The sequence below is a fragment of the Convolutriloba macropyga genome, chromosome 3, assembly GCF_964194025.1.
Source record: "Convolutriloba macropyga chromosome 3, txConMacr16.3, whole genome shotgun sequence".
Taxonomy (NCBI): Eukaryota; Metazoa; Xenacoelomorpha; order Acoela; family Convolutidae; genus Convolutriloba; species Convolutriloba macropyga.
The window spans coordinates 34600158-34744336 of record NC_134470.1 but is presented as its reverse complement, the minus strand read 5'-3'; the positions used below and the strand labels follow the sequence as shown (position 1 = coordinate 34744336).

The 144179-nt window shown below is 36.7% G+C and overlaps 4 protein-coding genes across 5 annotated transcripts in view; 1 reads left to right on the top strand and 3 right to left on the bottom strand.

Annotated features, from left to right (window-relative positions):
- The window catches only part of LOC142337033 (uncharacterized), an 83566-nt gene extending 45602 nt beyond the window's left edge, over positions 1 to 37964 (top strand). The window contains exons 2-4 of one of the 2 annotated variants that reach the window (XM_075386069.1): positions 29125 to 29182; positions 29328 to 29338; positions 37169 to 37964. In XM_075386069.1, coding sequence (XP_075242184.1) covers positions 29334 to 29338; positions 37169 to 37583 — 420 coding nt within the window. In that variant the 5' untranslated portion in view covers positions 29125 to 29182; positions 29328 to 29333 and the 3' untranslated portion in view covers positions 37584 to 37964. The remainder of the gene's footprint in view (positions 1 to 29124; positions 29183 to 29327; positions 29339 to 37168) is intronic. The other variant, XR_012758924.1, reaches the window with a different exon arrangement.
- Positions 1 to 68587, bottom strand: part of LOC142337032 (uncharacterized) — an 83310-nt gene extending 14723 nt beyond the window's left edge. Inside the window, exons 1-3 of the mRNA XM_075386068.1 lie at positions 68429 to 68587; positions 54667 to 54804; positions 20204 to 20313 (exon numbers count right to left, since the gene is read on the bottom strand). Of these exons, the coding sequence (XP_075242183.1) occupies positions 20204 to 20313; positions 54667 to 54804; positions 68429 to 68575 (395 nt within the window). The 5' untranslated portion in view covers positions 68576 to 68587. The remainder of the gene's footprint in view (positions 1 to 20203; positions 20314 to 54666; positions 54805 to 68428) is intronic.
- A 10278-nt stretch (positions 68588 to 78865) lies between these two features.
- Positions 78866 to 96910, bottom strand: LOC142336161 (uncharacterized). The gene is made up of 3 exons (XM_075384768.1): positions 96636 to 96910; positions 95732 to 96059; positions 78866 to 79468 (listed from the first exon to the last, which is right to left on the bottom strand). Exons 1-3 carry the CDS (start codon positions 96772 to 96774, stop codon positions 79294 to 79296), a joined length of 642 nt encoding a protein of 213 aa, XP_075240883.1. The 5' UTR covers positions 96775 to 96910; the 3' UTR covers positions 78866 to 79293.
- LOC142336160 (palmitoyltransferase ZDHHC8-like) lies at positions 96775 to 142980 on the bottom strand. Its single transcript, XM_075384766.1, has 8 exons — positions 142810 to 142980; positions 142613 to 142743; positions 142345 to 142496; positions 129251 to 129420; positions 116482 to 116676; positions 106910 to 107130; positions 100159 to 100370; positions 96775 to 96916 (listed from the first exon to the last, which is right to left on the bottom strand). The coding sequence occupies exons 1-8, from the start codon at positions 142941 to 142943 to the stop codon at positions 96839 to 96841; spliced, it is 1293 nt and encodes a 430-aa protein (XP_075240881.1). The 5' UTR covers positions 142944 to 142980; the 3' UTR covers positions 96775 to 96838.
- Between the last annotated feature and the right edge of the window lie 1199 nt (positions 142981 to 144179).

Here is a 144179-nt window from a genome sequence, read left to right as displayed (position 1 = left end):
GAGTTCATTATATCAAGCATAATCATGTAAGGAAAGATTAGTTCAAAATGAAATCGGAAATGTGGACGTCGTAATGTGTATGAAAACACGTTTTAGCTTTATAAGACTTCTTGATTTTCTTTATTAAAAATGATTTCTTGATATGCTTCCATTACATTATATGCTTCCAAATATATAACTAATGCTTTCAAAAAGAACAGCATATTTATATAATAAGTCAGGAGAACATTCGTCTAATACGAAGCTAAATACCTATTTTTTCGGTACGGTAGGTTCGGGTTCGGTTTCGGTAGGTACTGGTCAGTGTTTGGTTGTATTCGAGAAAAAGACAAAAAAAACTATAATATGGCGGAAACGGCCACATTGTTAAAAGCAGGGAACTGCTGTGGCAAGGCGGACAACCTTTGGGACGAATAGTAATTTATTTTGGTGGATATTCTACAATTTTCAGGACATTTTGCCAATTTTGTTAGGTATTCTAAAATATTCGAGGTATTTAGCAAATTTTTGGTGGATATTTTTTTCGCAGTGTTTTCACTCCAATGCTTCCAATACATTATATGCTTCCAACTAAATAACTAATGCTTTAAAAGAAACAGCGTAATTATATAATAAGTTAGAACATACGTCTAATACGGAAGCTAAATACGTATTTCGTCCTCACTATAATAAAACTTAATCACATAAAAATTCGATTTGAACTTTACCTTTAAACGATTTGATAAATTTAGTTCTTTTCCGGTTCCTCGTTAAATTTTCACATTACAATGATGGATGGTTTGAGGTGTAGCCCGGTAGGTTCAGATTTGGGGAGTTTCGGTACGGTAGGTTTCGGTTTTGTTTGGGTAGGTACTGGTCAGGATTTGGTTGTATTCGAGAAAAGATGAAAAAAACTATAATATGGCGGAAACGGGCACATTGTTAAAAGCAGGGAACTGGTATGGCAAGGTGGACAACCTTTGGGACGAATTGGAATTTATTTTGATGGATATTCTACAATATTCAGGACATTTTGCCAATTTTGCTGGGTATTCTAAAATATTCGAGCTATTCAGCAAATTTTTGGTGGATATTATTTTTTCGCAGTGTTTTCGGTTTCCGACATTCAGGAGGGGGAGATATGTAGGATACAGCAGATTTTAGAAGTAATTATATGAGGCATAATTATGTAAGAAAAAGTCAAACCGTTCAAAATGATATCGGAAATGTGGACGTCGTAAATTGTATGAAACACGTTTTAGCTTCATAAGACTTGTTGAATTTCTTTATTAAAGAAATCAATTTCAAAATTACGACGTCCAAATTTCCGATTTCATTTTGAACGATTTGTTACTTACATGATTATGCTTGATATAATGACGTCTAAATACTACTATATCCTACATGTCTCCGCCTCCTGAGTGTCGGAGACCAAAAACACTGCGAAACAATAATATCCACCAAAAATTTGCTAAATACCTCAAATATTTTAGAATACCCAACAAAATTGGAAAATGTCCTGAATATCGTAGAGTATCCACCAAATTAAATTCCAGTTCGTCCCATAGGCTGTCCACATTGTCCAGTAAATTGTCCTCATCGACCAACATTATCATACCAGTTCCCTGCTCTTAACGATGTGCCCTTTTCCGCCATATTATAGTTTTTTCATCTTTTTTTCGAATACAACCAAACCCTGACCAGTACCTGCCGAAACAGAACCAAAACCTACCGTACCAAAACTCCCCAAACTTGAACCTATCGGGCTACACCTCAAACCATCCATCACTGTAATGTGAAAAATTAACGGGGAACCGGAAAAGAACTACATTTATCAAATCGTTTAAAGTTAAAGTTTAAATCTAATTGTTGTGTGATTAAGTTTTATTATAGTGAGGACAAAATAGGTATTTAGCTTCCGTATTAGACGTATGTTCTAACTTATTATATAAATACGCTGTTCCCTTTAAAGCTTTAGTTATATATTTGGAAGCATGTAACGTATTGGAAGCATATCATAAAATCAACTTACATTTCCGATTTCATTTTGAACGATTTGACTGTTCCTTACATAAATATGCTTGATATAATTACCTCTAAAGGATACTGTATCCTACTTATCTCCCCCTCCTGAGTGTCGGAGACAAAAAAACACTGCGAAGAAATAATATCCACCAAAAATTTGCTAAATACCTCGAATACTTTAGAATACCCAACAAAATTGGCAAAATGTCCTGAATATTGTACAATATCCACCAAAACAAATTCCAATTCGTCCCAAAGGTTGTTCACCTTGCCATACCAGTTCCTTGCTTTTAACAATGTGCCTCTTTCCGCCATATTATAGTTTTTTCATCTTTTTCTCGATTACAACCAAACCCTGACCAGTACCTACCGAAACAGAATCCAAACCCACCGTACTGAAACCCCCTTAAACCTGAACCTATCGGGCTACACATGAAAACCATCCATCACTGTAATGGGAAAAAAATCCATGGACCCAGAAAATAATTAAATTTATCAAGTCGTTTAAAGGTTAAATTAAAATCAGGGAACTGGTATGGCAATGTTGGTCGATGAGGACAAGTAACTGGACAATGTGGACAACCTATGGCGCGACTTGCACTTTAATTTGGTGGATATTCTACGATATTCAGGGCATTTTGTTGGGTGTTCTAAAATATTCAAGGTCTTTAGCAAATTTTTGGTGGATAATATTTTGTCGCAGTGTTTTCGGTCTCCGACACTCAGGAAGGGAGATATGTAGTATACAGTAGTATTTAGAGGTCATTATATCGAGCATAATCATGTAAGAAACAATCAAATCGTTCAAATTTGAAATCGGAAATGTGGACGTCGTAATTTGTATGAAAACACGTTTTAGGTTCATAGGACTTCTTGATTTTCTCTATTAAAGTTGATTTATTGATATGCTTCCAATACATTATATGCTTCCAAATAAATAACTAATGCTTTAAAAGGAACAGCGTATTTATATAATAAGTTAGAACATACGTCTAATACGGAAGCTCAATACCAATTTTTTCGCTCACGGTAATCGAACTTGATCATTTTACTACACAAAAATTTGATTTGATTTTAACCTTTAAACGACTTGATAAATTTAATTCTTTTCCGGGTCCCCGTTATTTTTTCCTACAGTAAGGGACGGTTTGAGTTGTAGCCCGAGAGATTCAGTTTTGTCGGGTTTCGCTACGGTGGGTTCGGGTTCGGTTTCGGTAGGTACTGGTCAGGGTTTGGTTGTATTCGAGAAAAAGATGAAAAAACTATAATATGGCGGAAACGGGCGCATTGTTAAAAGCCGGGAACTGGTATGGTAATGTTGGTCAAAGAGTACAAGTAACTGGACTCCGTGGACGACCTATGGCACGACTTGGACTTAAATTTGGTGGATATTCTACGATATTCGGGGATTTTGCCAATTTTGTTGGGTATTCTAAAATATTCGAGGTATTTAGCAAATTTTTAGTGGACAATATTTTTTCTCAGTGTTTTTGGTCTCCGCAACTCAGGAAGGGAGATATGTAGGATACAGTAGTATTTAGAGGTCATTATATCAAGCAGAATCATGTAAGAAACAGTCAAATCGTGCAAAAAGAAATCGGAAATGTGGACGTCGTAATTTGTATGAAAACACGTTTTAGGTTCATAAGACTTCTTGATTTTCTCTATTAAAGTTGATTTATTGATATCCTCCCATTACATTATATGCTTCCAAATATATAACTATTGCTTTAAAAGGTAACAGCGTATTTATATAATAAGTCAGCAGAACATACGTCTAATACGAAGCTAAATACCTATTTTTTACTCGCGGTAATCAAATTTGATCATTCTATTTCACAAAAATTCGATTTTAATTTAACCTTTAAACGACTTGATAGATTTAATTATTTTCCCGGTCCCCTTTATTGTTTCCCATTACAGTGAAGAGTGGTTTGAGGTGTAGCCCAATAGGTTCAGGTTTAGGGGGTTCCGGTACGGTAGGTTCGGGTTCGGTTTCCGTAAGTCCTGGTCAGTGTTTGATAGTATTGGAGAAAAAGATGAAAAAACTCATAAGGCGGAAACGGGCGCATTGTTAAAAGCAGGGAACTGGTATGGTAATGTTGGTCGATGAGGACAAGTAACTGGACAATGTGGACAACCTATGGCGCGACTTGGACTTTATTTGGTGGATATTCTAATATATTCAGGGCATTTTGTTGGGTATTCTAAAATATTCGAGTTATTTAGCAAATTTTCGGTAGATAATATTTTTTCGCAGTGTTTTCGGTCTCCGACACTCAGGATGGGGAGATGTGTAGTATACAGTAGTATTTAGAGGTCATTATATCGAGCATAATCATGTAAAAAACAATCAAATCGTTCAAATTTGAATCGGAAATGTGGACGTCGTAATTTGTATGAAAACACGTTTAAGCTTTATAAGACTTCTTGATTTTCTTTATCAAAGTTGATTTCTTGATATAATTCCATTACATTATATGCTTCCAAATATATAACTAATGCTTTAAAAGGTGACAGCGTATTTATATAATAAGTCAGCAGAACATACGTCTAATACGAAGCTTAATACCTATTTTTTTCCTCACGGTAACCAAACTTCATCATTTTATTACACAAAAATTCGATTTGAATTTAACCTTTAAACGACTTGATAATTTTAATTATTTTCCGGGTCCCCGTTATTTTTTCCCATTACAGTGAAGGATAGTTGAAGGTGAAGCCCGATAGGTTCAGGTTTAGGGGCTTTCGGTACGGTAGTTTCGGGTTCGGTTTCGGTAGGTACTGGTCAGTGTTTGGTTGTATTCGAGAAAAAACTTATATGGCGGAAACGGGCGCATTGTTAAAAGCAGGGAACTGGTATGACAATGTTGGTCAATGAGGGCAACCTATGGCGCGACTTCGGCTTTAATTTGGTGGATATTCTACGATATTCAGGGCATTTTGTTGGGTATTCTAAAATATTCAAGGTCTTTAGCAACTTTTTGGTGGATAATATTTTGTCGCAGTGTTTTCGGTGTCCGACACTCAGGATGGGGAGATGTGTAGGATAAAGTAGTATTTAGAGGTCATTATATCAAGCATAATCTTGTAAGAAACAATCAAATCGTTCAAAATGGAATCGGAAATGTGGACGTCGTAATTTGTATGAAAACACGTTTTAGCTTTATAAGACTTCTTGATTTTCTTTATTAAAAATGATTTGATATGCTTCCATTACATTATATGCTTCCAAATATTTAACTAATGCTTTCAAAGGGAACAGCATATTTATATAATAAGTCAGGAGAACATACGTCTAATACGAAGCTAAATGCCTATTTTTTCCTCGCGGTAATCAAATTTGATCATTCTATTACACAAAAATTCGATTTTAATTTAACCTTGAAATGACTTGTTAAATTTAATTATTTTTCGGGTCCCTGGTATTTTTTTCCATTACAGTGAAGGATGGTTTGAGGTGTATTCCGATAGGTTCAGGTTTAGTGGGGTTTCGGTACGGTAGGTTCGGGTTCCGTTTCGGTAGGTACTGGTCAGTGTTTGGTTGTATTCGAGAAAAAGAGAAAAAAACTATAATATGGCGGAAACGGGCGCCTTGTTAAAAGCAGGGAACCGGTATGGTAATGTTGGTCGACGAGGACAAGTTACTGGACAATGTGGACAAGCTATGGGACGAACTGGAATTTATTTTGGTGGATATTCTACGATGTTCAGGGTATTATGCCCATCTTGTTGGGTGTTCTAAAATATTCGAGGTATCTAGCAAAATTTGGGTGGATATTCCTTTTTCGCAGTTTTTTCGGTCTCCGACAATCAGGAGGGGGAGATATAAAGGATACATTAGTATTTAGAGGTCATTATATGAAGCATAATCATGTACGGAAAAGTCTTATCCTTCAAAATGAAATCGGAAATCTGGACGTGGTAATTTGTATGAAAACACGTTTTAACTTCATAAGACTTGTTGACTTTCTTTATTAAAGTTGATTTCTTCATATGCTTTCATTACATTATACGCTTCCGAATATATACCTAATGCTTTAAAAGGGAACAGCGTATTTAAATAATAAGTCAGGAGAACATACATCTAATACGGAAGCTAAATACCTATTTTTTCCTCACGGTAATCAACCTTAATCATTTTATTACACAAAAAATCGATCTGAAAGCTACCTTTAAACGATTCGGTAAATTTATTTCTTTTCCGGGTCCCCGTTATTTCTTCCCTACAGTGATGGTTGGTTTGAGGAGCAGTCCGATAGGTTCATGTTTAGGTATTTTCGCTACGGTATATTCGGGTTCGATTTCGGTAGGTACTGATCAGGGTTTGGTAGTATTCCAGAAAAAAATGAAAAAAAACTAATATGGCGGAAATGGGCACAATGTTAAAAGCAGGGAACTGGTATGGCAATATTGGTCGATGAGGACAAGTTAATGGACAATGTGGACAACCTGTGACGAATTGGACATTATTTTGTTGGATATTCTACGATATTCAGGCTATTATGCCATTTTTGCTGGGTATTCTAAAATACTCAAGGTATTTAGCAAATTTTTTCAAACATTTTATTACAAAAAAAATTCGATCTGAACTTTATCTTTAAACGATTTGATAAACTTAACTCTTTTCCGAGTCCCCGTTTTTTTTTCCCTACAGTGACGGTTGGTTTGAGGTGTAGCCCGATTGGTTCCGGTTTAGGGGGTTTCGCTGCGGTAGGTTCGGGTCCGGTACGTACTGGTCAGGGTTTGGTTTTGTTCGAAAAAAAAAATGAAAAAAACTAATATAGCGGAAACGGGCACAATCTTAAAAGCAGGTAACTGGTATGGCAATGTTGGTCGATGAGGACAAGTTAATGGAGAATGTGGACAACCTATGTGACGAATTGGAAATTATTTTGTTGGATATTCTATGATATTCAGGGAATTGTGCCAATTTTGTTGGGTATTCTAAAATATTCCAGGTATCTAGCAAATTTTTGGTGGATATTCTTTTTTCGCAGTTTTTTTTCGGTCTCCAACATTCAGGAGGGGGAGATATGTAGGATACAGTAGAATTTAGAGGTAATTGTATGAAGCATAATCATGTAATAAAAAGTCAAACCGTTCAAAATGATATAGGAAATGTGGACGTCATAAATTATACGAAAATACGTTTCAACTTCATAAGACTTGTTGACTTTCTTTATTAAAGTTGATTTCTTCACATGCTTTCATTACATTATACGCTTCCGAATATATACCTAATGCTTTAAAAGGGAACAGCGTATTTAAATAATAAGTCAGGAGAACATACATCTAATACGGAAGCTAAATACATATTTTTTTCCTCACGGTAATCAAACTCGATCATTTTATTACACAAAAATTTGATTTGAATTTTACCTTTAAACGACTTGATAAATTTAGTTCTCTTCCGGTTCCCCGTTAATTTTTCACATTAGTGATGGATGGTTTGAGGTGTAGCCCGATAGGTTCAAGTTTGGGGAGTTTTGGTACGGTAGGTTTTGGTTCTGTTTCGGCAGGTACTGGTCAGGGTTTGGATGTATTCGAGAAAAAGATGAAAAAACTATAATATGGCGGAAACGGGCACATCGTTAAAAGCAGGGAACTGGTATGGCAATATTGGTGAGGACAAGTTACTGGACAATGTGGACAATCTATGGGACGAACTGGAATTTATTTTGGTGGATATTCTACGATATTCAGGGCATTCTGCCAATTTTGTTGGGTATTCTAAAATATTCAAGGTATCTAGCAAATTTTTGGTGGATATTCCTTTTTCGCAGTTTTTTCGGTGTCCGACACTCAGGAGGGGGAGATATGTAGGATACAGAAGATTTTAGAGGTAATTATATGAGGCATAATTATGTAAAAAAAAGTCAAACCGTTCAAAATGATACCGGAAATGTGGACGTCATAGTTTCTATGAAAACACGTTGTAACTTCATAAGACTTGTTGATTTTCTTAATTAAAGTTGATTTCTTCATATGCTTCCATTACATTATATGCTTCGAAATATATAACTAATGCTTTCAAAGGGAACAGCAGATTTTTAGAATAAGTCAGGAGAACATACGTCTAATACGAAGCTAAATACCTGTTTTTTCCTCACGGTAATCAAACTTGATCATTTTATTACACGAAAATTCGATCTGAACTTTACCTTTAAACGATTTCATAAATTTATTTCTTTTCCGGGTCCCCGTTATTTTTCAGCTAGAGTGATGGTTGGTTTGATTTGTAGCCCGATAGGTTCAAGTTTAAGGGGTTTCGCTACAGTAGGTTCGGGTTCGGTAGGTACTGGTCAGGGTTTGGTTGTATTCGAGAAAAAAAAAAGAAAAAAATTCAATATGGCGGAAACGAGCACAATGTTAAAAGCCGGGAACTGGTATTGCAATGTTGGTCGATGAGGACAAGTTACTGGAAAACGCGGACAACCTATGGGACGAATTGCAAATTATTTTGGTGGATATTCTACGATACTCAGGCTATTATGCCATTTGTTGGGTATTCCAAAATATTCAAGGTATCTATTCAATTTTTAGAAGAGGTGGTAATTTTTAGAATTTAGAGGTAATTGTATGAAGCATAATCATGTAATAAAAAGTCAAACCGTTCAAAATGATATAGGAAATGTGGACGTCGTAATTTGTATTAAAACACGTTAGCTTCGTAAGACTTGTTGATTTTCTTTATTAAAGTTGATTTCTTGATATGCTTCCATTACATTATGCTTCCAAATATATACCTTATGCTTTAAAAGTGAACAGCGTATTTATATAATAAGTCAGGAGAACACACGTCTAATACGGCAGCTAAATACCTTTTTTTCCTCATGGTAATCAAACTTAATCATTTTATTACACAAAAATTCTATTTGAACTTTACCTTTAAACGACTTGATAAATTTTACTCTTTTCCTGGTACCCGTTAATTTTCCCGTTAGTGACGGATGGTTTGAGGCTTAGCCCGATAGTTTCAGGTTGGGTGGTTGGGTACGATAGTTTCGGATTCGGTTTCGGTAGGTACTGGTCAGGGCTAGGTATTGGTCAGGCTTTCGGAGGAACAGGTTCGGGTATGGTAATAACAAGTATTGTTATGCTGGTTACCGGTATAGTTTCAAGTTCAGGTGACCTTGCAGGTTCGGAAGTTTCAAGTATTGGGAAACAATTTCTATCAGGATCCCAAACAGTTGGAGCAACAGATCCAACAGTTTTGCTCGCTCAACAAGTATTTAGCTTCAAGTGGCTAATTGGAAGAGTTTCTGTGAAACCTCGTGTTTTCTACAAGTCGAATGCTGGAGTATGGTTATGTCAAATGTAATCTCAATTTGTCCTTGCCGCAATAACAATTGAAAAGACAGAACTTCATAACATACTAGCTACAATTCCAATAGCCGCAATCAATTATCCTGACAGTAACTATCACATCTGCGGCATATTCTAGAAGTTACAACAAGAAATTATTGAACAATCACGAGGGTGATTTCATTGAACTGTCAAAAACTTTCATTGTGCTTGACGAGAATTCAGTCAAAGCATACCGAATGCAACCTGACGTTAGATGACAATGTCATAAAGCACAGGTTAATGCAGCCAATTCCGATTTCTGTAAAAAACAATTCTCAAACACTAAAGTCCCCTCACCTACTCCAAATCTATTTGCAGCCTATACACAGCAGATGCCAACGATACCATCGTACATTCCGCAATCAACGAAAAACAAACAATCCATAAACCAATCAAAGTCAAACGGATCAACCAAAAATACACCTAGACCATTCACAGATCAGAGACCAAAAAATTGTCGCAGTTACCTGAAAAAGCAAAATCACGGAAATCGTTGTATCAGTGGCCCAGACAAAAGTCTAAAACATCAAGCCAACGTCTCGAGCAAACTTTCTAGCAACTCCCTCAATCAAGAAACCTTTAGTTTGTGTGCGGCAATCTCTGGGGTTAGTCTTTGCATTCGCATATTAGGTGACAATTCAATTGATTGCGTAGCAGACACAGGTTCAATGACATCGATAATTATACCAAGCTTTGACAATACAAAATTTGTTACAAAGACAATATTCTTGTTTTAGACTTCCTGAAAAAACACAAAATAACAGTTAATTGTGATAACCTCGCCTTAACTGGCAACTAACCAGGCCTTTCTACAGGACATTCTAACACCAGTTCACAGCAGCCACTTATCAGTCTAGCTTGTTAAAAATGACAAATGACATTTCATCAATAAAAAAGAGCAATCGTGGAAAAATGTCTGATGTAATTGGTGACGTTAACTTTGATGCCGACGCAAAACATAATACAAATCACAAAAATGAAACAACTGGGAAACAAGTTTTCTCTAAAACATGACAGTTGACTCCAGAAAAACTAAAAAAAATGGTTAAAAGGCATTTGATTATATGCAACGGCTTGATATAATACGGCAATCCAAGACTCCTTATTCCTCACTTTTGCTTGCGGTTCCGAAGAAAGAAAGTGGCAATTGCAGACCCTGTGGTTACTATCGGTCTTTAAATCACATAACTGTCATTGACAGTTATCCAATGTCTCGATATTCAATGGTTGAACTTAAAATTTTCAGCAAACTCGACTTGGTCAAATAATACCATCAGATGACGATTCATTCAGATGATGTAGAAACGACGGCCGCAACTACACCTTTTGGTTTGTTTGAAATTATCAGAATGTCATTTGGTCTGTATAGTGCAGGAAAAACACATCTCGACACAATTGATCGCCTGTTAATTAAATTTATACGCCTTGAGTGTATATGTAACAAATTGTAAATGGCTTAAAGAAAGTGTTCACTTCATAGAATTTAAAATCTTGCCGACAAAACTTAACCACTTGCATCAAAGCTTGAAAGCCTGATTGGTTTAGAAGAACCAAAAAATTTACAAACAGCTTCGAAGGATAATGTGAATGTTTTCTTTTTACAAAAAACAGATCCAACAAGATGCACCAATTATTGAGAACTTTAAGCAACTTCTTAATTCAGGCCAGTCATTACCGAAAGAGAGAAGAAAAAAACCAAATTTGCATTTGAACACCCCAGAAGACATTTATGATTGCCCCAGCATTCAGAATCTTTTATCAAACTTAAGGAAGCCTTGAGAAAATCTTCTTCACCATATATCACCAGACACCACCTTGTCAGTAACAACTGATGCTTCATAAACAGCTATTGGTGCAGCTCTAAATGAGGTTTCTAGTTCGGACAAAAACCGATCGCCAGCGTTTTTCTCTAGACGCCTAATTCAAGCAGAGCGCAAATATAGCACATTCGACAACAAACTGATGGCAATTTATGCTGCCACCGTTAAATATTGTTATCTTGTGGAAGGCAGCAAAAATGTTTTTATGTACCACAAGCCTATAGCTTGCACTTTTCGTCGATTCATAAGTGACCTAATTCACTTTCCTATTTTCAGCCAGTTCAGTGACTTATGTTACCCTGATTGGAAAGTTACGAAAAGGATCATATTGGCAAGATTAACATGGCCAAAAGCTGGTCATAATCTCAAATTACGGTGTAAATAAGGTCTTCAATGCCAACAGAACAAGATGCCAATACACACAAAGCCAAAGACATGTCAGTTTATTAATTCAGTCATAATCAACTAGATATAGTGTGAACCCTTTCAGCAGTTCCCGCTTCTCACAGGCATCTAGTAACAAACTTCTCAATTCTCAAGGTGAACTTTTCCAATGCCTAGCAACGACTAATGGTATTGTCGGCTAAGAACAACTGCTTATAATCCTCACTAAACAGAAAATCAGTCCCATTAACAAAAAAGTGCCACGTTGACGAAATCAGATTAGATAAATGTGAAATTTCATGGGACCCAACAAATTTTGTCAATTGTCTAAAAAGATCACTTGCTAATCTAGAGTTTTCAAAGGTTCAGATATTGCTTGTGAATACCCAAATAAACTTAACATACCTGATTTCACATTCAGAGCAATGACTAAAAAAACTATTCCGTCATTGACTCGCTGGACGATAACAAAGCAGCAGGAACTGGTGAAATATCAATTCGTCTCAAAGTCATGCAAATTAGCTATCGGCGTACATCTACAGTTTGCCTTAAATGAGTGCATTAAGGAGAAAGTTTTCCCAACCAAAATAAAATTAGCTTATGTAACACCAATTTTCAAAAAGGTGATAAATTGGATAGTTCAAACTATCGACCAATTTCTGTAACTCCGAGTTGTGCAAAAAAAAAGATTTGCGTGCCTCTGACTCAGGTGACGGATTTCATTGATAAGCACAAAAATATAACTAAAGAGCAATTCGGATTTCAGAAAGTCAGCAACCGATGCAGTTTTAAAACTGGTTGAAACAGTTTCGTCTAATTTAGATCAAAGCAAAGAAACTGTTGCAACTTTTCTAGATCCTGCAAAAGATCTTAATTCTAATTCGCATAACATTTTTCTTTAAAAAATTGAAATGTACGGTTTTTCCCAGGAAGTCAAAGAAATGCTGTATTCAATTCTTGATAACCACAGACAGAAAGTAAAACTTAATCGAATATTATCTGATTGTGAAGTTGTGAATCACGGTTTTCCACAGGGAACTGTTTTAGGACCACTCAGTATTTTTATTTGTGAACGATTTTTCATCTATTGTAAACACAACGGAGAAAGTAATTCAATTCGCAGATGAAACAACTATTGTCTGTTGTTGAAAGGAAAGTAGCGCAAGTGACAAAGTCAAAGAAATTTTACAAAAAACAGAATATAAAGAGATGAAAAAACTAACTTTGAAAACAAACAAAACCGAATTAATCGTTTTCTCGCGCAATATTTCTGATTTTGAATCTATTTTGTTTTTATAAAAACGAAGTTCTCACAACACAGAAATGTTGAAGATACCTTGTTATTCAAATTGACACGAACCTTAATTTCGATGAGCAGCTGAATAAAACCTTAAAAGAGATTGCTCATGCTATAAGATCAATATACCTAAAAAGACATCAATTTTTCCTGAACGCGCGCATTCTTCTTTTAAAATCACAGGAGTTTTCACACTCGTCGTTTTCGGCAGTCTTTTTTCAAAATTTATCTGCAAAAACAAAACGCCTTAATCGACAGATAAACTGGGGTATAAAGGTGTGCTTTCTACGCAAAAAATATGACAAAGCAAGAGATCTGCTAATACAGTCAAAGATCCTACCAGCTGAGCTAATTATAGCAAAAATGCAATACTTAAATTTCGTTATGAAATAGCGAGACCAGAAAATTCTGAAATTTTTCACAGGTTTCTGAGTCTTCATAAAACACTCGAACAAAACGATTCGAAACTAGACAAAACCAGCAAGACAGAACCAACAAGGTCAAAATGAACTTTGGAATGAAATCGATTGTCCGCCAATGCGTACAAAAATGGAAAACGTTACCACAATGGCTTCGGTTGGCAAAAAATGAAAACATTTTCCACAAAACGCTGAATAAATTCTTGCTCTCACAACAGGAAGAGGAATTAATTGTAATGCAGGAGCTTTTAAAAGTTGTTTTTATTTTAAGGAAGAAAAAAATAGGAAGAAAATTTCATCATGTGATTTTTTAAGAAAAAAGATTGATATTTATTATTTTGCTTGAATGATTTGAAGTATTTTTTGTTTCAAATATATTTAAACATATGATTATAATTTTAAATTATTTGTTGCAAAAAAAATTATCAAGTCCCACGGTCCGCTGAGGTATGGCCAAGTGATTATTTTAGTAATTTAATAGCCCTACTTTTAAAAAAGTTGAAAATCAGACTGAAAAGATACAGTGGTTATATGATACAGAATGATACGGAAAGATAACAGCTCATTCAACTAAAACGTTTCTAACTTATTTGTTGAAAAAATTTAGAAAAAATTCGTTTGTAATTTGTAAGACAAAAATTAGCGCAGGCCAGGATACTTTATCGTTATATATCTATTAACATATGAAACACAAACAGGGAGTCTCAGTAATGTGCGTCTGCACATAATGTTCCACCCCACTCATGCACATTTTTATTTATTTGTCTGCCGAACGAAAAACATTTCAAAAATTCACAAACTGTACTAAAAGCGCAAGGTGAATTTAAAAACGCCCAATTACACGACTGAAGAGCTGCCATTAATAAATCTACTGCCATAAAAAAAGATCGAAAATCATAAACAGTAAAATCAAAGTAACAATGCCTCGTGTGAACAAAAAACCAATGACGCCGCAAAACCTCTCGCTTTTCGCTCCCCTTCCTGTTTCAGCGTGACTAAAAACACTAATCCAATAAACTTGAGAAATCATCAAAATGTGTGCAGACGTGTTTTAGAAAAAGACAGCGCCCCAGTACAATTCAATTTCTTTGAATTGTAAAAAAAACATTAATTACGGGTTAAAATAAGATATCTAAAATTTAAATAAAGGATAGTCACAGAGTGAAAAAAAACGAAGCAAATGTAAACTAAACATGTTAACTTGTACTTCACTACAAAGCAGATATGAACTGTCCTTAATGAGAATAAGTAACACGTCGACAACAATAAGAACAAAGGGCGCAAAAGTTGAAAAATCTACCAAATTTTGGAAACCAAATGACTTCAGAAGTCATAATAAACATCAACTTAAATCGATAGAGATTAATCCTGGCTCTAACGAGACTAAGTTAAAAGTTAGCAAACAAAAAGCGGGTAAAGTTCAAAATTAAATAGATATTTCAAATAAACTTAAAATCATTAGAACGACTAGCTATCAAACAAAAGTATTAAATAATTAGGCTTATAGCTCCATGGGAAGCCATTGATACCTCAGAATTAATCATTATTCAGAATATATGACAACAAAAAACATAAATAGGCAAATTCAATAAAATTTGTTAGAAGTGTCACAGGCATTAAAACCATAATCTATTTCTTGAACACATTATAAATGTTAACTTGGGCCCCTGACGCCAATGGAACCTGACATCAAGGTGAAAAGAGACCAAAAACAGAATTAAACATAGGAAGATATCAAAAAAAATACGAATGGTTTATAAAAAATTTGTAGCATCGAAGTCATAGAATCAATAGTTGAAAAAGAAAACCAATCAAAAGGTAAATCTATCTTTTACTCGAAAGAAGATAGGATTAGTTAACCATGAGACTGAGCTATATGTTGAGAGAAATATGATTGAGAAAGTGATAAGCTCAAAAATTCGCTGATATTTCTTTCAGAAAATAGCTTCAACGTCATGAGCCATTAGTTAACTGAAATAATTAGTTGATTAGAAAGCATCACTAATATCTCATTAGACAGTGAATCGATTAACAACACCTTTGCTTAATGAGAGTAGTAAATCAAGATTATGAACCAACAACAAATGCAGGCAAGATTCGAAAATTCATTAAAAGTTTACGATACACGTTGTCGGAGCCAAAAAAACGTTTTTCAAAAATCCGAAATAAGTTCAATGAGCGTCATTTAAACCCAATAAGAATAAGAATCAGGCTAAAAAAATAAAGGTGAGAAAATGGAAATTTTCAAAATTAGAGAGCGCATTAAATAATCTCCTTTCTATCTTTCAAAGAAGCCAATTAGACCTTTGAGTAGAGGAACTAGAAAATTACAGGCAAAACCAAAACTTGCGATAAAACGGTAACGAAGCCTTTACAACCGCGTGCAGTTAGCTGAAAAAAATTACATATTATCAAATGGAATTCCTTTAAGGTCTTGAAACCTATAATTATTGATTATGTGGCAAGGTACCAAAAAAACCCAATAAGAATAAGAATCAGGCTAAAAAAATAAAGATGAGAAGGTGGAAATTTTCAAAATTAGAGAGCGCATTAAATAATCTCCTTTCTATCTTTCAAAGAAGCCAATTAGACCTTTGAGTAGAGGAACTAGAAAATTACAGGCAAAACCAAAACTTGCGATGAAACGGTAACGAAGCCTTTACAACCGCGTGCAATTAGCTGAAAAAAATTACATATCAAATGGGATTCCTTTAAGGTCTTGAAACCTATATGTTACGCACTGATTTCTAATGTTCCTCATGGTGTTTTCTGAGGTTAATAATAAAAACACTAATCCAATAAACTTGAGAAAACATCAAAATGTGTGCAGACGTGTTTTAGAAAAAGACAGCGCCCCAGTACAATTCAATTTCTTTGAATTGTAAAAAAAACATTAAATACGGGTTAAAATAAGATATCTAAAATTTAGGATAAAGGATAGTCACAGAGTGAAAAAAAACGAAGCAAATGTAAACTAAACATGTTAACTTGTACTTCATTACAAAGCAGATATGAACTGTCCTTAATGAGAATAAGTAACACGTCGACAACAATAAGAACAAAGGGCGCAAAAGTTGAAAAATCTACCAAATTTTGGAAACCAAATGACTTCAGAAGTCATAATAAACATCAACTTAAATCGATAGAGATTAATCCTGGCTTTAACGAGACTAAGTTAAAAGTTAGCAAACAAAAAGCGGGTAAAGTTCAAAATTAAATAGATATTTCAAATAAACTTAAAATCATTAGAACGACTAGCTATCAATCAAAAGTATTAAATAATTAGGCTTATAGCTCCATGGGAAGCCATTGATACCTCAGAATTAATCATTATTCAGAATATATGACAACAAAAAACATAAATAGGCAAATTCAATAAAATTTGTTAGAAGTGTCACAGGCATTAAAACCATAATCTATTTCTTGAACACATTATAAATGTTAACTTGGGCCCCTGACGCCAATGGAACCTGACATCAAGGTGAAAAGAGACCAAAAACAGAATTAAACATAGGAAGATATCAAAAAAAATACGAATGGTTTATAAAAAATTTGTAGCATCGAAGTCATAGAATCAATAGCTGAAAAAGAAAACCAATCAAAAGGTAAATCTATCTTTTACTCGAAAGAAGATAGGATTAGTTAACGATGAGACTGAGCTATATGTTGAGAGAAATATGATTGAGAAAGTGATAAGCTCAAAAATTCGCTGATATTTCTTTCAGAAAATAGCTTCAACGTCATGAGCCATTAGTTAACTGAAAGAATTAGTTGATTAGAAAGCATCACTAATATCTCATTAGACAGTGAATCGATTAACAACACCTTTGCTTAATGAGAGTAGTAAATCAAAATTATGAACCAACAACAAATGCAGGCAAGATTCGAAAATTCATTAAAAGTTTACGATACACGTTGTCGGAGCCAAAAAAACGTTTTTCAAAAATCCGAAATAAGTTCAATGAGCGTCATTTAAACCCAATAAGAATAAGAATCAGGCTAAAAAAAATAAAGGTGAGAAAGTGGAAATTTTCAAAATTAGAGAGCGCATTAAATAATCTCCTTTCTATCTTTCAAAGAAGCCAATTAGACCTTTGAGTAGAGAAACTAGAAAATTACAGGCAAAACCAAAACTTGCGATGAAACGGTAACGAAGCCTTTACAACCGCGTGCAGTTAGCTGAAAAAAAATTACATATTATCAAATGGAATTCCTTTAAGGTCTTGAAACCTATAATTATTGATTATGTGGCAAGGTACCAAAAAAACCCAATAAGAATAAGAATCAGGCTAAAAAAAATAAAGATGAGAAGGTGGAAATTTTCAAAATTAGAGAGCGCATTAAATAATCTCCTTTCTATCTTTCAAAGAAGCCAATTAGACCTTTGAGTAGAGGAACTAGAAAATTACAGGCAAAACCAAAACTTGCGATGAAACGGTAACGAAGCCTTTACAACCGCGTGCAATTAGCTGAAAAAAATTACATATCAAATGGGATTCCTTTAAGGTCTTGAAACCTATATGTTACGCACTGATTTCTAATGTTCCTCATGGTGTTTTCTGAGGTTAATAATAGCAGTAAATAATGTGATTAATTGTCATTTTTCAAGGACTTATATTGATGTTTCACAGCGCGATTTTTAGTGGATATATTTTTAATAAAATTAGCTAGTAATAGCCTTTTATTGAGCGGTTCGGATGCGCGATATATCCACTAGTTTGCCTTGTATTTTCTAGCTTTTCTCAGAGATATTTAGCTCTATAGAAGCCTGTTGTAACTTAGAGTTTTTATAAAGATTTTCCAGTTCAATCTTTAATTATTTTTAGCAATAATTATCAAATAACTTTAGCAAGAAGTTTCTCTAGTTTTATCAAGTTTTATAAGATGTTAGGCAACTGATTGTCAGGCTGGTTCTCCAGTGTTCTGCTGATAGTGGGTTCCGCAGGGTTGTGCCTCGAGTTGTATTGGTCCTTCGCAAATATTTACTGATCTACAAGTTGGGCAATTTCCGGCTTTTGTACGTCTCTTGATATTTGTTAAGTACATATACAAGTTCCGTATTAGCACCTACTTTATCAGAATAATTACTTCACCAAGTACATAATCTCTCACAAAGTTATTTACTGATTATCTGAATTTATCATCAAGAAACTCAAAAAAGTAAATATTGAGGCTTTTAGGCACTTGATATGTTTGCTATTAAACTGTCACTCTGCGGTTGTTTTTCGTAAACATAAACAAATTAGAGATTACGGGCCTAGATGGAAACACTGGCTATATATGGCCTTGAAAATAACTGAATGTTAATTAGTATAAAGCACTTAATTATGGATATTTTAATGAATATCATCACGTAACTATGAGGGACGAAATAGGGGCGTGACACTATAATTATTGTGATTATGTGGCAAGGTACCATAAAAGAAAATTAAATATAGGCAAGTAACAAAAAACTCTTAAAACTCATAAAAACTGTTAATTAAAACTCGTAGTATCAAATTCATAAAACTATTATTGAGAGCAAAAACCGCTATATAGAGTAATTTTTTGCATCCAAAAGGAGGAGATTTCATGATTGAGACCAAGCTTCAAGTTGTAAGAAATGAGCTTAGAAAGAGCGCAAAATTCAAAAATTAACTGATGATTTTTAAAACATATTCAAGTAGTAAACGCCGTTAAGCGTCAACTGAACGCAATAGATTGGGTTGTTCACCTCAACCTCTAAAAAACAATTTGGCCTTGGATTACTGAGACTAAGTCATAAAACTGCAAATAGAAGGACAAAAGCAGTCAAAACTGAAGAATTCATAAATTCCATGAGATAAAAACCAAACGTAACAATAGTTCATTAGGTGTCATGTTTAATGGGATTCCTCATTTATTGAACGCGTATATGAATTTTGATTTTTCTGTAACTTACATAAAAACCGAAGAAGTTCAAAAGACTTTAAAAAAACAGCGCCCAGTACAATCCGAATCATTTTTGATCACGAAAATTCACGATGAGACAAAAACTAGCCTCACTGTCGCTGCGCATCTATTGAACGCACACAGTTGTTTCAAATCTCAGTGTAATACATAATTTAGCAAAGGAAAATCTTAATATATATATAAAAAAGCATTATGCATTTGGGATAAATATCGATTGAAATTCGCGAACGCCGACAAAATTTTAACTCCAAAACACTTTCTTAGGAAGCAGATGTAAAAAGAACTTATTTGATTAAATGAAGATGATATCAGCACTGTTTAGGTCTGTACGTCCAGCGAATTTGGACAAAGTGGATTAAATAAGAATACTTGTTGCCATTTTTCATGAAAAAAAGCGGAATTTTCAAATTTTTTTAAAAAAAAAGTTCGCTCAAACGGTTCAGCAACTCACTTCTATCACTAATGAAACCAAAGCACTATCGTTGAACATTTTAACATATTTTCAGCTATATTGATTAAAATTTAGAAACAATTACGCGAAATGTGAGGATAAAAACAACGGAAATCAGCAAAAGGTTCGCAAAATAAACCTCAATAGCTCTTCACAAAAACGAAAAACTTTATAATTTGACATTCTATGTTTGACGGGCTTCATAATGATACCATTCACAACTCTGTACGATGAATACATCGATCGGCCAAAGTTGACTGAACAAAAAAGTCCAGCTGAGCACATAGTTTCCCCCCCCCAAAGGTGGGGCCGGAACACCTACATTTACAGATCCTGTCAAAATTAACTGTATTTAGGTATATTTATGTATTGAAATGTCTGAATCATGCTTGTAAACGACAGCAATATCCAGGTGGAAAGTTTTCAAAAGTTAAAATCAAAGTTCTTTCGTCTCGGGAAAATCCACAGCTGGTGAAATTAAACTTAAATAATTCTGAGTGAGCAGCTACCGACATATTGATAAATAAAAAGGACGGCGACCCGTTACCTTAAATCAGTAGCCACTTGCGCAGTTGCCCTGGACGACATAATCATTGAATTATATGTGGCCTCCAGTCTCTGTACCCTCTCAGAGAGCTCCTTGCTTGTCACACGACCCTAAACCCAACATGTGGTTGGAAAGTAATTATCATCGTTACCCACCATTTCCTTCAACTGCAAGTTTCTGCCAATAACTGACTACCCTAGTCGAGACCCGATGTTAATCTTCCAAGATCTTGCAAGATTCTTGCAAAAGGATGTTAATCTTGCAAGATCTTGCAAGACGATGTTAATCTTGCAAGATCTTGCAAGATGATGTTAATCTTGCAAGATTCTTGCAAGATTAACATCCGAATTTAAAACCCCAGAAAAAAAAATAAAAATGATTCAATCGGCAAAATTTCTAATCCAAATGATCATACGTTTTGTGTGGTGAGTGAAAATAACGTTTTTTGCTGATAAAATAGGTACATGGTGAAATTCGCAAATTGTCTTTATTCTTGGCCTTCCAATCCTTTTGAAAATCGTTTCACAGCTTCACTCTAAAAAATGTCTAGGTAATTTTACCTGCAACGTTTGCAGGTAAGCAAAATTGCAGGTAACAATACGTGCAAAATTACCTGCAAAAATTTGATGCGTGCAATTTACCCTTTATGCGCTATATCATCTATAATCCTTGCTGTCGGTAACTAGTTTTTGGCGTGCTCCTCTTGGTTTTCATTTTGTGTTTACATGGCTAAAACTGGCTGTTCAGATAATAAGGGGCTTTTAAACCTCGCTAATAACCTCGCTTTTTGGTCATTTGGTACGGTACCTTATAATTGCTATAACTCCTCGAAGAATGTACCGAAGTTGATTTTGCTGATCATATCATGAACTTGACACTATACTTCTTCCGCAAAGAAATTATTATTGCCAAAAAAGAGGAAGGAAAATGATGTAGAAAGTTGTGACCACAGATCCATTATTTTCCTCTGTATTTTCTCTTGTGGTTTTAAAAAGACCATTTTGCGATCTTCAAAAAGCTATCTATCGACTCAACAATGATAGTAGCTATCGGTAACCTGTCAGACTAAATGAAGGACCATCAGATATTGTCCAACGACTCCGCAACCAAACTTTATATGTTCAATCTAGAGAATCGTTATTCAAAGCAATCTGATTTGCAAAACGCAAAAATAAATGTTTATAAGCACAAAATCAAAAACAAAAATCCCGTGATTGGTTTTTATAACCGGGACAGTAAAAAATTAATCAAGGTCAATTCTCAAAAAAAGCTGAAATTTTAGTTCATGTTGGCATCACACAAAATTCGGTACCCAAAATAACAAAGTAAACCTACCTATATAAGTTTATTAGGTTCGTCTGATAATGAAAAGTATCCCAGTTACCAATTTTGTATGGTTTTGTGGAGTTTATTGGGCTATTTTTATCTGTAAAGGTCCGAACCACGGAAAAACAAATCTTTTCTGAAATTTAAGTATTGAGTAGTGTTTTTTGTAATTGAACACGTTTTCCGGCTGGCTTTAAATGTTTTCTGGACAACATTTAAGATCGGGAAGCCAATTGTGTCAATGAATGGGGTCAACTCGACAATTTTTCTTTTTTCACGATTTCATCAAATTTCTGTGGATGTTGTTTTATGTCAAAACACACAAAACATCATAGCCTTCATGGTGAGGTGGGAAATTTTTTCCCACCTCACCATGAAGGTTTGCCGTGACCTAGAACGTGCAAGTGGACCAGAATTACACCCACAAATACGCCGGGAACGCTGTTTCACGTTGTTTTACGTCGGTTCCAGAGATCTTGGGCTTCGATTTTAGCCCAAAAAATGGGGTACAGAACAGTGTTTTGTTAATATCTGCTAAAGTACTGGACCAAATTAAACCGGAGTAGTCGCATTTTGTTGACACTGAACCCCTCTTGCTTGCAGTATTTGGTTGGTTTCCCAAATCGGCCTAATCAAAAAGTTATTATTGTTCAAATTTGAAATAGTTCGAATTTTCGGGCTATTATGGGTGACCCAAATTTCGGTACAACAAAACACGCGATTTACCCAGCAAGTGTTAGTGTTTTAGAATCCCCAGTTAGTGGGGAGTCTCTCCATATATATTTTATATGGTATTTTATGTAGTTGAGGTTGTCAATTTTGGCTCTGAATGGCGGTCACCTCGCTTTTTGGTAATTTGGTACGGTACCTTATAATTGCTATAACTCCTCGAAGAATGTACCGAAGTTGATTTTGCTGATCATATCATGAACTTGACACTATACTTCTTCCGCAAAGAAATTATTATTGCCAAAAAAGAGGAACGAAAATGATGTAGAAAGTTGTGACCACAGATCCATTATTTTCCTCTGTATTTTCTCTTGTGGTTTTAAAAAGACCATTTTGCGATCTTCAAAAGCTATCTATCGGCTCAAAAACATCTCTGTCATAATTGACAACAATGTTAGTAGCTATCGGTAACCTGTCAGACTAAATGAAGGACCATCAGATATTGTCCAACGACTCCGCAACCAAACTTTATATGTTCAATCTAGAGAATCGTTATTCAAAGCAATCTGATTTGCAAAACGCAAAAATAAATGTTTATAAGCACAAAATCAAAAACAAAACACTCATATGAGAAACAAGAGACAGTTTTGGGCCATGAAACGAGTTTTGAGATGCATAGAATGTATTCGCTTAGCAAAACTTTGTCGAAGCAGAAAATTGGTTTTTGGGGTAATTTTGATGATTCAGTTAAAAGTTTACTCTCTAATGCGTTAAATAGGGATATCATGCCAAGTAACAAGAACTTTTAATTAAGATCAATTTCTTAAGACAATTGTTGGATGAACTTGAGGTTTCAAGAAAAATCAAACCGTAAAATCATTAAGAAATTAAGTCAGTCTGATTAAAATTTCTGAACAATTTCAATCGAAATCTACAAATAGAAGTTTGAAAGGTCGCCATTGGTGATTATTTAAGGTTATCCAATTTGTTGGTATTGTTAATAAGTGGCCAAAGTCATTTTGTTAACCGAAAGAAACGAAGGACCATCCGAATTCGTTCAACAACTCCAAAACTAAGGCAACCAAAAAATGAGGTGTGGCCAAAATGTTTGATCAATTCTTCAAAACTACTGATCCAAATTGAACAATCATGAAATTGTTTTGTTGGCAATTATATCTGCTTGCTTGTTCCCGTGATTGGTTTTTATAACCGGGACAGTAAAAAATTAATCAAGGTCGATTCTCAAAAAAAGCTGAAATTTTAGTTCATGTTGGTATCATACAAAATTCGGTACCCAAAATAACAAAGTAAACCTACCTATATAAGTTTATTAGGTTCGTCTGATACTGAAAAGTATCCCAGTTACCAATTTTGTATGGTTTTGTGGAGTTTATTGGGCTATTTTTATCTGTAAAGGGCCGAACCACGGAAAAACAAATCTTTTCTGAAATTTAAGTATTGAGTGGTGTTTTTTGTAATTGAACACGTTTTCCGTCTGGCTTTAAATGTTTTCTGGACAACATTTTAGATCGAGAAGCCAATTGTGTCAATTAATGGGGTCAACTCAACAATTTTTTTTTTCACGATTTCATCAACTTTCTGTGGATGTTGTTTTATGTCAAAACACACAAAACATCATAGCCTTCATGGTGAGGTGGGAAATTTTTTCCCACCTCACGATGAAGGTTTGCCGTGACCTAGAACGTGCAAGTGGACCAGAATTACACCCGCAAATACGCCGGGAACGCTGTTTCACGTTGTTTTACGTCGGTTCCAAAGATCTTGGGCTTCGATTTTAGCCCAAAAAATGGGGTACAGAACAGTATTTTGTTAATATCTGCTAAAGTACTGGACCAAATTGAACGGGAGTGGTCGCATTTTGTTGGCACTGAACCCCTCTTGCTTGCAGTATTTGGTTGGTTTCCCAAATCGGCCTAATCAAAAAGTTATTAATGTTCAAATTTGAAATAGTTCGAATTTTCGGGCTATTATGGGTGACCCAAATTTCGGTACAACAAAACACGCGATTTACCCAGCAAGTAATAGTGTTTTAGAATCCCCAGTTAGTGGGGAGTCTCTCCATATATATTTTATATGGTATTTTAGGTAGTTGAGGTTGTCAATTTTGGCTCTGAATGGCGGTCACCTCGCTTTTTGGTCATTTGGTACGGTACCTTATATTTGCTATAACTCCTCGAAGAATGTACCGATCGGGCTCATTTTTAAATATGATGCGTATCTCAAGCCGTGCTACAAACTGTTCTAAGGGGGTTTATTTTTGTTCGGCCGTTTTAGAGAAATTGGCCAGTAAACTTGACCTCGATTTTAGCCCCAGAAGCGGTCGACACCATCCGACACCACCTTGAAGCTCTGTCACAAATCAATTTAAAGCTTGTTTATTGGTTCGTTAGCTTCCTTATATTATGACAAAGCTGTCTAGCTAATATTTGTAATTTGTTTGACACATTTTCATGTCAAATTTTAGCTCTGCAGTCAGGTCACCACGCTTTTCGGTCATTTGGTACGGTACCTTATAATTGCTATAACTCCTCGAAGAATGTACCGATTGGGCTCATTTTTTGATATGATGCGTATCTCAAGCAGTGCTACAAACTGTACTAAGGGGGTTTATTTTTGTTCGGCCGTGTTAGAGAAATTGACCAGTAAAGTTGACCTTGATTTTACCTCTAGAAGCGTTTGACAGGACTGGGTCCGGGTCTCGTCACTTTGAATTTCGTCACTTATGGTATAAATTAAACTGTTTTGAATAGCCCGTTTAACGCAGAATCCGAATATGTATACTTTATATAGCGTTTTTGCAGGTTTAGATGGTCAATTTTGGCTCTGCAGACCGAGTACTCTGCTTCTTTGGCCATTTGGTACGGTACATTTATGTTCGAATATCTCCATGTAGAGTGAACCGATTTTTGATTTGTTTGTTGATTTGAACTCAGCTTGAGCCGTACTTGAATCCCTGTAAATAGCGTTTTGTTTCTTTCAGCCGTTTTTGAGAAATTGGCCAGGACACATACCTCTATTTTGGCCAATTCGTGTCCGGTACCTTTGCTGTATGTACATGTTACACCATCAAAACTCGCTATTTTAGACTCCATAGTTAGTTCGTTAGATTGCTCCGATAATGGGGATTGTCCCCATATATATTTTACAGGTGGTTATAACGAGTGGTTACTGGTTATAGTAGAGAAACAGGACCCGAAATGTGTCATTTTGATCGTTTGGTACGGTACCTTTATATTAAAATAACTCGTCGTAGAGTGAACCGATTTTTGATCTGTTTCTTGATTTGAACTCAGCTTGAGCCGTACTTGAATCCCTGTAAGTGGCGTTTCTTTTCTTTCAGTCGTTTTCGAGAAATTAGCCTGGATAGATACCCCTATTTTGACATTTGGGCGTCCGGTGTGTTTCACGTTTCTGTTTAGGAAAGTGTGAATATAGTGAATTTGGCTGTATGCATTGGTGCATTGAACTCCATTTGTGATGGGGAAACTCCTCATATATACTTTGTATAGCGTTTTCAGGGTTGCAGGGATTCAATTTTGACTCTGCAGGTGACCCCCCCCCCCCCAACCCCCTGAAAATATGCCCAAAATTCAGTAATCTCATTTGGAATTTTGTTAAAATTGTGTTTATACAGTTGATTGTAAGCTCCCTAGATGCCATATTATGTGTAGATACTAGTGCGCCGGGGTTGTAGCTAGGTTTTTGGTCTTTTGGATGGTGTATTTTGGCTCTGCAGACCACCTATGGCGCACCCCCATATGGAGCATGGCGCCACCTGTGGTGATCATAAAAATGTGTTCATGACGTTGTTATACTGTATATATACGGTCATGTAGACTCCAACTAAGGCACTGAATATTATGTCAAAGTGTCATTTTCGAGGGTCAAAGATTGAGTGTCACATATCTGTAATTTTGACACGTGTCATTTTGGGCCCAATATGGGCCTGTATGGGTGTGAATATTCTGCTGAAAATGTCTTTATAAGCGTGTATAAACATAAAACTCTTGCTCCACAGGCTAGTTATGATGTCTCAAGGGTCACTTTAAAGTTTCAGCTTCATGTGTGAAGGTTTCGTGATGACACTTATATGAAATTGTCCTATCCGGGTGTTGGTAGTCATTTAGGGCAGGTAGTACCCCCCAATGCGTGTTTAGCGTACGTTTGGAATCCAGTACCCCACTCATTTCACTACAGGGCGCCTGTAGACAGCATCTGGCTGTATGGGTGCTCGTTTTGCGCTTTTGGGTTAATGTGGGGTTGATAGATTCATGTCACACCGCTCTAATGAAATTTATAACTGACATTCATACTTCAAGTACTTTGCTTAAACCTCTTGAGTAGTTGTTGATACCTTCTGTGCACCATTGGAGCGTTATTGGGTCATGCACTGTAGTGTACTTTTATGCTCCTTAGCCTTGCTCACAATAATCGTAGGGCTTATAGATGTACAATGCAATTTCTCAACCAACTTTCAGCGATCAAATGATTTTTCGTTTTTAATCGCCTTATAAAAGTATCTTTCAACTAACCTACAGTCCAGGGTGGCTCATGGTTTTTAAACTATAGACCATTTAGTTTGGTTGACCCTTGTGGTACCAGAGCTTGGAGAGAAATGCTGTCAAACTTCAAATAATTTTACGAAAATGTGAGGTTGCAGAGCGCTCCTTTTAGTATATCGTGCTTGAGTAACCATAATAGAGATTCACCTATTGTTACTGACAACTCCTGGGCAGTGGTTTTGTGCAGCAAAACTTGGGTCGGAGTGTGTTGGTTGAAAACTGGCAGAAACTTTGGGTTTGGGAGAACTTTGGGTTTTTCGCAGCAAATTTTTTTGACGCCAAACATTCTTTTATGAATTTGCTGTAGATAGAACATAGGCGCAATTACTCTAACATTTGCCTCCCGTCTCTATGCAAGCTTGGGCTGTATATCATAGCTTTACATAACTTAATAGTTGTTTGGTCTGAAAATTCTGGGAGTTTGAGAAAATTTTGAAAAACTTTCACAAAAAAAAATTGCAAATATTTTTCTCAAATACTCAAAAAGACACCTTGTGCTTTACACTGCTAGACTATGATATACGGCCCAAGCTTGCATAGAGACGGAGGCAAATGTTAGATAAATTGCGCCTAAGGTCTATCTACAACAAATTCAGAAAAGAATGTTTGGCGTCAAAAAAAATTGCTGCGAAAAAAACCCAAAGTTCTCCCAAACCCAAAGTTTCTGCCAGTTTTCAAGCAACACACTCCGATCCAAGTTTTACTGCACAAAAACACTGCCCAGGAGCGATCAGTAACAATAGGTGAATCTCTATTATGGTTACTCAAGCACGATATACTAAAAGGAGCGCTCTGCAACCTCACATTTTCGTAAAATTATTTGAAGTTTGACAGCATTTCTCTCCAAGCTCTGGTAACACAAGGGTCAACCAAACTAAATGGTCTATAGTTTAAAAACCATGAGCCACCCTGGACTGTAGGTTAGTCGACAGATACTTTTATTGGGCGATTAAAAACGAAAAATCATTTGATCGTGGAAAGTTGATTGAAAAATTGCATTGTACATCTTTAAGCTATACGATTATTGTGAGCAAGGATAAGGAGCACGAAAGTACACTAGTACACTACAGTGCATGACCCAATAATGCTCCAATGATGCCCAGAAGGTATCAACAACTACTCAAGAGGTTTGAGCAAAGTACTTTAAGTATGAAGGTCAGTTATAAATTTCATTACAGCGGTGTGACATGAATCTATCAACCCCATATTAACCCAAAAGCGCAAAACGAGCACCTATACAGTCAGATGTTGTCTACAGGCGCACTGTAGTGAGATGAGTGGGGTACTGGATTCCAAACGTACGATAAATACGCATTGGGGGTACTACCCGCCCTAAATGACTACCAACACCTGGATAGGACAATTTCATATAAGTGTCATCACGAAACCTTCACACATGAAGCTGAAACTCTAAAGTGACCCCTGAGACATCATAACTAGCCTGTCGAGCAATAGTTTATTGTTTATACACGCCCAAAGACATTTTCAGCAGAATATTCACACCCATACAGGCCCATATTGGGCCCAAAATGACACGTGTCAAAATTACACATATGTGACACTCAACCTTTGACCCTCGAAAATGACACTTTGACATAATATTCAGTGCCTTAGTTGGAGTCTACATGACCGTTTATATACAGTATAACAACGTCATGAACACATTTTTATGATCACCACAGGTGGCGCCATGCTCCATATGGGGGTGTGCCATAGGTGGTCTGCAGAGCCAAAATACACCATCCAAAAGACCAAAAACCTAGCTACAACCCCGGCGCACTAGTATCTAAACATAATATGGCATCTAGGGAGCTTACAATCAACTGTATAAACACAATTTTAACAAAATTCCAAATGAGATTACTGAATTTTGGGCATATTTTCAGGGGGTTGGGGGGGTCACCTGCAGAGTCAAAATTGAACCCCTGCAACCCTGAAAACGCTATACAAAGTATATATGAGGAGTTTCCCCATCACAAATGGAGTTCAATGCACCAATGCATACAGCCAAATTCACTATATTCACACTTTCCTAAACAGAAACGTTAAACACACCGGACGCCCAAATGTCAAAATAGGGTTATCTATCCAGGCTAATTTCTCGAAAACGACTGAAAGAAAAGAAACGCCACTTACAGGGACTCAAGTACGGCTCAAGCTGAGTTTAAATCAAGAAACAGATCAAAAATCGGTTCACTCTACGACGAGTTATTTCAATATAAAGGTACCGTACCAAATGACCAAAATGATCCATGGGGTTAAGGGGGTTACCTGCAGATTCAAAATTGAACACCTGTTAGTCTGGCTTTTTTTATATCCATGAAAAAGTTTTCTCTATTTCAGATTCTTTGCTCTTAAATATCACTGAAAAAGTGCTACTTCACTCTCTAAAAGTCTTTCGGTGAGTTGCAACTTTTTCTTAATGAATTTACTATTATTAATTCATAAATTTACCTCCATTTTCTCTTGGTAACTGTTGAAAACTGCGCGATCTGCCAGGGACGTGCAAAAAATGCTTCAATAACTTGAAATCGAATATCGTTTAGCTCGTGATGAGGTAAGAAATTATTTCTGTTTTTAAGCTATGTGTCAACGCAAGGTTTTTTTGTCTAGTCATGAGAAAGCCCTCTTTTTTGAATGTCTTCCATCGGAAATTTGTATTGTAGAAATGAGTGAGCAACCACAGTTTAATCCTCTGCTGCAAACCGACAGTCAAGAAGAAGGGGAGGTCTCTAATGTTTCTCTGGAAACGGTTGAAATTCCTGATGACTGGGTTTTCATCTTCTTCTTTGAATCTGATGAAGCGTTTGCTCGCGTAGATGCATATTCAGCACGATGGCCTCTTTATATGAGCAATGCCGCGAAGCTTGCTTTAGCTGAAGGAGATTTAGTTGACATCAGGTGTGGGGGATCAGGCGAGTTGTATTCAACCGGAAAGCTGAAGTGGCAGGGGCCCAGGTCAATGAGTGTGCGCATTCTTAGCAATTTGTGCAGAGAATTTGCAAAGCAAAAAGGGCTAGAAAGCGACGAAAGCGACTCTGAGGATTTGGAATACTTTTACTCAGAATAATAAGAGCTTGTGGTCTGACAGGGAGATAAGCGTAGTAAAACGACCCGATCAAATAGCTGAATGTTATTTTCGATCTAGTTGTTGATCATATTATTAACTGATCTCAATGTCTGTTTAAGGTAAAGTTTCACTAAGGTTTGTTTGATATATTTGGTTCTTCTCCTCAAGTAAAATTTTGATTGTTTTTTTTCAACCGGGAAAAATACAGTCGCCACCTCAAGTTGAGACAAAAGTTTTTGAGCGTTCAAAATCATTTAGTTAATGGCGTTTATTTTGCATCATCAGTGAGCTACTAAGAAAACTTTTTAGCAACTGCAATGACTAACGATCACTCAACTCTCGTTTCCGTGTTCGTTATTCAAATTCGAATTGTACGCACATTCTGTTTTTGACAAGATTGTTCCATGCTCAGTTACTCAAAATTCTTCGATTTCAGATAATTTGAAACTTCTTCATACCCTCATTCTTTGCACTCTCACGATATCAAACTTCTCCATTATTTCTTCGGTGAGTGTGTTACCTAATTTAAGTTTGGTATATTAAGTAAGTTCTAACACTTCCTAATTGTTTACAAAAAAGTGCGATCTGTCAGGGACGCGCAAACTTTTTATTTATAAATTGCTTTCTAACGCCGCTAATGAAATTTTTGGAAATTGTTTTGTCGAATGATTTTTGTTGCAGTAATGAGTCAAACCGATAAGCAAAGTCTTAAGCGATCCGCCAGAGTGCAGGAGAAATCCAATGCTGCAGCGAACGTGTCGACGGAATCTATTGATGTGCCGGATCAATGGGTGTACATATTCTACTTTGATTGCGATGACACGTATATCCGAATCGAAGCGAATTCGCTGAAGTGGCCTGAAAAAATGAGAAATTCCAAAAAACTAAGTTTGTCCGAGGGTGATATTGTTGAAATTAAGTGTGGGCAACGCAGGGAAAAGAAAGAACAAGGAGAGTTCAAATGGCAAGGCACCAGGAAAGATAGTACGCGAGTACTTAGGGAAATGTGCAAAATGAGAGGAGCTGGCGTTAATGTGAGTCAGATTAAAGGCAGAGATTTTGAGCCGAACACGCAAGAAGTGCAATCGCAATACGCCAGTGATTCAGAAACGGAACCTGAGTGCGAAAAACCGAGTCCGGAATACAATCGTAAGGTTCGGAAAACTGTACCGGAGGGAGATGATGAGGCCGATTCTCCTGATGAACCCGAATTGGAGCTAAATGAATTTAATGAGTACCTGAATTTCGTGCAAGCTAAAGAAAACAGGACTGGACAGGGTACTTCAAGTCAGGTTCCGCAAGGTGTTGGAGCAGAGATGAACACTCAAAGTAAAGATGACAATCTTGAGGTTAATATGTTAAAATTTAATAGTAAAGAATATTCTAAATGTAGGTAGACGATCTGTCAGGGACGTTCTGCCTTACACTTCCTCAAAATCAATTTTCTGCTAGAACAATAAATGCCTTGTTAGACTCAAAACGTTTAGGCTATTTGAGTATTGAGATTTTTTTAAGGATTTCTCACCTGAAAGATTCCGTCATCTCATGAAACGAATTGAGGCCAGGATTGAGGCGAGCACGGAAGTAACAAGGCAGTTCATGAGCTTTGCAAGAAAAGCGATGGAGGAAATTAACAGGCTGCATGAGAACGCCCTGCGAAATAGAGATGACGTCGACGACGAAAATGGCGAGGAATTACCTGATGAAACTGAAGTTCTATTATTTAATGAGAAAAATCTTCTTGGTCTGGGCGGCAACACGTATCGAGAGAGGGCAATAATCATTGCCAACGAAATCTGGAGCGAAGACGAAAGAATAAACCTTTGTATCGAACCGAGAAAAGCTCTCTCTGGTGATCGAAAAGCTGCTGACGACGAACGTGCCGATATTTTGCGAAAGGCGATGGGAATGATCACGAAAAAAGATTTTTCGGAAGCGCGGTATCGCAATATCCTTAGATATGTCAACCAGCAGGGAGTAGATCTCCAGAAGAAGAAGAAGAAGAAAGCCGAACAGGAGAATATACCGCCTGTAGATGAAAATTAGTAAAGAGCTTGTGATCTGGCAGGGACATAAGCTAACTTCCAAATTTGTTTTTGATAAAGAAATTTGTTTCTAACTTCGTGTGCTTGATTTGTTAAAAGTTCTGTTACACGTATTCAGTTGCCCTTCTTTTGAGTTATATAAGGATCTATTGAGTAAATGTCTCAATTGCTAAAATTGTTTTTAGTTTGTAATACTCCTCGTTGTTTTTCACTCCCCTTCTTTCTCTTAAGCATATTTATTGTTATTCAAATGTTTACCTGTGGTGCATTAACATCAAGTATTTTGTTGTGATCTGACAGGGACGCAACCTCAAAACTTCTCATTTTTTAATGTATTTTGTGTATCAGGATCTATTGAGTAAATGTCTCAATTGCTAAAATAGTTTTTAATTTGTAATACTCCTCTTTGTTTTTCACTCCCCTTCTTTCTCTTAGGCATATTTATTGTGTTATTCAAATGCTTACCTGTGGTGCATTAACATCAAGTATTTTGTTGTGATCTGACAGGGGCGCAACGTCAAAGCTTCTCTCATTTTTTAATGTATTTTGTGTATCAGGATCTATTGAGTAAATGTCTCAATTGCCAAAATTGTTTTAAATTTGTAACACTCCTTTGCTTTTCACTCCTCTTCTTTCTCTTAGGCAAACTTGCTGTGTTCATTGGATAGTTTTTATCACGTTTTTGTCAATATGGAAATGCATTTTCAGAGTCAAACTTGGTCGGTTGCAAATTGGGAAATTGTAAACAAAAGGTAATTTTCCATTTTTTCAGAGACAAATCAGCAGAAGTTAAAATATTGGGGCATGTAAATATATAAATACGTTAAGTTTTCAGCACGTCAGATTTTTTCCATTTTTCACTTGTTATTTGTGATAGAAATGAAGAGCACGAGAGTTAAAAATTCTACCAGCTCGAATTCACATCCTTGGCGCCCTACAGCGACCACAATTCTTTGCTTGAAGTCGATTGAAGAAGCTCTTAGAAGGCACAATGTTGTCCAAGTTGAAGCGAGAAATCAAATGCTTCAGATTTCAAGATGTTTGAGAAAAATTGTAAGTCTGGTTTCCCAAATTAGAAGTAAAAGTTTTTGACTTGCTTTCAAATTTGTTTAAGTTAAACGATTGTAGACAGCATTTTTTAACGTTTTCGTGAGTTAGTAATACTAGAAACTGTGCAATGTTTTTTAGAATGCAAGAGAAACGGAAAGAAAACGAAGGGAGTGTAGCTCTGGTTTGATTTACAACGGCAAAAACTTGCTGGCGTTCAGGGGATCTCGAGATGACTATGCGGGCTTCGGAAGATTTCTTGCGAGATCAATGTTAACAAGAGAGGAAAGGGAGAAAACGTGTTGGTTTGCTCAGCGAGCGACACAAGAAGGGCGTTTACCAGCCTCTGAAGATGAGCAGAAGGTTTTCAGAGGTATAATAAGTGATTTATCACGTCTGTGAAAATGTGAAGGTAATTTAAATAGGAGTTTTTTAGAGGCGGTGAGAAGATTTTGTGGAGACAGCCTGTACGCTCTGCGAAGAGTTAAAGATGCTGCGAACTCTGTTGGCATTCATGAGCGGAACGAGAAAATTGGCTTAAAATGAAGTATTCTGTTGTGATCTGACAGGGACGCAACGTCAAATCATCTAATATATGTTTTGTATTTTGTAACGATTTTGTTAGTGAACCTAATCTTTTGTCTTAAGTTTATCTGACCCTTCTGGAAAAAAGTTGTTTCGAGCAATAGAATTTTTTAACTTAGAATTTCTCTTTAGAATTGTCTCAAAAAGCTGTCAATTTCTATCATTCATTTGGGCGGGCTTTGTCAATCCTAACCTTAGATTGGATCTCTGAGATGTCTACAACGTTCTTATTTAGGTGCGATCTTAGAAGTAATTGTTTTTGACTTGCTTTCACATATCTTTAATACAAACGGTTGTAGACGTTTTTTTTGTAACGTTTTCCTGAGTTGAACGAGAAAATAGCATTAAAATAAAGTATTCTGTTGTGATCTGACAGGGACGCAACGTCAAATCTTCTATTTTTGTTTTTTTTTTGTAACGCTTTTGTTATTGAACCTAATGTTTTTTTAACGTTCCTACACAGACAGTAAAAAAGTCCAAATTTTATCAGATCCCTCGTGAAAAAGTTTGGTAAAATTTAAAACTTTTTTAGAATTATGTCTCAAAAAGCTGTCGATTTCTATCATTCATCTGGTCGGGCTTTATCAAACTTAACATTAAAATGGAAGGATCTGGCAAAAATTGATTCTTCACTGACTTCAAAATGGGTTGACTCAGCTGGTTTGTCATCACACAAGATAGTCGTAGAGGGATGCTTGGTTGGAAACGAGGACAAAAATTTTGTGCATGGGTTTCTAGATGGCGAGTATGGGAAAAGCATGATGTCTGTTGACTACAAACCAGTAAGTTATCTACCGAGTGGTTCTTTTGATCAGATAGGTTTATTTGCAAAATCGGAGATAGAGAAAGGTGCGGTTGTTAATGGAATAATTGGTGTGTTGGCGGAACTTGTTGAAAGTGAGATTATTGCCGGTTTCAATGATGTTTCTGTGTTGTACAGTAAGCTAAGGAATGTTCAGTGGTTGATGTTGGGACCCATCTCCTTTGTTAACGCGTCCTGCAGACCAAATGTTGAATACCGCCAGAGAGGTAAAGTTGTTTACTGTGTTGCTTTAAAAAATATAGCTATTGGAGAAGAACTTTCTGTTTTCTATAATCGACATTTTTTCGGCCGGTTTAACGTAGATTGCCTTTGTCCGTTCAAAAAAGAGCATGGAGATCCTTGCCCAAGTGATCCAGAGCCACTTAGAAAACGTAGAAAGATTGCAGATGCTGCCGATAGTTCTACACCTGTTAACCTTAAGCAAGATAGCCTACATGAAAAACCAATAAGAAAAATTTTTATCGAAAAACTCCCTCCTAGGCGTATGCTGTACGCAAATTTTGAATCAACACCTATCGTTAGCGAAGAAATTGAGGAATACTTAAGTTACGATTCTTTCTTTGGTGAAATAGAATTGACCCCTAGTCCGATTAAAGATAATAATTCTCCTGCAGTACTTACCAATTCATCAATAATAAGCGCCCAAGACTCCGATTTGAGTGAAAATGTTAAATTAGACAGTGTTGTCTGCTCAACGCCATTGAGGCTTGATGTGTTTGAAGAAGATGAAGTTCAGGAAACGATAGAATCCCCGCCGCCTACTTTTCTTTACTCGTTTCAGGATGAAGGAACTTCATTGTTTGACGGCAGCCCAACATCTACAGAAAGTTTCATGAAAGAGTTTGAGTTGCTTTCAGATAAGCATAGGTTGTCAAAAGTTGCGCGAGATGATTTTCTGAAGCTCTTTGCTAAAAGTTTGCCAGTACCAAATAATGTGTTTTCTAAATTAACGATTCCTGTTCTACCGACAATTTCTACCGAACGTTTTGAATCTGCAAAATTCTGTTCTGTCGATATAAAGACCCAATTAGAATTAATTTTAAGTAAAAATGTGGCTTATATTAATAGTTCCTGGACTACAGAATATTCATGGAACAATAGTTGGAACTTCTGCTCAGCTCCTGAGATACAGCTTGTTTTAAACATTGATGGAGCCCCTCTATTTCAGTCCTCTAAGATCTCTGTCTGGCCGGTGTGGGTGCAAATTTTTAACTTACCACCTAAGTTGAGAGGCTCTTTTGCAAATATGTCGCTTTTAGGTCTTTGGCATAGCAAAAGTAAACCTGAGTTTTCTAAAATGCTACCGCTCATTCTATTTGAGTTGGAGTCTTTGAATGAAGCAAAAATGAGCTTGAATGATCTAGGTGCGCTTAAGTTTCGAATAAGGTCAATTGTAGCCGATATGCCTGCTAAAGCTTGTGTTCTTTGCATGATTCAATTCAACGGTTACTCATCGTGTCCTCATTGTTATATGAAAGGCTTCGCTCAAAATCATAGAATGCTGTTTCCTGTTAATAAGAGTTTTAAGCTGCGTGAAAACGCCGACTTTCAAGCTTGTGGTTACATTGCTGAAAAAACGAAAACAACTAAGTGCGGTGTCAAGTCCTCTACTCCCTTAAACAGCGTTTTAAGTTTACCATGGGAATGCCCTGTTGATCCCATGCATCAAGTTTTTCTCGGTACAGTTAAAGTTCTTACTAAATTAATGGTTTCCTTGACCAAAGGTGTTATGCTAAGAGATGCTAAAAATTTGCTGAAGAGTGTTAAGATACCTTTTGACATCCAACATAGATTGAAATCGTTGTCTGATATTAAGTTTTGGAAGGCATTTGATTTTAAAGTTTTCTTCTTTCATGTTGGACCCCTTGTCTATAGAAAAATAAGCGTTCCAAGAAAATACTACAAAAGTTTTTGCCTTCTTTCAATAGCGATCAGGCTTTTGTCAGAGGTAGAACCCAAATCAGACGAAATTGAATCTGCAGGATCTTTAATTGAGGAATTTTTTGATCATTTTCTAGAGCTTTACGGAGAAGATTCACAGTCTTTCAACTTTCACACCATGCGACATCTTTGTGAACAAGTAAAACGAAACGGACCTCTTTGGTTTTTTTCGGCGTTCTGCTTTGAGTCAGCTAATCATCATTTATTAAGCGCTGTACAAGGCACTGTTAAAGAATCTGAAGCCATAGTCGAGCAGTTTATTAAACACCAAGCGGCCGTGGAAAAAATTGAAAAATCAGACACTTATAAATGCTTAAAAGGGTTGACTTTGGTGGATACTGAAACAGTTCAATTTTGTCAAGAGTTTAATGTAGATTTCTTTTTTTCGAGGTACATCAATGGGCGCGGTCAGTGTTTTGGATCACTTTCTTACACCAGATTAGGAAAAAATTTAAGTGAATGTATCTTTCAGCTGTCGGACGGCCGTTTCTTTTTTGTTAGAACTTACTTCTCTGGCCCAGAGGGAATTTTTGCAGTAGGGAGATACAGCAAATATGTGAATGAAGTCGATGTGACACATTCAAAAAAAAGCTTTGGGTTCTTCTTTGAACTGTTTGGACTTGATTCTTGGGCAAAAGTTGGGGTTTATGCTATAAAGTATAAAACTGTGGTTTTTTGCGAAGGCTCCTTGACTCTCGTGAGCGTTATCAAAGAGGGCTTTGAACATAACTAGACAAAAAACTTTGCTGTTTTGTGGCTGCTTTTGTGATTGTTTGAAAACTGAAATAATTGAAAAAAAAAACAGACTGAGCTGACAGGGCCGGTTTGTACTGAAAACTATTATTGATATAATCACTAAGTTAGATTTTTGTTTAGTGGGTCCATCGTAATAATTGGTGACAGCAATCTGGTGCGGTTGGAGGATCAACTGTTCGCTGATAACTTACTGGCTCCATACCCCATCACTCTTCATTGTAGACCTGGTTTGCGTGCAGTGCACATGGATTCAGAGGATCTTGTATACTGCGCTACGTTTACGCATTGCATTATCAACCTAGGGAACAATGATATCTCTAACCATCCCACAAAATCATGGATAGTTGCCGAAACCCCACTCAAAACTGCGGCTAGATTAGGTGGTTTTGCTCAACAACTCAAATCCAAAAATGTTGATGTTAAAGTGATTGGCTTGCTTCCAAGGCCTGATGTGCATATCAAGTTGGTATCTGAGACAAATCAATATCTCTCTGGTTACTTTGGTGTTGACTACGTTGGTCCGATATATTCATGAAAATCATTTTTTCACACCTAACAGACCAAATGACCTGGCACATCTAAATGACGATGGACAAAAAAGAGTTCTATCACTCTATCTAAGAATTGTGCGTGACAGGTTCAAATTCCAGCTTTCGGAATAAGTTAGGTTAGGTTGCTGTCACTGGCAAAGATAATCAAAGATTTAAAAAAATGGTTCAGGTAAAATATGTCTCTGAGAAAAGCAAAGAAAACTGAAACGTGAAAAAATCTTCAAAAATTTAAAATTACTTCAAACAAACAAAAAAAAACTTTATATTTTTGCTTGGTATGTTAATGCTGCTTCAATTATCTTAAATGACCTAATAAAATTTGAAAAATACTTAAAACGAAAAAAATAAATTGAAACTACAAAAACGAAAAAAAATGAAAATGACAAAAAAAAACCAAAAAAAAAATTAATACCTTTCTTCTGCTTGCTTGTTACTTTAAACTTTTGCTTCAATTGTCTGAATTCCTATAACAATTTTTGAAAAATATTTCAAAAAATAATTTAAACGACAAAAACAAAAAAAAACTAAGAACTTCCAACTGCTTGCTTATTATGTTAATGCTGCTTCATTTATCTGAAATATCCTAATAGAATTTGAAAAATACTTTAAAACGAAAAAAAAATTGAAAACTACAAATACGAAAAAAAAATTGAAAACGACAAAAACACCAAAAAAATAAGAACTTCCATTTGCTTGCTTGTTATGTTAATGATGCTTCAATTATCTGAAGTAACCTAATAAAATTTGAAAAATACTTCGAAACGAAAAAATAAAATGAAAACTACGAAACGAAAAATTGAAAACGACAAAAACACCAAAAAAAACCTCCATCTGCTTGCTTGTTATGTTAATGCTGCTTCAATTATCTGAAATAACCTAATAGAATTTGAAAAATACCTCAAAACAAAAAAAACTGAAAACTAAAAAAACGAAAAAAAATTAAAACGACAAAAACATTAAAAAAAAATAAAGACCTTTCATCTGCTTGCTTGTTACGTTAAACTTTCGCTTCAACTGTCTGAATTCCTATAACAATTTTGAAAAATATTTCAAGAAAATAATTAAAACGACAAAAACAAAAAAAAACTAAGAACTTCCATCTGCTTGCTTATTGTGTTAATGCTGCTTCAATTATCTGAAATAACCTAATAAAATTTGAAAAATACTTCGAAACGGAAAAATAAATAGAAAACTACGAAAAAAAATAATTAAAACAAAAACAAAAAAACTAAGAACTTCCATCTGCTTGCTTATTATGTCAATGCTGCTTCAATTATCTGAAATACCCTAATAGTATTTGAAAAAAACTTCAAAACGAAAAAAAATGAAAACTACAAAAACGAAAAAATTGAAAACAACAAAAACACCAAAAAAACTAAGAATTCCATTTGCTTGCTTCTTATGTTAATGCTGCTTCAATTATCTGAAGTAACCTAATAAAATTTGAAAAATACTTCGAAACGAAAAAATAAATTGAAAACTACGAAACGAAAAATTGAAAACGACAAAAACACCAAAAAAAATAAAAACTTCCAACTGCTTGCTTGTTATGTTAATGCTGCTTCAATTATCTGAAATACCCTAATAGATTATGAAAAATACTTCAAAACGAAAAAAAAATTCAAAAACTACAAAAACAAAAAAAAACAAACGACAAAAACAGCAAAAAAACTAGTGAGAAAAAACAGCTTGAAAAAAGCTCTATGCGATCTGTCAGGGACGTATAGAACAGCTTCAGTCAAACAAAACACCGTGTGTTTGTAGTTTCTTTGTGCTGCTGGTTGTTTTTTCCAGGATCTGACGACACCCGACCTTGGTCGACTGACATGGATGGCTCGAGGGTCTCCTGGCTTCTTCAACCCGGTGAGGTTGGTCTGTTTTGGCGCCTTTTTTGCGCCTTTTTTTCTTAGGTGTTTTGTTTGGGCTTTTGCTTTGCCCACGTGTTTGCCTGCGCCTTCTTAGGACTAGGTCTTTGAGCGCTTTTTGCGCTATCCCCCCACTAGGCTTTTGGCGCAGGCCCTAGGTGTTGCTTTGCTTGGCTTTGCTCTTGGCTTTGGGTGCTTAGGTTATGGGTGGGAGGACTCTTTTTGCCTGTGCCGGTTTTTTGCCCCGTTTTGTTCCCACTGCCCCCTTAGGTGTTCGGCACAGGCATTAGGTTTTGGTTTTTTTGGGCTTTGCTTTTGCCCTGGTGTGCTTTGGCTCGGTGTGGGGGGTGACCATGCACTTTTGTGCATGGTTTTTTTTTTGCTGCTGTTCTGTTGTGTTCAGTTTTCTTTTTTCTTCAGGATCTGACGACAGCCGAGGACGAGGAGAGGACACCTGGATCTGGAGCGGCTCAGTGGCGGGGCTGGCTGGAGGGTCTCCTGGCTTCTTCAACCCGATGAGGTTGGTCTGTTTTGGCGCCTTTTTTGCGCCTTTTTTTCTTAGGTGTTTTGTTTGGGCTTTTGCTTTGCCCACGTGTTTGCCTGCGCCTTCTTAGGACTAGGTTTTTGAGCGCTTTTTGCGCTATCCACCCACTAGGCTTTTGGCGCAGGCCCTAGGTGTTGCTTTGCTTGGCTTTGCTCTTGGCTTTGGGTGCTTAGGTTATGGGTGGGAGGGCTCTTTTTGCCTGTGCCGGTTTTTTGCCCCGTTTTGTTCCCCCTGCCCCCTTAGGTGTTCGGCACAGGCATTAGGTTTTGGTTTTTTTGGGCTTTGCTTTTGCCCTGGTGTGCTTTGGCTCGGTGTGGGGGGGGGGTGACCATGCACTTTTGTGCATGGTTTTTTTTTGCTGCTGTTCTGTTGTGTTCAGTTTTCTTTTTTCTTCAGGATCTAACAACAGCCGAGGACGAGGAGAGGACACCTGGATCTGGAGCGGCTCAGTGGCGGGGCTGGCTGGAGGGTCTCCTGGCTTCTTCAACCCGGTGAGGTTGGTCTGTTTTGGCGCCTTTTTTGCGCCTTTTTTCTTAGGTGTTTTGTTTGGGCTTTTGCTTTGCCCACGTGTTTGCCTGCGCCTTCTTAGGACTAGGTCTTTGAGCGCTTTTTGCGCTATCCCCCCACTAGGTTTTTGGCGCAGGCCCTAGGTGTTGCTTTGCTTGGCTTTGCTCTTGGCTTTGGGTGCTTAGGTTATGGGTGGGAGGGCTCTTTTTGCCTGTGCCGGCTTTTTGCCCCGTTTTGTTCCCCCTGCCCCCTTAGGTGTTCGGCACAGGCATTAGGTTTTGGTTTTTTGGGCTTTGCTTTTGCCCTGGTGTGCTTTGGCTCGGTGTGGGGGGTGACCATGCACTTTTGTGCATGGTTTTTTTTTGCTGCTGTTCTGTTGTGTTCAGTTTTCTTTTTTTCTTCAGGATCTGACGACAGCCGAGGACGAGGAGAGGACACCTGGATCTGGAGCGGCTCAGTGGCGGGGCTGGCTGGAGGGTCTTCTGGCTTCTTCAACCCGGTGAGGTTGGTCTGTTTTGGCGCCTTTTTTGCGCCTTTTTTTCTTAGGTGTTTTGTTTGGGCTTTTGCTTTGCCCACGTGTTTGCCTGCGCCTTCTTAGGACTAGGTCTTTGAGCGCTTTTTGCGCTATCCCCCCACTAGGCTTTTGGCGCAGGCCCTAGGTGTTGCTTTGCTTGGCTTTGCTCTTGGCTTTGGGTGCTTAGGTTATGGGTGGGAGGGCTCTTTTTGCCTGTGCCGGTTTTTTGCCCCTTTTGTTCCCCCTGCCCCCTTAGGTGTTCGGCACAGGCATTAGGTTTTGGTTTTTGTTGGGCTTTGCTTTTGCCCTGGTGTGCTTTGGCTCGGTGTGGGGGGTGACCATGCACTTTTTTGCATGGTTTTTTTTGCTGCTGTTCTGTTGTGTTCAGTTTTCTTTTTTCTTCAGGATCTGACGACAGCCGAGGACGAGGAGAGGACACCTGGATCTGGAGCGGCTCAGTGGCGGGGCTGGCTGGAGGGTCTCCTGGCTTCTTCAACCCGGTGAGGTTGGCCTGTTTTGGCGCCTTTTTTGAGCCTTTTTTCTTAGGTGTTTTGTTTGGGCTTTTGCTTTGCCCACGTGTTTGCCTGCGCCTTCTTAGGACTAGGTCTTTGAGCGCTTTTTGCGCTATCCCCCCACTAGGCTTTTGGCGCAGGCCCTAGGTGTTGCTTTGCTTGGCTTTGCTCTTGGCTTTGGGTGCTTAGGTTATGGGTGGGAGGGCTCTTTTTGCCTGTGCCGGTTTTTTGCCCCGTTTTGTTCCCCCTGCCCCCTTAGGTGTTCGGCACAGGCATTAAGTTTTGGTTTTTTTTGGGCTTTGCTTTTGCCCTGGTGTGCTTTGGCTCGGTGGGGGGGGGGGTGACCATGCACTTTTGTGCATGGTTTTTTTTGCTGCTGTTCTGTTGTGTTCAGTTTTCTTTTTTCTTCAGGATCTGACGACAGCCGAGGACGAGGAGAGGACACCTGGATCTGGAGCGGCTCAGTGGCGGGGCTGGCTTGAGGGTCTCCTGGCTTCTTCAACCCCGTGAGGTTGGTCTGTTTTGGCGCCTTTTTTGCTTAGGTGTTTTTATTTGGGCTTTTGCTTTGCCCACGTGTTTGCCTGCGCCTTCTTAAGACTAGGTCTTTGAGCGCTTTTTGCGCTATCCCCCCCACTAGGCTTTTGGCGCAGGCCCTAGGTGTTGCTTTGCTTGGCTTTGCTCTTGGCTTTGGGTGCTTAGGTTATGGGTGGGAGGGCTCTTTTTGCCTGTGCCGGTTTTTTGCCCCGTTTTGTTCCCCCTGCCCCCTTAGGTGTTCGGCACAGGCACTAGGTTTTGGTTTTTTTGGGCTTTGCTTTTGCCCTGGTGTGCTTTGGCTCGGTGTGGGGGGTGACCATGCACTTTTGTGCATGGTTTTTTTTTGCTTCTGTTCTGTTGTGTTCAGTTTTCTTTTTTCTTCAGGATCTGACGACAGCCGAGGACGAGGAGAGGACACCTGGATCTGGAGCGGCTCAGTGGCGGGGCTGGCTGGAGGGTCTCCTGGCTTCTTCAACCCGGTGAGGTTGGTCTGTTTTGGCGCCTTTTTGCGCCTTTTTTTTCTTAGGTGTTTTGTTTGGGCTTTTGCTTTGCCCACGTGTTTGCCTGCGCCTTCTTAGGACTAGGTCTTTGAGCGCTTTTTGCGCTATCCCCCCCACTAGGCTTTTGGCGCAGGCCCTAGGTGTTGCTTTGCTTGGCTTTGCTCTTGGCTTTGGGTGCTTAGGTTATGGGTGGGAGGGCTCTTTTTGCCTGTGCCGGTTTTTTGCCCCGTTTTGTTCACCCTGCCCCTTAGGTGTTCGGCACAGGCATTAGGTTTTGGTTTTTTGGGCTTTGCTTTTGCCCTCGTGTGCTTTGGCTCGGTAGGGGGGGTGACCATGCACTTTTGTGCATGGTTTTTTTTGCTGCTGTTCTGTTGTGTTCAGTTTTCTTTTTTCTTCAGAATCTGACGACAGCCGAGGACGAGGAGAGGACACCTGGATCTGGAGCGGCTCAGTGGCGGGGCTGGCTGGAGGGTCTCCTGGCTTCTTCAACCCGGTGAGGTTGGTCTGTTTTGGCGCCTTTTTTGCGCCTTTTTTTCTTAGGTGTTTTGTTTGGGCTTTTGCTTTGCCCACGTGTTTGCCTGCGCCTTCTTAGGACTAGGTCTTCGAGCGCTTTTTGCGCTATCTCCCCCACTAGGCTTTTGGCGCAGGCCCTAGGTGTTGCTTTGCTTGGCTTTGCTCTTGGCTTTGGGTGCTTAGGTTATGGGTGGGAGGGCTCTTTTTGCCTGTGCCGGTTCTTTGCCCCGTTTTGTTCCCCCTGCCCCCTTAGGTGTTCGGCACAGGCATTAGGTTTTGGTTTTTTTGGGCTTTGCTTTTGCCCTGGTGTGCTTTGGCTCGGTGTGGGGGGTGACCATGCACTTTTGTGCATGGTTTTTTTTGCTTCTGTTCTGTTGTGTTCAGTTTTCTTTTTTCTTCAGGATCTGACAACAGCCGAGGACAAGGAGAGGACACCTGGATCTGGAGCGGCTGTGGCGGGGCTGGCTGGAGGGTCTCCTGGCTTCTTCAACCCGGTGAGGTTGGTCTGTTTTGGCGCCTTTTTTGCGCCTTTTTTTCTTAGGTGTTTTGTTTGGGCTTTTGCTTTGCCCACGTGTTTGCCTGCGCCTTCTTAGGACTAGGTCTTTGAGCGCTTTTTGCGCTATCCCCCCACTAGGCTTTTGGCGCAGGCCCTAGGTGTTGCTTTGCTTGGCTTTGCTCTTGGCTTTGGGTGCTTAGGTTATGGGTGGGAGGGCTCTTTTTGCCTGTGCCGGTTTTTTGCCCCGTTTTGTTCCCCCTGCCCCCTTAGGTGTTCGGCACAGGCATTAGGTTTTGGTTTTTTTGGGCTTTGCTTTTGCCCTGGTGTGCTTTGGCTCGGTAGGGGGGGGGGGTGACCATGCACTTTTGTGCATGGTTTTTTTTTTGCTGCTGTTCTGTTGTGTTCAGTTTTCTTTTTTCTTCAGGATCTGACGACAGCCGAGGACGAGGAGAGGACACCTGGATCTGGAGCGGCTCAGTGGCGGGGCTGGCTGGAGGGTCTCCTGGCTTCTTCAACCCGGTGAGGTTGGTCTGTTTTGGCGCCTTTTTTGCGCCTTTTTTTCTTAGGTGTTTTGTTTGGGCTTTTGCTTTGCCCACGTGTTTGCCTGCGCCTTCTTAGGACTAGGTCTTTGAGCGCTTTTTGCGCTATCCCCCCCACTAAGCTTTTGGCGCAGGCCCTAGGTGTTGCTTTGCTTGGCTTTGCTCTTGGCTTTGGGTGCTTAGGTTATGGGTGGGAGGGCTCTTTTTGCCTGTGCCGGTTTTTTGCCCCGTTTTGTTCCCCCTGCCCCCTTAGGTGTTCGGCACAAGCATTAGGTTTTGGTTTTTTTTGGGCTTTGCGTTTGCCCTGGTGTGCTTTGGCTCGGTGTGGGGGGTGACCATGCACTTTTGTGCATGGTTTTTTTTGCTGCTGTTCTGTTGTGTTCAGTTTTCTTTTTTCTTCAGGATCTGACGACAGCCGAGGACGAGGAGAGGACACCTGGATCTGGAGCGGCTCAGTGGCGGGGCTGGCTGGAGGGTCTCCTGGCCTTTTCAACCCGGTGAGGTTGGTCTGTTTTGGCGCCTTTTTTGTGCCTTTTTTTCTTAGGTGTTTTGTTTGGGCTTTTGCTTTGCCCACGTGTTTGCCTGCGCCTTCTTAGGACTAGGTCTTTGAGCGCTTTTTGCGCTATCCCCCCACTAGGCTTTTGGCGCAGGCCCTAGGTGTTGCTTTGCTTGGCTTTGCTCTTGGCTTTGGGTGCTTAGGTTATGGGTGGGAGGGCTCTTTTTGCCTGTGCCGGTTTTTTGCCCCGTTTTGTTCCCCCTGCCCCCTTAGGTGTTCGGCACAGGCATTAGGTTTTGGTTTTTTTTGGGCTTTGCTTTTGCCCTGGTGTGCTTTGGCTCGGTGTGGGGGGTGACCATGCACTTTTGTGCATGGTTTTTTTTGCTGCTGTTCTGTTGTGTTCAGTTTTCTTTTTTCTTCAGGATCTGACGACAGCCGAGGACGAGGAGAGGACACCTGGATCTGGAGCGGCTCAGTGGCGGGGCTGGCTGGAGGGTCTCCTGGCTTCTTCAACCCGGTGTGGTTGGTCTGTTTTGGCGCCTTTTTTGCGCCTTTTTTTCTTAGGTGTCTTGTTTGGGCTTTTGCTTTGCCCACGTGTTTGCCTGAGCCTTCTTAGGACTAGGTCTTTGAGCGCTTTTTGCGCTATCCCCCCACTAGGCTTTTGGCGCAGGCCCTAGGTGTTGCTTTGCTTGGCTTTGCTCTTGGCTTTGGGTGCTTAGGTTATGGGTGGGAGGGCTCTTTTTGCCTGTGCCGGTTTTTTGCCCCGTTTTGTTCCCCCTGCCCCCTTAGGTGTTCGGCACAGGCATTAGGTTTTGGTTTTTTTGGGCTTTGCTTTTGCCCTGGTGTGCTTTGGCTCGGTAGGGGGGGGGTGACCATGCACTTTTGTGCATGGTTTTTTTTGCTGCTGTTCTGTTGTGTTCAGTTTTCTCTTTTCTTCAGGATCTGACGACAGCCGAGGACGAGGAGAGGACACCTGGATCTGGAGCGGCTCAGTGGCGGGGCTGGCTTGAGGGTCTCCTGGCTTCTTCAACCCCGTGAGGTTGGTCTGTTTTGGCGCCTTTTTTGCTTAGGTGTTTTGTTTGGGCTTTTGCTTTGCCCACGTGTTTGCCTGCGCCTTCTTAGGACTAGGTCTTTGAGCGCTTTTTGCGCTATCCCCCCCACTAGGCTTTTGGCGCAGGCCCTAGGTGTTGCTTTGCTTGGCTTTGCTCTTGGCTTTGGGTGCTTAGGTTATGGGTGGGAGGGCTCTTTTTGCCTGTGCCGGTTTTTTGCCCCGTTTTGTTCCCCCTGCCCCCTTAGGTGTTCGGCACAAGCATTAGGTTTTGGTTTTTTTTGGGCTTTGCGTTTGCCCTGGTGTGCTTTGGCTCGGTGTGGGGGTGACCATGCACTTTTGTGCATGGTTTTTTTTGCTGCTGTTCTGTTGTGTTCAGTTTTCTTTTTTCTTCAGGATCTGACGACAGCCGAGGACGAGGAGAGGACACCTGGATCTGGAGCGGCTCAGTGGCGGGGCTGGCTGGAGGGTCTCCTGGCTTTTTCAACCCGGTGAGGTTGGTCTGTTTTGGCGCCTTTTTTGCGCCTTTTTTTCTTAGGTGTTTTGTTTGGGCTTTTGCTTTGCCCACGTGTTTGCCTGCGCCTTCTTAGGACTAGGTCTTTGAGCGCTTTTTGCGCTATCCCCCCACTAGGCTTTTGGCGCAGGCCCTAGGTGTTGCTTTGCTTGGCTTTGCTCTTGGCTTTGGGTGCTTAGGTTATGGGTGGGAGGGCTCTTTTTGCCTGTGCCGGTTTTTTGCCCCGTTTTGTTCCCCCTGCCCCCTTAGGTGTTCGGCACAGGCATTAGGTTTTGGTTTTTTTTGGGCTTTGCTTTTGCCCTGGTGTGCTTTGGCTCGGTGTGGGGGGTGACCATACACTTTTGTGCATGGTTTTTTTTGCTGCTGTTCTGTTGTGTTCAGTTTTCTTTTTTCTTCAGGATCTGACGACAGCCGAGGACGAGGAGAGGACACCTGGATCTGGAGCGGCTCAGTGGCGGGGCTGGCTGGAGGGTCTCCTGGCTTCTTCAACCCGGTGTGGTTGGTCTGTTTTGGCGCCTTTTTTGCGCCTTTTTTTCTTAGGTGTCTTGTTTGGGCTTTTGCTTTGCCCACGTGTTTGCCTGAGCCTTCTTAGGACTAGGTCTTTGAGCGCTTTTTGCGCTATCCCCCCACTAGGCTTTTGGCGCAGGCCCTAGGTGTTGCTTTGCTTGGCTTTGCTCTTGGCTTTGGGTGCTTAGGTTATGGGTGGGAGGGCTCTTTTTGCCTGTGCCGGTTTTTTGCCCCGTTTTGTTCCCCCTGCCCCCTTAGGTGTTCGGCACAGGCATTAGGTTTTGGTTTTTTTGGGCTTTGCTTTTGCCCTGGTGTGCTTTGGCTCGGTGTGGAGGGTGACCATGCACATTTGTGCATGGTTTTTTTTGCTGCTGTTCTGTTGTGTTCAGTTTTCTTTTTTCTTCAGGATCTGACGACAGCCGCGGACGAGGAGAGGACACCTGGATCTGGAGCGGCTCAGTGGCGGGGCTGGCTGGAGGGTCTCCTGGCTTCTTCAACCCGGTGAGGTTGGTCTGTTTTGGCGCCTTTTTTGCGCCTTTTTTTCTTAGGTGTTTTGTTTGGGCTTTTGCTTTGCCCACGTGTTTGCCTGCGCCTTCTTAGGACTAGGTCTTTGAGCGCTTTTTGCGCTATCCCCCCACTAGGCTTTTGGCGCAGGCCCTAGGTGTTGCTTTGCTTGGCTTTGCTCTTGGCTTTGGGTGCTTAGGTTATGGGTGGGAGGGCTCTTTTTGCCTGTGCCGGTTTTTTGCCCCGTTTTGTTCCCCCTGCCCCCTTAGGTGTTCGGCACAGGCATTAGGTTTTGGTTTTTTTGGGCTTTGCTTTTGCCCTGGTGTGCTTTGGCTCGGTGTGGGGGGTGACCATGCACTTTTGTGCATGGTTTTTTTGCTGCTGTTCTGTTGTGTTCAGTTTTCTTTTTTCTTCAGGATCTGACGACAGCCGAGGACGAGGAGAGGACACCTGGATCTGGAGCGGCTCAGTGGCGGGGCTGGCTGGAGGGTCTCCTGGCTTCTTCAACCCGGTGAGGTTGGTCTGTTTTGGCGCCTTTTTTGCGCCTTTTTTTCTTAGGTGTTTTGTTTGGGCTTTTGCTTTGCCCACGTGTTTGCCTGCGCCTTCTTAGGACTAGGTCTTTGAGCGCTTTTTGCGCTATCCCCCCCACTAGGCTTTTGGCGCAGGCCCTAGGTGTTGCTTTGCTTGGCTTTGCTCTTGGCTTTGGGTGCTTAGGTTATGGGTGGGAGGGCTCTTTTTGCCTGTGCCGGTTTTTTGCCCCGTTTTGTTCCCCCTGCCCCCTTAGGTGTTCGGCAGAGGCATTAGGTTTTGGTTTTTTTGGGCTTTGCTTTTGCCCTGGTGTGCTTTGGTTCGGTGTGGGGGGTGACCATGCACTTTTGTGCATGGTTTTTTTTGCTGCTGTTCTGTTGTGTTCAGTTTTCTTTTTTCTTCAGGATCTGACGACAGCCGAGGACGAGGAGAGGACACCCGTAAACGACACCGAAAACGATCAGGAAACGAAACCAGTCAACAGAAAGAGACGAATGAAAATGTTTGAAAAAAAAATGAAAAAAAAACGGAAGAAGAAGAACAGCTTTTTTGATGCTCTAGATTGATAACTCTGATGCCTTTTTATTGCTCTTCTTGTGATGCTCTTTTATTTTTCTTTGTATATTCAAAATTTTTGAGCCTTTTTTTCTTGCATAGGATAGGTATCTAGGCTTTATAAGATAGGTTTCTAGGCTCTATTGCGGTTTTTTGGAGTCTCAACGGCTATTATTTGGCGCTTTTTTTAACGTATTTTAAATTTTTGAGACGTTTTTTTTGGCTTTTTTTTAATGGTGTTTGGATGTTAATCTTGCAAGAATCTTGCAAGTTTTGGATGTTAATCTTGCAAGAATCTTGCAAGACGGATGTTAATCTTGCAAGATTCTTGCAAGCCGATGTTAATCTTGCAAGATCTTGCAAGATTAACATCCGATTCCGACTCGGGTATAGCAGATCAAACTTAGATTTAGAATAACATGAGCCTCCTATAAAAGCAAGAGCCAAATGACGACATTTATCTGTTTTATTCCGTTCATTTAATCTAGAAAAAAAACATGAAAGCATTGGATAGAATTCCAAGAGACGATTAAGAACGAAAAAGAGAAAAGATTGAGAAAACCGAAACGTCAGTGATTAGACAAAACAGTCGATCTTTTCACAAATTAATTTGATAATTAAAAAACGGAAAAAGCTAATCGAATAAGTGTGACCATTAAATCCATTTGATTTTTTTAAAATGATTTTTTTTATTGAAAACATGGCCTAAGCATTTGTTGGAGCCATATATCTATATGGTTCAAAAACGAAGGCTCCCCATTTTAAACAGGAGGCCAGTTTAAAAACATTAGCACACACTTGTACAAAAAAGCGCCTTGAACTTCTTAGGGATGCCTTTTTTCTAAAACAGAACTCTGCAGCAGGCACCGAATTCGGCCTCTCGTGGAAGTCTGACCCATTTATTAAAACTGAAATATGTACGATTAAAAACTATTTGTTGAATGTTACATACCAGAGATTTACAAACAAAACACTATTATTTTATTAAATTAAAACAACCTAAGGTTCATTTCTTAAAATAATCTAATAAAACAGGAATCATATTTAAATCCTGCAACTTCGCAGACTTTTCGTGCCATTGAACCAATTCTACTGTTACTTTTCGTTTAAACTTGCTCTTCGATGCCTTTTCTATTTGTAACTAATTTTATTCCATTTTCTTATCAACTTTCGTATAATTTAACAATTAATCCATGACTTCAATTTTGATGCTAGCAAAAAGGTATGGGTACTGCAATTTACATTGATTTTTGCCGGTTCTTGGTGGCACTTTCGCCAGGTTCTGGCATTCTCCCTAAAGCAAAACTCTTATCAATTTTTCACGAAATATCCAAAGAAATTGACTTGGAAACTTTTGGTTAGTCTAAGAAAAACGTTAAAAACTATTTTACTTTCCTGAGCGACAGAGTATTGTTTAGTTAAAGAAATGATGGGATAACAACTTGACTTTTTTGTTTCTGAAAATCAAATTTATTGCTTCTCATGCCGCTATTAACATCTAAGATGATTAATTGCTATATTAGCAATTGAAAAAAAACTTGTTCTAAAAACGGAGTTAATCGAGTGTCATTACATTCTGGTCCTTATTTATAAACAGGTGTAATATAAACATTTTTCAAAATACTAGGAAACATGTTTGTGTTTATGCAATTGATTATTGTAAATATTAAATGAATTCTAACAGACAGTTTACTTTCATTAAGTGACTATGCAGGTATATAACAGGGTACGGCTAATTTACGATTGCTGACGTGAAGATTATCAATAACCTTATACAAATCTTTTCGTTAACATTGCGGAAGTTTTAATCTGATACTTGAAAACTGGATGCGATGCAATCTTTATCTTTATACAAACCAAGTCTGACAAAGCATTTGTTAAGCGAAATGGCATTAGGTAAATTTCCCTTGTTCAGTCGAAGTTGGGAGATCCTGAACAAAATGAATTTTTTTAACCAACAAGGACCTTTCCCAGCTCTCTATTTAGTGAGTTAGGTAATACTTTGTAAATGTTGAAAAGCTCGAGTTTTGGGTTTTTCCTCCATTCATTGTCAAAAAACGTAATTCTTTTGTCAATCGACTTTTTAAATTTTTTTTGCTATTGATCTCTTTTTATTTCAAGCTCTTCCGCTATGAATTTCAAAAATTGTTCAAATATTTTGACAAACCTACAAAAATTCTCAATTCAATCGTTCGTTTGATACATTAATGACCAGTTATATAGCCCCACATAGCGATCTCCAATCTCTCTAAGTACTTCTTACCGAAATCTGCTTTAACCTTATTTTGGACCGTTGTGGAAGTCGATTGATACAGGATCGTTAAGTCGTTAACTCCAAGTACTGACTGTCGGATGTTAGCCTCCGAAATTCGATTCGAAATAAATAGAGACCTATGAACAAAAAATCTCCACCATTCATCCAAGTATCGTTCTTATCGTTTATATAAGTTAGCCCATTGTTTGCAATAAAATTAGTGATTGTTTCGCTTTTTAAGTTAAGAAGTTAATATTAAAATCCGCAAAGAAAAATATATTAACCCACTATGGATAAATATTTCAACTGACATTTCGTCCAGGAGAAACAGAAATACTTAGCAGTACAATGATCTTTCCATCAAAGGTTGGCCAATTTCAACCCACATTTACTCGAAAACATTGATTGATTATTATATATTACTATGTCGTAATTTAACTGTACATCGTTCGGGAACCCAAAGACCTACATCTTCATCTCTTAGTACGTTAGTTAAGGAGGATGATCTTGCTTGATAAACGAAACGATGATTATTGTACAAGAAGCGATAAAGAAATGAAGTTTTTTTCTTTATATATGTTTCTACAAGAGCTAGAAAAGAGATTTCGTGAAGACTTTTCCAAAAACGTAAAAATTGCTTATGTTTATTAGTCATGATTCTCAATTCATATTCCAAAACTTCGGAGCCTCTGATTTCCAACCTTTGACATTTGAGTAATTTTCTATTGTTGTGACTTAATCAACTTGCGACGGACCAGGGCCAGAACTTCTTTCAATGTCATGACTCTTTTGTCTAATGACTTTCAAGACTATAAGTAGACAAGGAGGCTCGTTAATGTGCGTTTGCACATGATGTTCCGACACGAGTTCATCTAAATTTTTGACTTAACTGTCTTTTGACTTACATTTTTGACAGATAATCAAACAGACGTTTGAGTTTAAAAAAATCGTTACACAACCAAACTAATAATTGAATTAAATAATGTCATGCCATGCCTCATTACAACGAGATCTGCCATTAAAAAGAATGAAATAACGAGAAAAAATAACAGCAACAAAAAAGCTGGGCAAAAACTCAATATCTAAATTTAAAAGCACCTAGTAACAACGTCCAATTACAATCAGATAAAACCCTAACTACACAAATTTACTTTTTCCTAACTACACAGCAGATGAAATTTTTCCTTAATGAGACTAGGTGACAAGTCGACAAAAAGAAGAAATAATGAGGCGGAATTCAAAAATCAATCAACATTTTTTAAACCAAATAATTTCAAGTATTAAAAATCATTAGCTTTGAACGAAATAATTCTTGATAAATTTACTTAAAGTTGTAATGAAACCAATAGGACCTGTCGTTGGTTAGACTAAGCCATAGGAACGGACTGAAGATTCAGAAAAACTCGAAAAATTATGAACAACAAATTACAAACATTGCGAAAACACAAACTAGTGAAGCCATTAAAATCATTAGCTGTTATCTGAATATTATTTTTTTATTTCAATTTCCATTTATACTAATTCAGCTAAGATTATACTGAATGAACCAATAAGTTCAATTGGGCCACATTTAAAAGTCATTGGTATCTGTTATTACGCGATTGTGCACAAGTAAGAGAAAAAGAAACAAAAATACACCACTCACATAATTTTTTATGAAAACGCATATAGTCCGACAAATCAAACATCAGTTATGTCCTAATATCAGCAAATATGTTAAAATTTAATATACAAGGAAATGTATGGGATCTCTCAATGATGGAATAAGTTACAAGCTGACAAAAAGAACAACAAAAACTGAAAAAAAAATGAAAAATCCTTAAAAATCTTAAAAATGTATAACATCATAAACTTTAAGACTATTCGCTATAAAGTGACGGCTCCGGGTAACATCAGTCATTCAATCCTCAATTAAGAGCTTATCAGACCAGTCAGCATTTTACGGCTACCTAAAGAATAAAAAAACAGGCAACAACAGCAAATTAAAAAAATTAAGCGAGAAAAGTGTCGAAGCCGTTAAAAAATGTACTTTTCAGTAAAAACTGTGCGACTTTAATTACTTTTTCAACAGCAATCAGATTCTTATTTTTAACAATTAGACTCCAATAAATCAATAAACATGAACAAAAACATTAAAACCACGGAGCTTTTGAGAAAACCCGTATTATCTACACCATTAAATTCAATAGTTTGCACGGAAACTAATAAATGCGCTAAGTTGAGCCTCGAGGAGACAACAAGGATGTTTGTCAGCGAAAACCAAAAATTCAGTAGAAAAGTGCGAGAAGAAAGTGTCGAAGCCATTTAAACCATAAGGTTTTCTCTGAAAACTTTATCCATGATCCACTGAACGTCCTCTTTAGGGCAATGGGAGATATCAATATCAGGTTAATGTGATAAGATTTAACGATTAACCAATAATAAGAAAATATCAAAACATTTTAAATTTTTGAAATCTTGCGGCATTGAAGTCATATATTTCTTTAACAAATAGATAGAAGATAAAACCACTAAACAGATTAATTGTAGATGCAGTAGAAGGGACCGATGTCCGTTCCTTACTAAAACTGACTTACAATTCACGAAAATAAGTTTATGATCGGTTAATGTTAAAATTCCCGAAAATTCAATTTTAAAGTCCTAACAGCCATTAGCTGTCCACTCAAAGCTCTAGATCGGGTCACTTAAAGTTTATTACGAAATCTATTGCAGGTTTAGTCAACCAGTCTATTATGCCATAGAACTCCAAAAATTTAGTTAAAACCTCAAAAAAAATCAAAAATTAACTTAAAATTGCGAAAACTCGGAGTCGTAGCCAAAAAAACACAAGCGATTCCTTGAAGACGAATTTTTTGTTCATTTGGCTTTGTATCAGGTTTTTCATTAACGGAATCTAGATATGAAAAAAGACTAGTCTCCAGTTGACTCAAGAAAACAACAAAATTCTATGAAAAATTTTCTGAAAAAAAAGAACTCTCAAATTGAGTTCAAATTTTTTTGATACTAAACTTCCCTATGAGACCAGAACTAGTCTTTATATCGCCTTTCGTCTATTAGGAACTCAAAATTTATTCATTTTGTGACGTGAAATGTAATTTTGAACTGAAATTTTAAACATAGCTGGAAGATTGCCGGAAAATAGCCGCAATAGATTCGTAGATCGGCAGTCTTAAAAAAACAGTAAAAAAGAGAGACCAAAAAACTCGTCTTTTCATTGAAGGCTGATCTGTTAAATTTTGATTAAAAATCTGTATAAGTTATTGCTGCCTCTATCAGTTGATCTCAAATAACCTTCATTTAGAGTGACACACACCCATTTGACCTTATCTCTTTGAATTAAAGTAAATAATAGTCAATTTCAAAGTGAGGAAGTCATTTTTGAGAGCGAAGTAAGTCAAGTGTGACCAAAAATTTAATCACGCGCATGAACAAAAAAACTCGCTCCACTAAGAGCGAAAAATGACGTCACACATGCAATTCAGTTGAAATTGCATGAACGAATGAACAAAAAGTGGCTGTGACGTCATATGGTCGTAACAAAAATCATGACGACGAAATAAAAAAAAACCAAGAGAAGGCCAGTAATAGCCCCAGCTATCACTGTAAGGCTATTAATAAAAAAGATCTTAATTTGAAGAAAAATTACACTTAAAGTGAACAAAATCATGCCAAATATCCCGTGTTCACACAAAACATCAATCCTCGATAACTCCTCGAAAAAAATGAAATTAAAAAAATCTTTTTAATTTCGAATTCTACGCTGGACGAGCTTTTTAATGATACCACTCACATTTCTCTATGATGAACATATCGATCGGCCAAAATTGTCTGAACAAAAAAAACCCATTTGAGTTTATAGTTACTCCCCCCACTAGTGGGGTCGGAAAAATAAATTATATTAATCATACCAAGACCTACAAAAAATGTTTTATTTCACTATACATGGCTATGATTTGCCGATCCGACATTTAATGTAAAAAGTCAGGAAAAATTCAGTCCGATTCACCACAAAAACAGCAACAATAAGCTAAATGTTAGCGGTGAAAAATACAATTCTTCTACCTCTAAATCAACATATTTTCGCGATTATTGTATGAAATAGGAGTGGAGCTGTGACCATTAGATTAGGTTACTTACCTCTACAAGCTGTTGGTACAATTTACTTTTGGTTTCCTCTCTCTGGACATCTTTGGAAGAGATTAGTGAATATTGTTCCAAAAGAGAAGAATGGTTTCTGTATTTCCCACTCAATTCATCGTACAGATCATACAGGTGCTGTGGAACAATAACACCATGGTTTCACTTCTGCTCACTATCATGTTGCAAAAACTGTGGAACAAGATTGAAATGCTATTCTATATCTACTTCAATATCAATATCTAGATACCATTACACTTAGAAAGCAAAATCTTTTCCAAACACATTCAATGAAAGTAAAATTACCCTCGTGTTTTCTGTATCTACAGATACCGAAGCTGCAAAGCCACAAAATGAGTGAAATTTCCATCTTATTAAAAAAAAGTTGTATCAGACAAAACCTATCACTCTGCCAGGTAAAGGATAAGTCAAGAAAAACAATTTTGATATCGATTAACACGGCGATCGAAAACATAGAAGAAAATTTTTTTTTTAAAGTAAAAAGAAAAACAAATAAATTCTCGGGAAAGTTGAAAACTGTCCCTATAAGTGAAAAAATTTCTATCAATATGTTGTTAGTGTGAGGCAATGAGCAACACTTATTTTAACAAAAGCAAAGCGGTTAACAAAATCAGAAATATAGAACCTTCAGCCTTCTTTCCATTGTCTAAAACTGTATAATTTAAGACAATAATTACAAGAGTTAAGACGTAAAATACAAAAACAAATGCCAGCTTGGCTTGAAGTGTGATTAAGGCTGCAAAATGCTGTTTTGACTTGAAAAAGATTGCCGAAAGAGCGTTAAAACCCAAGAACCTATTTTTGTTTTCAATAAACAAGAAAAAGCTTTCAATGTGAGGAAAGGCGACGAGATCATTCAATTTTGGGATGACAAAGATCTGCGACTCCAAAATAACCTGTATTGTATGAGAATAACAAACAGTCGAAATGTTTTGCTTCAAGGACAACTCGATGCACTGCACATTGCACAAAAACAGGAGAATGTCAATAATAGCTCCACTCGGCTATGACGTCTGGAACTCACATAGCAAGATCGTCAATGTCCAGGGTATACAAAAATTCAGATATCAAAATGCGCTGGTTTTCTATTAAACTTCATGAAGGTCACTCAATTAGAGAGATTCGTGAATAACTTTCAAGTTTGGATGAAAGAACAAAAGGCAAATTTAAAAAAAATATTGACATGGAAAACAAATGAGATCAAAGTTGTTAAAAATCATTAGCTATCAATTGAAGCCTTAAAATAAATTTACCTAAACCTCAATTTGAAGCTATTGAGATACATCATTATTCAGAAAACAAGTGAAAGAACTACAAAAAAATGGAGAACCCCTGGCATTTTTTTTAAATTAATTAAAAATTGTAAAAAAAAAGCCATTGAAATCGAAAGCAATTCATGGAAACTTTATATATCTTAAAACAAATTTATCTAAACCTGCATTTCAAGCTATGGGATACATCATTATTCAGAATAAGTTGAAGAACTACAAAATGAGCAAGAAACGCTGGAAATTTTTTTAAAAATCAATTAAAAATTGAAAAAAATTGTCAAAGCCATTTAAACCGATAGCAATTCATTGAAACCTTTTAACCTTTTATATCTTCCATTAAACCTCATTTCAACGCGCACGGGACCATTCGATAATGTGACACTGTGCAGAGACACCGAAACAGAACTTGAAATAGGGGCGAATACCAAAAGTAACAAAAACTCATTATCAACGTCATAAAACAATGAAAACAAAACAACCGAAAAAAAACAAATTTTTGTATGCCTAGAAAGAACATGAGACCCGTCATTAATACTGAATGATCTTAAAAATGCCGCATTAGAAAGCTGATGCGACCTCTCATTAATGAGACTATAACACAACAAAAACAAAATTAAGTAACAATTACTAATAACGACCAAAACAAAGCCAATTTAGAAAACTTAAAATCGAAGTCAAAATAGAAGCAGGTAAAACTTCAACTAAATAAATTAACTTTAGGCGACTAGAAAAAAAAAATGGTAACTGTCCTTAACGAGACTAGGTATTAACTAGACAAAAGAAAAAAAAGGCAAGATTATGAAATGAGTTTACCTTTTGCTAAAAACAATTTAAAAGTCATGAAAACTATAAACTATCAATTGAAATTGTTAAAAAGGTCCAACTGCTCCTCATAAGAACCCACTGAGACCTTTCATGATCCAGAATATGTCATACAACTACAAATACTAAGACAAGTACAGGCAAATGTCAAAATTTCAATTGAATTTTGTGAGAAAACGGTGTTGAAGCAGTTAAAACAATAACCTAAAGAATAAAAACAATAGATATGTTCAACTGCGCCTTAATCCAACGCCACTATAGTGGTATGTGACCTGTTATTATTGTAATAATGTGACAAGGCAATAAAAAGGACCTCAAGTAAGGGCAAAGATACAAAAAAAATGAAAAAAATTGTATCACAGCAAATAAAACATCCATTAAAACATAAAACCACAAGGACAACTGTTTTATTTTAATAAAAAGAGAACGTTACAGTTGACAGAAATAAAATACAAATGTTGCAAAGCTCTAAATGCATTTTTTAAAAGCAAACTTTTCTAAAAATTCACAACCACAATCTTGCACACAAAAATACTAGAAAGAATAAGTTGCAACTCCTGGGAAGCCATTTAGAATTGTGACTAGTGATAGCAAGTCCTAAAACTTGGTATCACCCAAACAGCAACAAACACGAGCAGACAAACAAAAAATTTAAACGAATGCAAACAGTGTTGAAGCCACAAAAACCATTTCTTTTTCAGTAAAATTTTAATTGATGAATACAAATAAATCGATCGCCTAAAATATACAAAGAAACCTGTTGAACAAATAGTTCGTCCCACAAAAAGTGGGGTCGGAATAACAAGGAAGCACCCGAGAGTCTGCGCTTAGCAAGGAATGTTCCAGCACTCTTCTCAAGGTTGCGAAAACAGCTTTAAATACTGTCAGAGAAATGGTTAAGAGTATCCGAAAAGTTTGTACGATTTGGAAAAAAATACCTAAAAACATTAAGTATCATAACAATTAAGTATTAAAACAAAAAGTATTATTTTCATTAAAGAAAGATAAGTGCAGTACAAATTCAAAGACACAGATGGAGACGAGACTTAAAAACACAAATACAAACCGCGAAAACAAAACAAAGAACACCTTTTTTAGATTTCTCTTTCACAATTGGCCTTAACTCGAAGTTTCGTCACTGTCATAATCTTTTAAAATCTTGAATATGGGTTGTCACTAAAATTTTCTAAAGCACGATTTTGTTTTTGAACATCGTCGCAATTTGCAGCAAATGTCAACTAATTTTCGAACTTTTATAATTCTGGCAGTTTTTGCAATCTGCCTCTATTTGTGTAACGCATAAAAGCACGTTCCTGTTGAGCTAAAAGGCAGGTATCTAGAAAGTTTTAGGAGCATGGGTCCAGTTAAAGTCGCATTTTGGCCCTTCATATCCTAGAAATTGAAAGACACCCTCAGTGACTAGAGAACAGTTCAAAGAACAATTTCAAAACCGAGAGAAGTGAAAAATAAATCCCACTATTTTCCAAAAAATATGATTATTTATATTAACTTTTTGATCTGAACATCCGTGAGCCATCTAACTCATGGTATTGCATTATACCAGAGGATACTAGTTTTAACTTTTCAAGAATAACTTTGATGAGTTGTTATTTATTTCATGAAATCAATTTCTATAGGTCTCTGCGGTTTTCAAATTACTGGAATTTTTGATTCCTATGACATAGGAAGTCTTGTTCTCAAAAATGACTAAGTTTAGAACGAAAACGTTTTTTTAATTTCAGTTTTACATTTCAAAGTTGATCTCTTTTACTTTGGGAGGCCTTAGTCCCCTGGAATCTTTCTTGCTAGAAAAATTCTTTAAAACAGAAAAACATTGGTTCAAACGCCACGTTCTAATCGGGAGAAACCAGAAAAGACGGATAAAATTTTTTGGAAAAATTAGTTGATAAAACAAAACAATTTCTGGCGAGATAGTTTGAAAAGTTAATTTGTATTCTTGAAACTGTAAAGAATTGCTCATGACCATTGAAACACCATTCGCACTAAATAAATTGTCTGAAAGTTTCTCCGTTTGTTTTTTGCTTTAATCTCCATGCGCTCTTTTCAATTTTTCCTTCGAAATTTTAAAGCTTTGCCTTTTTCGAAAATTATGGACTAACAGAATTTTTAATTTAATTCAAAACTAGGTTCTGGGAGCAACAAAAAAACCTTTAAAATATGAAAAAATTACTAAAGATAAAAAAGCGAGTCGCGCATATATATGAAATACATGTCAATTTAGAAAAAAAGTTTGAAGTGTGATTAAGGCTGCAAAATGCTGTTTTGACTTGAAAAAGATTGCCGAAAGAGCGTTACAAAACCCAAGAACCTATTTTTGTTTTCAATAAACAAGAAAAAGCTTTCAATGTGAGGAAAGGCGACGAGATCATTCAATTTTGGGATGACAAAGATCTGCGACTCCAAAATAACCTGTATTGTATGAGAATAACAAACAGTCGAAAAGTTTTGCTTCAAGGACAACTCGATGCACTGCACATTGCACAAAAACAGAAGAATGTCAATAATAGCTCCACTCGGCTATGACGTCTGGAACTCACATAGCACGATCGTCAATGTCCAGGGTATACAAAAATTCAGACATCAAAATGAGATCGTCGAACGGATGGCGTAAACGTTCTTGCGCTGCTTTACTATTAAACTTAATGAAAGTCACTCAATTAGAGAGATTCATGAAAAACTTTCAACTTTGGATGAAAGAACAAAAGGCAAATTTAAAAAAAAATATTGACACGGAAAACAAATGAGATCAAAGTCGTTAAAAATCATTACCTATCAATTGAAGGCTTAAAATAAAATTACCTAAACCTCCATTTGAAGCTATTGAGATACATCATTATTCAGAAAAAAGTCAAAGAACTACAAAATCAGCAAGAACCACTGGCATTTATTAAATCAATTAAAAATTGAAAAAAAGCTATTGAAATCGAAAGCAATTCATTGAAACTTTATATATCTTAAAACAAATTTATCTAAACCTGCATTTCAAGCTATGAGATACATCATTATTCAGAATAAGTTGAAGAACTACAAAATGAGCAAGAAACGCTGGAAATTTTTTTAAAAATCAATTAAAAATTGAAAAAAATTGTCAAAGCCATTTAAACCGATAGCAATTCATTGAAACCTTTTAACCTTTTATATCTTCCATTAAACCTCATTTCAACGCGCACGGGACCATTCGATAATGTGACACTGTGCAGAGACACCGAAACAGAACTTGAAATAGGGGCGAATACCAAAAGTAACAAAAACTCATTATCAACGTCATAAAACAATGAAAACAAAACAACCGAAAAAAAACAAATTTTTGTATGCCTAGAAAGAACATGAGACCCGTCATTAATACTGAATGATCTTAAAAATGCCGCATTAGAAAGCTGACGCAACCTCTCATTAATGAGACTATAACACAATAAAAATAAAATTAAGTAACAATTACTAATAACGACCAAAACAAAGTCAATTTAGAAAACTTAAAATCGAAGTCAAAATAGAAGCAGGTAAAACTTCAACTAAATAAATTAACTTTAGGCGACTAGAAAAAAATGGTAACTGTCCTTAACGAGACTAGGTATTAACTAGACAAAAGAACAAACAGGCAAAATTATGAAATGAGTTTATCTTTTGCTAAAAACAATTTAAAAGTCATGAAAACTATAAACTATCAAATGAAATTGCTAAAAAGGTTCAACTGCTCCTCATAAGAACCCACTGACACCTTTCATGATCCAGAGTATGTCATACGACTACAGATACTAAGACAAGTACAGGCATATGTCAAAATTTTGATTGAATTTTGTGAGAAAACGGTGTTGAAGCCGTTAAAACAATAAACTAAAGAATAAAAACTCTAGATATGTTCAACTGCGCCTTAATCTAACGCCACTAGAGTGATATGTGACCTGTTATCATTGTTATAATGTGACAAGGCAATAAAAAGGACCTCAAGTAAGGGCAAAAATACAAAGAAAAAATGAAAAAATTGTATCACAGCAAATAAAACATCCATTAAAACATAAAACCACAGGGACAACTGTTTTATTTTAATAGAAAGAGAATGTTACAGTTGACAGAAATAAAATACAAATGTTGCAAAGCTCTAAATGCATTTTTTAAAAGCAAACTTTTCTAAAAAGTCACAACCACAATCTTGCACACAAAAATACTAGAAAGAATAAGTTGCAACTCCTGGGAAGCCATTTAGAATTGTGACTAGTGATAGCAGGTCCTAACACTTGGCATCACCCAAATAGCAACAAAAACGGGCAGACAAACAGAAAATTTTAAATATATTCAAACAGTGTTGAAGCCATAAAAACCGTTTGTTTTTCAGTAAAATTTTAATTGATGAATACAAATATATCGATCGCCTAAATAATACAAAGAAACCTGTTGAGCAAATAGTTCGTCCCACAAAAAGTGGGGTCGGAACAACAAGGAAGCACCCGAGAGTCTGTGCTTAGCAACGAATGTTCCAGCACTCTTCTCAAGGTTGCGAAAACAGCTTTAAATACTGTCAGAGAAATGGTTAAGAGTATCCGAAAACAGTTTGTATGATTTGGAAAAAAATACTTAAAAACATTTGAACTAAATCATATGCTGTCCTTTTTATAGAGCCGAAACAAAAAGCATTATTTGAATTAAAGAAAGATAAGTGCAGGACAAATTCAAAGACACAGATAGAGACGAGACTTAAAAACACAAATACAAACCGCGAAAACAAAACAAAGAACACCTTTTTTAGATTTCTCTTTCACAATTGGCCTTAACTCGAAGTTTCGTCAGCGTCATAATCTTTTAAAATCTTGAATATGGGTTATCACTAAAATTTTTAAAGCACGATTTTGTTTTTGAACATCGTCGCAATTTGCAGCAAATGTTAACTAATTTTCGAACTTTTATAATTCTAGCACTTTTTGCAATCTGCCTCTATTTGTGCAACACATAAAAGCACGTTCCTGTTGAGCTAAAAGGCAGGTATCTAGAAAGTTTTAGGAGCATGGGTCCAGTTAAAGTCGCATTTTGGCCCTTCATATCCTAGAAATTGAAAGACACCCTCAGTGACTAGAGAACAGTTCAAAGAACAATTTCAAAACCGAGAGAAGTGAAAAATAAATCCCACTATTTTCCAAAAATATAATTATTTATATTAACTTTTTGATCTGACCATCCGTGAGCCTTCTAACTCTGAAACTCATGGTATTGCATTATACCAGAGGATAGTAGTTTTAACTTTTCAAGAATAACTTTGATGAGTTGTTATTTATTTCATGAAATCGGTTTCTATACGTCTCTGCGGTTTTGAAATTACTGAAAATATTGATTCCTATGATATAGGAAGACTTGTTCTCAAAAACGACTACGTTTAGAACAAAAACGTTTTGTTTTAATTTCAGTTTTACATTTCAAAGTTGATCTCTTTTACTTTGGGAGGCCTTAGTCCCCTGGAATCTTTCTTGCTAGAAATATTCTTTAAAACAGAAAAACATTGGTTCAAACGCTAAGTTCTAATCGGGAGAAACCAGAAAAGACGGATAAAATTTTTTGGAAAAATTAGTTGATAAAACAAAACAATTTCACGCTATTTCTGGCGAGATAGTTTAAAAAGTTAATTTGTATGCTTGAAACTGAAAAGAATTGCTCATGAACATTGAAACACCATTCGAACTAAATAAATTGTCTCAAAGTTTCTCCGTTTGTTTTTTGCTTTAATTTCCATGCGCTCTTTTCAATTTTTCCTTCGAAATTTTAAAGCTTTGCCTTTTTCGAAAATTATGGACTAACAGAATTTTTAATTTAATTCAAAACTATGTTCTGGGAGCAACAAAAAAACATTGAAAACATGAAAAAATTACTAAAGATAAAAAAAAGCGAGCCGCGCATATATATGAAATACATGTCAATTTAGAAAAAAACTTAAAATCGGAGTCAAAATAGAAGCAGATAGAACTTCAACAAAATAACTTAACTTTAGGCCACTAGAAAAAATATGGTAACTGTCCTTAACGAGACCAGGTATTAACTAGACAAAAGAACAAACAGGCAAAATTATGAAATGAGTTTACCTTTTGCTAAAAACAATTTAAAAGTCATGAAAACTATAAACTATCAATTGAAATTTTTAAAAGGTCCAACTGCTCCTCATAAGAACCCACTGAGACCTTTCATGATCCAGAATATGTCATACGACTACAAATACTAAGACAAGTACAGGCAAATGTCCAAGTTTCGATTGAATATTGTGACAAAACGGTGTTGAAGCCGTTAAAACAAACTAAAGAATAAAAACTCTATAGATATGTTCATCTGCGCCTTAATCCAACGCCACTATAGTGATATGTGACCTGTTATTATTGTAATAATTTGACAAGGCAATAAAAAGGACCAAGTAAGGGCAAATATACAAAAAAAATATGAAAAAATTGTATCACAGCAAATAAAACATCCGTTAAAACATAAAACCACAGGGACAACTGTTTCATTTTAATAGAAAGAGAATGTTACAGTTGACAGAAATAAAATACAAATGTTGCAAAGCTCTAAATGCATTTCTATTTCTAAAAAGTCACAACCACAATCTTGCACACAAAAATACTAGAAAGAATAAGTTGCAACTCCTGGGAAGCCATTTAGAATTGTGACTAGTGATAGCAGGTCCTAACACTTGGCATCACCCAAATAGCAACAAAAACGGGCAGACAAACAGAAAATTTTAAATATATTCAAACAGTGTTGAAGCCATAAAAACCGTTTGTTTTTCAGTAAAATTTTAATTGATGAATACAAATATATCGATCGCCTAAATAATACAAAGAAACCTGTTGAGCAAATAGTTCGTCCCACAAAAAGTGGGGTCGGAACAACAAGGAAGCACCCGAGAGTCTGTGCTTAGCAAGGAATGTTCCAGCACTCTTCTCAAGGTTGCGAAAACAGCTTTAAATACTGTCAGAGAAATGGTTAAGAGTATCCGAAAACAGTTTGTATGATTTGGAAAAAAATACTTAAAAACATTTGAACTAAATCATATGCTGTCCTTTTTATAGAGCCGAAACAAAAAGTATTATTAGCATTAAAGAAAGATAAGTGCAGGACAAATTCAAAGACACAGATAGAGACGAGACATAAAAACGCAAATACAAACCGCGAAAACAAAACAAAGAACACCTTTTTTAGATTTCTCTTTCACAATTGGCCTTAACTCGAAGTTTCGTCACCGTCATAATCTTTGAAAATCTTGAATATGCGTTGTCACTAAAATTTTTAAAGCACGATTTTGTTTTTGAACATCGTCGCAATTTGCAGCAAATGTTAACTAATTTTCGAACTTTTATAATTCTGGCAGTTTTTGCAATCTGCCTCTATTTGTGTAACACATAAAAGCACGTTCCTGTTGAGCTAAAAGGCAGGTATCTAGAAAGTTTCAGGAACATGGGTCCAGTTAAAGTCGCATTTTGGCCCTTCATATCCTAGAAATTTAAATGACACCCTCAGTGACTAGAGAACAGTTCAAAGAACAATTTCAAAACCGAGAGAAGTAAAAAATAAATCCCACTATTTTCCAAAAATATGATTATTTATATTAACTTTTTGATCTGACCATCCGTGAGCCTTCTAACTCTGAAACTCATGGTATTGCATTATACCAGAGGATAGTAGTTTTAACTTTTCAAAAATAACTTCGATGAGTTGTTATTTATTTCATGAAATCGGTTTCTATAGTTCTCTGCGGTTTTGAAATTACTCAAATTATTGATTCCTATGACATAGGAAGACTTGTCCTCAAAAATGACTAAGTTTAGAAAGAAAACGTTTTTTTTTTACTTTCAGTTTTACATTTCAAAGTTGATCTCTTTTACTTTGGGAGGCCTTAGTCCCCTGGACTCTTTCTTGCTAGAAAATTCTTTAAAACAGAAAAACATTGGTTCAAACGCTAAGTTCTAATCGGGAGAAACCAGAAAAGACGGATAAAATTTTTTGGAAAAATTAGTTAAAACAAAACAATTTCATGCTATTTCTGGTGAGATAGTTTAAAAAGTTAACTTGTATGCTTGAAACTGAAAAGAATTGCTCATGACCATTGAAACACCATTCGCACTAAATAAATTGTCTGAAAGTTTCTCCGTTTGTTTTTTGCTTTAATTTCCATGCGCTCTTTTCAAATTTTCCTTCAAAATTTTAAAGCTTTGCCTTTTTCGAAAATTATGGACTAACAGAATTTTTAATTTAATTCAAAACTAGGTTCTGGGAGCAACAAAAAACCTTAAACATATGAAAAAATTACTAAAGATAAAAAAGCGAGTCGCGCATATATATGAAATACATGTCAATTTAGAAAAAAAACTTAAAATCGAAGTCAAAATAGAAGCAGATAAAACTTCAACTAAATAAATTAACTTTAGGCCACTAGAAAAAATATGGTAACTGTACTTAACGAAACTCAGTATCAACTAGACAAAAGAACAAATAGGCAAAATTATGAAATGAGTTTACCTTTTGCTAAAAACAATTTAAAAGTCATGAAAACTATAAACTATCAATTGAATATGTTAAAAAGGTCCAACTGCTCCTCATAAGAACCCACTGAGACCTTTCATGATCCAGAATATGTCATACGACTACAAATACTAAGACAAGTACAGGCAAATGTCCAAAATTCTATTGAATTTTGTGAGAAAACGGGGTTGAAGCCGTTAAAACAAACTAAAGAATAGAAAATCTATAGATAAGTTCAACTGCGCCTTAATCCAATGCCACTATAGTGATATGTGACCTGTTATTATTGTAATAATTTGACAAGGCAATAAAAAGGACCAAGTAAGGGCAAATATACAAAAAAAATATGAAAAAATTGTATCACAGCAAATAAAACATCCATTAAAACATAAAACCACAGGGAAAACTGTTTCATTTTAATAGAAAGAGAACGTTACAGTTCACAGAAATAATATACAAATGTGGCAGAGCTCTAAATGCATTTTTTCAAAGCAAACTTTTCTAAAAAGTCACAACCACAATCTTGCACACAAAAATACTAGAAAGAATAAGTTGCAACTCCTGGGAAGCCATTTAGAATTGTGACTAGTGATAGCAAGTCCTAAAACTTGGTATCACCCAAACAGCAACAAACACGGGCAGACAAACAAAAAATTTTAAACAAATGCAAACAGTGTTGAAGCCATAAAAACCATTTCTTTTTCAGTGAAATTTTAATTGATGAATACAAATAAATCGATCGCCTAAAATATACAAAGAAACCTGTTGAACAAATAGTTCGTCCCACAAAAAGTTGGGTCTGAACAACAAGGCAGCACCCGCGAGTCTGTGCTTAGCACTGAATGTTCCAGCACTCTTCTCAAGGTTGCGAAAACAAGCTTTAAATACTGTAAGAGAAATGGTTAAGAGTATCCGAAAACAGTTTGTATGATTTGGAAAAAATACTTAAAAACATTTGAACTAAATCATATGCTGTCCTTTTTCTAGAGCCAAAACAAAAAGTATTATTTGCATTAAGGAAAGATAAGTGCAGTACAAATTCAAAGACACAGATAGAGACGAGACATAAAAACACAAATACAAACCGCGAAAACAAAACAAAGAACACCTTTTTTAGATTTCTCTTTCACAATTGGCCTTAACTCGAAGTTTCGTCACCGTCATAATCTTTGAAAATCTTGAATATGGGTTGTCACTAAAATTTTCTAAAGCACGATTTTGTTTTTGAACATCGTCGCAATTTGCAGCAAATGTTAACTAATTTTCGAACTTTTATAATTCTAGCAGTTTTTGCAATCTGCCTCTATTTGTGTAACACATAAAAGCACGTTCCTGTTGAGCTAAAAGGCAGGTATCTAGAAAGTTTTAGGAATATTAATTAAAATTTAAATAACACCCTCAATGACTAGAGAACAGTTCAAAGATCAATTTCAAAACCGAGAGAAGTGAAAAATAAATCCCACTATTTTTCAAAAGATATGATTATTTAAATTAACTTTTTGATCTGACCATCCGTGAACCTTCTAACTCTGAAACTCATGGTATTGCATTATTCCAGAGGATAGTAGCTTTAACTTTTCAAAAATAACTTCGATGAGCTGTTATTTATTTCATGAAATCGGTTTCTATAGTTCTCTGCGGTTTTGAAATTACAGAAATTATTGATTCCTATGACATAGGAAGACATGTCCTCAAAAATGACTAAGTTTAGAAAGAAAACGTTTTTTTTTACTTTCAGTTTTACATTTCAAAGTTGATCTCTTTTACTTTGGGAGGCCTTAGTCCCCTGGAATCTTTCTTACTAGAAAAATTCTTTGAAACACAAAAACATTGGTTCAAACGCTAGGTTCTAATCGGGAGAAACCAGAAAAGACGGATAAAATTTTTTGGAAAAATTAGTTGATAAAACAAAACAATTTCTGGCGAGATAGTTTGAAAAGTTAATTTGTATTCTTGAAACTGTAAAGAATTGCTCGTGACCATTAAAACACTATTTGAACTAAATAAATTGTCGGAAAGTTTCTCCGTTTCTTTTTTGCTTTAATTTCCATGCGCTCTTTTCAATTTTTCCTTCGAAATTTTAAAGCTTTGCATTTTTTGAAAATTATGGACAAACAGAATTTTTAATATAATTCAAAACTAGGTTCTGGGAGCAACAAAAAACCTTAAACATATGAAAAAATTACTAAAGAAAAAAAGCGAGTCGCGCATATATATGAAATACATGAAAAAATGTTGGAACAGCAAGTCATTTGTGACCAACAACTAATCACTGGATAAAAGCAACAAACGTCAACACGAACGGAAATCTGCTTAAAAAAGGGGCATAATGACAAAACAATATTACAGCGTTGATGTTTCAGGAGAGTGGACAAAATGACTTGTGTCTTTGAAATAAATAGGAAATTCAAATAACTCCCTGTAACAGGATGAAGGTAAATATTAATTCAAAGCTCAACACAAAAAGTCCGCAAATCACATTCCTTTCATGTAAAGTTTTATAACTACGTCTTTCATTTTTCTGGAATGACAATATTGAGGTTTGATAATTTTCCATTCAAATTAATAGCAGAACCCATGAAAGTAGAGCTACTAAATAAGTGGAAATAAGTGCAAAACATCAAGACGAATCAAATCTTTTAGAGCCCATATAGTACATCCAAATAAAAAGGGACAAAATAAGAAAAACAGCAGTAAAAATTTTTCTGACTCAGCGACACGTTCTCGCTCTTTCAAATAGCGGTACGAGTAAAACGAACGCGGTCTTTTCTTTTCATAATTTTTGAATTAGTTTCCGAAGCGTTTTCAAAAAATTAAATCTTGATAATAATGCCAATTGATCCAATTCAGGCAATTAGCACAAATATTTTCCCAAATGTAATCTAACTGGAAGGTACAGGAAACGACCATTTATCGGAAAAATCGACAAATTTCGAAAGAGCTACCTTTTGGAAGCAGATTATTTTTTTAATGAAAACATTTTTTCCTTGCCCTGCTCAGAAAAAATTTCCATGAAAAATCAAGTCAGACTCATGTTCCATCAGATACATTACCGTCACGGGCCCAAAAAAATAGTCAAAATAACTAAGTATTGAGTAATAGATACAGATGATAGTTCGACATCATAACGGTACCTGTGCAGTATAAGCCATTAGATGAGCCAGCGATGTGCAGTTGTCCAGTGCTAATTTTGAAATTCTATTACAATAGCTTTCATTCACGCTTTCTGTATATGATGACATCATTTTTCTCTTCATCTCCGCCATTTCCAGTTTAATCATCTGAAAATCCGAAAATCTGAAAAACCGCTATTAAAGTTATGGTTAGAAATTTTCTGCATTTATGAACTATCCCGAACACGAAATACATGACATCAGACCTAGGATACGAACCCAACGCAGAAAAGATGGAAAACCGGTAGAAAATTTTAAAAAGTCACGTAACAATGAAATCACATAAAATGCAAGTACAAAAAGGCTGTAAGATGACACTCGACAACGTAAACAAAAAAGTGTTTCGTACTCCTAGGCTGAGTATCAAGAAGAGCTCACGCTATTACAATAGAGTCTCAAATGGTGTTTTGTTGGCTAATCTATTTTACTAATCCATCAGTCACAATCTCGTAAAAAGTAATTTACGAGTACCAAAAGAACGGTTGCGAAAAAAAAACACGATAAAACCCCCCACTTCATTTTAGATAGGAAATAAACCCCACTTTGCTATTAAAGAGTTGCGCATTTAGCTGTTTGACCATGCCTCGCGGGCCATAGCCATGCCTTAACGGCCCGTGGGTCTTGATATGAAATTATAACAACCGAATACATTATCACGACCAAAATTAAATTTTAAAATGGGAGTTTAATTCAGTGGGGTTTATTTCCTACCTAAAGTTAAGTGGTGGGGGTGGGGGTTCCGTATGGGTTTATTTCCTAGACCCCAAAAGAATTTGATGGACAAACTGAAGAGACAACTGACGACATTCGTGTTGTCATCAACGACCAAGTTCAAATATAAATGGACTAAAAAATCAACTGAATCCGCCTCTATTACTAACAGTAATTATCTGTCTCCACTTGAGTCCGAAGGTATCTATTTATTTAACATTTAGTCGTACCAAAAAGTCGCATGAAGGGAAATGATTAGCCAGACAAAAATGGCATAAAGAAACTATTAGACACTTCCTTTGAGAGTACTTATATGTGCTAGAAAAGTGTCTAACAGTGTATAGTTTTATTCGATGAGAAGACTTCAAGGAAACAGAAGAAAATTTTTCTTATATCTTTTTATGGAAAAATAGAGAAAACCAATGATGCCTTCTTGTAATTTTGAAGATGTTGTCTGGAGCGATCCAAAAGACTCAAACAGTGGCCAATATTGGCGGATTTTTTCATTTTTCTTTTTCAATTTCGAGATTTGATATTTGTCGTGAAAAACTGGTAATTTCAGGCAATAAAGTTATGCGAGGTAGCCACCTGGTGTTCCTATTAATTCTTTATCCCCCTTCAGTAAACGAACCAGATAAAAATTCTAATTGGAGCCACTTCTAGCAATCGTCAATTAGATATTTCAAATTCTTTCATTGGTCATTATGAGTGAGATAGATCATTTAGGATCATAACTTTATCAAACAAATGACCTGAAAGCACAAAAATAGCTCCAGACGTCATGCACAAAACTTCGGCTGCTGAGAACACTGATCAGATTATCGAAACAACCTTGATGCAGCCGACGACTTAAAAACAATAGCAGTTCACTTCTGTCTTGATAAAAAAACACAACGCATTTTCACTAAAAAAACAGACAACACCTCGAGATGACTAGAAATGGACTTTGCAAGCCAAGTAAAATTGCAGCACGTGATTAACAAAAAAATGAAAAACTAAATATAGAGCGACTAACACCGAACGAATTTTTTATGGTGGAAAAACTTCAGACTAGGGATGTGTTCGAACCCGCGGCATCTCAGTTAAGCTTCGGTGATTGTTACCACTCCGCTACAGGGACTATTTACTTTGTAGTACAATCCGTTTTATTGTAGCAACAGTTTTAATTTCTGAAGGCGCGCAATTCAAATCACTCAGAAAAACCAAAAAGTCAACCCTGAAGAAGTCACTCAAGCATCGAAATCGAAAGAAAGAATGTGCTGTACGAAAACGATCAAGCAAAAATTTTGCATAAACAAGACAAATGTTAACGACAATTGCTTTGACCTTCGTTCGAGAGCAATTAAAAATCTTAAAAAATTGAAATTAGTTTTAAATATGCTTACACTATTCGCCTTTTTCTATATTTACTACTTTAGCGTGACCAAAATCATCACTGAGTTCATTGACTTCAATCTAGAAAACAAAATGTAAAAAAAATCTAAATTGATCTTTGAGCTGTAAGAACTGTCGACTTTCAGCATGTCAAACTCTTTCGAAAAACAAGCCGTCTCTCCGGGTAAAAATATGTGGGTAAGCCATGCAAGTCTTTTTTGGCTCTTATAAAACTTAAACCAGTTCTCTTAAGCCAGTTCTCTTACTTAAATAAGTTCTCTTACCATAGAATTAGAAGGTGAACCAAAATGAGTTTCCACATATTACACATATTAAAGGACGTTTATCTATGCGGTCCCACATAAAAACCGCTCCCAAAAATTCTTTTTCGAAAACCAGAATTAGTTTATTTTCGTGAACACTCGCCATTTTCGTTTACACGAATTTTTGTTACAACTATGAAATCAAAGGCAGCTACTATAAATGCAGCAATTACAATTCAGCAATTATTAAAAACAATAGCAACTATTATCCGCCTGGCGTGTTAGAAGGCTGTTTCCGGAAACAAGCCGCAATGCTGCCAGTCTTTCAAAAATAAAACATCAAAAATTAAAGATAATAGGGGCAGACAATAGGAGCATTTATAGCGGTCGACTATATAGAATGCGCTACCTATGGAGAACGACATTGATCTTAAAAACAAATTTCTGAACCAAATTAAGAAGCTTTTGTATAAAATCTTCAACAGAGTGTAAAGACAGAAACAAATACATATGTATTATAAAAATTTAGCTGGTATCAGTGAAGGTGCTCTTAAAATGTTTTCATAGAATCCCAACAGCTCCCCCAAAAGCTTATACATTGTTTACTACACATTCACCCACCTCAGAAAAAAAATTTAAAAATCTGAAACTGCTCGTGAGATCCAATTTTTTTGGATGTTGTAACACGAGCACCTACATTATGAAACTGATAAAAAATGAAACCAATAACTAGAATCAATTGTTAGGAAACTAAAGAAAATCAGTTATTTTAACTGATTTTCTTTAATTTCCTAACAATTGATTCTAGGACCAAAGGTCTCAGCCAGGCCCAGATTTGCAATTTTATGTTCTAATCAAGAAACGTCAATTCCCGAGTTGCTCGACCCTAGATGAAAGTAAGTCGTAACGATCAAAAGCTTGGGTGCTTTTCAATATTTATACAGAATGAATTGAATGAAAGACAGTAACTGGCTGTGCTAAAGCAACCTGTTTATACTTTTAAAAGCCAACCTACGAGGATATGAATCTGATCTGCATTGCTGAAAAGAGGGTATTCACGTTTCATGACGCACTGAATGCAAAAATTTCAGGTGACTCACTACGCTTGAACAAAAGTCGGTTCAAAGATGTAGATACTTGAATGATATAATAGCAGCAGGCCTTGATTGACCAATAGCTGACCGTCGATTGAATCGAAACAAATTATTTCGACTACCCACTCACCTTGTCTAACCTTACCTTGTCCAAACAATACAACTCCTATAATACTTGGATCAGACAAAAATTTGGCCGTCTACCTTCACCAAATGTCCGTCACCACCTTGTATCCAGAAGCGCCGAATTGATCACTAAAAAGTCTCAATTATCTGGACCAGCAACGTTTATTACACCTAAACTTCCAATGCATCTGAACTAAATGTGGGTATCAGAATTCGGAGACGCAATGACTATACTGACATGATGCACATTTCAACAGAACCTTAATCCTAAATCAATATCTGCAACGAAATTGCAGCAAACATTGAGTTTTATGCATACCTTAAAAACCCATTGTTGAGGCGTTCTTGTCTCAGTTGAAATATAGAGGCAATTCAGATACCATACGCTGTGTACCTTGTGTAATAAAAAAATTTGATCGACAGAAGTCGATTAAAAACGTTGCAGGTGAAGTCGTGAATTGCAATCATATTAGTGCAATTACAATATTTAAAACACGGTTAACAAAAAACAATTGATCAGCAGCAGTTGTCGAAAAATAAAACCGATAAAGTTTGCGAAAGCTAAAAAAAAGCAAAAATTACGTTCTCCCGGGGAGTTTGCGTTATTGTCTGAAAAAAGCAGATACCTCCCACAATTTTGAAAATAGCCCTGTAGATAAACACTTAATTATATCATTGAAAGCAAAACCAAATATAAAGCAACTACTAAGTAGTTAAATCTTTGTGAAGAACTTCAGAACCAACAACTCAGCCAACCACCACTTTAGCAGCCCGAAAATTTCTGTTTCAGACCTCAATATAAACCGTCTTTTTTATAAGCTAACAAACAAAATCATAGCTTGCTAAAGGGCTGATCAAAGACAGATTTTAAAAAAAAGACAAAAAGAAAACTTACAATTCTGCTTTAAATGGAGTGAATGTCTTCAAAATTATCTTCAATGAAACACGAGCAACCCAATGGACGGTCTGCAAGCTTCAGAATTTGTCTCACGTAAAACAACATTATTTACAGATAGAAACGACAAACATGGAGTCACTGCGAACTTTTCAGCTCGACCAGTCGATAGATCAGCAATTTTCGAAGCAAGTTTTACAGCAAATATATAATATGAATGGAGAAATATTGATCAATAAGAAAATTATTTATCAGTAATTTAGCAAACACTTATTATAACGCTAGAATAATCGAATCAAGCTGGTTCGGCCGTAAATCAAAAAGTTTAAAAAGTTTTAATATGACCTTCTGATTCATGCAGTTATTGAATAATTTCTATCCATGTCTAAAAGCATCAAAAAATTTCGGCTGCAGATAATTTAAAAATAGACTTAAGACCTATCTATTCAATTCCCCTATAGATTATTTATCAAAAATGGTTCACGGAACTTTCATTCGTAGCCAAGATATAGTCAACAAAACTACAATTTATAAAAAAAAGCTGTAGTTTTCACAATTGTTTATGACCTCTTTTGAAGTACGAAGTCAATTCCATTATATAAAAGTTAAAACATACCCGGCAGATTGCCGGAAAATAGCCGCCGTTGATTCCAATAAGCATGATTGGGATTGAAATAACAGAAGATATTGAAAAAAAAAGATTATTGGACAAAAACATTTTTTTAAGTCCGATTTATTTTGATGGCATTTCGTAGTTGAACATACTTCTGTTTCTTAGAGAGAGGCTACAGGGGCTACTATCAATACCAATAAGCATTAGAGATTGTAACTAAGACTTATAGGAACGACGTTCAAATAGCGGGCATCTAAAATTGGGCTTTATGGGTTTATCCCGTTTCTACTTCTTGACTTCAATTTTTCATACTGACTCTGTTCATTTTGAATTGCTTTGCTGAGCAACTGATGTTCAAAATCACTTTTAGCAGAATGAGAGAAGAGAGAAACTAGCCTAGAGAAGTCAAAAAGATTTCACGCAAAATGTTGAAAAGGCGGCAAAATGAGGTAAAGCGAAACATTTTTTTATTCGACGAAGTAAAAAAACATAGCAGGACAAGTCCTGACGTACAATTCAAAGAATTTTCATTGACTAAACAGAAAAACTAGACCTAGAATGGACTATGAGTGAATTGAGAAAACCATTTCAATAAAAATCAGATCAAAAAATAAGAAAAACAAAAAAATCAATGTCAAAATGCCGCATGTGAACAAAAAACCACTAGCGAGTAATGAAAATTTAATTCAAACAAAAAACTAGGCCTAAAATGAGCTGTGAATGGATTGGGAAAACCATTTAGAAACAAATCCGATCCAAAAAATCGAAAAACAGTAAAAATCAGAGTGAAATTGCCGCATGTGAACAAAAAACCACTACCGAGAAACCGAATTTTTGTTCAAACACCACTTTCGCACTCTACTTTAAAATTAGAGCGAAAAAATTTCACGCCGCAAAACCACTCGCTTTTTCGCTCCATTTCCTGTTTCGGCGTGACCAAAATCACTACTCCAATTTGACTTCAAAAATCATGAAAATGTGTGAACAGATCTTAAAAAAAAAAGACAGCGCCCCAATACAATTCAAATTCTTTGAATTGTAAAAAAAAATAGGAGCGCTATAATAGCCGGCTGAGAAGATGAGGGCGGCTATTAATGATTACTACTTTTTGTCAACCGCAACTTTAGACTTTTTTACTTAGACTAGGTGATCGAAACAAAGCAGTCCTTCCAAACGTTAGGACTCAATATAATAATGTTACAAGTCATCCTTGACCAACTTCAACAAATTGTTTTCCATCTAAATACACTTTTCCTACATAGTTTATAATCACTCCAATGTACAGGCCCCGATACATTTAAATTTCAATTGGAGTTCGAGCGCCACCACAGTAAAGTTACTTGTAATGAGCAGAACTCGGCTCAACTGTAGACGACTACTCCTCTGGGTAACTGATCAAATCATAGGTGTTATAAACTCAACGTTATTAGCTAACCTAGGATACTGTGGTCCGCACAGCACAGAACAACAGTTACTCCAGCAGCCCATGTCAAATGGGTTGTGTCCGGCAGCAAACTTTCCAGTGACCTGCTCATTCGTAGTACGCCCAGTGATCACCAGGTAGATGTGGAAACAAGTCAAACTCACAACAAGAGGAAAGGCTACCACGAGCACTCCCAAAATTACCCAGCTGAAACAATATAGTAATGGAAATAGGATTGCATGTCTTGTCCCTTCTTAATTCACCCCCTCCCCTATAGTTTATGATTCATGCATAGTTCCCACTACGCTTCGTTTTCAAGCTACTACCATCATGGCGTAAGCTCGCGGCCTTCCAGCTCTACTTCCATGGCATAATATCGGAAATTGCCGAAAACAGAGTCAACCACCTGCGAATGGTTAAAATGATCGCATTTCAAAAAAAGCATTTTAATATGCATATTGTCATTTGTAGTTCTCGTACTCCTAAATTTATGACATCTTAAAGCTATTTGAGTTATTGAATGTAAAAACAATCGACTAACGTCGGGTGAATTGCTCTCGAACACGGTTGGCTTCGGCGGGTGGGAGCAACCGTGTGGTATTATGGATGTAATGACGAGAAGGGGTGGGCGGGGTTGGATGAGAGTGAGGAGGGGTTGGTGGCGCTCGGAAGAGACTAGGGCTACGATTTAAGTAAGAGAACCAGTAATTGAATCTTCGGAATACGTCAAGCGCGTTTGTACTATAATTTAAACTTCGCTACACACAGATCCAAAACGTAAGATCAACTACCTGAATTCATTTAGTTCAAACGACCAAATGTTCAAAGTGCAGCATAAAACATAGCTGGCAGATTGCCAGAAAATAGCCGCAATAGATTCGTAGATCGGCAGTCTAAAAAAAACAGTAAAAGAGACAGACCAAAAAAATTCGTCTTTTCATTGAAGGCTGATCTGTTATATTTTGATTAAAAATCTGTAAAGTTATTGCTGCCTCTATTAGCTGATCTCAAATAACCTTCATTTAGAGTGACACACATCCTTTTGACCTTATCTCTTTGAATTAAAGTAAATAAAAGTCAATTTCAAAGTGAGGAAGTCATTTTTGAGAGTGAGGTAAGTCAAGTGTGACCAAAAATTTAATCACGCACATGAACAAAAAACTCGTTCCACTAAGAGCGAAAAATGACGTCACACATGCAATTCAGCTGAAATTGCATGAACGAATGAACAAAAAGTGGCTGTGACGTCATATGGTCGTAACAAAAATCATGACGACGAAATAAAAAAACATAGCAGGACAAGTCCTGACGTACAATTCAAAGAATTTTCATTGACTAAATAACTAGACCTAAAACGGACTGTGAATGGATCCGGAAAAACCATTTAGAAAAAAATCCGATCCAAAAAATTGAAAAAACAGTAAAAATCAAAGTGAAATTGCCGCATGTGAACAAAAAACCACTAGCGAGAAAGCGAATTTTTGTTCAAACACCGTTTTCTCACTCTACTTTAAATTTAGAGCGAAAAAATTTCACGCCGCAAAACCACTCGCTTTTTCGCTCCATTTCCTGTTTCGGCGTGACCAAAATCACTACTCCAATTTGACTTCAAAAATCATGAAAATGTGTGAACAGATCTTAAAAAAAAAGACAGCGCCCCAATACAATTCAAATTCTTTGAATTGTAAAAAAAAATAGGAGCGCTATAATAGCCGGCTGAGAAGATGAGGGCGGCTATTAATGATTACTACTTTTTGTCAACCGCAACACTTCAATTTCTCCTAATTTATGGCACACATGCACTCCGCCATACCGTCCAAAGAATTTGTCCAAAGCATTGGAGAGTCCTGGATAGGAAAACACTCGGCCAACATCAACCAAATTTCTTGGGACGCATATAAAGTTGAGTAGACAATACCTTTAATTGTTTCAGTTTTCACAGAAATTTGCTAACAAGCGCAGTTTAAATTAGACCCAGTTGTCTATGAATTCACTTTAGCAAAAGGATGCTGATTAAGTGATGCCTCCCAGAATCTAAAATGTCATTCGATTCTATTCACAGGTTAATAATAAAAGTCTTCTTAGTTAACTGAAAAGGGTGCTATGAGAAAGATTGAATTTGACAGGCATAATTTTTAAAATTAGAAAGATCTTCAGGAAAATGATACTGACTCAAGAAACAGCAGTTGACTAACAAACAGGAGACATCAATGATTTCATTAATTCAGGTCATTTAAGAGCTTTTATGTGCGTTTCTAATCAACTTAAATTACAATCTGTGAACACGCGGACAAATTTTCCCTCTGCTCAATAACAAACATTAAATCTCATACATCAAATTTTCTCGATTTCTGTAATAGCGAGATGAGTTATACGGGAAGAGAAGTAACACATCCGTATGCCGTTGATATTGAAATGTTGCTAAAAACACCAGAAGGACTCAAAAAACGGGGGGGGGGGGCATGCGCCGCCTTCAGCAATTTCAACTATCGCTACAGGGTTTTTCTTATATCGACAAACATTGGTATCTGTTAACTTCAAACTACAGTAATTAATTTCCCAAACATATTTCTCCAACATATCGAAGCTCATCAGGACGTACGCCTCCGCGATTTTTTCTCCAAAACCAAACAATGTCACACGGTCTCATTGTAGCAAAATTTTTTCATCCAGTTTGTCTGTGTATGAAGGCAGGAAAAAAATAAAGTCGCATAAGGACGCTGTAAAGACTTGAGTGACGCTCGCTAAACGATGGCGTGTTTTTAAACACGTCAACAATCAAATTTAAGTGTTTAAATAAACAGTTAACTCGCTGCATAGTTGAAAGTCTCGCTTACGGTGGCAAAAATACTCCCATCATAAGCAATATATGTGGCCAAAAAAGGCTTCATAGAAGTCAGTTTAAATGGTAAATTGGGAAAATTTGTCCTTTATCCGTCATTTTAAAGCATTTCTGGCTGAGTGATACATTGAGAATTGAAATGCACTCATTGTGAACGACTTTTGTATCAATTGAGGCTCAATAGGAGAAAGCTCCAACGCCTTAAAAGGTTACCTTTCAAACTTGAGCATGAAAGTGCATTTCAGTGCCTTTGAGGTAATTTGAAGCGCAGTTCCAATTCACTTTTTCCTCCTCAGAGGAGGGTAGGGTGAAGCAGAAACAGAAGGGAGGTATGTGTAGGTTGTGTTTTATATGGAGCGAAAATCACTGCTTTTGTTGCATTAGCTCTTATTATCGTCAAAGAAAATAGTGGCATAATGAGCACTTAACACAAAGCGATTTAGGTTCTTTCCCATTATAGCCCCTCGCCAAAATATTCCCAATACGATAATTGTGAAACTCCAGTAAAGGGTGGATAGATTATAGACCACAAAGGTAAAACTAGGGGTAGGGAAAGGGAAACAACAAATATCTTCCGAACTTGAAATTTCTCCCCCAGATTTCAGGGAGATGTATGGGGGTTGTAAATGGTCTAAATCCATCGTTGAGTGAAAGCAGACAGCATGTGGGTTGAAACTTTATACTCTCGTTCACCAATTTACATTTTCTAAATTTGGGGGAAACTATTAAGAGATTTGAGGGAATAAAGACACGAAGGGAATGAAATTTAATCCTGTATCAGCATCATTAGCCTCATAGAAGTTCGCATGATAACCGCAAACAATGAATATCATCATAATCCTGAAACGGTGATATCAAATGAATCTTCAACAATTTAATCATTTACAGCTTAAGTTAACAGAATTCGGGATCTTTAACAATCGCCACATTCGAAATGCTACGATCGCTCATACAGTCAGCTTCACGCGGAAATGCACATCATTTTTCATGCTTCAGTGCGGAACCAATTAGAAGAATAATTATTTCCTATGGCTAGAAAGGCGGACTGAGAGGAAGTTCAAGAAAGGCTGGGGTTATTTCGCGACTGTTAAAGGATCCTATAAATTTGAGGTTTGAAACCATTCTTAACCGCATATTTGCGGCATCCAGAACTCATTTTTCAAACCAAAGTTTGAAAAATAAATGCATAGATGCCATACCAAAACAACTATTTACATGAAATTCGAATACCCTTTGGGCTTTATGAAAATAACTGATCGATTTAACTAGTTTCAAACAGATTTTTAAAAACCTTTTGCAATTAAACAAATTATGGCTTTTCAGTGAACTACTGTGAAATCATCCGAAATACTACCAACAGCTCTAACTAACATAAGAAGAAACACACAATAATCTACCAACAGCAATTACGCTTCCACAAAATTATTACAGCAATTCTATTTCCATAATTTTTTATTACTATAAAGCTTCTACTACATTGACGAGCTATACGCTAATTTCGAATATTTCTTCATTGTTTAAGTCTACACTCTTGGGTTGATCGGTCGAGGACTTTCGGCTGGGTGGCTTGGGAGGATTTCGGGTGGGCAGCTGGGATCCTGTATTCGGGGCCACGAGCATCTTAGTGGATGAGTTGTTGCTGCTCGCGTTGTTGATGGGCCTAAAACATAAACACTTATTAGCGCCAGACTACATTATGAAGATTACATTTAATACAATAATCTTTCCAATGTTTCCAATAATCTCAATAACGACAGTCAACTTCATGGTGACAAGATCCTTGAATTTCTCAGCAGTTGAACAAAAAATCAATTAATTAGAAACAACTAAAAAATTTGACAGCTTCTTGCACGCGCCAATTTGAAAATAAGTCAGAGATCTAACAGTTAATTGAGCATTCAGTGTTCTGAACAGTGTTTTAGGGAACTTTACTGACAGCCAGGAAATAGTTAAACTGATTAAAAATCCAAATTGCAACTGTGAAAAAGCTGTATTCTGCGTTGAAAACTAACAGAGACTTGCTTTGACTAAGAATCCGTTGGGAAGAAAATCATCAATTTAATCTCGGAACATAATCGGCAGATTGCCGAAAAACAGCCGCCGATGACCATATTGAGGTCCACTTAGATTTAAATAGAATTCCGTAATCATAAATTGTCAGCTTTTATCACAAATTGTGTTAAATTGATGCGACGCTTTACTTAGATTTCTGTTAAACATTTGTAAGCTTCTAAATTGATGACTAGTATGCGTATTATAAACATAGCTGGCAGATTGCCAGAATATAGCCGCAATAGCTTTGTGGATCTGCAGTCTCAAAAAGATAGCATAAGAAACAGACCAAAAAAATTACTTTTTAATAAATGATGAGATTTCAAAATTTCATGAAAAATCTCTGTATAACTAACTGCTGCTTCTATTAGCAGCTCTCCAATAGCAGCTCTCCAATAGCCTTCATTTAGAGTGACAGACACTAACTTGACCTTATCTCTTTGAATTAAAGTAAAGAAAAAGTCAAATTCAGAGTGAGGAACTCATTTTTCAGAGTGATTAAAGTCCCGAGTGACGAAAAATTTATTCACGCGAAAGACTCAAACAAAGTCGGCAGTTTACCGGAAAATAGCTGCACTTGACGCACCGCACATCGGTATTGAAACAGACGAAAAAGAAGAGATAAATTGACTGATTTTTTCAGTTTTTTATTCAGAGTCAAAAAGTGTTCTAACTTGGCGTGCAGTTTCAGTCAGATTCTAAAACTGTACTTAATTCAGCTTCTAAATTGAAAGCTAATAAGCTTAATACTAATGTCAACTAGCAAACACTCTAATGAACTTTGATAACCTATTTCTCAATGACTTAATGACCGAGCTTCATCGGTTTATCCCGTCTCTTTTGATTTTGATCTTTTGACTTTGACAGTATTCACCACATTTCGTAACTGAATGCGTGAAAGAAATTGAAATCCATGCAGTCGAAACAGCGAGTGAAGTAAGTCAGAAGTCAAACGTGAAAATTCTGACTCATGTAAAACGAAAAACGTGATCAAAAGGTAAAGCAAGTTAAAATAAAGGAGAGCGCCCAAATAATAGCCATTGAGAGGCTGAGGGCGGCTATTAAAAACTCGCTCCACTACGAGTAAAAAATAACGTCACGCACAAAAAGCAGTTGCAATTGCACGATCGAATGAACAAAAATGGTCACAACAAAAATCCTGACGACGAAAAAAACATAGCAGGACAAGTCCTGACATCCAATTCAAAGAATTTTCATTGATTAAATTTAAAAAAGGCCTAGACAGGACAATGATTGGATTAGGTAAACCATTTGGAAAAAAATCAGAGCCAAAAAAAATAAGAAAAGCAGTAAAACTCAATGTCAAAATGCCTCATGTGATTATAAGATCAAGAAAATCACCAGCGAGAAAGCAAATTTATGTTCAAACACCACTTTCTAACTCTACTTTAAAATCAGAGCGAAAAAATTTTACGCCGCAAAACCACTTGCTTTCTCGCTCCAATTCCATTTTCGGGAAGACCAAAATCATCACTCCAATTTGACTTCAAAAACCATGAAAATGTGTGAACGGATCTTTAAAAAAAGACAGCGCTCCAATACAATTCTAATTCTTTCAATTGTCAAAAACCAAGTAAAGCAAATAACAGCCCCAGCTATCGCTTTTCAGCTATTAAATACTAAACCATAAACCGACTAACGTCGGAAAAAAAGCTCTCGAATGACAGGCGGGGCGTAAATTTTTCTTTATGGGGACAAAAACGTCAGACGAAGGTAGGGCTCGAACCCCAACCTGAGGAGTCCGATTCCTTCACCTCGACAGAGGCGTTAACCACTCGACCATCAGTCCCTTGTACCTCTAACAATCGCTTGTATTCGAACAACAAACTGTTTCGGCGTGAGAGCAATTGAATGAAAAAGTCACTCGAGAAGTCTAAGATAATTCTAGACGAAATGACGCTCGAGCGAACAATCTGCACAAAAAAAGACACACGCTTACAATAATTGCTACCCATTCGAGTGCAATTAATAGCATTCATTCACTCTAATGAACTTCAATTACATAAACCATGACTTAAAGACGAGACGTTATCACTATCCAAATCCTTTATCTCCCCTTTACTTAATACCATTAATTCGCTTGAAAGAATTATTAATTTCATTCAGTTCAAATAGCGATGTAAGTCCGAAGTCGCAAGTCCTGAGTGGTTTAAACCGGAAAACGAAATCGAAAGGCACAGAAAGTTTAAAAAAAACAGCACCACAAATCAAATCCTGAATTATAGACCTAATTGAATAAACAAATGAATTGACTATTAACTTCTTTAAAAAAGAATGCCGTTGAACCGCTTGACAGACACTAACTTGACCTTATCTATTTGAATTAAAGTAAAGAAAAAGTCAAATTCAGAGTGAGGAACTCATTTTTCAGAGTGATTAAAGTCCCGAGTGACGAAAAATTTTTTCACGCGAAAGACCCAAACAAAGCCGGCAGTTTACCGGAAAATAGCCGCACGTGACGCACATCGGTATTGAAACCGACGAAAAAGAAGAGATAAATTGACTGATTTTTTCAGTTATTTATTCAGAGTCAAAAAGTGTTCTAACTTGGCGTGCAGTTTCAGTCAGATTCTAAAACTGTACTTAATTCAGCTTCTAAACTGAAAGCTAATAAGCTTAATACCAATGTCAACTAGCAAACACTCTAATGAACTTTGATAACCTAATTCTCAATGACTTAATGACCGGGCTTCATCGGTTTATCCCGTCTCGTTTGACTTTGATCTTTTGACTTTGACAGTAATCACCACATTTCGTAACTGAATGCGTGAAAGAAATTGAAATCCATGCAGTCGAAACAGCGAGTGAAGTAAGTCAGAAGTCAAACGTGAAAATTCTGACTCATGTAAAACGAAAAACGGGATCAAAAGGTAAAGCAAGTTAAAATAAAGGAGAGCGCCCAAATAATAGCCATTGAGAGGCTGAGGGCGGCTATTAAAAACTCGCTCCACTACGAGTAAAAAATACCGCCACGCACAAAAAGCAGTTGCAATTGCAAGAACGAATGAACACAAATGGTCGCAACAAAAATCCTGACGACGAAAAAAACATAGCAGGACAAGTCCTGACATCCAATTCAAAGAATTTTCATTGATTAAATTTAAAAAAGGCCTAGAAAGGACAATGAATGGATTAGGTAAACCATTTGGAAAAGAATCAGAGCCAAAAAATAAGAAAAGCAGTAAAACTCAAAATGCCTCATGTGATTAAAAGATCAAGAAAACCACCAGCGAGAAAGCAAATTTATGTTCAAACACCACTTTCTAACTCTAATTTAAAATCAGAGCGAAAAAATTTCACGCCGCAAAACCAATTGCTTTCTCGCTCATATTCCTGTTTCGGGAAGACCAAAATCATCACTCCGATTTGACTTCAAAAACCATGAAAATGTGTGAACGGATCTTTAAAAAAAGACAGCGCTCCAATACAATTCTAATTCTTTCAATTGTCAAAAACCAAGTAAAGCAAATAACAGCCCCAGCTATCGCTTTTCAGCTATTAAATACTAAACCATAAACCGACTAACGTCGGAAAAAAATGCTCTCGAATGACAGGCGGGGCGTAAATTTTTCTTTATGGGGACAAAAACGTCAGACGAATGTAGGGTTCGAACCCCAACCTGAGGAGTCCGATTCCTTCACCTCGACAGAGGCATTAACCACTCGACCATCAGTCTCTTGTACCTCTAACAATCGCTTGTGTTCGAACAACAAACTTTGTTTCGGCGTGAGAGCAATTGAATGAAAAAGTCACTCGAGAAGTCTAAGATAATTCTAGACGAAATGACGCTCGAGCAAACAATAATTGCTACCCATTCGAGTGCAATTAATAGCATTCATTCACTCTAATGAACTTCAATTACATAAACCATGACTTAAAGACCAGACGTTATCACTATCCAAATCCTTTATCTCCCCTTTACTTAATACCATTAATTCGCTTGAAAGAATTATTAATTTCATTCAGTTCAAATAGCGATGTAAGTCCGAAGTCGCAAGTCCTGAATGGTTTAAACCGGAAAACGAAATCGAAAAGCACAGGAAGTTTAAAAAAAAACAGCACCACAAATCAAATCCTGAATTATAGACCTAATTGAATAAACAAATGAATTGACTATTAACTTCTTTAAAAAAGAATGCCGTTGAACCGCTTGACGCACATTGGGGTTGAAACAAAAAAATTAGGAGATAGAAATTGACAGATTTTTTTAAGTGTCAGTGTTCTTATTTGGTGTGAAAATTCTGCATATTCGATTAGCTTCTAAAATTACACTTTATTCAGCTTCTAAACTGAAGGCTCTAAAGTATATTACTAATGCCAGCTAGCAGTCGCTTTAATGAACTTTGATAACAGAATGCATTATGACTTAGTGATGGGGCTTTATGTTTGTTTCTTTTGATTTTGCCGTTTTGACTTTGACCGTATTCACTACATTACGTAATTCAATACTAAAAAGAATTCAAAATCCATTCAGAGAAACAGTGAGAGAAGTAATCAAGCATGAAAATCGTGACTTATTTAAAACGAAAAACGTGATCAAAATGTAAAGCGAATTAAGAAAACATAACAGGACAAGTCCTCGAACAATTCAAAAAATTTTCATTGACTAAACAAAAAAAAACCAGACCCTGATTTGGCAGTAATTGCATTGGGAATAACAGTTAGAAAACCGCCAAGCAAAAAAATTGAAAAAACGGTAAAAATCAAAGTGAAAAAACTGCCGCATGTGAACAAAAATTCACAATCCAGAAGGCGAATTTTTAGTTCAAACGCCATTTTCTCGCTCTACTTTAAAATTAGATTGAAAAAATTCACGTCGCGAAATCACTCGCTTTTTCGCTAATCCAAAATCACTAATCCATTTTGACTTCAAAAATCATGAAGATGTGTGAACATATCTTAAAAAACATAGTCGGCAGTTTGCCGGAAAATAGCAACGATAGACGCCTGTGGCCTTCCATGAATTGAAACAAACAAAGAATAAGATAGACAGATTGACCACAAGTCCTTTAATAGACCACTAGACTTTTCCGGTTGGATTCGGACTGTCATTTTTATGAGACACATACGCTCCATAAGAAAAATGCCCTAAAAGCTTTTTGAAAATTATTATTAGAAATAGAAAACTCTAATAAGTCTCTAAATAAACTCTAATAAAACTCTAATAAAACTCTAATAACTCGAAAAGTCTCTAATACTCAAGATTTGGGACATAAATGTTTGGCACTGCTTAGATGCGCACTATTGATCTTTAACTAGTAAATGTTAAAGAAATTTGAAGTTCATTAGGTGCGGTCAGAAGTCATTTTTTTGAGCAGAACAAAAGACGAACACAAATTTTAACAAAGCAGTAGAAATCAATGAAGTCGAAAAAGTCAAGGGTCGCAAGAATCATCGATGAAGAAAACGAATTAAAAATGTAGCAGGACAAGTCCTGAAATACAACCCAAGGAATTGAATGAAAAACTGAGAACTAGTGTACCTGACCAGCAGATCAATCCCAGCCAAAAAAAATATTCTCAAAAGTTTATAAACTAAAAGAATCAAACAAATTAAACAAAAAACTAATCATTGCTAAAAATAGTGAGGCTTTTACACTGAATGCCAAATATGATACAATTCGAAATACTCATTATCTCGCGCACAAGCCTATTAACAGAATTAATATCCCCTAAAGGTACATAAACAAAAGAAGTATGACAACCGTTTAAAAAACTGAATAGTGCAAAACTCAAAGAAAGTTTCTAAATATCGCAAATAAAGTTGAAAACCATTTTTTTTCTGTCATGTAAACCAACTTCCAGACCTAAGCAAGTTTCCTTGGCCAGTAAAGTTCGTTTAACTCAGAAAACGACAAAAAAACAATAGCAAATTTTAACAAAATCTTGCTAAAACCCGTAATAATAATATCTTCAAAACCATTTCATTGTCTCGAGAGACTATGCAGTATTCTTATTTCAAGCTTATATAGTTTCACTGGCTGGAAGATCGATAAATTTGGAACTTGATAAAAAATTTCAGAATATTTGAAAAAAATTTCTGATATTAAAAATTTGAAAACCATTCTATTGCCCTAGCAACCATGAAGTAAAATACTATCAAAGATTAAAGGAAGTTTACTGGCCGCTGAGGCAAAAAAAAAACAAAAGACAAACATTCTAACAAAACTTAAAAAACAGCAAATATTGTCATAAAATTGCTAGAATTGTGGACATTGAAATGGTGAATTCTAGTTCATTGTCAGCAGAAACAATGCAGTAGCCTGTTATCAAACTCTAGAGGATTTTCCTTGGCTCCTGAGTCTGAAGATATGTAACATATATCAACAATTTTCGAAAAACTGGATAAAATGCAAGTTTTATTTAAAAAATTGCTGAAACTGTGATATTGAAATGTTGAAAACCATTCCGTTGCAAAGAAAACATTTTAGTAACATATTATCAAACTCTGGGGAGCTTTTGTGGCACTTGGGGTGGGAATAACTTAAATAATGACAATATTAAAATTTGAAAAAAATTGCGGTTTTTATCAATTAAATGCTCAAGTTCTAGATGTTAAAATGTTGAAAACTATCCTATTACCAATAAAAAAAATGCAACCACCTATTATCACACCCTAGAGGAGGTTCCTTGACACCTATGGTAGAAAAAAAACTAAAACTTGAATGATCAATAAAAATTTTCAAAGTTGCGTGTTTATGTTTAGAGTACCAAAAAATACAGCTCAAAAAATGGTCATAAAAACAACTATGTCTCACAACAGTCCGTTATCAACTTTAACCAACCTCAATTTTAGACTGGTCCAATAAAAAAAATCAAAAAATGACGAAAAAACACGAAAAATCGCCACCTTTTGGGCTCAAACTTTTATTTTCAAATATAAAAACGGGGGGTGTGACCCACCCAATGAGCCGAACAGTGAGCCCCCGCTATGAAATATCACAGCATCGTACGTAAACTTACCGCAAAAATACAAGGCACAGAAACAAGGCACTATAACTATTTTAGAGCTGTGTCATATAAGTAAATTTGTTATGAATCAAGTCTCCCCTCCCGCACTATGGCAATGCAAGAACTATCAATGTCAGTCGGCCGTTTGGAACCACGGCACCCTCTGAGTCAAATGATTGCGCTGCGCAGAAGAGCAAAACTTATTCTCGTGCGTATGTACGTTATTGCGTCCGAGTATGATTCGTTTTTCTTTTCAGCAATTTTGCTAGCTAGTTGTTTTATAGTGCACGTTGCGAACGGTCCTGCGGCCCCCAAGCAGGAAAACTCTAGCGGAATGAAGTAACTCTTTTCTACGTTGCTCATACTTGAGGCACTTCAACGACTCATGATATTTGTACGCTTCTACGGAGTTTTTCGGGCATAACTTGGCAAGTGGGTTAAAGATCTTTAAGTCGAAAAAAACAATGGCTGAACCTGGACCCCATAGGCCATTCGCTTTAATGTCTAGTCTTGCGTTTTCATCAGCGCTAGTAGTTTTGTGTATAAAGGACTCGCCTTTAAGCAATGGAAACGTCTTGCATGATCTTAGCAAAAGTGTCTCGGATCTCGTTGAGTCTCATGTGTGTACCCACCCTTTGCACAGTGGAGAGCATGTGATAGCGTGAACTTTTCACCACATGGACAATTAATGGGCGTATTTTTCGGCTTCGATGTTATATCTAATGCAATGCCCGTCTCTAAATTCGGGCTTCGTTAGTGTGAAACCGTAACGTATAAGCGGAAGATCTGTGAGCCCGTTCGAGGTTCCTTTTTTTCCGAAGCCATTTCTATTCAAAAACTCCTAAAATGACCTTTTGACCTTAAATTACGGCCTTCCCTGTAGCTTCACCACTCTAAGCACTTGAAGGACTACTAAACGCGGCTAAGGGCCTGTACTGAAACTTGATGCCCACTGAGCTTTACCTGTTTAGCCCGTTTTGAAAGCTCAAAGTCATGAAAAAAGAAGTGAAGGCGTCTTACAAAAAGAAACATAACCGACTAAACGTCGGAAGAATTGCTCTCGGACGACTAGTGGGAACCTCTGATAGCTTAATGCACTATGACTGATTGACCGGTCTTCATCTGTTTAACCTGTTTGTTTTGATTTTGCCCTTTCGATCCTCTGTATTCACTATATATTGTTGAATTCTAAACTCTATTTAGTTGAAACAATCAGAAGTCATGCGTGAAAATTGTGACATCTGTAAAAACAAACGTGATCGAGGTAAAAACGAATTTTAAAAGAGGCTGCTATTAAAAAATAAGAAGCGACAAAATGGAATTTCACTAATTTCTGCAGAAGTGACAAAGTTATAAAAACACATGATCATGTAACAGAATTGTTAGCCATATCAAATTTTTTACCACAAAAAAAGCATACAACAACTTAAGGTAATACAAGTAGGAAAATACAGGGAAAAAAATAACAAAGCTACAAAATAAAGTAAAAACGAAAAATAGAGTAAATAAAGTAAAACAAAATAAATAAAAATCAAGTACGAATAAATAAAAAATCAGGCAAACTTCAAAAATTGAACATAGCCGGCAAATTGCCGGAATAGCTGCGAAAGAATAGACTTGCGTGCCGTATAAAAGAGATAGAAGCAAATACAGATCTAAATTGAAAAAAAAATCGACGCCACTCAAAAAACTAGGTAAAAAACATTCAGAGATAAATAAATAAAGCTTGATAAAACTAAAACTCACTCCGCCAAAGCCCTTTATTAGGGACCTTCACTGCACATATGAGTTCCTTTGACCTTAAACTAATTAAAATTAAACTTAAGTTTTAAAGTACTAAAGTCAAAAGTATGAAAGTACAAAAGTACCTTTAATTTAGGCACTCCCAGTAACTTCAGTACATTGAGCAACTCAAAGACTACTAAAGCCACTTAAACGCTTCTATTGTGACTTAATGCATACCTACCATTACCAGTTTATGCCATTTTGAACGCTAAAAGTCCTCGAAAAAGTGTGAAAACATCTTAAAAAGCATAGAAGCCGTGGTACACAAACCAAAGAATTGAATGAATTTTTGTACCTGACTAGCAGACCCATGGAACGCTGCCAGCCAAAAAGAAAAACAATCTCAAAAGTTGAGAATAGAATAAAATCAAACAAACTGAAGAAAAATATAATCAATCCCAAAACTGTTGAAGCTTTTAACCTTAAGGCCAAATTTGATCACTTTAAATACAAACATTTACCCACGCACAAGCTTTGAAAGAGGTTCATTGGCCAATCAAAATAGAAAAAAATCGATAAATATAACCGACAGAAAAATGAAAATAGCAAAATTTAAAATTTCGTAAGTTCGCAATGATAAAATGTTAAAAAAAGTTCAATGTTCGTGATATTAATTTCTTCACAACCATTTTATTTTCTCCAGAGGCTATCCAGGCACCCAATTTAAAGCCCTAAAAATTTTCATTTGCTCATAAAGAACGATAAGAAGGAATACGTTTCATTTGCCCTAAACAACTATGCAATAACACAGTAAAACCCTCGAGTTTACCAGGCCGCTGAGGTAAGAAAAACTGAACAAAGCAAAAAAACTTGAAAATAGGAAAAATTGTTAAAAATCTAGATATAAAAATTTTGTAAACCAATCAATTTCCACCAGAAACTATGAAGTAAGTAACCTATAGTAAAGACCTAGAGGAGTTTCCCGGTCCCCTGGAGCTTGAGGAGCTCAAATAACATTTGCAAAAGTTTGGCAGAATTAGTCACATTTTGCCTCTTTTTGATTGCAATACCAAAACATATAGCTCAGAAATGATCAAAAATAGTAATTATGTCTTGCAAAAGACCATTACCAATTTTGACAAACGTCAATTTAAGCCTGATCAAACGAAAGAAAATCGAAAATCACAAAAAACGTGAAAAAATTCACTACTTTGGGCTCAAAACCTCCTAAAAATGACCTCTTAACTTTGAAATAAGGCTTTCCCAGCAGCTGCACCATAGAACTATAAAACTTTATGCCCGCTGAGCTTTACATTTATATCCCGTTTTGAAAGCTCAAAGTCATGGAAAAAGGTCTGAAAATATATTACAAATACAGAGACAGCACACCAATACAATAAAAATACTACGGATTGTAAAAAACCAAAGAGCACCGCAATATAGATTCGCTTAGCTTACAGCTTGGCAGCTCAAAGACCACAAGACTAATAAAATTGCAACAATCTTCGTTTGTGAGCAATTAATAGACTTCAAGGCAACTTTAACTTCAAATTTACTCGTGCAAAGCTCTTCAAATTTACTCAAACTTCAAATTCACTCAAATTTAAACACATCTTAAAAATAGACAGCGCCAATACAATCCAAATTTCTTGATAACGAAAAATTCTTTGATCATAACTTAGCTGCAAAATTGACTGAAAAAAGCCGCTGCCGACGCAATGGGGGGCGCGGTAACAAGGGGGAGGGGGCAACGGTGGTAGGGGTCTTTGGCTGCACGGGGCCCCCATGGCCCTAATGATGTGCAGGTGGATTGGGGCGAAGTGAGGGGGCTGATGGGGGGGGGGGTGGGGGTCAACCTCGAAGAACCGTCCTTCACACCATAAGTATAAGTCTCCAAAACAGTTTCTGTGAATCGCATAATTGGAAACTAGTCAGCGGAAAAGCTCTAACAGCACTTAGTGCCAGCTGGGAGCTACCTGTTTGTCCCGTCTTTGAGGACGAAGAGTCAAATGGGTCAGACGAAAAATCGGTCAAGCGAAAAATCGCATAAAAAAGATCAACAGGACTAATATAATTGCCACAAACTTCATTTGTGAGCAATTAATGAGCAGACAATTAACATCTTTAAAGCAGCATCAAACTAAGACAGTCAACAAAACCCAATACCCAGCCTATATGCGCAAAACTGAACAAAAATTTAAAAATGCGCAAAAATTTTAAAAAAACAATAGGAAAATATCAAAGATAACGAAAATATCAACTCTACGCATACATAGAATGAGTGCGCAATAAAACAACCTTGTGAGACTCAGTGGTAGAAAAACAAAATCCAAAGCCGTTGGCCAAAATCAGAACATCTTCAAAAATCAGTGGGGTCAGAGTAAGAGAACCTCATAGCTACAAGCCAAAATCATCAAACCTAAGCTGAAAGATGGAGACAATAAATTGGCTGATGCCTCAGAAGACTAAAACGACTTCGCCCCAGAAGGCCAAAAAGAACAGTTATTTTTAGAGACTAAGCGGTAAGAACAAGAAAAATTACAACCACAGGACTAAAAATCAATTTTTATTTTATGAAAAAGTGTCAGAAACATGAAAACGACTGCTATGAAGACAAGCGAAAAAATTAAGATTATTATTCCTTATTAGAAACCGAAAAAACTTGTCATTAATGAGACTAAACAACAACACAAGAAATACCACCAATTTTTGCAAAAAAAACCTCAAAAACTCGCTAATAATGATTCAGAGTAAAGAGTGTAAACGTCACAGAAAGCAATAGCTACGGACTGAAACAATTACTTTGATTAACTAAATGCTCATGAGCAACCGATAAGACCAGTCATTAAAGAGATTAAGAGATAAGACAGCAATAGGTACAACAAATATTAACTAAACTCCAAAATTTACTAAAATAATTTGAAAACGAACAGCGTACAAGTCTTAGAAAGCAATAGTTTGATGGGATTTAATTATGCATATGAATCAGATCAAATGAGACCTTAAAAACAGATGAGACCTGTCACTATTGGGACTAATAGTTAAGAACTTACGGTTTGTGCATCAGGTAACTGTGAGCGGAGTGAGGTGAGGGGGTTCATGCGATGGGGGTAGGTTTGTGGGAGGGCTGGACAAGAGGGGGGTCGAAATCGCCGGGTTGGAGGAGGGTGGACGGGGGTTTGGCGGGGAGGGTGGTTTCATTAAAAAATTGTTGAGAATAAATAGTGTCAAGGTCATGAAAACCACTAGCCAAAAACTCGGACCTTAAATTAGGCTTATTTAAGCCTCATTAGCAACCAATGAGACCTGTCATTAACGATAGTAAGTGATAACACCCCCGACAAGCTGAAACATAGCCGGCAAAATGCGGGAAAATAGCTGCCGTTAACCGGCTTGACGCATACTGGGATGGAAACAGAAAAAGAAAACATAGCTGGTCAGAAAATAGCCGCAATAGCTTTGTAGATCTGCAGTCTCAAAAATTTAAAAACAGAAGCAGACCAAAGAGAAATTTCTTTTCGTAAAAGAATGGGATGTTTTATTTTGATTAAGAAACCGTATAAGTTATTGCTGCTTCTATCACTCTCAATAACCTTCGTTTAGAAAGACACGCACTCACTTTACCTTATCTCTTTGAATTAAAGTAAGGACAGGTCAATTTCAAAGTGAGGCAGTCATTTTTGAGTGATGTAAGACACGTGTGAACAAAAAAATTCGCTCAACTAAAAATAAAAATGACGTCAGGCACGCACTTCAGTTGAAATTGCATGAACGAATGAACAAAAAGCAGATTTGGATGGTTGTGACCTCATATTGTCGTAACAAAAACATTGACGACGAAAAAAACCGAGAAGGTCAATAATAGCCCCAGCTATCGCTGTGCGGCTATTATTTAGAGACAGAAATAGACAGAATTTTTCAAGTGTCCAATTTTTTGAAGTCCAAATTCCGCAAATTTTGGTCAGTTTCTAAAACTACACTTAATTCAGCTTTTAAACTGAACGCTATTCAGGAACATAGCCGGCAGATTGCTGGAAAGTAGCCGCCGTTTACGCTCATCGGGATAGAAACAGAAAAAGAAAAAAGAACAGATAGAAATTGACGAATTTTTTTCCTAAGTTTCATTCAGTGTCGAGTTTCAGTAAGATTCTGAACCTATACTTACTTCAGCTTCTAAACTGAGGGGCATTAAGCTTAATACTAAAATCAGCTAGCAACCGCTCTAATGAACTTTGATAAACTAATGCACTATGACTTAGTGACCAGGCTTAATTGTTTTATCCCGTTTCTTTTGACTTTGATCTTCCTCTTTTGACATTGACCGTATTCACTACAATGCGTAATTCAATGCGTGAAATAATTTAGTATCCATTCAGTTGAAACAGTAAGTGAGGTAGGTCAGAAGTCAAACGTGGAAATCGTGACTTATGTAAACCGAAAAACGTAATCAAAAGGTAAAGCGAATTAAAAAGGAGAGCGCCTATATTATAGCCGTTTGAGAGGCTGACGGCGGCTATTAATAATACTAATGACAGCTAGCAACATTTTAATGAACGTTGATAACCTAATGCACTATGACTAAATGACCGCGCTTTATATGCTTATGCTGTTTTCGATCTTTTGATTTCCCTCTATTGACTTTAACTGTTTTCACAACATTGCGTAATTCTATGCGTGAAAATTCATTCAGTTTAAACAGTTAGGGAAGTAAGCCACAAGTCAAACGTGAAAATCGTGACATAATCGATGTAAAACGAAAAACTTGACCAAAAAATAAAGCGAATTAGAAAACATAGCACGATGACTCCTGACGTACAATTCAAAGAATGTTTATTGACAAAACAAAATCTAGACCGAGAACGGATTTTGAGTGAATTGGGAAAACCATTTCCAAAAAATCTGATTAAAAAAATTTTAAACATAGCTGGCAGATTGCCAGAAAATAGCCGCAATAGATTCGTAGATCGGCCGTCTAAACAAACAGTAAAAAAGACAGACCAAAAAAATTCGTCTTTTCATTGAAGGCTGATCTGTTATATTTTGATTAAAAATCTGTATAAGTTTTTGCTGCATCTTTTAGCTGCTCTCTAATAACCTTCATTGAGAGTGACACACACCCATTTGACCTTATCTCTTTGAATTAAAGTAAATAAAAGTCAATTTCAAAGTGAGGAAGTCATTTTTGAGAGTGAGGTAAGTCAAGTGTGACCAAAAATTTAATCACGCACATGAACAAAAAACTCGTTCCACTAAGAGCGAAAAATGACGTCACACATGCAATTCAGCTGAAATTGCATGAACGAATGAACAAAAAGTGGCTGTGACGTCATATGGTCGTAACAAAAATCATGACGACGAAATAAAAAAAAACCAAGAGAAGGCCAATAATAGTCCCAGCTATCGCTGTGCGGCTATTAAAAAAATCATTGTCAAAATGCCGCATGTGAACTAAAAACCACTAGCGAGAAAGCGAATTTTTGTTCAAACACCGTTTTCCCACTCTACTTTAAAATTAGAGCGAAAAAATTTCACGCCGAAAAACCACTCGCTTTTTCGCTCCACTTCCTGTTTCGGCGTGACCAAAATAACTACTCGAATTTGACCTCAAAAATCATAAAAATGTGTGAACAGGTCTTAAGACAGCGCCTCAATACAATTCAAATTCTTTGAATTGTTAAAAGGAGAGCGCCTAAATAATAGCCGTTGAGATGCTGAATAAAAAGAGCATAAATGAAATACTCACTAATATTTTGTGACATCAAATAGCATCAAAGTAATGAACATAATTGACTATCGTCGGGCGAATTGCTCTCAAACGACAGTTGAGCGGTTGTCTTCGTCAGCAGGTAGCCACGGTTTAGTGAGGTTAGCTTCAACTTGATTTGACTCTGCGACTCTTAGTTTTCTAGCCTTGTTAGTAAATAAATCAAATAAATAACTGATATTTTAAAAAATTGCAAAATATTTCAAAACTTAAAGGGCTTCCAGGTTTCGAAGTGAACATGTTCAAAACTATTTTTTGTCTCTAGAGTTATGTCAAGTAACCCATCTGCAAGACTTGGGCAGCATAAATAGTTGGCCAGCAATGATCGCTAAACGCAAAAAAGGACAAAAATTATCAAAAATTTTAAAAACAATCGCAAATTTTAAAAAATCTTCAAAACCATTTCATTGTTTCAAAAGACTAACCAGTATCCCTATTTCAAGCTCTAAATAGTTTCACTGGTTCATAAAGATCCATGAACTTGGACCACGACAATAATTTTCCGAATTGAATTTTATCAAAAAATTGCTAAAGCTGGAGTCATTTAAAAAATGTTGAAAAACATTTCATTACATTTAGAAACTATACAGTAACCGATTGACAAACCCTAGAGGAGGTTCTTACCTAGGGTGGGTGTTTAACAGTGGGGTGGGGGTAACAGCGCGGGAGGCAATAGTTGGGGGTGGGGGCAATAGTGGGGGGGGGGGGGTCAACAGTGGGGGTGTCTTCAACCTTTAAGAACCGCCATGAGTATAAGTCTCCAAAACAGCTTGAGCTGAAATGCTCTAAAAGCACTTAATGCCCGCTGGGCGCTACCTGTTTATCCCGCTTTTGAGGACAAAAAGTCAAATTCGTCAGACGAAAAATCGCATAAAAAAACGACCGACAGGACTAATATAAATGCTACAAACTTCGTTTGAGAACAATTAAAAAGCATCAAGCAATATCAAATGGAACACATGTGTATAAAATTAATAGTACTCAGGAGAAGAAACGCTGAACAGAAATCAAATAAGGGCAAGTGAAAAATAAAACGCCTTTAAAAACCCAAAATTTGTTCAAATACCAATCTCACTCCACTTCAAAGGTAACTTAAAACATGAATTTGGAGAAAACCGCGATTCAAACCTGCTGGCGTTTCATTGCCTTTACTACTCTAGTGTGATTAAAATCACCACTCTAATTTGACTTCTCAGTGACGTGAAAAAGCCAAAAAAAGCCAACCAAAGCACTTTGGATTGTAAAGAGCGCCTAAATAATAGCCGTTGAATACCCGACGGTGGCTATTAGAAACGAAGTGTACCGCAACGTAGCTACGCTCAGCTGATGAAAAGAACCGCAACTGTTGACGTTCTTTTAAAACTATAATATATAGAAAGAAAGCGCTATCAAGGATATAGCAACTAGCGACCTGTAAGATGATGTTTTCTGGTTGCCTATTGCCATGTCACACGTCTGCATTGCATTTATGAGTGATATAGACTTCGTGCAAGAGCTGACACCAGCTTGATTAACAGGTGACATCAGATGAGCCTCAAGTGAGGCATGGTCTCCACTCCACGCATTACCAGGAGCAGTTATCGAGATCTGCTTCGGTACTCCTCCCACACATGCAGCGTTCGACATCTCAAATTCAAGGTCAGAGAGATCCGGCGCCAGAATGTCGGCGCTGTTTACTAGTCGCTGCTGTCCACCTGTCATTCTGGGAGTAGTCGCTTTATTTACAATCATATTTTGACCTGAACAGTATAACTTTATGCAATTGCTGACCCTTATCAAAAAGCTCGTCTAAACTGAAAACCGGCGCACAAATACAGGATTTTTACGCCGTTTTTTAAATTTAGACGCCGGTTTTTTTTAAATTTTGCGCCCGTTCTTAGTTCAGACGAGCTCGTCTAAACTAAAAACGGACACAAAAATCCAGCTAGTCTAAACTAAAAAAACGCCGTAAAAATCCACGCCAACAGTGACAAAAAAATCGAGTCACGAAATATAGCTACAATCCAATACGACAATTTTTGCCCATCAAATGGAATCAAAGTGAAACGGTTGTGCTACTTAAAATAAGACTAGAGTCGCGCTCAACTACTATTGAACGAATTATATTTGCCTCTAAAATATACGAGAAAAATATTTGACAGGTATCTATGACAAAAAAACAGTCTCTATTTACATACTCTCTGCGGTTTCCATTTAAACTTTATTTAAATTTAATCTGACTTGATTATACCGGCTCTGTAAAAGAGATCGTTTTGTTACCAATATTTGGATTCTCTGCTTAAACCGGCTAATCCCAATATAACCTGGTCACATACCTCGTTGGGCTCTAAAATTAGGACTTGGAGGTTGCTTCTGCTGTTGTGGCTGATGTCTCTGGTGCATGTTAGATACTGTTCCTGCTCCACCTGGTACCATTCCAGGGGGCATGTTGCCACCACTACTGAGATTCGCCATGTGTTGCTGCTGCTGGTGGTTTTGAACAGAGTACTGTGCATTAATGCCACTGCCGCCATTGATGCTACTGTGTGCAGGCGGTTGTTGCTGTTGCTGGTGTAAGGCAGAGTATGTCTTCCTGTTTGGACGGGGAGGGGAAAGCCTAATCATATCTACAATTAGCAATATCAACTTTTCGGAATTAGATTTTTTTCAGCGCAAGACAATCAAAACATAAACCGATTAACGTCGAAAAAATTTCTCTCGACTGACAGGCGGAGCAATTAAATTCAGGTGCTGTAGCCTAGATAAACTTTTCTTTATGGGTGCGAAAACATCAGCGTCCGATTCCGTCACCTCAGCTGAGGTATTAACTACTTGTCTATCAGGGCCTTGTTATCGTCATTCTAACAATCGGTTTTGTTTAAACAACAAACTTATTTCGGAGTGAGAGCAATTGAAATCACTCAAAAATGAAGAAAAGCGCAAAACTCTAAAGCTAAAACTCTGCATAAAATCAAAGCCGGTAGAATACCAGAAACGACTGGAAGTGCAGTATAATCTCTCAATCAGAAATATCAAAGAGAAAAAATTGACTGTCTAATAGAACTATAGTGTTGTCAAAAAGCAGACGCAATTGTTAGTTTGACGGTGTAGGATGTGGGTTGGTGGTGGTGGTGGTGGGGGGGGGGGGGGGGTAGGTAGGTGGGAGTAGCTTAGTGAGAAGGCGTAGGTATGTAGGGGAGGGTAGATAGATGGGGGGAGGGTAGGTAGGTGCGGGTGGGGTAGGTAGGTGGGGGGGGGGGGGGGGGGGTAGGAGGGGGAGCTAGGCGAGGAAGGGGTAGGAATGTAAGGGGGAGGTTAGGTAGGTGAGGGCGGGGTTTAGGTGGGGGAGGTAGATAAGTTAAGGGATAGGTAAGTGGGGGTGTGCACTAAACAGGTTTTTTTGGGGGGGGGGGGGGTAGGTAGGCTGATAGGGAAAAGGGACTGTTATGGGAAGAAAACATCTCAAAATGGCCTTTCGACCTGTAACATTGCCAGCAGTACCTAATAACTATGAAAGTCTATTGTTCGAAAACAGAAGTCAACGTTCTAAAACAGAAGTCAGTGATCGAAAATAAAACTCAACAATCAAACGTACCCGGCAGATTGCCGGAAAATACCCGCCGTTGCTTCCCATAACCAAGATTGCGATTGAAAGAAGAGAAAAAACTAGTTAAATAAATTATTTTGGGGTCATTTTGGAGCTGAACGTACTCCTGTTTTGTAGTGAGACCACACAGGGTATAGCTAGTATCAATACCAATAAGCATTGAGACGGTAACTAAGAACAAAGTTCGATTAACGGGCATCTAAAATTGGGCTTTATCCTGTTTCTATTTCTGATTTCCTATTTTGATACTGAATCTGTCCATTTTGAATTGCTTTGCTGAGCAACTGCTGTCTAAAAACACTTTTAGCAGAATAAGAGAAGAGTGAAACTAGCTTGGAGAAGTCAAAAAGATTTCACGAAAAATGTTGAACAAGCTGTGATCTAAGGTAAAGCGAAAAATTTTATTCGACGATGTTAAAAAACATAGCAGGATAAGTCCCGATGCACAATTCAAATAATTTTTATTGACTAAACAAACAACTAGACACAGAACGGACTATGAGTGAATTGGAAAAGCCATTTTAAAAAAAATCAATAAAAAAAAAGCAAAATCAATGTCAAAATGCCGCATGTGAACAAAAAGCCACTAGCGAGGAAATTTGGTTCACACAAAAAACTAGGCCTACAATGAACTACGAATGGATTGGGAAAACAATTTAGAAAAAAATCCAATCCAAAAATCCAAAAAACAGTAAAAATCAAAGTGAAATTGCCGCATGTGAACAAAAAACCACTAGCGAGAAAGCGAATTGTTGTTCAAACACCGTTTTCTCACTCTTCTTTAAAAATGGAGCGAAAAAAATTTCACGCCGCAAAACCACTCGCTTTTTCGCTCCACTTCCGGTTTCGGCGTGACCAAAATCACTATTCCAATTTGACCTCAAAAATCATGAAAATGTGTGAACAGATCTTAAAAAAAAAAGACAGCGCCCCAATACAATTCAAATTCTTTGAACTGTAAAAAAATAGGACCGCTATAATAGCAGGCTGAGAAGCTGAGGCGGCTGTTAAAAACAGAGGTAAATGTTCGAAACCGAAACGAAAGGAGTCAAAATTCAAGTCATGAACAATCTTGCTCTTGCTTAAAAAACCTGTGGAATACCAATACTCCTCTCCGAGTCGTAAAAACCTGTAGAATACCAAGATTCCTCTTCGAGTCAGTGCTTCTCATTCGAGAGCAATTAATAAAGTTCGGCTAATATCTCTGAAATGTCTGAAGTTTTACCCAATAGGCTGAGGACACAAAATTTCGAGAGAGCGGCTGTTAAAACCAACTTAAGGAAGCAAATCCCGTAATTAAATGAAAAAATTCAATAAGTTAGAAAAAACTGCACTAATAAGGATCAGGACTTTTGTCATCTCTATAGGCTATGCTTGTTGTCGACGTTTGATGTTTGTTGTCGACGCTTGTTGAAACAGATTGATTCGAAAATATGTAGTCGTTCAAGTTTTTCTTTCACATTTCATCTTTCGACTAAAAAAGTGCTCGCAGCAATGAAGCCTATCTTGATGAGTTAAACAAGCGTTTCAGTGCTGCTTTAGAAGACTATTTTTGCTGACCTTTTCGAGACAAAGACAGAAGAAGGTTTCCTCGAACAAGTCGGCTCGAAGATCATTTGTTCATGCTAAGAGCCCCTTTCATCTGTTAGCTAAATTCATGATATGGCAGACGTCATAAAAACAATTCTCCTGTTTGCCAGCTAATCCTTTTCTAATACGAGAAGTCAAATAATCAGACGAAAGTTGATTCGGCGAAATATCACATGAAAACGACGAAGGACACAAACAATTACTAAAAACTTTGGTTGAGCGCAATTAACAAATGCCGGAACGCACATAAAAGCAGTTAGCGATAAACAATATCGATATTTAGAGGTTTGCCAAAACAAGACTTGTTTGTCACAGGCAATGCTGTAATATTTTGATAATGAGGTAAAAAAACGTGGTTAAAGTGCAAAATGCAGAAATTATTTTTTCTGTACGGCACTGTCAGCTGTTGGCTATTGCTTTCTCAGAACCCGTTAAATTTCAACCTTTAAACTTCAGCAGCAGACACTCCCTAAAATCCATTTCTCAAGTTAATAAAACGAGGGAACTGTAGAGACCTTTGTTTTGCTAAAAAAAACAAGAGCAGATGAACAGGGCAATGCGCAGGAATGCATCAAAACCGACTACACATAGGGATCATTAACATAAATTTGTAACTAGAAACAAAAACCGAGACTGGTAACAAAAATAGTGTGCACCCTTACAGTGGAATTGGTAGTTGTTGATATGGAACTGAAATTGTGCTGTTGTGGGATGTTGCTGCCTGTGGTACCAGCCACACCCATTGTCCCGTCCACTGTATTCAAATTGACCACTTTGTTACCAGCTGCTACTCCCCCTGCGACTGCAGCCGCGGCATTCCTCTCTCCAAACATCACATGATTCGAGCCAGGTGTCCTGTTGACATTACTCACGCCTGAAGAAACAAGAAGCTATTACAGAATTACTTACGAAAGTAACATCGATCTCAAATTATGAATCAGCAAACGAAACAAAAACTGATTCAAAACAAATTCTAGTAAATGAAATCAGATTCCTGGAATGCAACAAATTACTGAGAAACCAGACAACGCAGGCAAAAAAAATGACAACTTTTAATTGAAAGGCCAAATAAATCGTTTAATCAACACCTTTTGCGATAATAGCAGTTAAATACACTGCCAGTGTAATAAATTTTAATGCCCGATCGACACTGGAAAAACACTTCAGCATTAGACAACGAGTTTATCACACTCTTTTATCGCCACTGTTACTAAGTAAACAGTGGCGATAAAAGAGTGGTGCTAAACTCGTTGTCTAATGATGGAAACAGTTTGATAAACAAACATGATCGCAACAGGCGTTGATTAAAAAAATACCACAAGGTTGTTATCGCCCTCGAAGTTATCTTAACACCTGGGCTTCGCCTCGGAGTTTGATAACTTCTCGGTGGCGATAACAACCGTGTGGTAATATTAATGGCTTCACTTTTGACAACCTATTTGACTTTACTTGAGCAAAGAAACTGCTCAATTTTGTACTAAATGGCTGCAAACTAGAGCGCGCAATTCGGTTCAGCTGCTTAGAGCTCCGAATCAAAGTCATTTAGATTGCCAAAAAATAGTTAAGTAGACCTACTCAAAAAAGGCAATCTGAACATGAAGATCGAACCTAGAACTCCGTGGCGTAAAATGCATAAAATGTGATACCAATGTTAATAACCTAGATTCAGGCAGTTGCGATTCCTTATGTACAGTTCAGACGAAGAACAATGGGCCTTAGCTCTAATGCATTCCGTCGAATATATCCTTTTAACTTGTCTGAAGTAAATTAGGTTTCGAAAAAACTTAATTTCGAGGATTCTCGACACTGATTCAAAGAATGAGCTTGACAAAAAATCGGGACTGCCGAGAAAAATGAAGACAAAGATTAGGTCTAAACTATTACCGGTCACTCATGACAGTGAAACGGTACACGTCTAGAACCATTATTTGATTTGAACAACGCTGAACACAAACTAAACAAAGAGATAGCACAAAATTTTCTTTAATACAACGAATCCAAAAGATAAAAATCGAGCTGGTGGAGTTGCCTATGCAATCTATATTCCATTTTTTCAAGTTTCAAATTTCATTTGAAATATAAATTAGCTTTTCGTCGCACTGTTTATTACAATTAACAGCTTTCATTACATAGGTGTCCTTAGCTTACTCTGAATGGTATATAGAGTAAACTCAAGTGACCTTAATATTAGTGCGAGTAAGGAAAGTCATTTTATGATCAGTGTTATTAATGATACCCGTGTATACAAGCAGTGCACGAGTGTTGAGAAAATGGAAAAAATTTCTTCAGATGCTTGCCGCGTGAATAAAACAAAGAATGGGCGTCAGAAAAAAATCACAAGTACGGTATTATATCCAAGCTGAGCTTGCAGCTTTGCCGCTATATTAAAAGGATCATCTTTCAATGAGATAATAAACAATTAGCACTCATTAAAAACGTAGCCAGCGGATTGCCGGAAAATAGCCGCGATAGACGTTTGTGGCCTTCCATGGAATTGAAAAAACTAAAGAAATAGGATAGACAGATTGACCACCATTCCTTTAATAGTCCACTAGACTTTTTGGGTTAGATTCGGACTGTCATTTTTTATCAAACACATACGCTCTATGAGGAAGAAGTTCTAATAGAGCTCTTTCAAATTTAAAATTCTAAATCAAAAACTCAAGACTCTATACTCAAGAATTAGGGCAATTACGTTTGGCACTACTTGGATGCACACTATTGATCTTTAACTAGTAAATGTTCATAAAATTCATAAAGTTCATTAAGTGATTTCAGAAGTCATTTTTTAGCGAGGTAAGCCACGCAATGACCTAAAAGCTGAACAAATGACGTCACGCCCACAAATTTTAACTGAAAGGCAGTATACGTTACTAAACGTCAATTCCAAGAAGTCAGGTCGTAGAAGACGAATTAAAAAAAAACATAGCAGGACAAGTCCTAAAATACAATTCAAAGAATTGTATTAATTTATGACCTGATGTCCCTAACAACAGCCGCTATCGCTTCGCGGCTATTAATCAATGAAAATCTACTATTGAAACCTGATTTTGACTCATCGCTTTAAAAATTGATCATTTTATATGCAGATGTCATCTGTCAGACAAAAAATTGACGACAGAAAGCAAAAGTACCTAAAAACTGGCTTCACCCTTGGTGAGTAATGGTTTTTTTGGGCGATGCCTCTTCAGATCTTAGTGTTTTTAGGGTGCTAGATAGACACACCAAAAAATCACTTCTTTATATGCCAACTTAGATTTCAGAAAACTTATTAATATTTAACTGACAACAAAAAGCACCCGCAACTGAGATCAGCTGTCTTAGGTTTGAAAGAGAAGTTTTTTCTGACGTAAAAATCAAAAAAAGCGAATAAAAGTTACCCGAAGTCAAATAGACCCTTTTTCTTTTTATCAACTCACCGAAAAGTAGCCAAACTATGCCAGAAGGTTAAAAAAAACGTTACAAATAAAAAACAGAAGATGGAGAACTATTGAAAGTCAAAAGATTACCGCTGTAAATCAAAACTAAGTAACGGGCTTATCCAATGCCATGGTTTCCTGTCAAAAAATTCAGGAGATGAGGAGAGAAAAACAGCATATAAATATTGCTTGACATGTGAGACAAGCAAAAGCAGGCAAAGCAACAAAAACTGGTACAAAAAAGGATATAATAATCTCAAATACCTTAATTCTCGAATTAGTGACATACACTCAGTCGACATTTCCTTGAACTACAGTAAAAAGACCTTTACTTAATGTCTTCAAAAACTATACCACAAAGTAAAAGAAAAGCAGCAAACTGCCGCTTATAAAATTTTGGATAAAAAATTTAAGAACTTAAAGTCTTCAGATAGCTTTCGATCTCATCGAACCATATCTCAGTGAAAATAAAACATCACCAACTAACGCCGAGCAAATTGCTCTCAAACGACTGGCGAGCGGTTGGCATTGTCAGAAGCTAGCTACTGTTTAGTGATGCTAGCTTTAGCTAAATTGAAGGGTCGTGGGGTGAGCGCGGCGGTGTATCTCACGTGGGGGAGGGGGTTGAGAAGCGGGGTCGAGCGCGCATGTTAACAGGTGGAAGGATATGCAGGGGGATTAGGAGGAGCCTCATGTGGGGAGGGCGTGAAGTAGGGGTCAAACTCTAAGAAACCCCCTTCAATTTTTGAACTTATGTCTCCTAAACAGTTTTGCTGAACTGCAACTTAGATTTTAGTAAGCCGAAAAGCTCTAAGAGCCCTTAATGCCCCCAGGCGTTATCTGTTTATGCCGTTTTTTGATAACCAAAAGTCAAATTGGTCAGACAAAAATTCGGTCACGCGAAAAACCGTCTAAAAAGACCACAAGATTAATATAATTGTTTCGAACTTCGTTTGAGCGTAAATAAACATAAACCCACTAATGTCGGAAGAATTGCTCTTCAACGACAGCCTAGGCAATTTAATTCAGGGGCTGTAGCCTAGATGAATTTTTCTTTAAGGGTGCAAAAATAGTTTACCACGCCGGGATTCGGACCATTGACCTTCCGCTCCCTGATCAGAAGCACTGCCCACTCAGGTATCAGGCCCTTCTTCTCGCTACGCTGCAATCAAAATTATTTTAGCAACAAGCTTTGCTTCAGAGTGAGAGCAGTAGAGACCACTCAAAAATGAAGAACGAAAGCATGAAGTCACTTGAGATGTCAAAGAATGTTCTAGAAGATAAGCGCAAAATGGTCACGCGAAAAATTTGCATAAAAAACATAAACCGACTAATGTTGGAAGAATTGTTCTTGGACAGGCGAGGCAATTTAATTAAGGGGCTGTAGCCTAGATTAATTTTTCTTAAAGGGTGCAAGAATAGTTTGCCACGACGGGATTAGAACCAGTGACCTCCCGCTCCATGACCAGAATCACTGCCCACTCGACTATCAGGCCCTTCTTCTTGCTATACTGTAATTGATTTTATTTTAGCAACAAGCTTTACTTCGGAGTGAGAGCAACAACGAAACCGTGAAAAAGTTAAAGAGTGTTCTAGAAGAAAAGCGCTATATTGTCAAGCAATAAATAAGACCAACACGTCTAAAATAACTGCCATGAACTTCGTTGAAGAGCAATTAAAAAGATCAACACGTTTACAATAATGGCTATGAACTTCGTTCAAGAGCAATTAAAAATTGAGAAGAGAAAGATGTTCGGTATATTTATTTGTGGTGAGTTGTGAGTGGTACCATGAGACAGCTTGTTAATCCAAGTCACTTGGATTAACAAGACAAAAAAATCACTTGGAGAAATAATTAATCCAAGTGATTTTTTTTTCAAAATTGTTCTCAAGTAAGGAGGAGTAATTGTGTAAGGAGGAGTAGTAAGGAGGAGTAATTGTGGTTGAACGTTTTAATTTATTTCACTTTTTTGAAACTAACAGAGCAAACTTTTCATATTGCCAAAATAAATCAAAATGTTCTCAATGACAATAATGCTCCTATTTTTTCATGGCGAGACAAGAGTAGTTCAATCTTTCGGATTGATAATTTTGCAGAAGTTCAGCAGATTTTTGTGATTATTAACCTTGTTTAGCAAAACCAGCAATTAACCAATTATAAAAGAAATAATTACTAATAATTATCAAGGGTACTGCCCGAAAACCAGCTCAGTCAATATTGAAATTTTCATGAACCAACACGAGGGCTAGTTGAACATCTACTAACCAGCAAAACTATTTGAAACAGCAGCTTTGACATTTTTTGCTAATTAACACGGTTTAACGCCACTTTCAGAGTTAATTTCTACTTATTTTAGAATTTTTTAGTTTTATTAAGTTAATAGTTTTGGATTTGTTACGTTAATATCGTACCGAAGAAGCAATACCAGGGGTTTTATTCATCTTATCATGGCTGTCTAAAATCCAAAGGGTTCAGATTATATCTCTTTTTTGGGGGGGGGGATGAAAAGCTTCAGACAAAAAAAAGTTGCATAAAAAAGACCGCAGACTAATTAATTGTCACAAACATCGTTTAAGAGCAATTAAACACCCGAAATGCCCATCTCTTTGGTTTTTTTCACCAATTGCATGAAATATGTGAGAAACATAAAAATTTTACAGCAAAAACTACTGTACAAATGCCAATATCAGAAGGCTGATCAGAGTATCTACTTCAACAAATACATCACAGGACTGATCAAAGTATCTACTTCAGCAAATAAAGAATTCTTAAACATAGCTGGCAGATTGCCAGAAAATAGCCGCAATAGCTTTGTAGATCTGCAGTCGAAAAGATTTAAAAAGTCAGACTAAAAAATAGCCTTTTCATTAAGGAAATTTAATAATAATAATAATTAATAATTGTGGTTTCTGCGTAATCGCAGCGGAACAGCATTAGGCCTACAGTAGCCTGTTTTCAGCTGCCCTTTTTCTTATTGAGGAAATTTAAGGAGATTTTGAAATTTTGATTAGGAATCTGTATAACTTATTGCTGCTTCTATTAGCGGCTCTTAAATAAACTTCAATTAGAGTGATATACACTCACTTGACCTTATCTCTTTGAGTTAAAGTAAAGAAAAAGTCAATTCGAAAGTGATGAAGTCATTTTTGAGAGTGAGGTAAGTCACGTGTGACCAAAAATTTAATCACGCAAATAAACACAAAAAAACTCGCTCCACTTAAGAGTGAAAAATGACGTCACGCACGCAATTCAGTTGAAACTGCATGAACGAAAGAACAAAAAGCAGATTGTGACGTCATATGGTCGTAACAAAAATCTAGACGACGGAATAAAAAAACATAGCAGGACAAGTCCTGACGTACAATTCAAAAAATTTTCATTGAGTAAACAAAAAAACTAGACCTAGAACGGACTATGAGTGAATTGGGAAAACCATTTCTAAAAAATTTAGATAAAAAAACAGAAAATCAATGTCAAAATGCCGCATGTGAGCAAAAAGCCACGAGCGAGAAATGAAAATTTGGTACAAACAAAAAACTAGGCCTATAATGATCTATGAATGGATTGGGAAAACAAGTTAGCAAAAATCCAATCCAAAAAACAGTTAAAATCAAACTGAAATTACCGCATGTGAACAAAAAAACCACTAGCGAGAAAGCGAATTGTTGTTCAAACACCGTTTTCTCACTCTTCTTTAAAAATGGAGCGAAAAAAATTTCACGCCGCAAAACCACTCGCTTTTTCGCTCCATTTCCTGTTCCGGCTTGACCAAAATCACTACTCCAATTTGACTTCAAAAATCATGAAAATGTGTGAACAGCTCTTAAAAAGACAGCTCCCCAATACAATTCAAATACTTTGAATTGTAAAAAAAAAACCAATAGAAGGCCAATAATAGCCTCAGCTATCGCTTTGCGGCTATTAAACAAAAGACAAACAATTATATATAGCTCTTGCTAAAACCTAAACATGCAAATTAATTTTGATACTCACCATTTTTCGCTAGTTGTGAATGCATCATGATTGGGTGGTGATGTTTAGAATTGAGAAGAGACAAATGTTTGTTGTGGTGGTCAGGCAAAATTTGAATCTCGACGTTTGCTGGGCTAGTCGCTTCGGCTCCATAATGTTGCTTGCCTTCCAGAGGTGCTTTCTGCCACGCTATTCGCGCCTCTTGTAGTGATGATCGATTCACATACGTAAACTCAGCATAGCTAAAGAAAATAAAAGCATCTGAAGTGGTGAAAAATGTTACAAAAACACATAACCGACTAATGTCGGGCGAATTGCTCTCACACCACTGACGAACGGTTAGCTTCGGTAGTAGCGAGCTGGGGTTTACGGATGCTCGCATTAGGGGGGGGGGGGGGGGGTCAAGCGATGGAAGGCAGGATTGGACGAGCGTCGAACGAGTAGGTGGTCCAAATAGCCAGGAGGAGGATGGACGGTGGGGGAGTGTTGGGGGGTGGGGGGGGGGGGGGGGGAGATTAAGAACAGTCTCCTTCACACAATGAAATTGTCTCCGCAAAACAGTTTTGGTTAATTGCGTACTTAGAAACTATTAAGGTGTAAGGCTCTGAGAGAGCTGCTCAGCCACTTAATGCCCTCCGTGCCTCACCTGCTTATCCCCTTTTTGAGGACGAAAAAGTTAGAAGGGTCAGTGGAAAGATCGTCAAGCGAAAAATAGCAGGATTAATATAATTGCTACAAACTTTTGACAGCTATTGAAAAAGAGAAGACAAATTCTCAATGAGCAATCTTGACCAAAAATATGCAAAAAAGTATAATGCGTGGTATAAAATACAACTCGGGGAAGTTTCAAATAGTTGCAAATTTCGGGCAGAACTCCTCAGAGAAGCAGGAAAACAGGTTTAATTGAAACTTCCTTAGACGCTCAGTTATATCTAAGAACATTTCTTTTAGGTTGACAAACTTTGCCAGCTTAATTTGGACAATACAAAACATAACCGACTAAACGTCGGAAGAATTGCTCTCGAACGATTAGAGGGAGCTCTAATCAATTGCAGCCTGCTTCAGTCGAGCGGGGGAGCCTAAATGGGACTAAGAAGTTCAATAGTGGGCTTCAAATAACAAAATTAGAGGTTAACATATACAACTATTAAGATTTAAAAATCGTTCAAAATTTTACTAACAAAATACCTTTAACAAAAACCTAAGCGTCAAATATTCTAAAAAAATTAAAACAAAATTTTAATCTTGCTCAATTTTGGAACCGTATCAGAAAGGATTTTAAGCTGACAAACCTATCAAAGTCTAGCACAATCTCCGCTACGCAATTTTATAATTAAAAAAAATACGAGTATTGTGTTGTTTCAAATTGTTTTCTTCATTTTCGTCTTTAACTTCGTCTTAAAATTTTTGGTCGCAATAAGTTTAGTTCGAGGAAGCCTTCGTCATTTGGAGGCCAATTAAATGATTTATGTCTCCCGAGCAGTTTCGTTGAATTGCCCAATTAGTCTAGTGGGTCAAATGGGTCAGACAAAAAATCGCTCCAGCGAAAAATCGCATCAAAAAGACAGGACTATAATTGCAACTAACTAATTTATTTTGATTGTTCAAAGAGGGAGAGACAACTTCAAACTGCGATGAGAGTCTCGTGAGTAGCAATTCTAAAAAGGTGAGCGAATTAACCAAGGAGGTTCGTTTTCAGGGCCCAAAAACCGAACAACGAGAACAAGTTACTGAATTACAGGAAAAGCAAAAAAAACATTAACGATCAACTACGTTCTCGGGAACGGTATTCCAGGAAAGACTGTGTGCTTATTTTCAATGCCTCATTTGAGGCAAGGAAAAATGTAGACGACATCCGAGATAATTTTCAAAATTTTCTTGGAATCAGAATAGATTACAAACGGACAAAAGCTTGCCACCTATTACCCAATAACAATGTCAAAACAACTTGCACTGTTATCTGTAAATTCATATTCTACCAGGACAAAATTGAGGTGTACAAGAAAAACAGGAGTCTACGAAACAACAAATTTTATGAACGAGCTAATTATTTGCAAGTACGAATCGCTGCCTGAATGTGAACAGGAAATACATAACGAGGCACACAAACGAGACATGATTACGAGCACCAATAATTCTGTTGTTTCAATTTTGTACAAGATCGAAACGACAAAACTAAGTTCCTCACAGTACAAGAAGTTGAGGAGCTGGACAACAGCGAAGAAAAATCATCGCGGCAAAACAAACGCCACTGCTTCAGTAGAGAGTAGGGCGAACTTATATGAACTTAGTACACTAACTTAACATTTGCTTTGATTAATTTTATTAAACTTTCCATTATCTCCGATATAAAAGAAATTGACTTCTCACGGGAACATAATTAAATTTGGTAGGAACAGAGCACAAATTAATTAATCTAGCTGTATATTGACAAAATCATTTTTTAGGCTTCTACGATCCAACCAGTGATCTCCCCTGGTGCCTCAACCTAGTTGCGATCGCCGCAACCTGCACAGGTTGGAAGGATGGTTGAAACCTAGAAAAAAGCGATCTCCGCGGAGCTATTAAAGCAACTAGGAACACTCGAAAAAACTATCAAGTATTTGTTCTTTTCAAAAAGATTTTTGTTTCCTATTTATTCACTTGCAATTTCCTAAGAAGCTTTAATTTTTGCATGTGCTTTTTCTCATTTTTAAAAAATTAATGCACTCTGAGGATGAGATCCTGATAAAAACCATCAAGGCATAATGCTAAAAACGCAGACCAAAGAACACATGGAGGTTTTAAAAAAACAAACACTTCAGGTAAAACGGCAAAGGAGTTGATACTTTTTCAAAACATTCGGTCTTTAACAAAAACTTTTGATGAACACAAATTTTTTATTAATCAAATCGAGGTTGAGCCAGTGGCAATCTGCCTCACTGAAACTTGGTTAAAAACAGCTTCGAAAGCAGTTGTTTTGCTCTACAGAACTTCGTCGAGATAAGAGCATCAAACAGCAACAAAAAAGCGACAAGGAAGAGAATTGCATCAGTTGATACAAACAGTCTGCAAGCTATTAGTTTGGAGATTAAAACCTGCGGTAAAAAACACTTAGTGATTTGTATATACATTCAGCCCAATGCTACAAAAGCAGAAACCTTTGAAAAACTTTCTTCGTATATTGAACAAATAAGTATAACACCCAGTACTCTGCATATCGTGTGTGGGGACCTGAATGGTAACTTCATGAAGAAATCGACAGAATCGACCCTGATAATTAACCAGATGGAAAGAAATGCTTTGGCTCTTGTATACCCTCATACTCCAACGCGGAAAACAATTACGACAAAATCTTCTCAGTTTGTTAAAATAGTCATCAGTTGGGATGAAAACATTACCGACTAACGTAGGGCGAATTAGTCTCAAACAACCGGCGAGCGGTTGGCTTCGTGAGTAGCTAGGCACCATTTAGTGAGGCTAGCTTTAGCTTAATTGAGGAGGCGTAAGTGAGCGCAGCGGGGGGAGGGGGGTGCACCGGGGGCTGATGGCGTGGCAACAGTGGGAGGGGCAACAGTGGGGGCGGGGGAGTCAATCGCCCTTCCCACCAAAAGTATAATTCTCCAAAAGTATTTCTCCAAAATCTGTGAATCGCACACTTGAAGACTAGTGACCTGAAAGGCTCTGAGAGCAGTTAATCGCCACTGGGCGCAACCTGTTTATCTCGTTTTTGAGGTTGAAAAGTCAAAGGCGTCAGAGGAAAAGTTGGTCAAACAAAAAATCGCATGAAAATAAGACGACAGGAATAATATTATTGCTACAGACTTCGTTTGAGAGCAATTAAAAACAGTAGAAGAGAACGCTGTTGAAGATGTTGATAAGCTCAGAAACATTTTTTCTACAGCAGGAGCTAACTTAGCAAAAAATTTTCCTTCGCCAAAACCGACACAGAGAGCAAAACCAATTTTATGTTTTTCAGAAAAATTGATATAAAGATGTTACTGCGGCTATTGCTAAGACTGAAGATAGTACAGCATCGATTGCTATAATTTGAAATACCTCTTTATCAAATCTGTATCGGCAAGCGTTTCCCGGGTTCTGACGATGATTTTCAACAAATGTTTTGAGGAGGGAAACTTTCGGAAGTTTTTTAAAATAGCATCCATAACACCACTCCATAAAGAAGGAGACAAGAGCACACCAGAGAATAACAGCCATAACATTGTTACCCATCATTGGCAAAATATTCGAATTGCAAACTTTCGATAGACTTGAAAAATATAGCAACTAGGAACACTCTAAAAAACTATCAAGTATTTATTCTTTTCAAAAAGATTTTTGTTTCCTATTTATTCACTTGCAATTTCCTAAGAAGCTTTAATTTTTGCATGTGCTTTTTCTCATTTTTAAAAAATTAATGCGCTCTGAGGATGAGATCTTGATAAAAACCATCAAGGCATAATGCTAAAAACGCAGACCAAAGAACATATGGAGGTTTTATAAAAACAAATACTTCAGGTAAAACGGCAAAGGAGTGGATACTTTTTCAAAACATTCGCTCTTTAACAAAACTTTTTGATGAACTCAAATTTTTTATTAATCAAATCGGGGTTGAGCCAGTGGCAATCTGCCTCACTGAAATTTGGTTAAAAACAGCTTCAAAAGCAGTTGTTTTGCTCTACAGAACTTCGTCGAGATAAGAGCATCAAACAGCAACAAAAAAGCGACAAGAAGAGAATTGCATCAGTTGATACAAACAGTCTGCAAGCTATTAGTTTGGAGATTAAAACCTGCGGTAAAACATACTTAGTGATTTGTATATACATTCAGCCCAATGCTACAAAAGCAGAAACCTTTGAAAAACTTTCTTCGTATATTGAACAAATAAGTATAACACCCAGTACTCTGCATATCGTGTGTGGGGACCTAAATGGTAACTTCATGAAGAAATCGACAGAACCGACCCTGATAATTAACCAGATGGAAAGAAATGCTTTGGCTCTTGTATACCCTCATACTCAAACGCGGAAAACAATTACGACAAAATCTTCTCAGTTTGTTAAAATAGTCATCAGTTGGGATGAAAACATTACCGACTAACGTAGGGCGAATTGCTCTCAAACAACCGGCGAGCGGTTGTCTTCGTCAGTAGCTAGGCACCATTTAGTGAGGCTAGCTTTAGCTTAATTGAGGGGGCGTAAGTGAGCGCAGCGGGGGGAGGGGGGTGCACCGAGGGCTGATGGTGTGGCAACAGTGGGAGGGGCAACAGTGGGGGCGGGGGAGTCAATCGCCCTTCGCACCAAAAGTATAATTCTCCAAAAGTATTTCTCCAAAATCTGTGAATCGCACATTTGAAGACTAGTGACCTGAAAGGCTCTAAGAGCAGTTAGTGCCCGCTGGGCGCAACCTGTTTATCTCGTTTTTGAGGTTGAAAAGTCAAAGGCGGAAAAATTGGTCAAACAAAAAATTGCATGAAAATAAGACGACAGGACTAATATTATTGCTACAGACTTCGTTTGAGAGCAATTAAAAACAGTAGAAGAGAACGCTGTTGAAGATGTTGATAAGCTCAGAAACATTTTTTCTACAACAGGAGCTAACTTAGCAAAAAATTTTCCTTCGCCAAAACCGACACAGAGAGCAAAACCAATTTTCTGTTTTTCAGATAAATTGATAAAGATGTTACTGCGGCTATTGCTAAGACTAAAGAAAGTACAGCATCGATTGCTATAATTTGAACTACCTCTTTATCAAATCTGTATCGGCAAGCGTTTCACGGGTTCTGACGATGATTTTCAACAAATGTTTTGAGGAGGGAAACTTTCGGAAGTTTTTTAAAATAGCATCCATAACACCACTCCATAAAGAAGGAGACAAGAGCACACCAGAGAATAACAGCCATAACATTGTTACCCATCATTGGCAAAATATTCGAATTGCAAACTTTCGATAGACTTAAAAAATATAGCAACTAGGAACACTCTAAAAAACTATCAAGTATTTATTCTTTTCAAAAAGATTTTTGTTTCCTATTTATTCACTTGCAATTTCCTAAGAAGCTTTAATTTTTGCATGTGCTTTTTCTCATTTTTAAAAAATTAATGCGCTCTGAGGATGAGATCTTGATAAAAACCATCAAGGCATAATGCTAAAAACGCAGACCAAAGAACATATGGAGGTTTTAAAAAAACAAATACTTCAGGTAAAACGGCAAAGGAGTGGATACTTTTTCAAAACATTTGCTCTTTAACAAAACTTTTTGATGAACACAAATTTTTTATTAATCAAATCGAGGTTGAGCCAGTGGCAATCTGCCTCACTGAAACTTGGTTAAAAACAGCTTCGAAAGCAGTTGTTTTGCTCTACAGAACTTCGTCGAGATAAGAGCATCAAACAGCAACAAAAAAGCGACAAGGAAGAGAATTGCATCAGTTGATACAAACAGTCTGCAAGCTATTAGTTTGGAGATTAAAACCTGCGGTAAAACATACTTAGTGATTTGTATATACATTCAGCCTAATGCTACAAAAGCAGAAACCTTTGAAAAACTTTCTTCGTATATTGAACAAATAAGTAAAACACCCAGTACTCTGCATATCGTGTGTGGGGACCTAAATGGTAACTTCATGAAGAAATCGACAGAATCGACCCTGATAATTAACCAGATGGAAAGAAATGCTTTGGCTCTTGTATACCCTCATACTCAAACGCGGAAAACAATTACGACAAAATCTTCTCAGTTTGTTAAAATAGTCATCAGTTGGGATGAAAACATTACCGACTAACGTAGGGCGAATTGCTCTCAAACAACCGGCGAGCGGTTGTCTTCGTCAGTAGCTAGGCACCATTTAGTGAGGCTAGCTTTAGCTTAATTGTGGGGGCGTAAGTGAGCGCAGCGGGGGGAGGGGGGTGCACCCGGGGCTGATGGTGTGGCAACAGTGGGGGCGGGGGAGTCAATCGCCCTTCGCACCAAAAGTATAATTCTCCAAAAGTATTTCTCCAAAATCTGTGAATCGCACACTTGAAGACTAGTGACCTAAAAGGCTCTAAGAGCAGTTAATGCCCGCTGGGCGCAACCTGTTTATCTCGTTTTTGAGGTTGAAAAGTCAAAGGCGTCAGAGGAAAAATTGGTCAAACAAAAAATCGCATGAAAATAAGACGACAGGACTAATATTATTGCTACAGACTTCGTTTGAGAGCAATTAAAAACAGTAGAAGAGAACGCTGTTGAAGATGTTAATAAGCTCAGAAACATTTTTTCTACAACAGGAGCTAACTTAGCAAAAAAATTTTCCTTCGCCAAAACCGACACAGAGAGCAAAACCAATTTTATGTTTTTCAGAAAAATTGATAAAGATGTTACTACGGCTATTGCTAAGACTAAAGAAAGTACAGCATCGATTGCTATAGTTTGAACTACCTCTTTATCAAATCTGTATCGGCAAGCGCTTGCCGGGTTCTGACGATGATTTTCAACAAATGTTTTGAGGAGGGAAACTTTCGGAAGTTTTTTAAAATAGCATCCATAACACCACTCCATAAAGAAGGAGACAAGAGCACACCAGAGAAAAACAGAGCCATAACATTGTTACCCATCATTGGCAAAATATTCGAATTGCAAACTTTCGATAGACTTAAAAAATATATAGCAACATTCAAGATACAAAAAGTTAACCAATTCCGGTTCAGATCAAACCACAGCACTACCGCCGCAAGTGTTTCCTTGATAGAGGATATCAGAGTGTAAAAACAAAATAGAGCAAATGAAATCCAGGTTACTTCACTGGACTCGAAAATAGCATTTGATAAAGTCGACCATCGCATTCTTTTAGAGAAAAGTTCAGACTGTGGATTGAAGGGTTAAAACTTGGAGCATGATAGCTTCATTTCTGCACAGATGATTAAAATTACTGGAAAAACTTCGAAATTCAGAGAAGTGTGGTGTGTAATACCGCAGGATTCCATCCTTGGACCGCTGCTGTTCATTATTTTTACTGACGATACCGCTATAATAACCACGGGAACACGAAAAACATTAGGTAGCAAGCACCAATTGGCTTTCAACAGTTTTACAAATTGGCTAGAGCACTAAATGTCAAAAAACAAAGACAATGTCTTTTAGACAAATGAACGCCAGTGAAGAGGTCTTTTCATTATACGCGGAAAAAGTAGAAAATGTGATGAGTTTCAAGTATCTAACCATCATTCTAGATCACCGCCTCTTTTTTGTCGAATATTGCAATTATTTCCAGAAGAATCATCCAGTTCACTACTGTTTTATCGTTTGAGAAATTTCTTAAAAGTACAGGATATGATAAGAGTTTATAAGACATTTGTACAGCCAGTCATACAGTACGGAGTCCTAGCGTGTGGGTCGACCACAAAAAGCGTCCTACAGCCTTTTGATAACAAATTAAAAAAATTGCTGAGAATAGTCTTAAAGAAACAATTTGAGTCAACTAAAAAATACGCGAACAGAACATTATTTACAGCAAATAAGAGCTTCATATCTACGAACTGCTAAAGTTGCTGAAAAAAGCGATACGAAAAGAATGCAATGTCAAATAACTGCAAAAAGCAATCGAAGAAAAAGAGTTGATTGATTTTGATGGGATCAGAAAAACGAACAACATGTCAAGTCAAGAAAAATGAAAGAAAAACAAGCTAAAAATTTCCTTAGAAACTATGCTATTGTTTCTTTAGACATATAAAACTATATTTTTGGCTGATTGGGGGCATCAGCCAAAAATATAGTTTTGCTAAAAATTTCCTTAGAAACTATGCTATTGTTTCTTTAGACATATAAAACTATATTTTTGGCTGATTGGGGGCATCAAATTTTTAAGCTGAATACTGCTGTTTAATTCCAAAGAATTATGTTTCGGCTTTGTTTGAAATTTTTTAGACACAGAGTAAGTCCTTTTCTCTGCATTAAACTAATAAACTGTGTTTGTTTATCTGCCTCATAAAGGCGCCTGAAAACGATCCGTAGGGGTCATTTGTATTAAGCGTAATCCGTAAACAATTTATCATACTCTAAATTTAATTCTAAAACTTCAGGTTGGACAAATTAATTGTCGAGTGAATCGCTGTAAAAAAAACTTACAAGTGGTTCGCTTTGGTAACAGCTTGTTCCTTTGGTTACGCTTAGAGAGACTGGCCTCACTGTGGGAGGGGGTCAGGGCCTATTAAAACTTCTCTAGGCATTTACTCGAGAGAGAAATACCTGGTAAGCTGTTCAACATAGAAGCCAATTTAGACGGAGAGGAGACTGTCTGTGGTGAAGATCGACTTGATTTTTCTTGAACATGTTACTTAGACTAGGTGATCGAAACAATGCAATCCTTCCAAACGTTAGGACTCAATATAATAATGTTACAAGTCATCCGTGACCAACTTCAACATACTGTTTTCCATCTAAATACACTTTTCCTACATAGTTTATAATCACTCCAATGTACAGGCCCCGATACATTTAAATTTCAATTGGAGTTCGGGCGCCACCACAGTAAAGTTACTTGTAATGAGCAGAACTCGGCTCAACTGTAGACGACAACTCCTCTGGGTAACTGATCAAATCAAAGGTGTTATAAACTCAACGGTTATCAGCTAACCTAGGATACTGTGGTCCGCACAGCACAGAACAACAGTTACTCCAGCAGCCCATGTCAAATGGGTTGTGTCCGGCAGCAAACTTTCCAGTGACCTGCTCATTCGTAGTACGCCCAGTGATCACCAGGTAGATGTGGAAACAAGTCAAACTCACAACAAGAGGAAAGGCTACCACGAGCACTCCCAAAATTACCCAGCTGAAACAATATAGTAATGGAAATAGGATTGCATGTCTTGTCCCTTCTTAATTCACCCCCTCCCCTATAGTTTATGATTCATGCATAGTTCCCACTACGCTTCGTTTTCAAGCTACTACCATCATGGCATAAGCTCGCAGCCTTCCAACTCTACTTCCATGGCATAATATCGGAAATTGCCGAAAACAGAGTCAACCACCTGCGAATGTTTAAAATGATCGCATTTCAAAAAAAGCATTTTAATATGCATATTGTCATTTGTAGTTCTCGTACTCCTAAATTTATGACATCTTAAAGCTATTTGAGTTATTGCATGTAAAAACATAATCGACTAACGTCGGGTGAATTGCTCTCGAACACGGTTGGCTTCGGCGGGTGGGAGCAACCGTGTGTGATTATGGATGTAATGACGAGAAGGGGTGGGCGGGGTTGGATGAGAGTGAGGAGGGGTTGGTGGCGCTCGGAAGAGACTAGGGCTACGATTTAAGTAAGAGAACCAGTAATTGAATCTTCGGAATACGTCAAGCGCGTTTGTACTATAATTTCAACTTCGCTACACACAGATCCAAAACGTAAGATCAACGACCTGAATTCATTTAGTTCAAACGACCAAATGTTCAAAGTGCAGCATAAATAATATATATACGCAAGGCTGATACTAATGACTTTTTAACAACCTAAGTTTAAAGGTAATTAGGTACATCATATATAGTCTGATTCCAGTCTAATTTGCTGAGTTACTAATTCACTGGTACAAATTTTTACGATTACTGCCTCTAGTGCTTATGAAATAGTTTAATGCGAGTTTGTAAAATTAGGTGCTTGGACACTAATGTTTTGAGTTTTTGTTCTTTCTAAGGTTCTAATATCCTTCGCTTGCCTACGCATCCGAATCGTAGTCAGTTGACGTTTGTTGTCCGGAAAATGGTCGGAATTCCTGGTCGAATTTATTTGACTGTTCTAGCAAGTTCTCGTAATCCCGCTAATGCCCCGTTGACAATGTTTGACAAACCCTGCGATTCAATTGGTGCGTTAGCTTTTCGAGTTCCCTCCCGGTTCTATTGAACCCAATGTAATTCTGTATTTCGGTACGATTTTTCTTATTTTCATCATCTAGTTAGCTTTCCGCTTTCATCTATCTGCTTTCTTTTGTTGTTGGACTGATATCTCTGGTCAGCTAGTTTTGTCGGGAATGTGTCTTCCTTAAGTTCCTTCTCCTTCGGGTCGTTCTAGCTCCTTGTGGCTATTTCTTGATTGCGGCTTACTGGTTGATAGTCCATCGGGAGACTAAAATCCTATAGCTTCAGTAACTCTGCTTTATGTCCTTAAGTGTTTTTCTATTTTGCGTCGTTTAGCGAATTCCTGATCGTCCTGCTATTTTGTTCTGTAGCTGATTTTAATGCTGGAGCCATTTGCCTTGCCAGTTTTGCTTCGATTGGGTACTTCCTCACTTTTATTGGCGGACTGCCTGGTCGTTTGCTCGGGACTAAGTCTACAAGTTTGAATCGTTTTACGGATTTCTTTTTTCTGGCTAGGTCGGAGTTTCTGAATTTTTGTAGTATTTTCCATGGCTGTCTTACCAGTGTAGTACTTTCGCTGGTTGGTTTGATTACAGTTTTGGCATGAATGTGTAGAATCCTTGAAGCCGTTCCTTAGTTCGATTTCTTTTTAATGTTTTCCTGACTATTTCTAACTGCTGTAGGGGTTTTAACTGGTTTCCTTTTTCTTTCGTCGGAATAAGGCTTTTTGGGTCAGTAACAAAGATCAGTGAGTATATGAGGACCTCCTATTCACTGATCTTTTATTCGTGTGTCTTTGGTGTCTGCATCACTGCTGAATTCTTGATGGTCTCTGTCTCATTGCTCAGTTGTGATTTATCTTCCCCAGTTGAACTTAGAACAAATAATACTTTTTAAAATTATGCCCAAATAGATTTTTCGCATTCGTTTTATTAGATACATTTGATAAAGGTGAGTTCGGTTTCTAAAATCACCTTAAGGTACTCATGCCGATGGTTCCTTGGGTGGATAATCTCATGTAGTCAATAAATCCAGCGGTACAATTTTTAAGTTGAACACCGGTCGTTTTCCTAATTTTAAACATCCTTGTTTTTCTTTATATGATCTTATTGCCGCTCTAATATACCGATGGCCCCATGGTCTATAGGTGTGTATATTATTTGAATGTTGTTTAATAAACGATCTACGAATTGATTACTTATGAATGCTGAACCCTTCTTCTCGCGAATGCAACTTGGAACATTGTATTTTGCTGTGTCTTTCATGAAGTTTACCACATGTGTCCCGTCAGGGCTGTTATTTATGAGGGCTGCTGGATACGAGGAGTAACTGCGTAGTAACATAAATTCACATTAATGTGTTTCTCTTCAATTTTTTGAGCACAGGAAGAAATTTTCTCCGGAAGAAATTAACGCTTTGTTTCTTCAAGTATGTTTCGCTGTTAAGGGTTTTAGACTTTACCTATTTCTTGGCACGGTTTATACGCTTCTGCTTTTAATGATTTGCCTACCATATTCCTGGTCCTAGATGTTGGAATTGCCACTTTCTCATCAATACATAAGCTTCCGTCGACGATATGTAAATCCCCCAAACCTTCGAGCAAGAGGCAAATGCAGGCTTTTTCTGGTGCAACTGCTATGTTAAAATAGCTATTTTCGTGGAGTTGTTACTCTCTGTAGGTTTACTGGCACAGGAAACTAAGTTTACTGAACAAGAAAAACTTGTGCTTGGAATTTATTTAACAATGCTTTTTAAAATAACAATTCTTTCAGTGTTTGAAAATAAATTTGGAAAGCAACTGATAGAAATAAACGGAGTCACGCAATTTGTTCAGCTATGGATGATATAATAGGAATGTTTCTTTGGTAAGTTGTCCAATTAATCATTGTCAAGGCCGAGTTACAGTGGCCGATAACGTCCTCTGAGTTATTTGCATACGACTGCAAGTTTGTTCGGACTTGTCTTGTGCACACCTGTTTGCGTGGGTTTTCTTTTGTACCCTTAGTGCCCAATCCTTGAGAATTAGTGGGGAGTTGCTGGCTGCAGCTGGAAAGACCTGTAATTTAACTCCATCTGCTGAGATTGTAACGTTCTTACAATCGAGTATATCGCTTGATTCCAGTATGTTGCTGGTCTCATCTTCGTCTTCTGCCCCGAATTCTTGTTCCACGCTTCTTTGGACCTGTTGGCTGTTGTCGATGATTTTGTTCACTGCCTGATTTGTTGCATGAGTTGCCCTCTGCTCTGTTTTGTTGCTGGGTTGTGCACATACTCGCACATTAGTGCAACAGTGTGCATTTGTTTCCTTTGGTCCTGTAGCTATGCACATGATATTTTGTGTTCTTCAGTCCAGTGTCTTCCAAATGCCCGGTTCAGTTTATTCCTTTCCGTTGTTGGGGAATAGGTTTCTGAATGTACGGTTGTTTTCTTCAGGTCCATTTGGCATACTTCCATAGATCTATTTGTGGTTATCAGCTTTGTTTCCGAAAAAGTTTTGTGTTCTTAGTTTCATTTGCTTGGTTCATGAACGTAAGGCTAATTCCAATGCAACTTCCGTACTTAGTGCCTTCTTTAAAAGTTCTATTTGAATGTTTATCTACGATATGTTGCTAATGAAAATCTCGTTTGTTCATCTTCTTGTGTGCCTAAATGGCAACATAGTTCCCGTTCTCGTAAACAGGAATAAAAAATATTCAAACACCTTCTTTCCTGATAATAATTCGTGGAGTGGTGTGGCCATCACATCAATATGTGCGAAATTTCTGTTCAAGAGTTTTCGCCCTTCATTTCCGAGGCTATAGACACAAAAGTGATTTTATCTTCAGCTGTGGGCAAAATCAGCTTTCGTCTCAAGGGCTACCGTTACATAACATGCCTATATCTGTAAATGTATCACATTCTCCGCCATTAACTAAATGTGGTTCCGGATATCTCGATCTTTTCGTTGGCTACCTGTTCCTCCTCCAACAGCTGCCTCTTCTCTGAGTCTTGCTGGTAGGCCCCTCCTGTTAGTTTTGTCCCAGTTATTATAATGAACTTTATGCCTTCTTTTTCAAAGATGGCAAATGAAAATTGCGACCCATCTCTCCCAAACTAATGGTGGACTCTGTGTTCTCATTTCCCAAAATACCTCTACGGGTATTGGGCTTTTCGTTTTGTCTGACTTCGCCATGCAGTTTTCGGGAGTGCCTAGGGCTGCGATGTAAGAGTCAACAGTTGAATCTTGGGAATTCGTCCGGTACACTTCTAACGTTCGCTACATGCTGATCCAAAGCATAAGAACATAGCTGGCAGATTGCCAGAAAATAGCCGCAATAGCTTCGTAGATCTGCAGTCTCAAAAAAGTTAAAAAGACAGACCAAAAATGAAAATTAATCTTTTCATTAGGGGCTGAGATGTTAAACTTTGATAATGAATCTATAGAACTTATTGCTGTTTCTATTAGATGCTTTTAAATAACCTTCAATTAGAGTGATATACACTCACTTGACCTTATGTCTTTGAATTAAAGTAAAGAAAAAATCAATTTCAGAGTGAGGAAGTCATTTTTGAGAGTGAGGTAATTCAAGTTCGAACAACAACAATCACGCGAATGAACAAAAAACTGCTCCACTAAGAGTGAAAAATGACGTCACACACGCAATTTATTTAAATTGCATGAACGAATGAACAAAAAGTAGATTTGAAGTAATGGTGACGTCATATGGTCGTAACAAAAATCTTGACTACGAAATAAAAAAAAACATAGCAGGATAAGTCCTGACGTACAATTCAAAGAATTTCCATTGACTAAACAGAAACCAGACCTAGAACGAACTATAAGTGAATTTCTAAAATAAAAAAAAACAGAAAATCAATGTCAAAATGCCGCTTGTCCACAAGCGAGAAATGGAAATGAGGTTCAAACAAAAAAACTAGGCGAAGAATGAACAATGAATGGATTGGGAAAACCATTTAGCAAAAAATCGAAAAAACAGTAATCATCAAAGTGAAATTGCTGCATGTGAACAAAAAACCACTAGCGAGAAAGCCAATTTTTGTTCAAACACCATGTTCTGACTATACTTTAAAATTAAAGCTAAAAAATTCACGGCACAAAAAGCACTCAATTTTGAGCTCTACTTCCTGTTTCGAAGTGACCAAAATGGCTACACCAATTTGACTTCAAAAAATCATGAAAATGTGTGAACAGAAAAAAAAACATAGCCGGAAGAATTCCGGAAACGACTCGAAGTCGTAATCCCCCCAAAAAACTGCCTTTCCAAATAGTTAATATCTCCTTGCAGAAAGCATCAATGCGAAAAAAAACAATAGCCTTAAGTCAAAGAACAAAAAATTTGTCGCAAAAAGCTAACATGAAAGTTTAGTGAAATAAATTCAATTTATTGTTCATGTAGTACAAGCAAACATTCACATGAAAACCGTTGTTTCATGCAAGAAAAACCAATTACCCAACAACAAAATATCAGCAGAGCCCTAATGAGCTCACAAACTCTTCCAGGAAAAAAGGAGAAAATTAAGAAATTGTGCAAAATATCACAATTTTTTGTCAAACTGCATAGAAAAAGACAACTTTATAGCAAAAGAAACTTGCTTGCGTTGAAAAAAAAGCCCTCAGACATGAGACTTTAATTCAATTACCAATTAATGCAATAAAAGACATAATGAACCAAAAATCGCATAAGGACTAAAAATCAGAAAAAGTGAAAAAATTCCAAACTATTCAACAGAATATACAAAACAAAAGATACAGAATACAATTCAAAGGTAAAAATTCCTTTAACATCCTTCAAACTAAGAGCTCAATAGTATCCATAAACCGTCAAAATGTTTCAACGGCATTTCAATCAAATTCCCAGTGCCCCACTATGTAAAACGAAATCAATTGCAAAATAAAAATCTAAGAAAAAGATTAAAATCATTATTTTCAACAACTGATAAAAGCAGAGCTGCTTAGATCTATAGGTTTCAAGAAAATGAAAGACTGATCCAAGCTAGAATGCGGAGAAAAAGGACAAAAACAAAAGCATGAAAAAACAGCAAGACTAGTTCTTGATTTTTGAAAGTTAAAAATCAAATTTTAAATCAATGAGGTAGAAAAACAATTATATTTCCTTATTTAGCAAGAAATTACATACCTGTAGAGGTCAAATTGTAGAAAAAAGGTTCAAAGATTGGAAACAATAAAATATGTTGCAAAAAAACTTGTAAAAAGCAAAACTTCAAAATTGCACTCATGAAATTTTTGCTGAATTTTAGACACTGAACGCCACGAAATCTTTCAATTATTAGTAACAAAAATTAATCCACTGCAAAAAAAGACTTTCTAGTAGTTAACTCCAAAAGACGAACAAAAATGGTGAAAAATTGGACAAAACCTGTCAATCATGTGTACAATTCTATAAAACAAAATACCTCAAGTTATAAAAAGGCACGCAATGCATTGAATATTAAAAACTAATTGCCATATGCACTAATTTTTGGGTTAAAAAACCGGCGCTTTTAGGTCCAAACGCCGTCTGAACGAATAGTTCCGGTAAAAAAAAACATAGCCGGAAGAATTCCGAAACCGACTCGAAGAAAGAATTGCTTTTTAAATCAACTAAAGTAACTGGTTCCTACTAAACCATTAATAAACAAAAAAATCAGTCAAAATATTAAGATAGCCCATAAAACCAACTGAACTTGAAAACTATATTACTCCTATAAATAAACAAGGTAAATTAAAGTACGCGAGCAGCATGTGTCAAGCCATGCTGGGCTCCCAAAACTTTATTTCAGATAAAAAAACTTGAATATTACAGTGTTGCAAAAGTTATCAATTTCCGTAAGCTCTCAATCGAAACACTATTTTACAAAACAAAAACACTAACCAATTGGTAACCAAATAAACACATAGGTTGTCGCTTTAAATCACAATGAACAAGATAAAACTAACCAATGACCAACAATTTAATCAAATAAGAATTAATTATGGAAGACTGAAGAGACAGAACCATATTCAAACGCGAAAATTCGTATGTTACCAAAACCAAGCCCTAAAAATTTTTTCAGAAGAAGACTGTTGTTCAAAAATTGTACAAGTTCAGCTAGCAAAACCTCAGTGCCTATAAAATCAATTGAAAACAAAAAAATTCAAAGGAAAAAAATTATTAGATCAAATCGATAACTATCAATTCAATAAAGGCAGCACGAACAAAACAATAAGTCTTAGGAGAATGTTAGAAAGAAACAAGCTAGAATGTGGAGAGTACATATACTGCGATATTAATTAAAAATATTTAGCAATTTCTGAAAAATCGAAAAACTAAACTGAAAACTATAATTTAAAATCAAAATGAGAAAAATGAGGTAAAAAACATGAATCTTTTGCTACTAATCAACAGAATTTTAGGAACATTTTATAGCCATCTTCCTGTCTCAGTAAGAAGTGAAAACAGCTCAATTGCCAAACAGTAAAACAATTTTAAAAAATATCAGAAAAAGGGTTTAACATATGGTAAAATAAGTTTCACTGAATGTCAAAGAGCTATCGCCAAAAACATTTCATATAGGCACAAAACGAAACCAAAATCACCGAGGGTGCACCAAAAACCTTTTAATGTTAAATAAACTCAAAGTACAAACAAAAAAAACTTAAAATTTGACGAAAACCGCCAAAATCGGATTAGTGTGTGTACAATTTTATAAAAACAGAAACATCTCACGTCAAAAAGAGGCATCCAATTCAGGAATTATCAAAAATACCTTGACATATTAACAAATTGGGTTTTAAAAAAAGTCCGCTCAAAGAGCAAAAACGAAGAATTAAAAAAAGTCAAAAATTGACAAATTGCTCTTGAAACGCATTATTAGACTCTCAGAAACATTATTGTGGTATCAATTTGGGATGGTTGCATATTCATGCAGAATCAACCAAGAATTACTTCTACAAAAAAACCAAGTTAAAAAAATTTGGGCCAAATTGACGAGAACACGGCTAAAAACTGTCATCTATATGCGCCAATCTCTCAAAAACTCTTTTCAAAGTCAAAAAGTCATTAACTGAACGCAGCACATGAACAAAAAACTTCTCTCGCTCAAAAAAGTTAGTTTACACGGCAATTTCACTCACTTTCGCTATGAGGTCAAAACGCCGCCTGAACAAATAGTACTTCCTGTAAAAAAAAACCTTAAGAAAACCAATACTCCTCTCCGAATCGTAAAAAAGACAGCGCCTCAAAACAATTTAAATTCTTTGAATTGTTAAAAAACAAGAGAAGTCCAATAGTAGCCTCGCTTCGCGGCTATTAAACAAGACTTGAATTTATTTAGGTGGAACAAGTGTTCAAAATGCAATATAAATATTACATTCGTAAGGCTGCTAATGATATTTTTTTAGCAGTATAGGTTTAATGCTAAATAAGTATATGTCATATATAGTCTGTTTCCAGTAATAAATGGTAGGAAAATATCTTTGTTTCGTAACATAAATAAACGGCAGGGTTAGATCACATGCTGCAGAGTGGGGGGGGGGGCTAAACTTAAGAACCCCCTTCCTCCATGAATTTGTCTCCTCAACAGTTTCGGTGAATTAAGTAGAAAGGAGCAAGGCTGTAAGAGAACTTAATATCCTCCGGATTTTAACCTGTTTATACCGTTTTTGAGGACAAAAAGTCCAATGACCAGACGACAAAAGCGATCATAGAAAAAGTCGCTAGTACGAAAAATCGTATTAAAAAAGACCAGCCGGACTAATGCAATTGCTACAAACATCGTTTCAGAGAAACCAAAAAATTTACTGCACGCCAGCACATCCTAACATGTACTTGTATGGTACATGTAGTTCATAAAATCAGGCAAAGTTATATTTACAAAGGTGCACGAATAATTGCTTGGTCTAGAGCGGTGCGGTTGAGATTTATATTCAAAAATAATTACAAGCTCGGTGCATAAACCGAACATTGGATGAATTTTGTCTTCAATTGCAGAGGGCCAGCTAAGGGAATTCTAATTCAATTTTTATTTGAGACATGAAAATACATTCGAAGTTTCTGAAAAGAGTTTTTTTATAACAAACTGCTACCAATTAGATGCACAAATTAGTTCAGCAGGTTTAAATTCTGACAAGTAATTAAACAACATAGCTGGCAGAAAATAGCCGCAACAGCTTCGTAGATCTGCAGTCTAAAATAAACAGTAAAACAAAAAAATTCGTCTTTTTATTGAAAGCTGATATGTTATATTTTGATTAAAAATCTGTATAAGTTTTTGCTGCCTCTATTAGCAGCTCTCAAGTAACCGTCCGTCATTTAGAGTGACACATACCCATTTGACCTTATCTCTTTGAATTAAAATAAATAAAACTCAATTTCAAAGGAAGTCATTTTTGACAGTGAAGTAAGTCAAATGAGACAAAAATTTAATCAGGCGAATGAACAAAAAAAAATAGCTCCACTAAGAGCGAAAAATGACATCGGGCGCGCAATTCAGTTGAAATTGCATGAACGAATGAACAAAAAGCAGATTGGAAGTGGTTGTGACATCATATGGTCGTAACAAAAATCTTGACGAAATAAAAAACATAGCTGGAAGAATTCCGGAAGCGACTCGAAGCGTCAAAACTTCAAAGAAACCAAAACTGCAGCTGACGCCGTTAACTTTTGTATTCAACCATTAACCCATTACCTCCCCAGGTCTGATCTAAAAATTGGTGAAATATAAACCCCTGTCACCAAGAGAAACAAAATGCACCAAAATTTTGTACTATTGAAAACGTTTGGAATAATTATCCGAAATAATTAGGACGCTCATAACACTGACAGATTGAAAAGCTGACAGGGCCATAAATTTCCCTCAAATAATTCATGATTCATCTCAAAAAGATTGCGAAAGCAAACGGCAGATAATAATCTTAGAAACCAAAATAAATTTTTCAAAAAAGAATGCTCAAATTCAAGAATCAGAAAACCACTACAATTAGAATTCTAATCACTGCAATTAATACAAAAAACAACGCATGCTTCTTTCTTGTTGTATATATTCTAGACATGATTTCATACTAAATCAAAAATTAAATTAATCATAGAAAAGACATAAGCAACAGAATAAAATTTCTGTTGGCCAAAAACTGTTTAAAAACAATACTAAGTCCGGGAAAAATTGCAATAAATAGTAATGAAATATTTGGCAAATGGGCAAACCCAAGACTTGCTAATAAACTCTCGATAATCTCAGTACTAGCCTTAAATACAATGAAATCAATTGCAAACTGAAAAAATGATGAAAATCTAAGAAAAAGCTGAAATCATTCATTTTTTAACAACTGAAAAAAATCAAGATAACAAATATATATATATATATATATAGGTGCCAGAACAAAGCTAGAAAGATACAAACTAGAATGTCAGAATATGGACACAATGTAGGGAACACCGTAACAAAAAAAAAAGACTAATTCTCGATTTTTGGAAGTTAAAAATCAAACTAAAAAAAATCAAGAAAAACAAATACATTTCATTGTTCAGCATTCGAGACAAAGAAAATACGACAAGCCATCCAAGACAAAGATCCATCCTTCTGAACAGAACAAAAAAAGAAAAAGCAGAATTCAAACATAAGAAACATTGAAACATTTTGCAAAAAATTGTCAAAAAATTTTTGAGACTGCATTTATGAAAATTTTTGCTGTTTTTCAAAAACTTCACCCCAAAAGTGCTTGATTTTTATTAAAACGGATTTAAAGTCCCCTATGTTGCACAAAAAGGCTATTTCTTTTAATTAAAACCAAAATTCGAACAAAAAACAGAAAAATTGAAAAAAAAACTAAAATCGGATTACCATATGTAAAATTTTTTAAAACAAAATTACATCGAGGTCGAAAGAGAACTTGAGTATATGATTTATCGAAGGGAAGTTGCCATACTAACTGATTTTTGACAAAAAAACCGCTGGAAGATTCAAAAATGAAGAAATTAATAGAAAAAAGCCAAAATTAACTAAAAAATCAAGAAATATGTAAAATTCTAAACTTCAAAAGCATTATCATAGAAAAGACATAAGCAACAGAATAAAATTCAAAAGCAAAAAATCGTTTGAAAACAATACCAAGTCCGGGAACAACTAATAGTACTTCTGCTTAAAAGAAAACCTTAAAACAAGTAAAAACAATAAAATCAAATCTGTTAAAATAGGATTTAAAAATCTTATCAACATTTTTTTTAAAAATGAGATCCCAAAAGAACTATCTCTGCCAAAAATTACTTCATCAAAACAACTAGTACAAAATAAAACCACTTATGTGAATTCTAAAAAATTGAGGTCAAATTATGAAAAAAAGCTCTTAAAAAGAACTTGGACTAAAAAACTGGAATTTTTTAATATTAGCACATAAATCCAAAGAGAAATTCGTTTCAGCCGATAGTGTATCCGGATGCTCGCAAAAACAATAAGCAAGTCATAATAGGCTAAGAAACTTGTATAAAAAACCGAAAAACTGCAAAAAAAAATTTATAAAAATGGTTACAATTTTTGCTATTTTTTGTCATATTTATCAACAAAAAATGATTCATATCCAAAAACTGTAACCAATTGTTACCTAACATTTGCTCAAGTATACAGGGTCTTTTCAATACCCAATTGAGCTTGTAAAACGAAACAATCGTCGAAAAAATGCAAAAATTAGCCCGAAAATCAGCAAAATACATGAAAAACCGAATTGGCATAAAATTCATATGAATTTCCAGAAACCTTCAAACCACTACCAAAACCTGCCTGAAATTAAAACAAAATCATAACAAAACCTCTTAACCAAAAATTGAAAAAAGTGCTTTAAAATGCGGCACGTGAACAAAAAATTTCGCTCGCTTACAGAATTTTCTTCACACCTCAATTTCTCGCTCTCTAGAAAACAGCGATATGAACAAACAACCACTCTTTTTTCGCTCCACTCTTCATTTTGTTCAGCAACAAAATCACTCCAAATTTTTTCACGAGTTTCATTTCCCGCTTCAAATTTCACTCCAATAAAATTGGTTAAAAAAGGACTTCTCCAATACTCCTCTTCGAGTCGTAATAAAAAAGACAGCGCCCCAATACAATTCAAATTCTTTGGATTGTAAAAACCAAGAGAATACCAATAGTAGCCCCAGCTATCGCTGTGCGGCTATTAATAACCGAATAACGTGGGCCAATTGCTCCCAAACGACCGGCGAGCCTTTGCATTCGGTAGTAGCCAGCTGGGGCTTAGGTATGCTAGCCTAAGGGAGTGGGTGGGCGGAGCGGGGGTCGCGGAGGCGGAGTGTGGGTTGGGAAGGCTTGACGAGGAGGAGGAGGGGGGTCAAACTCTTAACCGCTCTTCGCAACATGAACTTGACTTCACAAAAAAAAGTTTCTGTGAACAGCATACTTATAATGCCCTCAGGGCTCTTCCTGTTGATCCCGGTTTTGAGGACGAAAAGTTAAAAGCGTCAGACGAAAAATCGGTTGAACGAAAAATCGCATTAAAAAAGACCACAGGACTAATATAATTGCAATAAAATAAATGAAAACAAGTCAAATTTTGTGACTTGGCTTACCATACGATGAATGCGAAGTCCTTTCTGTGCCATGTCTGCACTAGATAGAGGGTGATGAAGGTGACTAGCGACAGCATGTGAACAGTGAGGCCAGTGACGAACCCAAAGAAATACCTGTAGTTCCTCAGCCCAATACAGTTGTTCACCCACGGACAGTGGTGGTCAAACTTCTATAACACATCAAACAATTTAAATACTGGCCGTCCCAATAGCGCCAACCATCGCGAGGCGGCTGAGAAAGACTTGTGGCTCCCGGAACCCAAAAAAATTTCTCGAAGGCCAACGTTTCTAAGCTCTAACCGATCTTAGATCACTCTGGTAAGACAATAATAGTCTGACTAGGGTAACAAACTACATTACTCACTTAAATTGTCACACGAGCCACCGAAACTTTTGAGGCGTTCGCAAACAGACTAAGAAATGAGCTTAGGGGCTTTTTTACCTGGACTTATCATCCAGACTATTTCAGTTGAAAAACTTCACAGAAGCACTATTGCTGAAACAACACTACTGTGGAAGAGACTTTTTTACAATATGAAAAAGATCGTAATATATTATTTTGATTAAAGCTTTATTTAGTTATTAACCATTAATGGCAAATCTTGCTGCTCTTTATCGCTTCAATTATTGACAAAGTTGTATTAAAATGTAGACCTTCAATTACCTGATGTATTTGTTGATATTTTCATTGTTTACTAAGTTGATTAACAAAGTTTAGGGGAAAAAATGGTGTCCAAGAGGCAGTGATCCAATACAAAGTAAAAATTAGAAGTAAATATTAGAGTTAAATAATCCCACGGATTGCTCTCCAACGACAGGCAATTTAAATCAGAGGGGGCTGTAGGCTATACAATTTCTATCGGCGCAAGAAATTCGCCCGACGACGGGTTCGAAACTCCAGCGTTAAACTTTCGGCTATCAGGCCCTTTAACTTACAATCGCATTTGTTTTAGCACCAATATAATTTCCAAATCAGAGCAACTTTGGTCACGCAAAAACAAGTAATCAAGCGCGAAGAGTCAATCGAGAAGTGAAAATAAAACATAATTTAGACACCATCCACAATCCGTACAACATTAGTTCAATGAATCAGCAGTAGCCAACAAATCAAATCAAGGCCATTGATTGATTACATAGCTACAGAGTCATTCTTAACAAAAAAGATTTTGTTTTGACACACCTATCAACTCAGACCGTTTATGTACTTTATGCATATCCAATATTCCAAGTTAATTGAAGCTAAATCCTTCACCAACGAAATATTTGACAAAAACATATACAATATTGATGGTTTTCGAAAAACAGGTCTTCTTTCAAACTGGTTTGATTTTTAACAGTCTCAAAACTCATGAAATGGTGCAAATTTTCAACGATATTGTTTCAAAAGCAATTGACAAGCACTCTACAACAAAGTTATTCGAAATGACAAACGCAACTTTTCGCTAGCAGAAAAATTGTTGTCCAAGAGTTCCGCGCAAACGATCATCTCTAAGGACGAAGTTTTGTTATCAGCAAACCTTTACAATTATGGAGGCCAACAAAATTTACCCATAGTTAAATTCTTCAGATTTTTATCGTTTCCAGAGAAATTTCTACACGCAGTACCTCACTACCCAAATAAACCTTTTGCTTTCAGATATGTAACACGGGTTGAATGTACAAAGGCTCTTCGTAACTTAAAATCAAAGAAACCCTTGGGTCCCTTATCGAATCCAGCATGGACACTGAAAGATGCTGCTATTTCTATCGGAACCACTATGCTTTTTTTTCAACACTAAAAAACAGATAAAAATTCTCACCAGAGCTTAAATCAGCAAATGTTGTATCCTAAACCCCAAAAGAAATACGCAATTAACAACCAGTCAATTTCAATAGCATCTAATCTCAAACATTTTTAGAAGGCTCCTCGCAGACCGAATGAATGATTAACTAAATAAAACAAGATTGTAGGCCAAAAATCAAATTTGTTTCGTGAAAAAATCAGGAACAGACGCACTGGTACAACTAAGAGCAATGTTTCCAGGTAAACTGAATGAAAAATCATTTCAGCATCTTTAGATCTCTCAGAAGCTTTTGATTTCAATGATCACAATATTTAACTCGACAAACTAATCCAAAATGGTTTTGATCAAAAATCAAGCAACTGACAGCCAGCGATCTCCCTGATCGGTAGCTAAGAATCCATTCACAGAAGATATTTTCCGATTGGGTGAAATTAGATATAGATCCCCGTCTTATTTAGTCTACAGGTTAATAATTTACATAAATACATTCATACTTGTCAGTAAAATCAATACGCCTATGACACTTTCATTCTTTCGTTTAAAAAAAAAAACATTGATATATGTTAAAAAAACACCAAATCAACCATCTCAAATTCATTAACAAATTCCAATGAAATTAATTCCGAAGTTAATGGTTACAAAACTGAAATTCTTGCATCAAATATGGTAATGGGAAAGAAGAAAATTGACCAACAAGTAAATTACCGGAAGCATTCGGAAAAGCAGCATGTTAAATATCTGGAGTTTTTCTTGACAATAAGTTAAAGAACGCGTGAAAAGGCTATCGAGGAAATTGGCACAAGAAATAAAAACATTAAATGCCTCACGAGACTGTGTGCATAAAACAAAAAACATGCAAATTGTTTTGTTTGAATTCAATTGCAATACTCAGCATCACTTCTGCCAACTGTTGATAAAAAATTACCTTCCTCTCAAACATCAATTAAACTGGGCTGTAAAAGCTTGTTTTAACACAAAAAATATGACAGATCTATCGATTCAAAAATTAAATATTCGATCCCACCGATAACAAATATCTTCATCTACAGAGTTTCTCATTATACAAAAGATGTCTTATTAAATTAAAAGCCAGTTTTTTCAACAACAGAAATTAGACGGTCACTTGCAAAATTCTATGGTCAAAAGCACTCAGGTAAACTATACAACACTCAAAAATTCATTGCAAGTTGGCCGAAAAAAAGCGTTATTACTCAGGTAGTAGACTACGCAGTAACATTATACCTGTTCCATATTGCAATTATCAAATGTGAATGTGGTTTTGGAAATTCATGTTTTTTTTATTAATTTCCAGATCAGATCAAGTTCAGTCAAGCAAAAAACAAGAAGTCAAGCGTGATAAAGTCACCCAAGAACTGAAATCGACAGAATGTTCTTTAAGAAAACGATCAACCATAAAATTTGCATGAAAGATACTTATACGTTTACTATAATTTCTTCAAACTTCGTTTGAGATCAATTCATCAGAGCATTGAATATATGCGGAACAACACTACAAAATCTTTATTCTGGCATGTCCGGAGTACGGCCCAGACGAAAAATTCAAAATCAGTCCTGAATTTATTTTTCAAGACTGAAATACAATGGTAACTTAAATACAGTGGTAACTGGGCACTTAAAACAATAGCCAAAAATTTAAAACACTCGACTACCGTCGGTCGAACTGCTCTAAAAAAACTGGGAAGCGGTGGGCTTCGGTAGAAGCCAGCCTGTGCTCAGAGATGTATCAGGTGGATGTGATATATCCACCTGTGCATCAGAGATGTGATACAGGTGATACAGATGTGCTCAGAGATGTGATACAGGTGGAGTGAGGGGGGTCAAGCGATGGGGGCAGGGTTGACGGAGAGCTGGACGAGAGGGGGATCCAAACCACGTATGGTGGACGGGGGTTTGAGTGTGTGTGGAGGGGACTGAGGCGGGGGGGGGGTGGCAGAGGGGGTCAAGACTAAGAACCACTAAGACCCACCATCTTCAAATTGTCTCCTCAAAATATTTTCAGTGAATCGCATAATTAGAGGTTAGTAGAGCGTTAGGCTTAAAGAGAGCTGCTCGGATACCTAATGCCCTGAGAATGCTAACTGTTTATCCCGTTTTTGAGGACGAAAAGAAATGGATCAAACGAGAAATCGGTGAAGCGAAAAATCGCATTAGTAAAGACCAGAGGACCAACATAATTGCTACAAACATCATTTGAGAGCAATTAATAATTAAGATCCTCTGAAAAACAGTACGGGACATCAGCAGACCAAAAAATAGCTTTAATTGAACAAGATCTTTCCAAATTACTTGACAGGGTTGGATTTCAGGAAAGAAATTTTCTTGAATTGCTTTCCTGACAGGGTAAAAAGTGACAAGATCAGAATATGATCATTGTAAGATTACAGCATTGAAATATTATGATCCAGTACTGACTTACTATGGAATCTTACTCCGGGAATTCACAAGCTTCTTTTGTGCGTCACAATTGTTTTGCACTCATTGAGGAAAATCAATTACGCGTGAGTAGCTTATTGGCTGCTTATCCACTGTTTTCAGTATAGCAACGACTCTTTAAGAATCAAAACACGCCAGCTCTAAGATACGGAATTTTCTATACTTCGTTCTAAGGAGCCTCACTGTTTAGCTCTCATCTTTTCCGCTGAAATGTTCTAAACAAGTATTTCCTTGATGTATAGCCTATTTCAGGTTAACGATACAAACGTGGCGTCCCAGGTCATTTGTAATTCTAAGGTGCTTGTCACTTTGTATACTGTACGTTCTTAACCAAAGGTATTCGTAGCAGAAATAATGCGCCATGTTCAAAGACTCAAGTCCGTCGGTTTCTAGGTTGGTAGCAATCTCTGATGCCGGCAGGAAAATTTAACCCCACCAAACAAGAACAAGACACTAACTGACTGAGGAAGCCGAAAGTCTGGAGAGGCAGTATTATTGTCACATATGAGCATGGTTTCATTGCTTCATGGCATACTTTGTAACTTGAAAAAAACGGGAATTGAAGCGTTGTGTTACACTATTACTGTTGTTTCCGCTGGATTCTTCAACATTACTGATGCCTCTCTATGACCGCTCCAAAGACTTTGAAAAATTCATCTGAAGCCTTGTTAAGAGGCGATGATAAGGGAAACAACGGTGTCAAGCAAACTTCAATTGAGAGTTCTCTTCATATTTCAGCATTGCGGGGTGAAGCAACGATTGAAGGCGTTCGGTAACACCTACATCACTAACGTTAATAGGCGCCACCAAAAAAAACGAGCCCTCCTGTTTTCTAGGAAGTCCATGCCCTCTAAATTGAAGTTACAAATTAGTTCCCTAAATGATCGTCGACCTAACTCATCAAATTCAAAGCTATGTAGAGTTAAAACGACAGTTTTCACACCGTTACAAATTTTTGATCAAAATTATTAGCCAATACTGGCATAGTTTTCAATTGTTCTATTTTTGGCACCAATGACTCATTATGGTGTTTCATCATACGTTTCATTCGGGTACTTGGTATTTTTGCAGAAGATGCAAAATCAAGCCGAGCATTTTTCGTCTGACTCTCTGGGCAACAAAAATAGCCTGAGAAGAAAATTAGACCCAAAACATCAGAAAGAGAAAAACGCAAAATTAATCAAACAAACCCACTATCGTCGGGTGAATTGCTCCCGAACGACCGGTTGGCTACGGTAGTAGCCAACTGAGGCTTAGGAATGCTAGCATTAGGGGGGTGACCGGTGTGTGTGTGTGGGGAAGCGTTGGGGGGGGGGGGGGTCAAGCTTTTTTGCGAGGGGTCAAGCGATGGGGGTAGGGTTGAGAAAGCTAGATGAGAGGGGGGTTCAAATCGACAGGAGGAGAGTGGATATGAGAGTGTTGGGGGCGGTGGGGGTAATGGTGGGGGGTTGACCCAAGGGGTCAAACTTTTAAAATTAACAATCGCCCGCCATTCACATCACAAAATTGTCTCTTTAGAACAGTTTATGTGAATCGCATTCTTAGAGTAAAGCAAGGCCTAGGGCTCTAAGAGAACTTAATATCTTCCTCGCGCTACCTGTTTATACCGTTGTTGAGGACGAAAAGTGGTCAGACGACAGATCGGTCAAGCGAAAAATCGCATAAAAAAGAACACAGGACTAATACAATTGCAACAAACTTCGTTAGGGAGCAATTGATTAATTTAGTCAATTTTTTTTGAATTTAAATTAAACTGACAGGAACCAAATCAAAAGTTAACTTAAAACGCTTGAAAAAATTACCTCAAGAAAAAAACCGCACCGAGGACAAAAAATAGTTTAACTTCAAAAACGTCTAAAACAAGAATTACAAAATTTGATTGCGATTTTAGAGGAAAACATAAGGCAAAAAAATTAATATTTGGAAAAAGTAAAAACCAATGAAAATATTCAAAGGCTAAGTCCATTTGACGCTATAAAATACCCTGAAAATTCAATTGTATTCACACGAAACTGGAAATATAAGTATATTATGACCCCATGAAAATATCGCGCGGTTAGACAAGATTAATACTGCTTTTTGGACCTGCGTGGCCTGTAGAGTAAACGTCAAAGTTCACCAAAACAACCACATCAAAAATTTGCAGAGTAATTTTCAACGAGAAAACAAAAAAATAGTTTTTGGAGTACCGGAAAAAACAAGCGATACAATGGTAACAGCATTGGACAGAATAACTCACACAAAAAGTCAGATGAAGAATTTGCCCTAAAAGTCGGAATTCCGAATCAAATAATGAAGACATTTTTTTGTCTCGGTAATCTTAGCTTAAAACAAATTCGTCCTCGACCGCAGGTTGTGAAGCTTACAAACACCTGGAATGACAGAATCATGATGTCAAATTCAAAAGTGAAGGCCAACAATATTTTTATCAAAAACTGAATGGGAGAGAGAAAAACAACCTCTAGTGTATCGATTTAGACTTGCTCAAACCATGAATATCAACCGTTCAGGCATTAAAATAAGATCTGCTAGCCTGTTTTTCGGGAACAAAATGATTGATACTAATTTATCTATAGAGGAAAATAGTTGACTATTAACAAACTCTCCCGATTCCAATTGACTACGATCAATTAAAATTTTGCGTGCATTATCAATGAATTGTTGCTCATTGTTGAGTATAGATATACTATTGCAATTAGATATCCTGTTGAAAACTATTTATCACGATATTGCTTGCCTCACAGAAACTTGGTTAAATCCAATTATTGAAAACTAAAAAGCCGTAATTAGTCAATCATATTCAACCCAGTCGTGATCAGATAGAAAAGTTGGTCTGTGTGGTGGAAGCGTCCTAATAGCAAACAGAAACACAATGTTTTAAAATGGAGGTTTTGCACAAAAAAATCCGATTTCATTTGTTGCTGCTTATTCGTCTTCAAGGAGGTTAAAATCGTTATTATCACGCTATGTAGTCACGAGCTGACATCAAATTAAGACTCAGTGCAGATTTTCTATGCAAAACAATTCATGAGATTAAACGAGATGTCCTAGAAAATCAAAAATCCATTGACTCCATCACGTTCTTTTTAAATGACGACAACAATTTCACTCATACGAATAAGCAGTTTTGCAGGAAGTCAAAATAAATGAATATGTCATCAAGGCAATCTCATGCAAGATCAGTGGACATCTTAGTATATTAATAATCTGTGTAGCCAAAAATTAGAGCAAAATTTGTTCTCAGATCACCAAGTTTTTGTTAGCTGAAATTTCGATTTAAAATGCTGCTCAAAAACTCTTATCAAAAACAAAAAAATGGACTTTGGCAAGGCTAATTGGGACAAAATTACGATCAAAATTACCCTCTTCATTTAACTCAATTGAAAACTTCACGTGAGAAATTATCCATTTCTCTAAATAAATAACAAAATTTCAATGAAAAAAGTGAGGTCTGATCAACAATCGATGCATACAATATGATGAGACAAACAAAACAACAGGCTGTGCCTGAAAGTATGGTGAATATGGAAAAGAAAGTTGTTGAATACAAGGGAATTGCAGAATTTTTTCACAATTACTTTGCTTTTTTCTTCAAGACGATTCTAAAGTTGTTATTTCTCTAAATAAAAGTCCAGAAATACTTCTTGAAGACATTCAGTTTAGCAAAGCGGCTCTGAGCGAGAAAGTCGAAAAACTGGTGGTGGTGCAAACTGTTTTAATGGTATTAGCTCAAAATTTCTGAAGTCTGCTTTACCGTATCAATCAAATCAGCTTTTATTTTCAGTTGCTGTGTTAGCAAATGTGAGTATCCCAAATTGTGGAAAAAAGTGCATGTACGAACCAATTATAAAAGTGGTAGCAAATAAGTTATCAACAATTACCGACCGATCGCCATGCTTAGCTCCTTGTCACTACTATTTGAGCGTATAATTTATAAACAGTTCTCAATCCCTCTGCAGCAAAAGCTTTGCGTAGAGCAAAATGGTTTTAGGAAAAAATATTCAACCGTCACTCAGTTGCTTCTCAACTGCAAGAGGTTTTATAAGTTACTTGAGGCAGACAAAATGCCGATGACAATGTATCTCGACATAGCAAAAGCCTTTGATACCTCTAATTATTATGTCATACTCTTAAAACTATTCCGAATGGGATTTGATAGTGATTTGAGGTTTTTGGCGTCATATTTGACTGACAGACAGCAGCGAGTTGTAATATCTCGCTGGGAATTCTGACTTCCAACCAATCAGTACCGGTGGGCCACAAGGGCCAATTTTTGCGGTCTTTCTTCCGTATATATAAACTACCTACCCGAAATAAATAACAATGAGTGCTATTTCTACGCGGATGACACAAATATTATCAGCACTGTGAACAATAAAATGAAGCTGGAAAAAAATCGGAAATGCTATTGTTTGGAGCAAGGAGAATCGGTTAAACTTCAATTTGGATAAGTTTAAAATTGTTTTTCTTACGAAAAAATCAAAACAAGCAAGTTTTGCTTCTTCTCACTAATGAAACCATCTCACAGGAAAGACACTCCAAAGACCTCAGCATAAAGTTTACAGAAAATTTAGTGATATTATCATTTGAGAATTATTCTACAAAAAGGTAATCAGAAGCTCGCACATCTAAAGAGATCAATTCCAAGTGAACTGCAATCTAATCAGCAGTTACATAATATCAGTCTTGTTTTATGGATCAAATATATGGTATGCCAATAAAATTATCGTCCGGCAAAAGGAAGAGCTTCAGAAAAAAAACTTAAAATGGACACAATAAAGCAGTCATTCTACTGATAAGCCTTCGATCCGTACATTTATCTCCAATCCCATATAAACTTTTCATGGATCTCGTGGTTTTAAACAAAAATTTGACACGTAAATTGCCAAGCAATTTTGGCAAGTAAGAAAATTTGGCAAATAAGCAATTTTTGCAAATGAGAAATGGACATCCCAAAACGCAATCTAACGAGGAAATATTTTTATGCTCAAACGAATGCAATCGCCAGCGTTGACGACGTACCGACGTTGCCGATTTTTTCTACCGAGCTACAACAATTCGATGTCATTGGCGCGTTATTTTCCCAATTATAAACCATATTCGAATGAGAAGTCAGAGAACATCTATTTGATTTAGCTAAAAGAATTTTAAGTACAAATCATACCCATATGGATGGACAGTGTTTGAGAGAAATCAAGTTCAATCCCCGTTAGGGACTTACTAAGCTTGGTGAAAACAAGTTTAGTGAAATTCAATATTATTATTATATGTGAAATGTACTACTTTTTTCAAATTATTAGTGAATTTCTACAATCACTGGTGATATCCGGTAATGGAAATTACGCAAAAGTTACAAGATTAAAAAAGTGAAATATAATTAACAGAAATTTGCTTCAATTTAATCGGGGGATAACACTAAACTGGAATGCAGCATTTTTGAAAATAGACTAATTTAATTGTACTTAATCAAATCATTTTTATAAAGAGGCAGTTGTTGGTGAAGCTTGGTGAAAACAAGATTAGCGAAATTCAATAATATTATTATATGTGAACTGTACTACTTTTTCAAATTATTAAAGAATTTCTACAATCACTGGTGATATCCGGGAAGGGAAATTACTCAAAAGTTACAAGATAAAAAAAATAAAATATAATTAACAAAAATTTGCTTCAATTTAATCGGGGGATAAAACTAAACTGGAATGCAGCATTTTTTGAAAATAGACTAATTTAATTGTACTTAATCAAATCATTTTTATAAAGAGGCAGTTGTTAGGGACACCTGAGCACTTTATAGCGTGGTGCGGATTTTGAAGTACAGTCTCCTGAAATGTTTTAATTTGCTTTCGCTCAATTTCCACAAAATTTTGACAAATGGCAACGAAAATTGGCTTCACTTATTATCCTAGGACCCGAAACAAAATAGCGCAAAACTGCACTGCATCCAAAAATTTAGTATATTAGAATGGCTTAAGAAGCTCGCAAACTTAAACTTACACGTGATTAAAGAAATTTCGCTCGCTTAGCTCGTTTCTGTCCTTGTTTACTTTTTTGACATCTCTCCGAAACCAGCATGAAAAACTACTAAAATTAAATCATAAATTAGATCACTATATATTCTCCAGGTTTTGAAAAGACAACGCCCCAATACATTTCAAATTCTTTGAATTGTAAGAACCCAGTGAAGGCCAATAATATGCTCGCTCAGCTACCGCAGTTAATAAACTAAAAGTAATATTAGCCTAGGCTGTGCAAGGCTGTTAGCCCGGGTGTAGATGAGTGCAGTTATCCACCGTATTATAACTGACTTAATATCATCAAGTTTGGAGAAAATCGGCCCATTTAACATTTTTAAACTGTAGGTGTCGTATATGAATTACTTGGTTTCCAAACTCAGGACAATTCCGTCAAGAAATTGGAGAGTTTTGTCAAATCAAAGTTGTATATTTTTAGGGACAGAGCATTTAGCCAGCAGGATGACCCTATTTCCATCGCAGGACGCCTCTAAATTGTGCCTTTCTGATTCGGTTAGAATTTCCCTCGCCTCAATGTTTATGATGCGGTCTCTTTCTCGTTTTATGATAACAAAGAGATAGATAGAGAGAGAGAGAGAAGCCTTATTTCTCATTTCAGAGATTCGAAAATAATTAAACGCAAAGTATTATGACAAGCTGATGCAAGATTTGCAAATAGTGAATTAGTGAGATATTAAGGGCACCTACTTTCTGGGAGAAATCTTTCGAAAGTAAAAATTGTTTTATTTTGAGGTGGTTGAAAGAACTAACTGCTATAAAAAAACAAATTTTTCTGTAGACGAAAGGTAGACTTGACTTTGAGAATATTCGTCACCTTCCGTCTACAAATAGGATTCAAATCCTGAAATACAAAAAACTAAGAGAATTCAAAATATATTGCTTTGACATTGAATGAGGTTACAAAAAACCTTTGATATTGTACTTCTGCAGAGCTCGTCGCCAGCTTTCAGATTTTTAATTAAGATCTAATGAAGTAATTTTGAACGATAGAAAAAGTTGTCATCTGATGTTCTCAACTTGTTTTTTTTTCGATTTTGAAGTCAACGTGGTTCTGCTGTCTTGTTATATTATCGCAAGGTTTGGAATGGCAGTCAGTTTTTGCAGTAAACTTGCCCGTGATTATTGACAAGAATATCAACAAATGCATTTTTATGCACAAGCACAAAGGTACTAGTTCGAGTTCCTTTAATCTATCAACTTAACATTAATCTTGTTCTCAAATCCAATCAGTTGCCCTCATTTGCAGCCTTTCAAGATTTTGCATATGACTTTGGTTTGGATTCCAGACCTTCGAGCCGTATGTGATAATTGGAACAACGTATCAAGCCTTTATACTCGATTAGCTTGTTTGCTTTGGAGCATAATTTTGGAACATTTTTTCTTTTGATGAGGCAGAAAGCTTTAGCGGCATTGCTGGCTTGTAATTCACAATTGCCATTCGAATTTAAATTTGCAGATACCAAAACCCCCAGGTCTCCTTGGGTTGCTACAGAACTCAACATTTCTCCATTTAAAAAGCATTGCAAGTTTCCTTTGATATTTATCAAGGTGCACTTTTTTGCATTAAGTTTTATGCGATTTATTGTAAACCATACTTCAATCTGCTTTGAAGCAAGACCGAGACTTGCTTGATTCTCTGACACCACTTTAAAGTCGTTCCCAAACCCGTAGCACCCAATGCCTGAAAGCACATTTAGTTAGTCGTAAATATATATCTGTAGAGGCCCGAGGATTGAGCCCTTTGGTACACCAGTTGTGACATTTGACAGTTCTGAATCAATATCATTTACCCTAACAAATTATATTCGATCAGTTAAGTAGGATGACAACAATTTAGAGAACTGTTTAAAGAACTGTTAATGACTCGTGGTCAGGGTTGCATGTGTCAAGCGTTCGATAAATAGAGTTGAGAAACATAAGTAATTGGAGCGTTGCAGACCGAGCTTTTCCGAAGCAATATTGATTCTCAAAAATCTGACAATGTTCGTAAATGCGGTTAAAGATAATTTTTTCAATTATTTTTGAGGTGCAACATGGAGGACTGATTGGCTTATAACATGTTACATAAGCTTTGTTCCCGTCATTAAAGAAGGGACTAATTTGGATAATTTTAAGGATACGCTTGGATATGTGCCCTTATTTATGAATTTGAAAAATAAGTTTCAGCGACCTCTTCATGGTTTCCGAACAATTCTTCAGTAAAATGCTGCCAACAGAGTCTGGAACAGTGGATTTATTCAACTCCGCACAGCCAAGAACTTCGATGATTTGCTTGTCATCAAAGCGAAGATAGTTGAGACTCTCATTTTCAAAGTTTCAATGGATACTAGGACTGTGACCTTCGAGCACTTCAACATCGCAGTTTTCGCAAGCTTTTTAGCTTTCTCGGGGTGATCTGATTTACTAATAAGGTGGGCGACGGTTGATCAACGTCATCAAAAGGTAGGTGACCGACCATTTTAGGTAACCCACCAGACGTTAGAGCACGAAATTTTAATACAAACCGACTAACGTCGGGCTAATTGCTCTCAAACGACTGGCGACGAGGCAGACAATTTAGAAGGGGGCATGGGCTAGAAAAACGTTTTTGGTGCAATAACTTCTGAGGCATGTACGGCCCTCACCAACAATCGGTTTTATTTTAGTCAAACGTGTAAAGTCACTCAAGAAGTGAAATCGAAAGAATGTTCCAAACGGTTAAGCAAAATTTTTGCATAAGACACACACGTTTAAAATAATTGCTTCAAACTTCGTGCGAGAGCAATTAAAAATACCGACAATGAAAGATATCGATAAGTTTTCCAAGACGGAGGATCCTCACCTCGACGCAGTAGTCACACACAGAGCAGTGAGAGCACCTTGGAGGCCTGTAGAAGGAGCACGTTGAGCACCATTTGACCTTCACATTAAATGATCTAATCTCTATGTTACGTGTCAGCGGCCCGTCACTTTGATTGTCTTCCGGGCCATTCGCTAAAAAAGACCTGTGTCATAAGTCACGTTTAATGAACAAATCATTTTCAGAGTTTTGCTATTCAAACATATTACTGAACAAAGTTGAATATTTCTAGCTGTTAGCATTTTCTTACACTTTTGGAAAAATCCTGGATCACTGAAGGTTGCGCACAGAAAATTGACAAACATGAAAACAGCTATGAACCCTTGAACGATGACCAGTACTTTCCAGTAGATTTCTGTTTGTATGAAAAAATGTGTCGCACTAAAACAAAAACAAATTCAGCACTTGGCATCTTTTGTTATAAACAAAGTTCTATCTAACACTAACATAAATACAAAATACAGAGAACTGCAAAATAGCATCAGAAATATAGCCGAGAAAACAGGAACCCGTCGTTTCACTTTCTTCCAACATGATATTTTTTCTTCATCGTCCGATTCACTGCCTGTTGGATGTCCCATTTCCAATCATATAAATCTGACAAAGACACTCTAATTTGCAGCTATGCGGATCATTTCCATTATAGCTTCCGAGGAAAAGACCAAACATTGAGAACAGCTTTTTTCTCACTTTTTTGTAAAAGTAAACATGTAAATTATTCGGGTCTTTTCCTATATTACATAAGGGGAAAGGTATGCGCCACCCAATGGACGGAACTGATTTTACAATTACAGCAACATGCTAGGCTTTAGGAGCCACGTCAAAGTTTGAACTAATGTTACACTAATTAGGTGTCTAGCCTCATTACAGAAGGTTCAATTTGAATGATATAGTGATTTATCGAAATTGTCTACCAGTCGTAGGGATACCCATCTCGACCTCATATCAACGTGTCTACTTCAACGCGCTTGACGCCGTTTTCAACACAGGAGGCGAAACACAATTTCATTCCTCATGCGTGAAGAAATTATTCAAATTCAATAGACTTCACTTTCGGAGCAACCCTTGCGTGACGTTGAAATATTGCTCCTAGGGGAACGAATTTCAACTTCTTACGAAAAGTTTTGAAAAACTCGCGTACCCGTTAAATGGTATCTAGTAGGTAAATGTTCTCATCTGAAACAAACTTTGCAGAGTTTGTGCTTCTGATAATTTTCCAAGATTGTTAAACAATTGTTTTGCTGTAAATATTACAATTCAAACTTGTACCGTTGGAAGGGAAAGTTGGTGGCTTCAAAAGTTATTTTTACCTTTAAAAAACGGAACCACTAATTTTGATTTTTAACATTGTACTAAATTTGTATATACAATTTTAAACTTGTAATATTTAACCCCTGGGTTATATTTTCAATTTACTTGTTTAAACAAAAAAATCCCTCGATATCAGCATCCTCCGCTAGGCATAGGCTACTCATTTTAAATTATAATACAAATTATTTTTCCGACCTACTCTGCCGAAAAATAGAATGTTATCACTTTGATTACATTTGACTTCTGCATGTATAAATAGAAGTGGAAGTCGTTCAATTAATCATATTACAACGACGAATACCATCATATTACAACGACGAATACCATCAAAGACTCGAAACACTGAAAATACTCCCACTCTCCATGTACATGGAAATGCACGATGTCATCTATCTCCTCTCAATGCTAGAAGGCAATTACTACGTCCCCGAAGACAAACTACCAAAGCGAAAAGAAAACGAAACAAGACAAAAGCAGGAATTTGAACTCCCCAAACACCGACTACA

Excerpts from the sequence above, each read along its gene's own strand:
- LOC142336161 (XM_075384768.1), bottom strand. The coding sequence starts at position 96,774 with ATGGCGAATCTCAGTAGTGGTGGCAACATGCCCCCTGGAATGGTACCA. Across the intron at positions 96,060-96,635 it reads TAATTTTAGAGCCCAACGAG|GTCAAAATATGATTGTAAAT; the intron begins GTATGTGACCAG and ends TATACTGTTCAG. Across the intron at positions 79,469-95,731 it reads CAGAAAACATCATCTTACAG|GCCCATCAACAACGCGAGCA; the intron begins GTCGCTAGTTGC and ends TTTATGTTTTAG.
- LOC142336160 (XM_075384766.1), bottom strand. The coding sequence starts at position 142,943 with ATGGGACATCCAACAGGCAGTGAATCGGACGATGAAGAAAAAATATCA. Across the intron at positions 142,497-142,612 it reads TCCAGGATTTTTCCAAAAGT|CGAATGGCCCGGAAGACAAT; the intron begins GTAAGAAAATGC and ends GGTCTTTTTTAG. Across the intron at positions 116,677-129,250 it reads GACTTCGCATTCATCGTATG|CTGGGTAATTTTGGGAGTGC; the intron begins GTAAGCCAAGTC and ends ATATTGTTTCAG.